Genomic DNA, 129,220 nt, shown 5'->3' on the forward strand with positions numbered 1-129,220 from the left:
AATGGGGTCTCTTATGCCCTCCCCCCCACCCCCCTCACGCCACTCTGGCCTCACTGTTCTCAGGAGGTCCCTCCAGGCTTCAACACCCCTCACCTTTGGGCCTTTACTCTGTCTGTGCCCCCTGCCGATGCCCTGTCCCCCGGACCCCAAAGCTTCCTCCCTCCCTGTCATGGTCAGGCCCCCATGACCGCCTTATGTACCTGCACCCATGCCACCCTTCATCCCTGCTGGCCTTCTCTCCTCCTTCACGCTCCCCTTGTGTGTGTGTGGTCATCTTCCTGTTAAGAAATCAGCTCCAGGTCCTAGGACCCGGCTGGAGGAAGATGGCGGGCCCGCAGTGGGCAGACAGCAAACCCCTTGGTTCACCATGGCCGCATCAGCAGTGAAATGGGCGACAGCAAACAGGACTATTTTGAAACATTTATTTCCAATCCCAAAGGGAGCTTTATACTGTGTTTGTCATAAAGCCACATACGCTTCTCTTCCAGACGACTATACTTGCAAAGCAGAACTTGCTTTGACATCTGAGGGCAGGACAATAGTTTGCTACCATCCTTCTGTGGATATTCCGTGTGAACACACCAAGCCTGTCCCTCGGCCAGGTCCCGTGCATAATTATGGAGAAACACAGGATCAAATACTGAAAACTAGGTCAGAAGTGAAAGATGAACACTTGGAGCAAGGACCCGCGATAGGACAGCTTCGCAAAATGCTCTTTGCTACTGAGCACCGCTGGTATCCTTATGGGCGGTATCAGACGCGTCCTAGGAAACTGAATCCTCCAAAAGACAGATGATACTGAGGTTTTCCGTAAAATGCTGTCCTGTTCTCATTTGCCATTTGAGAAAATGCAATCAGATATATTCACTACTATGTTATATAGTAAAATAATAATAAAATGTCTTTTCATCTAAAAAAAGAAAAAGAAAGAAAGAAATCAGCTCCAGGGCAGAGATTTTGATCAGTTTTGTTCACTGCTGGGTCCGCCCTCTGCCAGTGTGCACAGGGTAGGTACCCACTGTATGCTTAAAGCGGATGGGAATGAATGAGTGACTGTCCAGGGCCACGGCCAGCTCTTTCTGGAAGTGTCTGTACCGGGCCAGTGCTCCCCAGTGGGCTGAGTGGGACCCTAGGGGGTGAGGGAGCCCCACCACTGCCTCCCTGCCCGGAATGTCCTCTGTACTCAGCTCCCGGGTGACCATCCCAGGTGCCTGCGCCCTGGGTGGCTTAAACAGCAGAAACCCTCACAGCTCTGAAGGCCAGAGGTCTGAGGTCAAAGTGTTGGCAGGGCTGCTCCTTCTGGGGGACGTGGGGGACCATCTATTCCAGGTCCCCTCGGGCTTCTGGCATCCCTCGGCTCCAGTCTCCGCCTCTGTCTCCCATGACCTTCTCCGCCATGTGTGTGTCTGTGTCCATATTTCCCCTTCTTAGGGGGACACCTGTCATTGAATTTAGGGGCCACCTGACTCCAGGATGACCTCACCTTGATTTGATTACATTTGAAAATTTCCTGTTTTCAAATAAGGTCACAGTCACAGAATTGGGACTTGGACATATCTGTTTGGGGAACACAATTCAGCCCACAACACACTGCGGTCCTCTGCCGCTGGTTAAATCGGACCCTAGACCTGCTTAGACCTGCAGACTCGAGTCCCTGGGGGTCCAGAACTCTGCCCTTTGGCTGCTGTTTTCACAACTTTTAAATTTTGATATAATTTCAAACACACAGAAAAGTTCACGATAAGTACCATAAACTCCTGTCAATTCTGTCCAGGTTCCCCAATTGGCTGCGTTTTGCCCTGCTTGCTTGGTTGTAGTCTGCATCTACATTTACCTATACCTGGATTTCCATCCATCCGTTAGCTATGTGCATATGCATATATTGATATGCATTTCCTGAGCCACTTAAGATGATGTTGGAGGTGCTACGTCCCTTCATCCATAAACACAGAACCACATATTTTCTGGGGGAAAAAAGATTTTCTTTTCTAACCTGGCACAGTTATTAAGATTAGGAAATTTCACATAGAAACAGTATTCATATCTGACCCAATGACTAGAGGGACCTTGGTACAGAGCAGGTTGCCACGACAACAGACGGTGGCAGCCAGGCCAGCAGGCAACAGCTCAGAGGAGGGAGCCCAGCCAGCGGGGATGGGGGGAGCACCCCCCGCCGAGCTGTGGGAAAGTCAGGGTTAATAAAGCCTTGGAGACCACAAAGAGTGAAGAGGACCTCCTGGTCCTCTTAGATCAGTGAGGGAGAGAGGTGTTAGGACTTAAAACATGTGTCTTGGGGGAGAAACAACTCAAGCCAATCCAAGCAGCCTGAATTCCTGGGGCCACGGGGTTTGGATATTAGCCGAGACACCGTAGGGCTAGGCCGTGGGCATCTGGTCTGCAGTTATACGAGTAATCAGTCCATATCAGGCCTCTCCAAGCTGCCCTGCGTCCTGCAGGCCCCCCATGGCTGCTCCACGCACGTGATGACACCTCCCTTTGCTCCATCCCTCGTGCTTCTAGGGTCATTGTCTGCCCACCAGCCCCCACTTTCCTTGTGGACAGAGCTTGGAGACTGCTTGGGTGTCCACTCGCCACCCTGTGTGACTCAGGGAAACCCATCCTACCTGGGTGCTGCTGAGAATCCTCAGTGGGATCCTACCCTTTTGCTGGAGATTCATTTATGTGTGGACATGTGACTCCCTTCTGGCCAATGAGATGTGAGTGAGGTGAGGGGAGCAACTGCTAGAGATCACTGCATCCCCATGCATCCTGAGGCTCGTGACCCCTTCAGCAACTCGGACTCGTTCCTCGTGCTATTGTCTCTTGTTCTCTTTCTTCTGCATCCTGCTTCCACTTAGAAAGGCCCTCACGTTACACTGAGACCATCTAGATCAGTGGTTCTCAACCTTCTGGCCCTTTAAATACAGTTCCTCATGTTGGGACCCAACCATAAAATTATTTCATAACTGTAAAGTTGCTACTGTTATGAATCATCATGTAAATATCTGATATGCAGGATGGTCTTAGGCGACCCCTGTGAAAGGGTCGTTCGACCGCCAAAGGGGTGGCGACCCACAGGTTGAGAACCCCTGCTCTAGATAATCCAGGATCATCTCAAGGTCAGTGGATCAGCAACCTTAATTCCATCTGCAACCTTGATTCCCCTTTGACGTGCAACAGGACAGATGGCCAGGTTCTGGGGAGTTAGGTGTGGACACCTTTGGGGGTTGTTAACCTGCAGGCCACAGGAGGTGTCCTTGGTCCTGAGAGGGAGGCCCAAGAAAGTGGTCCCTTTCTGCCTGTGGCCATTGCAGCTTCGCGAGGAGCTGTCTGGAGCAGCTGCAGCCATATTGATGCCCATCTGAGGACGACGACAGTGTGAAAGGAGGCAGAGCCACAGCAAGCACAGAGCCGCAGAGTGGAGTCCAGGGGCCTCTTTTAGGAGGAGATAACACGTTGCTTCTCTACTTAAGCCCATCAGAGGCAGGCGTTTTGGTTGCCTGCTGTCAGAGGTATCTACAGAGCAGAATCCAGCTGTCCTGGAAATAGAACTCCAGCCTGTGTGCGTGTGTGTGTGTGTGTGTGTGTGTGTGTGTAAAAGACTACATTTCCTAGCCTCCTTTGCAACCAAGCATGGCCCTGTGACTAAGTTCCAGCCCGTGGGATGTGAGCAAGGGTGGCTGTGCCTTCCAAAGTCAGGAGCTCACAAGACCTGGAAACCCAAGTTCCTCTGAACAGCGAAATGGACAAAAAAGTCATGGTGTCGCCATTCAACTCAGTGGAATGCCCCCTAGCGGTGACAATGAGCATGGATGAATCTCACATAGTTTTGAGCAGGGGTCCTCAAACTACAGCCCGCGGGCCACATGCAAATACAAATATTGTATTTGTTCCCGTTTTGTTTTTTTACTTCAAAATAAGATATGTGCAGTGGGCATAGGAGTTTGTTCATAGTTTTTTTTAAAACTATAGTCCGGCCCTCCAACGGTCTGAGGGACAGTGAACTGGCCCCCTGTTTAAAAAGTTTGAGGACCCCTGGTCTGGGGGCTTTGGGGCTGTTACATGGCTGTGGTCTGTTGTGAAAAGGCCTACGCTTAGGATGCGTGGTATCGGACACCCAAAAGGGAAAATGTTCCCGGAGGACGGGGCCCAGCCTCGTCTCCCCTTCTGTCTCGAGCTGGGCAGGCACGGGCTGCAGGTACCCCGACTCTGGGGAGGAAGGAATTCTCCTGGGTCTTTGCTGCAGCCACGAAGCCGCCTGCCTCTGTGGGAGGAAAGTAGACTCTCCTCATCAGGGCCCGAGTACTCGAACCCAAGCGTAGTGCCCTTTTGGAGTGGAAGCTTCTTCAATATGCGTGAGAGATGTTCTGCTATTTTAGACAAGAGCAGATGGAGTGCATTTCACCCCACGGTTACTCAGCGGACGGACCACACCAGGCCGTAACCCTGGTGCGTTGTTCTCACTCAGGGACACTGGGCGACGTCGGGGACATCTGTGGCTGTCATGCCTGGGGGTGCTCTTGGCATCCGGTGGGTGGGGCCAGGGGCGCCGCCCCACCTTCCATAGGATGGTCCCCGACAGAGAACTACCCAGCCGTCCACAATGCCTGTAGGAGGAACCCTGCTATACGCTAAGGAGCATGTGGCAGCGGGAAAGGCCCCCTCACCTCCAGGGCTCTTCCAAGAAGCAAGGCACCATCCACGCCCCTCGCAGACCCCAGGGGCCTTGCTGGGCCCTTCTGTGTCTTCCCCACCTGAGTGGGGGCAGGTGACCGTCCCCGGCCCCTTTCCCAGGTCCCCCATGTGGACTCACTCCCAACGCATTTGGCCCTTGCATTTGGGGAGAACGAACTCAGTCTCCAGCGGAGAGCAGGGCAGGGAAGCTTCACACCATGGCCTCCACGCCTCGCGTCTCCACAGGAACTGGGCTGGGCTTGAAATTCAGCCGTGGAGGGTTCGGTACTGAGTCCTTGTTTCTGCCTCCGCTGGAGCATCCCTGCCCCAGAGCCAGGAAGGGCACTGGATCCCTCAGCTTCTGCCACACACACACACACACACACACACACACACACACACACACATGCCCTTTGATCAAGGGCCTTTCCATCATGACTGCATGTTGCAAATATCGAGATTCGCAAACGCTGGGAGCCCCGCCAGAGGCAGCCCAAGGCTCCATGCTGTACAGTCTTGGGCAATCACTTGGCCTTTCTGGGCAACACAGGGATGACGATACCGACATCTCGGAGGATGGCTGGTGCGGGAGGCTTCCAGGAGCCCACAAACCCTTGAGCGGAGCGCCCTCTGTTGGTCGCCCTGCGGTACTGCTGTTCCTCCCTGGCGCCGGCGGAAGATCAAATTCAAGGCAGTTATTGAAACTCCGCAGGGGGCGCGCCTGTTCCGGGTGTGGGGTGTCCAGGCGGAGGCAAGACAGGCACGGTTCCCGCCCAATTCGAGCCCACATACTCTAGTGGGGCAAAAAGACAGTCACAAATGCAATATAGAGTAAGCTCATGATAAATGCTGGGAGACACCACCAAAAAGGTAGGAGAACACCCTACTTGAGGGAAGGGTTTTTGGAGGAGGTGATGGTTAAGGTGAACCTCAGGGGACTCAGCCACATGAAAATCGAGGGATGAGCTCACTGCACGGTGATGAGAGAGGAGACTGGTGGGCATGTGGGGTTTGAACAGGCCAACAGGAGCGGGGGCCAGTGTAGCAGATGGCAGGTGCTCGCCCTCCAGAGGCAGGAGCCTGTCAGGGACCCTGCAGGGCCCCCGGGCTGCCTTGACACATCACTCAGGATGGGATTGCTGCATAACAGACAGCCCCAAGTTAGTGGCTTAAAATCATGAAGATGCTCTGCTTCCCACGATCCTGCATCCCTGGGACACTCATTCCATGTAGTGTCTGCTGAGGCTGGGACCCTGAGGGTGGCCTCTTCCCTCACCGTCTGGGACACACACATAGACGTCTCCAGGGTTGCCAGGTTCATACGCTCGGCAATGCCACCAGAGACCCACCCTCAGCTCACGATCCTCAGACCAGCAGGTGTCATGGTCACGAGCGAGCGGCCCGAGCTCTACCACCGCAGGCGGGCTAAAAGTAACCACGGAGAAGAGACAAGGCATTTGCTTCCTGTGCCTCCTTTCACTCGGCAGGAAGCCGTCTCTAGAAGCCCCTTGCAGGCTCCCCTCAGGCCTCATTCCTACGTCAGTCCTGGGAAGGACCCCGGTGAGCTGTGACCACCAGCATTGGCTTCCTCCCTCTGAGCACAAGTGGAGTCTTTTACGAAGAAGAAATGTAGGCCGCGGCCAGGGTGGCTCAGTTGGTTGCGCATCATCCCATGCACCAAAGGATCCACAGAGTCGATTCCTGGGCAGGGCACCTGCCCAGGTTGTGGGCTCAATCCCCAGGGGGCTTGCAGGAGGGGTTGGTACCAATGTCTCTCTCTCACTCTTTTTCTCTCTCCCCTCCCTCTTCCTTCCTCTCTCTCTCTCTCATCAATAAGAACATTTTTTTTTTTTTAAGAGAAGGAATGTAGGATAGAGTCGGGTCTGCTCCAGCACTGAGCCAAGCTCCCAATCTAACCATTCATGCCACAGCCCTTTCTGAGAGCCTTCTGTGGGCCCTGCCATTCTAGGTACCAGGATGTGCAGGATGGGACACTCACAAGCCCTCATCTGAAGAGGTGATTTCTACAAAGCAGAGGAGAAAATAAGTGAGTCAACAATGTCACTTTAGGTGATGACAACGTAAAACCTCGGAGAAGTAAAACAAAATGCTGGGATGCAGAGGGACCCAGGACTGGGGCTGCCTTCCCGAGTAGAGCTGGCCTGGGACTCGTGGGGGCAGAGATTGCAGGCAGAGGGACCAGCAGTGCAAAAGCCCCGAGGAGGGGTACACACCTGGCATGTTCATGGAGAAGTGACAGGAGGGGGCAAATGCGGGGCGGAGGTTGGAGGAGTGAGTGGGCCCCACACAGGACCCAGTGGAGGGGCGCTGGGAGGAGCTTCAGCAGTACCCAGTGCCGAGCACCTGCAGAGTGGAATGTGGATGCTGAGAATGCGGGCAGGCCATTCTCCTGTTGCCGGGCGACCACAGACACATTGGGTGTGTTGGGAGTAAGGTTGAAGGGCTGGCGGAGGGCCCCGTTCATGGGGGACTATCGGCAAAGTTTGCTCAACCCTTACCATACCTCGAAGGCTGAGGACAGCTCAGGAAGGGGACAGAAGGATGATCCTCTGGGCCTCCAGAACCCTGTGTATGAGGGCCTCCGCTCCACGGACCTCAAATACAAAGACCTAGATGATGGGAAACTGGGGTTCGAAGACCAGGAAGAGGAAACTCCCCCTGAGGAGGTGACCGAGGAAGAATTTACAGATGCCCAGGAGCCAGGAGAGGCCCTCCTAGCGGTGAAGAGGGCCCTGGAGAAAGATGAGGAGGGTGTGATTGAGATGAGGTGGGTATGGGGAGCGGGGCTCAGGCACTGGGGAGAGAGCCTATCCCCACGTCCACCCTCTGTCCCCGTGGCCTCTGTGTCACTGCTGTTAGTGTGGGTCCTCCCCCCGCCCCCCGGCCCATGTAGTCATTCTAGGGTGAGGGTACCAGACAGAGCGGGCAGTACCCCCACTGGCCTCTGAGGCGAAGTTGGCAAACACGATCTCTGTCGAGGCAGCAGGTGAGTTACAGTGGGAAACCCTACGAAAGCTCCGATTTTGGAGTCAGACAGTGTTTAGATGCCAGAGTTGAGAGGTCAAGACAGGTGGCCCTCACTTAAGAAAGAAATGGGGACAGTCCTGGCTCAGAAGCTGCCGCCGTTCCCACTCTACAAATTGCCAGAAAAGTTGAAGGTGGCTGGGAGCTCACGAGCTGGTGGAACCGAGAATTGGGGAATCAAGCATTTGGGGGACTGATTTTTGGCAATTGATGGTGTCCTGGAAAGAGCCAGGTGCCCCTCACCTGTGGACTCAGTGTGTGCATCCCTCCCTCCCTCCACTGGGCCACGTTCTGGGCTCTTCCGGACTGTGGCTGTCTAGGCAGGAAGGCGGCCAGGGGGTCAGCAGGAGCTGGCCAGTGCCCTCCCCCATCGGCTGCCCTTTTTGTGGGGGAAAAGGTGCAGGCAGTGACAGGGCCCAGGGAGGACATCTGAGCCCAGGGCCACAGGAAGTGAGGAGAAGGCCCGCTCCTTCCATAGTCTGGGGGCTGCCCGGGGCCTCTCTGTGGCTCAGTCCCCCTGGGGGCCTGGATACACAGGAGATGAGAAAATGTCGCATGTAATAACTGCAGCCATCCTGCGAGGTGGGGGCGGGTCTCCATTCCATTTCACAGAGAAGGGAGCGAGGCCAACTGGCCAGGGTCACCCATCTGGCTGCCGCTGGAGTGAAGGTGGCAGTCCGCCTCTTTGGATGCCAGAATTCGCCCCCAGAGAGGCCTCTTCAGAGGGCGAGGAGATTCAGGGGGGCTGGAAGGCCAGGGACTCCGGCCTCACCATCCAACTCTCCCCAAGCCGGCTGTCCATCACCCAGAGGTTCCCCAGCACCTTCATGAGAAGAGGGAAGAAGAAGAAGAGGCGGCTTCTTGAACTGGCAAAACCCAAGACCAACTGGCAGACCTTGAAAAACAAGTGAGCAGTTCAGGTGGTCTTGCTGGAGGTGGGGATGGGCGTCTGCGAGGAGGAGAGCAGCCCCTGGGGGTCCCATCTGTCACCTGCATGGTAAATTTGGGGTGAAGAGTGAGGGTACCAACCATGAGGGTTTGGGGGGGCGTGGTGGCCGGCAGTGGCCTCTGGGTGCTGGCCCAGGAGAGTGAGGCCCAGGAGAGCACGTGGGAGCTGCAGAGCAAGGCAGGGGCTGGGCTGTCTCATCGCAGGATGGGGTGCCGCTGTAAGGGCTTTGTCTGGATCTCCCCATGCATGACGAACTTGCGGTTCTGTGTCTACTGGTAAGTCCCAGAGTGTCTCCTCTCTCCACCTCCTGCCCGTGTTGGGGGGAACAGCCAGGCCCCAGGCCCCTTTCCTTAGTTACGCCTTTTCCCCAGCTCCCCACTTCGCTGCACATCCGCCTTGCTCACAGTCATCTACACTGCCCCCTGTCTCTAAGATGCTCCTCCCCATGTCCCTCTCTGACCTGCCCCTCTCTTGTGCCTCCACATTCTCTCCTTCCTTCCCACTGGTCACTCCGCCAGGTCTTCCTCCAGCCACCCTGCCTCTGCCTCGCTGTGTCCCCGTCTGCACGTGTGTCTGTGTTTGTGGGGAGCCCTGAGTTTTGTTTCAGAGCAGGGCTTAGGAAGCCTCTGCCCCGGCTTCCCTCACCCTGAGCCACGACTGGGTGCATTCCAGGCCATCCGTGTATTGGACAGAGAGATTTCTGGAAGACACCACCCTCTCCATCACGCTGCCTGGTAGGTTGAGCCCACTCACCACCTCCACTTCCCCATTAGTGGCCGCCTGGCTCAGGGATTGGCCACAGGTGGCCCTTGTCTCAGCCATGGCTCTCGGCCACTCTGTCTGACATGCTGCTCCTGTCCTCCTGGGGCTGGGTTGCCCCCATCTCACCCCAACCCGTGCCCTGTTCAGACTGGGGAGACCTTGGGGATGCCCCTAGCCCTAAGGCCCCTGGGACTCCCTCAGGCTCCGCCCCTCTCCTCCGTATATCTCCCAGGAGTGTCTGTCCTCCACAGCGTTCCAGGGCCTCATCTCTGGACACGATAACCTCAAGAAGCCAGAGCCAGATGGAAGCTGGTCTTGGGGGTGAGGGGTGTGGGGCAAATTCTCCAAGGGAAACCCCAGTTGGCACCATAGCCAAAATGGGGGTTAGTATTCACTTTACAAAAAGGCTTTCTTCTTCCCTCTCACAATGGTTTCTATCCTCTTTGAGAGCAATGGATTCCTTCAAATAAAACATGTCAAGAAAGCTCATTATTGGAGAGGAGCGAAGGGCAGGGCCTCTCTTGGGGTTTAGAATCTCCCTCAGAGGGAGCACTAAGCCCCTGGGAACCCCAGGCCTGTGCAAACTTCAGGCCAAAATCCACTCTCCCAACCAGGGCGCTGTGGGAACCAGCAGGGCCCTGCTGAGGAACTGACCCAGCCCTGACGCTCCCATCTTGTGTGCTCGAGTGAGCGACTTCAGGCTCTGAGCCTGTTGTCCCTAGAACGGGGACAGCCAAAGTCACCTCTCTGTAAGGTGTCTAATACTAGCTGAACTGTGTGGGCCCACAGTTCCTCACATTTTGCCTCTTGCTCTAGCCCAGCGGTTCTCAACCTGTGGGTCGCGACCCCTTTGGGGTTCGAACGACCCTTTCACAGGGGTCGCCTAAGACCATCGGAAAACACATATATAATTACATATCGTTTTTGTGGTTAATCACTATGCTTTAATGATGTTCAATTTGTAACAATGAAATTGGGGGTCACCACAACATGAAGAACTGTACTAAAGGGTCGCGGCATTAGGAAGGTTGAGAACCACTGCTCTAGCCCATGGAAAGCTGAATTCAGTAGGAAGAAAACCCCAGGGGGTGGGCAGGTTTCAAGTTGGGACTGTTTCCCATTTGTGTAGCAGTGTCCCGCCGAGTGGAGGAACTTGCTCAACCCAAAAAGTTCTACACGGATTATTGCGACATCAATAGGTAAGGATAGGAGGGATGGGTAGGCACTCTGAGGGCAGAGTTTGGCAGAAAACCATTCTCTTCCCTTGACAGGCTGCAGCATGGGGGGAGGGAGGGTTCAGGTTCTAGGCTAGATAACCCAAGTCTAAGCTGGATGCCTGCAGGCAGGCACATGACTCTTGGGATCTCAGTTCTCCACCTGCAGAGCGGGTGGTAGAAGAGATCACACACAAAAGCTACTTAGTACAGTGCCTGTCACAGTAAGTGCTCAGTAATGTTATTTACCACTATCATGGGTTCTGTTGGCTCTGAAAAGCTAGCAATTGTAAGACATTTTTATTTTATGTACAATGAATGGCACAATTCTTGGTTATCACTTAGAACTTTTATGCTTCTCAAAAGTTATCTTCAAAGTTATTTAGCCACAAATTTTAATTACCTATATTAATGTATTCAGAAAAAGGAAAATACAATGGAACTAAATTAACTGAAGTGTGTTTGAATCACTTTTTAAAAAAATATATATTTTTATTGGTTTTCTTACAGAAAGGAAGGGAGAGGGATAGAGAGTTAGAAACATCGATGAGAGAGAAACATTGATCAGCTGCCTCCTGCACACCCCCAACTGGGGATGTGCCCACAACCAAGGTATATGCCCTTGACCAGAATCGAACTTTGGGACCCTTCAGTCCGCAGGCCGACGCTCTATCCACTGAGCCAAACCGGTTAGGGCTGAATCACTTTTTAAAAAAATCATTTTTTATTTTTCAATTACACTTGGCATACATTATTATATTAGTTTCAGATGTACACCCTAGTGATTGGACATTACATAACTAGGTGTTCATCCTGATAAATCTTGCCCCTATTGGACACCATCCATAATTATTAGAATATTATTGACTACATTCTCTATGCTGTACTTTACATCCCCATGACTAATTTGTAACAGCCAATTTGTACTTCTTAATCCCTTCACCCTTTTCACCCTTTCCCCAATCCCCTCCCATCTGGCAACCATCAAAATGTTCTCTGTATCTGTGAGTCTGTTTCTGTTCTGCTTGTTTGTTTATTTTGGTTTTTTATAGATTCAATTGTTGGTAGATATATATTTATTGCCATTCTATTGTTCATGTTTTTGGTCATTTCTTTTCTTCTTTTTCTTAAAGAAGACCTTTTAACATTTCATGTAATACTGGTTTGGTGGTGATGAACTCCTTTAGCTTTTTCTTGTCTGGGAAGCTCTTTATCTGTCCTTTAATTCTAAATGACAGCTTTGTTGGGTGGAATAATCTTGGTTGTAGGTTCTTGTTTTTCATCACTTTGAATATTTCTTGCCAATCCCTTCTGACCTGCAAAGTTTCTGTTAAGAAATTGTTGAGTCTTATGGGAGCTCCCTTTAGGTAACCAACTGCTGCTTTTATTTTTAATTTTTAAAATATATTTTATTAATTATTTTACAGAGAGGAAGGGAGAGGGATAGAGAGTTAGAAACATCGATGAGAGAGAAACATTGACCAGCTGCCTCCTGCACACCCCCAACTGGGGATGTGCCCACAACCAAGGTACATGCCCTTGACCGGAATCGAACCTGGGACCCTTCAGTCCGCAGGCCGACGCTCTATCCCAGGGGTCCTCAAACTACGGCCCGCGGGCCACATGCAAATATAAATATTGTATTTGTTCCTGTTTTGTTTTTTTACTTCAAAATAAGATACGTGCAGTGTGCATAGGAATTTGTTCATAGTTTTTTTTTAAACTATAGTCCGGCCCTCTAACGGTCTGAGGGACAGTGAACTGGCCCCCTGTTTAAAAAGTTTGAGGACCCCTGCTCTATCCACTGAGCCAAACCGGTTAGGGCCCAACTGCTGCTTTTAAGATTCTCTCTTTGTTTTTAAACTTTTGCATTTTAATTATGATGGGTCTTCGTGTGGGCCGCTTTGGGCTCACCTTGTTTGGACTCTCTGTGCTTCTTGGACTTTATGTCTATTTTCTTTATCAGGTTAGGGAAGTTTTCTGTCATTTTTTCAAATAGGTTTTCAATTTCTTGCTCTCTCTCTTCTCCTGATGCCAATGTTGGTACACTTGAAGTATCCCAGAGGTTCCTGACACTCTCCTCATTTTTTTTTTTTTGAAATCTTTTTTTCTTTTTGCTGTTCTGATTGGGTGTTTTTGCTTCCTTATATTCCAAATTACTGATTTGAGTCTCAGCTTCATCTACTCTGCTATTGATTCCCTGTAAATTATTCTTCATTTCAGTTAGGGTATGCTCCATTTCTGACTGGTCCTTTTTTATGCTGTTGAAGCTCTCACTAATTCATTGAGCCTCCTTATAGCCAGTGTTTTGAACTCAGCATCTAGTAGATTGCTTGTCTCCATTTTGTTTTGTTCTTTTACTGGAATTTTATTCTGTTCTCTCATTTGGGACATGTTTCTTTGTCTCCTCTTTTTGGCAGGCTCCCTGTGCTTGTTTCTATGTATTGGGTAGAGCTGCTGTGTCTCCTGGGCTTGGTAGAGTGCCCTAATGTAGGAGGTGTTCTGTACGGCCCAGTGGCACAGGCTCCATGATCACCCAGGCTGAACACTTGCATTGTGTCTCCCTCCATGTGGGCTGTTTTCACCCTCCTGTTGTAGTTGAGCCTTGACTGCTGTTGGCATGTCAAAGGGAGGGATTTAACCCCAGGCTGATCAGCTGCAAGGACTGACTGTGACCAAAGACCTTTGACCATCCATGGAGGATGAGCTGTGCAGGGGCCCACCCCACAGAGCAGGGCTCAATTCAGCAGAGCACTGATGCCCACTGAGCCCACCCCTTGAGTGTGTCACTTGTGGGCGTGGCTGGGTGGTGATGCTTTGATGCGGTCTGAAACTATCCACTTGGTGTGTTGGCTCTGGGACCTCCTGGGGAGTGCAGGCCAAGGTCAGCCACCACCTGTGTTCTGCCTGGGGCCACTCTGCATGAGCTACAAAGCGATCTGAAGATGGCTGCTACTTGTGCTGGGCTTGGAGGTGGCCAGGCGAGGCAAAGCTTTGAACCAAGGCTGGCTGCTGCTAGTGCTGGGCCTTGGGCCACTTAACAAAAGGTATGGGTTTGCTGAGGCCAAATGCTGCTTTTTTGAGATATTTTAGGAAAATGTGAAGCATGAGCCAAGACCGGACAAACATATGGAAAAGCCACTGGAAATAGCTTGGATGGGCTTGAAAGTTGGGTGGGTGAGGCCTCAGGGTGTCATGAGAGCGGGGCAACACAGAGGAGGCAGGTTGATGGTCTCAGGCATGGTACCCACATACTGGCTCTGTCGGGGGAGAGCTCATCAAAGGAACATGGCCTCCGCCAGCATGTCTGTCTGGGAAAAAGCAGCCACAGCAGGTCTTGTGTTGATGCTGGACAATTCAGTTTCTTCCTGTATGTCTTTGGTGCCTTTCAAGCTGCTGTCCCCGTGTTGGAGCTCTGAGGGAGTGAGCCTGAGTAAGTCTGTATGTGAGCCCTTATTTTAAAAATTCTCAGCTAAGGATATGTTTCCACTGATTTTGGAGAGAGAGGAAGGGAGAGAGAGAGAGAAACATCAATGTGAGAGAGAAACATCAATTGGTTGCCTACTGCATGCATCCTAACCAGGGATCGAACCTGCAACCTGGTATGTGTCCCAAATGGGAATTGAACCATGACCTTTTCATATAAGGGACAATGCTCTAACCAACTGAGTCACACCATCCAGGGCCATGTGTGGGCCCTATAAGAGGAACTGCCTGGGACTCAAGCAGTCCTCTGTCTCCCTTAGTCTCAATCCCCATTGGTTTCTACATCCTGAAGTTATGGGGAGTTCTCTTCTTGGCACTGGAACCCTGGGCTGAGGGGCCTGGTGTGAGGCTGGGACCTCTTGCTCCTCAGGGGAGATCTCTGCAGCCAAGATATGCGCCCCCCCCCCCCACATTTTTTTTTTACACTATCTTCGTATTTTTGGATTCTTTTTTCATTTTGCTTTTCAGGTTGGGTGTTTTTTGCTTCTTCGTATTTCAAATCATTGACTTGATTCTTGTGATCCTCTAGTCCAACTTTTTTTTAAATCCTCACCTGAGGATATTTTTCTATTGATTTTTAGAGAGAGTAGAAGGGAGGGAGACAGACACACAGAGAGAAACATCCATGTGAGAGAGAGAGAGACATCAATTGGTTGCCTCCTGCACATGCCCTGACTAGGGCCAGGGATCGAGTCTGCAACTGAAGTATGTGCCCTTGACTGGAATCAAACCTGGGACCCTTCATGCCGGGGGCCAACACTCTATACACTGAGACAAACCAGCTAGGGCTCTCTCCCAGTTTTTATCTGCCACACATGGGTGTGTGACCAGCCTGTTTTGTGTCTCCACCCAGTCTCGATGTGTCTCCTTCTTGAATTCCCTAGTTGTGGGACTTCCATCCAACCAGATTTCAGGTGTCTCTGAATGATGTTTGTTCTGCGGTTTAGCTGTAATTTTGATGTGGTTGTGGGAGGAGGCCAGTATTGCATTTACCTATGCTGCCATCTTGACAGGAAGTCTGAATTGTTTTTGATTCAGAGATGTTGACATGTTTCACACACTGTTTTTAAGCCTGTTTTTGGTGAAAATAACTTTTTTATTTTCATGCTGAATGATAACATAATCTGAAGATAATTTAAACTGCAATTAGACCACATCTGTAGAACCAAGAACACATATAACTCGACTTAGGCTATTTCAGTGAGAACAGCTACATCCACACACCAGCGAGGATGACTGTGGAGCTCCTGACGTCCGGCTGGCATGTACAAGCTGCATCCTGACCTCAGAGACGTGAAAATATAAAAAGTCTGCCTTAGATCAATGAAGCAGGGTTTTATTTCTAGAGCAGAGGCATAGCTGAGACCTGATTTTAGGAGGCGTGGGCTCAGCAAACCCAGTGGAAATTCACTTTCCCAGCTTTCTGTGACAACTGCTGGACACACTGCTATCTCTTGTGTTCAAGTCTGGACCCCGGCGATGATGTGGGAGTGGACAGAAGGCCCTGGGGGAGGGGGAATGACTTCAGGACAGCATATCTCCAGCCTTGTGAATTCATAGGGGCTCCTGATATGATTCTTTTATGAATCCCTTCTTGGAGGTGTTTTCCAAACCCTCCACTTTCCCTCCCTTATCCCAGGGAACAGAGAAGAGCTGAGAAAGAGATTACACACACACACACACACACTAACAGATATCTCCCCCTTTGGCTGAGCTAATGTCTCAAATGTTGATGTCCCCTAGGACTACCCACAACGTGCCCATTTCTCAGTGTACCTTTGACTACCAACTATCTAATCGCCTGAGGGAGCTGGCCACCCCGAAGGTCCGGAATAACATTTGGAACATAGACATGTCTGAGGTAGGTGACTGGCTCTCCTGAGAACCCCACTTCAATGGTAGGGGCACTGCCTGCCCTCAGTGGGCTGGGATCAGGGACCCAGACAGACAAGCGGGAACGGACTCCAGAGCAATAGACGAGTGGCTTTGGCCAGCTGTCTTATTTTCATCAATCTATACTTTATTTCATACACAGACCCATAAACCATAATCATCATGTTTTTAATATACATATACTAGAGGTCTGGTGCACGAAATTCGTGCACTGGGGTGGGGGGGTTCCTCAGCCTGGCCTGCACCCTCTTGCAGTCTGGGAGCCGTCAGTCGGACATCCTTAGTGCAGCCATGGAGGCAGGAGAGGCTCCTGCCACCACCACTGTGCTCACCAGCCATGAGCCCGGCTTCTGGCTGAGCGGCGCTCCCCCTGTGAGAGCACACTGACCACCAGGGGGCAGCTCCTGCATTGAGCGTCTGCCCCTGGTGGTCAGTGTGTGTCATAGCGACAGATCGTTGTTTGGTCGATTTGCATATTAGCCTTTTATTATATAGGATGGCATCTTCTTGCTTTTCCCCTCAATATTTGTTTTTGAGAGTACATCATGCTGATTTATGTAGAAGCAACATTTTAACTGCTTGGTCATGTTCTATCCTACAAACATACCATAGCTAGTTTACTCAGTCCCCTATCAATGGACAACTAGGTTGTTTCCAGCTGCAATGAATACCACTGCCCTCAAATCCTTGTACCCCCACTAGGTGTTTCTCTATATGGTGGTTATCGAGTGTGCACATACTCAGCTTTGTTTGAGATGGACAAATGGTTCTTCAAGTGCTTGTACTAATTTACTCTCCAACCAGCAATGCATGCGGACATCTCTGCTCCCACATTCTTTTTAAAAAAAATTGATTTCAGAGAGAAAGGAAGAGGGAGAGAGAGATAGAAACACCAATGAGAGAGAACCATTGATGGGCTGCCTCCTGCACGCCCCACCCTGGGGATCGAGCCTGCAACCCGGCATGTGCTGACCGGGAATTGAACCATGAACTCCTGATTCATAGGTTGACACTCAACCACCAAGCCATGCTAGCTGGGTTCCTCCCACATTCTTGCTAGGGCTTGACAATGTCAGACATTTTCATTTTTGCCTCATTTGCTTGCATTCAGTGATACTTTGTTGTTTTAATTTACATTTCCCTGGTCAATGGAGAGCATTATTGACCATTTAGGTTTACTGTCCTATATGATTAGCCTAGTCCCCTATGGATTCTTTTGGGTTATTGACCTAGAGGAGCTCTTTACATATGATAGCTACTAAGCCTTTTGTTGAACACATTGCAAACTAACTCATTTCCAGCCAGTCATCTGTCCGTTGGCATTGCTTATGGTTTGTTTGTTTGTTTTTGTTTTCTATCCAGGGGCCTCTGAGGCATTATGGACTGTTTCACTCTTTCCCCTCTCATTCTGTTTCCAGGTGTCCAAGGTGTCCAAGGCAGCCCAGATGGCCATCCCCAGTTCAAGGATCGTGCAGTTGGCAAAGCCCAGGCCTCCGGCCACCCTTTTGGAAGAATGGGACCCTGTGCCAAAACCTAAGCCACATGCATTAAACTATAGCCGGCTCCTTTACTTGGCCAGTAAGTAGGTCCTTGTGTCCATCCCCAGTGGACATAGGCAGGGGCGGGGAGCAGTCAGAGACTTGGACTTTAGGCTTGCTTCTGCCAGATGTGTGCTTTCCTCTTCATCTCCTCCCTTCGCTGCAGACCAGTTGTTGGATTCCTGTGGGTAAGTCGTACTGTGCAGGCTCCCAGGGGAAGAGAGGCAACTGTCAGAGGGGGCCATGGTCCTGAAGCTGAGTGCTGTCTGAGTGGGTCTCCTAGCAGGACAAAGGGGTGCAGAAGAGAAAGTTGGGGGGACAGGGCCAAGAATGAGGGAGCCAAGCTGAGGCGACGGGCAGCATTCTTTTCTAAGCCTTACCCAAGGACATGCTGGAGAGAGAGAGAAAGAGAGAGAGAGAGAGAGAGAGAGAGATCGAGATCAGAGAGAAACATAATTTGGTTGCCTCCAGTATGAGCCCTGACCAGGAATCAAACCTGCAACCCTTTGGTGCATGGAACGGCACTCAACCAACTGAGCCACTCTGGCCAGGCATGAAGGGCAGCTTTGAAGGGGTGTTGGCCTGATTCTCTTCTGTCCTTTAAAACAAATGAGATACCCAGTCTCGCCATGACAACAGTAATGTGTACCAGCTGTAGAGAATTGGAAAAATGCAGGCTAGCCTAGAGAAGAAAGGAACCCACCCAAACATAAAGCAGTTTTGTGTGTTTCCTTCTGGGTGTAACACTTGCAGAGCCACAAATGCCTGCCGTTGAGTGTGTGCCCATGAGTGTGCACGCTACAAGCGCTCTCCTGCCAGTCCCCTCCCGTCACACACTACATCCAATGCACTGACAACTCCTGTGGGCTTGGTCTCCTGAGCACATGAAGAACCCGCCCACAGCTCCCCCTGCCCTCCGCATGGCCCCCTAAGGTGTCCCTGGACCAGAGCAGTCACCTCCACCCTTATCCCTGGTGCCACCCTTGCCCGCTTCCCATGTGGCAGCCACAGAGGTCCTGCTAAATTTAAGTTGGATTCCCCCCTTCTCTGCTCATGACCCTCCCAGGGTCCTGGTCACTCTGTGTGGCCCACAGGCCCTTGTGATCTGTTCGACCCTTGCCCACCCCCTCTATGTGGTTCCTCTCCCGCTGCCTAGAACACTGATCACAGACACTGCATGGCTCACTCCTCTGCCCGCCATGGGGCGGAGCTCCAATATGTCCTCTAGGTGAGACTCCTCTGAGCGCCCTGCTTAACCCATGAGCTATGCCCACCTCTGGACACCTGTGTGCACCGTGACTGCTCTGAGCTCTTTTGTGCAGCATCTGCTGCATTCTAACATACATATTTACAATATATTGATGTGTCTCTTCATTCTCTGCGGTCTGTTATAAGCCAGGCCTGCAATGCCAGAGGCTTTGGAGATGCTGTGTGTCCCCTACTCCTGACAGATAATCACCAGAAGGTGTGACTGGCCATTCTGGTTCACTCTGCTCTGTCATCTCCCCAGTTTTCTATTTCCTGTGTTTTTTGGTTATTGATTTAGAGCAGCTTTTTATATAAGGTGATCCCTAATCCTTTGTTGAGCACATTGCAAAATACCTTCTCCCCAAACCCGTATTCTCTTTTAACTCTGCTTACAGGATCTTTTGTTTGTTTGTTTAATTCATTCATTCATTTATCCTTTCCCTTAATACTTATTAAATGATTGGTTAAATGAACAAAAACATATGAGTACATAGGCACTGCTTCATAAGACCATTTTGTTTCTCTCTCACATATACCTGGAATATAAATATATACACATTCGTACCTACACATTCATCTATATATTGATCCGTATTTCAGATGTACCTGTAAATACACATCCGTGTGTGTGTGTGTGTGTGTGTGTGTGTGTGTGTGTAAGAATGTGTTGGGTTGTGCTTTTCAAACAGCAAACTTCCACCCACTAATGGGTGTGACCAGCATTTAAAAAATTGAAATGATGACAAACGAAGAGCATGAACTATGTGGGTATGAGTCTATTATTCTCTGTGTGACCACATGTGTGTTGTGTGTGGTGGTGGATTTCATCAACAGAGTTTAATATTCCAGAGATGACAACAGTGGAAATACTCCAGAATTCTCACACAGGAGGGCAGAGAAGTCTGGGTTCTGGCCATGGTCTTCCCAGCCCCGCAAGGGGCCACTGAGGCCCAACTACTGGGGCCTCTTCCCTTTGGAAGGAATGGTCACCTGCCCGGCAAAGCCCTGGTACCGCCCGGATGGCCTTGCCCAGCATGGGCCTGTGTGGGCTTGTGACTGCCTGGGGGAAGGAACCCCACTCTCTTTCATCAAGGGCCCCTCCACCGAGCCAGGGCCTGTCCGCTGAGAAGGGGGGAGATGGCCTTTTCCATTTGCACAGGGGCTCTAAACCAGTGGTTCTCAACCTTCCTAACGCCGCGACCCTTTAATACAGTCCCTCATGTTGTGGTGACCCCCAACCATAAAATTATTTTCGTTGCTACTTCATAACTGTAATTTTGCTACTGTTATGAATCGTAATGTGAATATCTGATATGCAGGATGTATTTTCATTGTTACAAATTGAACAAAATTAAAGCATAGTGATGAATCACAAAAACAATATGTAATTATATATGTGTTTTCCGATGGTCTTAGGCGACCCCTGTGAAAGGGTCGTTCAACCCCCAAAGTGTCGCGACCCACAGGTTGGAACCGCTGCTCTAAACAAAGGGGTTAGAAAGGAGCCTGAGCACCCCTCAAAGCCAAGGATCCTGAGGCTTTCAGACACTGATGGCTAAGTGACCAGTCGTGATCACCTCCCTTCTAGTCCCTAAAGGAGGGAGTGGCAGTGAAAGGGACCCTGGCTGAGCCACAGTTCTCTGTACCTGAGAGCTGCCTGTCATGACAGCAGCCACTGGCCATGATTTCAATGCAATTAAAATCAATCTATCAGTTGATCTAAATCAATTAGTTGCTTTCATTAAAACTAAATAGAAGAAAACTCCAGCCCATATCAGGTGCTGCCGCATGTGGTTGGTAGCAGCCATGTTGCCAGCACTCCTGAGAGGGGCTGGCTGAGGCTGCAGTCATGTTGGACAGTGAGGGCAGGAACCCAGACCGAGGTGGGAGACTGAATCCTGAAAGGGCCTGTGCACCCAGGAGCTGCCCTGGATCCACACAGCAGGCCTGCAGGGCCAGCCAAGGAGAGCTGCCTCCTGTGGCCATTATTCACCACTTCTCCCCACCATGACATCAGAGGAGAGAGTGTGAAAGGCCTACTGAGCCCCCAGGACACTTTTGACTGGCCCCTCTGAGTCCCCTGTCCAGGATGTGACCATTTGAAATATTTTTTTCCTTACAATTTACCCTTTTATTATTATTTTTTTAAATATATTTTATTGATTTTTTACAGAGAGGAAGGGAGAGAGATAGAGAGTCAGAAACATCGATGAGAGAGAAACATCGATCAGCTGCCTCCTGCACATCCCCCACTGGGGATGTGCCCGCAACCCAGGTACATGCCCTTGACCGGAATCGAACCTGGGACCTTGCAATCCGCAGGCCGACGCTCTATCCACTGAGCCAAACCAGTTTCGGCCTATTTTTATTTTTTAAATACATTTTTATTGATTTCAGAGAGGAAGGGAAGGGGGAGAGAGAGAGATAGAAACATCAGTGATAAGAGAGAATCACTGATCAGCTGCCTCCTGTACATGCCGGGGTTGCGGGCCCCCTACTGGGGATTAAGCCCGCAACCCCGGCATGTGCCCTGACTGGGAATTGAACCCAGGCCAATGCTTTATCCACTGAGCTAAACCGGCTAGGGCCAATTTATCCTTTTAAAGTGTAATTCATTATACCTCCATAAAAAAAAAAGTACATTTCAATGCTTTTTAATACACTCAGAGTTGTGTACTCATCACCACAATACATTTTAGAACATTTTCATCATCCCAAAGAGAAACCCCCTATTAGCAGTCACTTTCCACCCTGTCCCCAGCCGCTGACACCCACGAACCCACTCCTGTCTCTGTGGGTGTGCCTGTTCTGGGCATTTCACATTGATGGACTCACACACTGTGCGGCCTTTTGTGCCTGGCTTCTCTCACTGAGCGTCATGGTTTCAAGGTCCATCCAGGTTGTAGGGAGTGTCAGTGCTCCGCTCCTTTTCATGGCCGAGGGATATTCCAGTGTGTGGATGGGACATGTTGTGTTTTTCCGTTCCTTCATCACTGGAGAGGCCCTTGAACCTGGGAACTTTGACCTTGCAGGTTGCTCTCCCTCGGGGGAGTGCCTGATGCTGTCACTCTCTCCTGCCCCTGTAGTGCCCAAGGCCCAGTCAGATCAGTGTGTTCCTGACCGAGATCCACGCTGGGAGGTGCTGGACGTCACCAAGAAGGCAGTGGCCAGCGCCCGGATCCGCTTGCTGGCCCAGCCCAAAGTGCGGAAGGAGCTCAATGAGGGCTACGACCCCTACTACATTTCCCCGGCTTCCCTGAAGGCTCGGGCATCCCCTCGCCTATATGAGCTCGCCACCCCCAAAAGCATCACCAAAAAAGTGTGACTGAACCCAGGCCGGGCCTCTGAGGCCTTATTCCCAGTAAACACCCAAGTGCATCCTAACCTTGTATGTGTGGCTGGCTCTGAGAATTTTGGCCTGGAGGGGGGAGGGCAAGCTGGAAGGCCAAAAGGATGAGAAGAGGAAAAATAATAATATTTATGTTCGCATCACCTGTGATTTGTACAGTCCTTTATTTCCACAATCACTTTTCCCCGCTGTCTTGACTTTCTCAGATGTCACACATCAGCCTCCCACAACTGCACAATTTCCCCCCGAATCTATGTCCAGACTTGCTTATCCAGATCCGTCCGAGGAACTACCAACCACTCATTTGTGCAAGACACCTTGGCCGAGCTTCATGCCCTTCCCACCTGCCTGCCATCAGGGGCCTTGTGGGGTGTACCTTCCCAGCTCGCTCCACGTCTCTGCTCCCGGCCACCACCTGAGTCCTGCCGGACGCCTCCGCCTACTCACGGCCCCGTCCTCTCTGGCTCTCCATAAACCACCTGCCCGATGCTCACAGCACTTGTAAGTCTGACATTTAAAATGTAGCGAACCCAGACTGTACTGTTCAAATTCTCCCCCAGCGCTCACCACAGGTTCAGAACCTGCAGACGGTCCATCATCATGAATTCAGAGCCCAAGGGCCGGCCATGGGTTTGAATACACCTTTCCACCCTCAGTCGGCACGCGCGTTCCTTGGTATAGACAGGGTCGCAGTGCCCGTTAAAACTCGCCCGACGGTGCATCTCGCAAGCTCCCCGATCGGTTCTTTGGAACACGGGATGGACCATCGCTGATGAAAAGCTGAGGAAAGTTCCAGAACCACGCTACCGACGTCGGTCCTGGCACTACCACTTGTGCATTGGGTGCCCATCTTTCTAGGCCTCAGTTTCCTCACCTGTAACACCGGGTACTTACAGTATTTAGCGAAGCTATTGGCAGGGGCAACTAGGACCAAAGCTCCCGACACAGGTGGTGGTATCAGGAATCAATGTTTTTATTAACAGCATCCTCCACGTCCCACGCCGAGGCCGAGACCCCCAGCCCTCGCTTCCCGAGCCCGCCCCGCCCCCGCACACATTCCGCGCAACCCCGTCCGCGCACCTACTACGCCCCGCCTGCGCCCCGCCCTCACAGGCCACGCCCTCATCAGGCCCCGCCTTCCAAGGCGCCGCAGCCAATGAGCCCGCGGCTCCGTATCCGGGGATCCCGGTGCGGCCACCGCCTCCCGCGCACACACGGCCATGGCGGAGGTGAGTGAGCGGGCCGGGGGAGCCGGCCCCCCACCTCCGCGCACCCGTGCTCCCCGCCGCCGGACCTCAGCCACGTCGGGGCTCTGGGCGCGGAGACCCGCCCCGCCCCCGGCTCCGAGGATGCGAGGCGTTACCCAGGGCGCTGCGTCCGTTGGGACCCGAGGGGCGCGGGGCTCCGTCGATAGCCGCCCCCGGCCCTTGCCCCCCCTTCCCCGGCTGCCACATCGCGGGCTGCAGTGCGCATGTGCAGGAGCCGTGGCGCTGGCGGGGGCTGCGGAGTGGGGAGGGGGCGAGGAGGGGGCGCCCGACGGGGGCGTGGGAGGTGCGCCGGGGTGTCCCCTCCCTCCGCTGGCCCGGCGGTGCGCGTGCCGCCCCTCCCCTGCCTTGACCAACTTTGCAGAGCACTCTCTGGTCGCGCGGTCGCGCTCTCCCCGCCCAGACCCTGCTTGGGACCCAGCGCCGCCGCATCCCGCTCTCGAGCGCCCAGGTGCGGGGCACCGCCGAGTCGTCCTCCCGCCAGATGCCGGGCGGGATTCGAACTCTAGGTTTCTTGAGCGCGGGTAGAGTTAGACCAGCCTTTCCCGGGGACTCGAAGTTACTTCTAGGAGCCTCTTCTCTCCGTCCGGGAAAGCAGGCCCAAGACCCTTACCCCAAATCCTTGAGGCGACCCTTACCCCAAATCCTTGAGGCCTGATAGGATTTGGAATTCCGAGCTTTTCCGGTTTATGGATCTGCCTGTGGAGTTTGGAACTGTGATGCTTGACCAAACTCACCTAGGCCATCTGGGATCAGGAGCGACACCTAAGAGCTTCTTGCCAGGTCAAAGCAAGGACGAAAAACTTTCACTTTGGGGGGGTTTCTTGTCTTGGGAATGTTGAGTAAGACAGTGTGGACCTGCTCTCACCTAGGACACTAGTGAGGATGAAATGAGGTAATGCACCTGCTCGGGGCTCAGTAAATGTGACTTTTAGTGCATGGTGATTCCTTCTGGGGACGCAGCAGTTAAGGCCCCTGCCAGACAGGTCCACAGACTCTGCAAGTGGTCCTCACCGAGTGGGTGGGCGGTGCCACTGAGGCCAGCGGGGAGGAAGGTACTCACTCACCCGATGAGGTGCAGCAGTTTCGCGGGGTATTCGGCCTGGTCATGGCCCCACGGCTTAGCAGAACATGGGCAGGTGTTGCGGAGGGCAGGGCTGGCCATTCTTTCCCACCAGGGACTTTCTCAGGGGCAGCAACAGGCTCTGCATTGGTGCCAAAGAGGGTGTGGGCAATTGGGTGCAAGGCTAGACCTCTCCAGCCAGTTGTGGCCCTGTGCTGGGTGCCTGGATCCAAAGGGGTCTTAGAGAGTTAATCCTCCTTTCTTAAGAGGCATTTAGGGAAACAGGCCTCATGGGGGCAGTGGCTGGCCTTACCGTTTGGAGGGAGGTGGGGTGGTTGAGAAAGAGAGAGAGAGAGAGAGAGAGAGAGAGAGTTTGTGTGTGTGTGTGTGTGTGTGTGTGTGTGTGCGCGCGCGCGCCCGCACTCTTGGCTCAGGGGCATGGGTGGTGGTTTTCCTGGGCACCAGGTGTCATTGGGGCAGCACTCTTGGCCTGGAAGATAGCTGTGTGTCATGGATGGAAGGACAGATTCCCCAGCCAGCCTGCCTGGATTGCTGCTGGGTTTGGCTGTTGACTTTGCCTTGCCCAATGTTGAGGCTCTGGAACCCTCACAGCAGCCAGCTGCCCTGGGTGCTCCTGTTACCCCTGTTGACAGTTTGGGGAGGTGCCCCTTTGAGTGAATTTGAGTTGGTTTCCTTGGAGAAAGCCTACATGTGGGGTCCCCTATATACCTGGCTCTGTGGGAGGCCCTGAGGGCCTGGTTGTGAGTAGAAACCCAACAGTGACTGTCCTAAAGGGCCTTAGGGGCTGCTGGTCAATAAAGGCACAAGTGTGCAAATGTTGGACATGGTGACCAGGGCCAGCCTCTGCCTAGGAGACTTGTGGCTCTGGAGCCTCTTATTCTTTGTGACTTGGGGCAGGTTACTGAATGTCTCAGCCACGATTTCCTAATCTCTGAAATGGGAAGAGCCGAGGGCAAGAGGTTGCATGAGATCTGGGTGCAGGGGCTTGCACAGAGAAGCTGAGCCTCATCAAATCACTGATAACCAGCTGTGTAACCAATGAAAATGGCGATGTGTTACCTAGCAGTAAGCACTTGATCAGGATTCGCTGCTTTTTGTCATCTCTAAAGTAGCCATCAGTACCCTGTCAGCACTGTGAGAGGAGAGGCGGTGCTTGAGAGTGGACAGGGTGCTTTGTACTGCTTTCCTCATACCTGAGTACATGGTCATTGTCTTGTGCTTAAACGCCCCCATGGCTGTCGTCATCCCCTCCCTCTGGTCTCCGCCTGGTGGTGTGGTCCCCACAGATCTCTGTCACCCACACCACCCCCCTGGCTCTTCCTTTTTCTTGTGTACTCTGCACCTGGAGGCACTCTGCTACCACAGTGCTGTTCCAGTGCTCCACAGGGCCTGCCTAGAAATGCCCTCGGGGGCTTTCCCTGACCCCAGCTGTGCAGGCCCCCACCCTGTTTTCTCCTTTAATACTGTGTATATCCACTTGTTTGTATCTGTGTCACCAACTAGACTAGGAACTCATGTGGGTGGAGATGGGCAGAACCTGTTTCTGGATTGACCTCCATGCACCCAGTGCCTACTGCCTTTCCTGGCCCAGAGGAAGCACTCGGTAAACGCTGGTCTAATGGAGCAATGCAGGGCTGCCCAGTGGGACCGACCACCTTTGCTGGTGTGGGTGAAGGATGTTTCATTTAACTATTGCTGTGAAATGAGTCGCTTGGAAACTGAGTTTTTCTAACAGTCATTTTATTATTATGTTTCATAGTCCTGAGGGTTGACTGGACTCAGCTAGGCAGTTTTCATTCAGAGTTAGTCATGTGGTTGGAGTCAGGTGATGGCTGGGGCTGGAAGGAAAGCTTCCTTGCTCAGGTGTGGCTGCTGGTGCAGGCCTCCTACTTGTGGCCTGTGTGGCTTGGGCTTCCTCACAGCATGGCGGCTGGGTTCCAACAGTGACTGTCTCAGAAGGTACCAGGTGGAATCTGAGTTGCATTTTACCGCCTAATCTAGAAAGTCACATAGCACCCCTCCCACCAAAGTCACAGGCCCACCCCTGTGGACAGCGAGGGGGTGCAGAACCCCACCTCTTGAAGGGAGGCAAGCATATTAGCATCACATGGGAAGAGCGTGTGGGGTGTACCAGCTTGGAGAATTGGATCTGCCACAATGTCACTGGGGGTTAAGCTGGGAGGGGCTAAGTAGCAATTGGATGCAGCCCTGGAAGAAGGCTGTTCTGTGCCTGAGGAGTCAAGGCTGTCCCCCCTCCAGACAGGGCAGTCTTCCTGCTGATGAGCTTGTACCTCCTTCGTGCGCAAAAGACCTGGCCTGGACACCAGGTTATGCAGCCCCCTCTTGTTTGGGACTAAGTCTCTGGAATGCTGTCTTTCTTCCTTCTTTCCCCCTCCCCCCACTGTTTTTATCCAGAATGCCCTTAGCCAGCTACCCATCCTTCTTTTTCCATCTTGGCAAGAGGAGCAGTGACTGCTGGAATTGTGGTGGTTGTGAACCAGGGGAGGTGCAGGCCGTGGGAATGCCATTGAGGGTGGGCTTGCACTGGAAGTCAGGGAAGGGAGAGGGAAGAAAGTTTGGAAATTCTTTCTAAACTTTTTTTTCTAAATTTAAAACTTTATTTTAGTAAGTATTCTAATATTTTTCCTTTTTTCTTTTTTTCTTTTTGCAAACTGCTTTATTGATGTATGATTCACTTGTTTTAATGTGCACAATCCAGTGGTTTTTAGTGGTTCATAGAGTTGTGCAACTATCATTAATCGATTTTAAAACATTTTCATTGCCTCCAAAGAAACCTTATATTCCTTGGTTGTCACTCCCCATCCTCCTCCCCTGTCCCTGGCACCCATGAACCCACTCTCTGTCTCTGTGGATTGCCTCTTCTGGACATGTCACATGACCTCCATGTGTTCAAGGTCCATATGTGGTAGCAGGTGTCAGTGCCTTGTTCCTTTTCATGGCTGAGTAATATTTTATTGTTTTGTTTGGTATTTCTGTTCATCAGCGGATGGACATTAGGGTTCTTCCCACCTTTGGCTGGTGTGAGAAATCCTGCTATGAATGTTTATATGCAAGTTTCCGTGTAGATGTACAGTTTTCTTTTCTCTTGGATATCACAGGGGAGGAGGAACCTAACTTGGTCCCTTTACTCTCCTAGGTTCTCCTTGGGGTTCCTGTGATTTAAACTGACGAAAGGCAGCCTAACTAATAAGAGTGAAACAAGTAGTGCCCATCACACGGAGAACTAGGTGATGGGTAACTGGAGTGGTGAGGATTTGGGCTTCAGTAGCATCTGAACAAAAGAACAGTAAACTTAGAGGAGTGACGACAAAGGAAAAGGACTGAGTCTCTAAGGGCATCAAGTTGTGGGAAGGTAAACATGGGGGAACTAGTGGAAATTCAGGTGAGTTAGTAAGGTCTTGGTGTGCAGAGTCTCTCTTGGTGCCATCTTGTCCCCAGTGATGAGGGGGCTCTCTTCCTGGTTTGGGGGGGCACCCTCACAGGAGGTTATGTTCTGCTTGCAACTCATCCCGTGTCTGGTTTTCTCAGTTGTCTTCTGTTTGAAATAATGCTTATGCCAGAGTGGTGTATTTTGGGGTGGCATACTCTGAACCCCTAGGAGTGAAATTGCCAGTTAACACTGTGGTAAACTTTTGGAGGAACTGTAGGTTGTTTCCCAAAGTGGCTGCTCCATTTTACATTCCCTCCTGGGTGGTCTGCGTTCTTCCTGACACAACTTGTTCTGCCTTTTTAGTCAGTCGTTCTGTGGCTATGAAGTGGTATCTTACTGTGTTTTTTATTTGATTTCCCCTGATGTTGAATATTTTTTCACATGCTTATTGGCTGGCCATTTGTGCATCTCTGGAGAAATGTCTTTTCAGACCCTTAACCCATTTTAAAATAGGTTATCTTGTTATTAATGCATTGTAAGAATTCTTTATATATTCTAGATGCAAGTCCTTTTTCAGCTATATGATTTACAAGTATCTTTTCCCATTCTGTGAGCTGTCTTTTCACTTTCTTGATAATGTCCTTTGAAGCACAAAAGTCTTTTATTTTTATGAAGTCCAGTTTATCAATTTTTTTTCTTTTGTTGCTTGTGCTTTTGGTGTCTTATCTCAGAAACCATTGCCTAGTCCAATGTAACAAAGATTTATCCCTATGTTTCTTTCTAAGAGTTTGATAGCTTTAGCTCTCATATTTAAGGTCTTTGACCTATTTTGAGTTAATTTTTGTAGATGGTGTAAGATAGGTGTTCAATTCTGTTCTTTTGCATGTGAATATCCTAGTTGTCCTAGCATCACTGTTGAAAAGGCTGTTCATTCCCCATTGAATTGTTTTGTCACCTTTGTAAAAATTCAATTGATTGTATATATGTGGGTTTATTTTTGGATTCTCATTTCTATTCCTTTGATTTAAATGCCCAGCCTTATGCCAGTACCACATTGTTCTGATTGCTGTAGCTTTGTAGTAATTTTGAAATCAGGAGTGTTCTCTTTCAAGATTGTTTTGGCTACTCTGGGCCCCTGGAGTTTGCATACTATTTTTGGAATCTGTTTGTCAGTAGACAAGTAAAAGCCAGCTGAGATTCTGATAGGGACCGCATTGAATCTGTAGATCAGCTGGGAATATTGACATCTTAACCGTATTAAGTCTTCTGAGCCATGAATATAGGTTGTCTTTCCACTTATTTAGCTCTTTAATTTCTTTCAACATGTTTTGCACTTTTTAGAGTGTAAGTTTCTAACTTCTTTTGCTAAATTTATTCCTAAGTATTTTATTCTTGTTGAGGCTGTTGGAAATGAAATTGTTTTCTTAATTTTATTTTTGGCTTGTTAATTGTTAATATATGAGAATAAAATTGATTTTTATATGTTGATCTTGTAATCTGCTACCTTGCTGAACTTATTTATTAGTTCAGATAAGTTTTTAGTGATTTCTTAGTACCTTCTATGCAAGATTATTTTGTCTGCAAAAAGAAATAGCTTTACTTTTCGCTTTCCATTTTGGATTCCTTTTATTCCATTTTCTTGCCCTGACTAGAACCTTCAGTGCTACTTTGAACAGACATGGTGAAGGTGGGCATTCCTGTTTTGTGCCTTTCATCACTAAGGGTTGTTTTTGGATTTCATCAGCAGGTTCTTTATGAGTAGTTTCCATTCTTTCCCTAGTTTGTTGACCTTTTAAAAAAATTTGAGGTTTTTATTATACCACAAGATATACCCATTTAAAATGTGTAATTCGGTGGTTTATAATATGCACATAAAGTTTTAAAACTGTTACCTCTATCTAGTCCTGGGACATTTTCATCACCCCAAAAGGATGCCCAACCCCATCAGTAGTCATCCTACCCCCTCTCCAGTCCCGGCCAACCATGAATCCACTTTCTGTCTCTGGGTTTGCTTGTTCTGGACATTTCACATAAATGGAATCACATACTGTGTGGCCTTTTGTGTTTTCAAGGTTTATCTACCTATTAATGTTTCACTTCTTTTCATGGCTGAGTCATATTCCAGTGTGTGCATAGACAACATCTTGTTTATCATTTGTATGCTGTAGGACTTTTGGGTTGCTTTATCTTTTGGCCTTTGTGAATCATGCTAATGTGTGAACATGTGTGCTTAGTATGGATGCATGTTTTTAGTCTTCTTGGGTATGTACTGGGAATGGAATTAAATGCTGGGTCATTTGATAACTCTATGCTTACTTTTGGAGGAATTTCCAGGTGTCCCAAAAGTGACTATTTTGCCTTTTGAAGGCTGGGACCTTGTGTAATGGGCATGGCTGTCAGTGAATGCCCATTGGGTGTGTGCAGTAGGACTGTGTGTGGGCCTGGGTTACCTGGTCCCTGTGTCCTGGGTGAGTGATAACCACTATAGCTACTGGCTGTGTCAGGCTCCTCACAGTCCCCTGTGGGTGTTGTTTTCCCACTTGGAGATGAGGACACTGAGGCTCTGATGTGGAGAGCTGCTGCATAAGCCGACTTCAGTGCATCCTCTGTGTGCTTGACTTAGGAGCAGGGGAGGAACTTCTAGCAGCTGCATGCCTGGTTCCACTATCAGTGTTCCCTCCTCAGCTCCTGGAAGCAGCTCACATGTGTTATCCCCCAGAGTCCAGGTGAGGCCACTCGGAGAGCCAGGCTTGCTTTCGGTGGGCCCTAGGCTGGTTGAACTAACCCTGTTTCTCTTCCTTTGCAGGCCTCCTCGCTGGAGAGGCAGAGCCCTCAAGTGGTCTCCTGCCTTACTCACAGTTTGTGCCCCAGGGAGCCCGGATTACCCACAACAGCAGGTGCCTCCTTTGCTCCCACCTTCCTCCTGCCCGGGGCCGTCAGGGCCACTGTCATTGTAAGAGACAGAACCTTGCTCAGCCTGGCAAGACAGAGACGGTGTGCAGACGGAGTCCAGGGACAGGGGTACAGACAGAGTGGCCAGGACTCTCTCCCATTCTATATTGGGGCCAGGCTACGCAGGGGAGGATCAGAGCGCCTGTGTCATGGCTGAAGGAAAATGGAGGGGCTGAGGGAGGTAGAATGGGTGCTGAGTGGGCACCACCCTTGGGTGCCCTGCACATTCCCTGAGCTGGCCACCTGCCCCCACCCACCTGGCCCCTGCACTCCTCCTGCTGCTGTGTGCTTTGGACTCACTTGGAGGACCAGCCTTGGCCTTCATGGCTCCATGACTTGGGTTGATTGAGACTTTGTTATTTTGTTTGTAAAATTCAACTTACAGAAGACCAATCATGTAGCGATAGCAGTGGACACATCCTGGCTCTTTGGGGAAACTAAAAATCTGGTAACATCTACCACCCATTGGGCTGTGCATGGGACACTGCTGTGGTGAAGAGGGAGAAGAGGGGACTGGCATTTGTTGGGCCTATTGCGTGCTATTCATTGGCATTCTCCCTGTACTGTGCCTGCAATGACTCCCAGAAGTGGGTGTACAGCGTCACCCTTGTGTTTCCTGAGCTGAAGGCCTTGCCCAAGCCTTGCAGGCACCAGAAACCAGGTGTGGAGCCAGCTTTCTTGGGTCCCTGTGCTCTATTCATGCTGACTTATCTGGGGCTCATCTCTTCCTTGTCCACTTACTCTCTCCCCAGACCCTTGCAAGCATCTGTGGTCAGGAAAACACATCCCTAAAATGCCTAGCGTTCGTGTGCAGTTAGCCAGGTGTGCTCTTGTCAGAAGTCCTTCTGTTGGAAGTTCCCACATTGTAGACTGACATTGCTGACTGCATGCATGTATAGACACAGCCACACACACACAGCTTCACATATGCACACAGCCTCATAATGCACACATGTATACATGCACACACACAGCCTTACACGTACTTGTGCACACGCATCCACACACTACATTCAGATGAGCACATGTCATGCATGTAGGTATACACAGCTGCATACACACAGCCCCACCACGAGCACACATGCAGGCACATGTGCCTGCACACATGTGTGCATGTGTATAAATGCACATGTACAGCCTAACACAGCTGCATTGATGCACATGTATGCACAGGCATGGCCTTTCATATATGCACGTACACACATGTGCACTGGCCCCCCACTGTGGGCTTTGTCCCTGGTGGCAGTTGGGCCACTGTTGCTTTTTCTACCTCAGCCATCTTCAGTCTCAGTGCGATGATGGAGATGGGTGGGGTGAGGAGCTGATGCAGGTGGTGTCCCTCTATAGGTGTGTCAATGGGCTCTGCAGACCAGCAGTTCAACCTCGCCGAGATCCTGTCGCAGAACTACGGCATCCGGGAGGAGTGCGAAGGGACCACAAGACGCCCAGCACAGCCTGAGGAGGAGCTGGACAAGGACTTCATTTCCCAGGTACTTGGCTCAGCTGAGCCCTGTACCCCATGTGGGTGTAGTCCTGCTGGGCAAACTCCACAATTTCTTTTGGCTGAATTGGTCTGCAAGCTGCACAGATTCTGCAATGACAAGTTCTACATGCACATCTGTTTGCAAAGTTCCAGGCCCTGTGCTAGAAGCTGAGGTCACAAGGGACAGGGCAGCTTGTCTTGCCTTCAAGGGGCTCTAGGGTTATAGAGTAGTGGGGTGGCTGGACATTAAACCTACCATTCTCAAACTTTTTGGCCTCAGAACTCCCCACGCTCTTAAAAATTATTGAGGATCTCAAGCAACTTTGATGATGCAGTAAGCCCATTGTTAATAGAAATAACAGATTTTTATGAAAATGAAAAAATAACTTTTCCAAAACAAAAATAAAATTAAGGAAGAGCGGAATAGTTTTACATTTTTGTGAATCTCTGAATGCAGGAACAGTGTAAGAGAATCCAGCTGCTGTCCTGGCAGATGTGTCTGTTGTGATGTGTTCTTCTGGTTGAAGTGTGAAGCTGACTTCATGCAGATGATCATGAAAAAAGGGTGGAGAATTTAACAACCTTTCAGATAGTTACAGTTATTTTTTGATGCTGGACCAAAATTCAGCAACTAGTCATTTTGTAAAGGGTGATTGCAAAGTAGATACAGTAGCCATATCAAGCGAGCTTCCTGTACTTGGTTATGTCACAATCCAATGATCTTGAACTTGCTGTGGATCTTAACCCAGGTGTAACCTTGTCCTCTCTGCACTGATGACATGTTTGCAAAAACCCTGACTTTCTAACAAGTAGATCTTCCACATGTTGACAGTTTACAATATAAAATCTAAAAACATACATTTGTTAATACCAGAGACCTGGGGGCTTAATCACCAGACATTTATTTTCTCATAGTTCTGGAGGCCAGAAGTCCCAGATCAAGGTCTTACAGGACTGTTTGTGGGGAGGCCCCTTCCTGGTGTGCAGACACTGTTCTTACCAGGTCCTCACATGGAGGGGAGAGAGTTTGCCTATCAGATCAGAAGTCAGAGCCCCACACTCATGATCCCGTTTAACTAAGTATTCCCATAAAGGCCCATCTTCAGATATAGTCAGTCAGGTTGGGGATTAGGGACCCAACATATGAATGGGGTGGGGAAACACAAACATTTAGTCCATAACAGTACCAACACTGATTTTATGAGACGTCTTTAAGTATTGGGATTTTTTTTTTTAAGGACTAACCATCGGGCATTTGTTTAGCTTGGTGTCATGGATCACTTGGTGCCAATTTGCTCTTATAACCAAAACAAATGTCTTCTCTTCAAAAAAGAAAAAAAAATTTTTAAAGTTCAACATGAATTTAAAACTTCTCAGAACTCTTATACCTAAATCAGCTATTTATTAGCTAAATACCTAGGTCTAGATTTTCTTAAAAGCTAAGGTAAAAGCAGAAACCCTTTTATTTCGTATTGCCTATTACCAGAGGCTGTGGGAATTATCAAGTTCACATTGTCAGATCCATGTTTCCCAAAATTAGAATTTTTGCTTAAAAACTCATTTTACTCTCACAGCAATCACAGCAGTGATTTCTTTGGACGTAGCCTTCCACTTAGTTTGTGTCTGAGATGATGTCTGCCTGGTACCAGCTGACAGACTGTTGTTGTCTGCCCGCCATTTTTTTTTCTTTTCTTTTTTTTTTTTTTTTTTTATAATCCTAACCCGAGGACATTTTTTCCATTAATTTTTTTAGAGAGAGTGCAAGGCGGGAAGGGAAAGAGAGAGACAGAGAAAAACATTGATGTGAGAAAGACATCAATTGATTGCCTCCTGCATGTGGCCCAACCGGGACTGGGGATTGAACCTGCAACCCAGGTACATGCCCTTGACCAGGAATCAAACCTGTGACCCTTCAGTGCTCAGACCAATGCTCTAACCACTGAACCACGGGATATTCATAATTGAAACTAGCATCTTTTTAAAACTGAGTGGGTGGCAGTAAGGAACATGCATTGGCGACTCACACACTTTGTGCTCCTGCCTCCACTGCAGGATGCTGTCCACGGACCATTGACTGCTCCATCAGCACAAGTGATGGAAGTATTGGCATCATAATGTTGTGAAGGTCCCAGGGAACCTGGGCATCTTTGGGCCACTGTGTGAACCCCTCCAACCAATGCATAATTAGAAACTGTGATGTGTTATACAAGAGCTTGGTTTAGAGGAAGGGCTGGGAGGAAGCTGGGTGGTCTTCCACAGCAATGGAAGTCTCGGCACAAGGGCAGGGCAGAAGTTGGTAGGGGTGGCAGATGTTGACCCCAGAAAGAATGAGAAGCAATGCTCAGGAGGCTGGAGGCTGACCGTGACCCCTGGGGTCAGGACAGAGTGTGGTCAGAAGGAGCCGAGGTTTACAGGAGGGTGAGAGACCGATTGAAAGCAATACTGGAGAGGAAGGTGGCAATAGTTTTTGTTTCTTTCTTTCTAATAATTAAATGTCTTATTTCTGGCCCTGGCTGGTTTGGCTTAGTGGATAGAGTGTTGGCCTGCAGACCGAAGGCTCCCGGGTTTGATTCTGGTCAAGGGCATGTACTTTGGTTGCAGGCTCCTCCCCTGCCCACACCCTGGTCAGGGCTCGTTCAGGAGGCAACCAATCAATGTGTTTATCTCACGTCGATGTTTCTCTCACTTTCCCTCTCTCTCCCACTCTAAAATCAATGGAAAAATATCCTCGGTGAGGATTAAAAAAACAAAAATCCTATATAATAAAAGGCTAATATGCAGATCAACCAAATAGCAGAACGACTGGTCGGTATGACATGCACTGACCACCAGGGGGCAGATGCTCAACACAAGAGCTGCCCCCTGGTGGTCAGTGGGCTCCCATGGGGGAGTGCCGCTCAGCCAGAAGCTGGGCTCATGGCTGGCAAGTGGCGGGAGCCTCTCCTTCCTCTTTGGCAGCACTAAGGTTGTCTGACTGCCGGTTTAGGCCTGCTCCCTGCAGGAAGCGGGCCTAAGCTGTCAGTTGGACATCCCCTGAATGCTCCCAGACTGCGAGAGGGCACAGGCCAGGCTGAGGGACCCCTCTGAGTGCATGAATTTCGTGCACCAGGCCTCTAGTAAATAAATGAGTGTCTTATTTTCGTTTATTTTCTATTGGATGGGCTTTGAGTATTCCCTGGCTGGTGAGTTCAGTGGTTAGAGCATCGCCCCATGGACCAAAGGGTCGCAGGTTCGATTCCTGGTCATGTATCTGGGTTGCAGGTTTGATCCCAGGCCCCAGTCGGGGCATGTGTGGAGGCAACCAGTCGATGTGTGTCTCACATTGATGTCTCTCCCTACCTCTCTCTCTTTCTCTTCCTCCCTTGCTTTCACTCTCTCTGAAAAAGCAATGAAAAGTATATTCTTAGCTGAGGATTTTAAAAAAAGAAAAAGAAAACAGTGTGAGTAGTTCTGGTGTTCCCAATCCTGCCTTCCTGTCCTGACTGTGCTGGGATTGTTCTGGCTGTGCATTGTTGCCCAGTGAGGGCTGATAGCATCTCTGTCACACTGATTGGGCATCTGTCTCTTTACTTAGTGTACTGAGTGCTTTGTAAAGTCAGGTGGATGTTGGATTTTCCCAGATGCATTTTCCACATTTGTCCAGACATTTATATGTCTTTGCCCTCCTGATTTATTGATGTCATGAGTTCTGTTAGATTTCCAGATAGCATGCCATCCTTGCTTTCCTGGAATCAAGTCTGAACGGTTTTGAGCAGGGAAGCTTTTCTGGGCAGTGCAGTGTGGACTGAGAGGCCAGTCCTGGCTCCACCCTTTAAGGCTGGTGACCTGGAGCACATACCTGACCTCTCTGGGCTCTGGTGTCTTATCTGTGCTATCCTGGGGGTTGTAAGGGAGTCCTTGGGTAAAGGTCTGGACCTGGGGTCTGCCTGGGGTGAGTTGCCAGAATGTGACAAATTGCCCCTGGTTGTGGTGGCTGAAGGGGCTCAGACAGGAGGATGGGGAGCTGAACGCCTAGACAGCCTCTCCTGACAGAGCCCTATTCCCCCTCAGAGCAGTGACATGCCCCTTGATGAGCTGCTTGCCCTCTATGGCTATGAGACAACAGACCCCATCTCGGAGCGGGAGAGTGAGGGCAGCGATGCCACAGCCACCCTCCCAGACATGACCCTGGACAAGGTGAGTGGGGTCTCTTCCTGGAACTTGAGGGAAGATTTAGGGAGGGCAGGCACGAAGGCCCCAGAAAAGAAGAAGTGCGAGGCCTAGATTACTTCTTAGAGGGGACTCTTTTGCTCCCCAGGGTCATAGCTGGTGCATTCAGGGTTAGAGTGGCACAGAGAGGGAGCTGAGATGAAAAGACTCTGACCACTGGCCACAAGAGGGGCGGAGTGGAGGCTGGGCTGGAGTCATGCAGCTGGGAAGGGAGAGAATGAGTGAGGTCCCGACTCTCCAGTCCTGACAGGTCAGGGGTGGTGCCAGGAGGAGGGCTTTATTACCAAAGCTGAAAAACAGATGCACAGGGAGAGAGCAGTGGCTGGGGGTCTAACCATCCCAAGGCAGACATAGGTGATATTCCTTTCTGGACTGCAGGGTGTGGGCTCAGGGACACAAGCATCCATGCTGGCAGCCTGGCTGCCCTGCCCTGGCCCCTAGTCTCATCTGCAAAGTGGGAAGAGCAGCCCCACGTGAGCCCTTGCTGTTCCCAGAGGGAGGACCATCCAGTTAGTGTCACCGTTGTTGTTATTAGTGTTATCTTAAGATTGTTAAAGCAAACTGCAAAAATGTTCTTTACTTTTTGTTAAAAGGAACAAATAGCGAAGGATTTGCTTTCAGGGGAAGAAGAGGAAGAGACACAGTCCTCGGCCGATGATCTCACCCCATCTGTTACCTCCCACGAGGCTTCTGACCTTTTCCCTAGCCAGAGTGGACGTAGGTGTCCTGCCTGCTCCTCCGCTTGGGCTGGGGCGAGCAAGGCTCTAGTGATGCAGACGGGGGGCCCTGGGCTACTCGGGGGAAATAACTCAGACGCAGACGTATGGTGCCGCTGGGGTGCCCTGTCTCTATCTGAGTCTCTTTGGGGTTTTCGTCTCCCTGGCCAGTGAGCCGAGACTCTTTGGCTTTAGTTTACAGGAGGAGGGAATGTGTTGATTCCTATAGCTTTTGGAATCAAAAGGCCTGTCAGATGTGGGGGCAGTGTCCCAGCAGCACGAGGTGCTGGGGGCTCACAGCTGGCAGTTAGCAAATCCCCACACCTTTGCCCATGGCGCACCTGTCATCTGGCCAGGGCTTGGGACATGCCTCTTCTCAGGAGTGGCATGGTGTGGGGGTCAAGTGGATGGAGAGTGGGATGGAGGCTGCAGCAGGGAAGACCTGGGATCCACTAGCTGGGGAGCTACCCAGTGCCACCGATGCATCTCACCTGCATCCCCTTTCCCAAAGCCCGCTTCCTGACTGGCACAGAGAAAGAACTGGGCTCTTCCACCTCATCGGACACTGAGGAGGACCCTCTTCCTGCCAACAAATGTAAGAAGGTATGTGGCCCTGACCCTGCAGCACCTTCAGCGTGGGTCTCTGCCTGGTCCTGGGGCGAAGACAAATGCACAGCCTCTGAGAAGTGGGCTGCTCTGGGACTTGGCCATGGTGTTGGGACCTTGGGCCCGTGCTGCTGTGGCATTGGCTGGCCTGGGGATGTGGCCCCAAGGTCCTGTCCTGAGTGCTTTGAGCTGGGCATCAGGACACCTGGGTCCTTGGGCCTCATCCCCTTGATACATGACTGGCTGTACTGAACAGATGGACAAGTAGATGGAGAACATGGTGACTCACACCCACACACACACCCAGGTCTCTGCCTCCCGTTCTCAGACCATAGGACTTGGCATCTGTGGAAAGATTGCACCGACCAACACAGCCCTGGGCTCTGAAAAGTGGCTGGGCCTCCCACCTGCCCTGACTCTCCTGTGCCTTTGCCTTTGCAGGAGATCATGGTTGGGCCTCAGTTCCAAGCCGACCTCAGCAACCTGCACTTGAACCGCCATGGTGAGAAGAGTAAGTGGGGCCTGGATCATGGTGGGGACAGGGAAAAGAAGATGAAAACCGCACTCCAGTCAAGAAGGAACTTGCTGCACATCCAGTCAGACTTAGTTCCCCAATCCTCTGAGGGCTCAGGCTGGCTCAGGTGCCTGCCCTGTGCCAGCTGTGGCAGCAGGCTTGCAGAGTGCTCAGTGGGCAGGAGGAAGTAAGGGAGACTTGCCTCCTGCCCAGGGCTTTGCACTTTTCTCTGGGCACTCATGCTCTTCCCCGCTTAGCCCACAGGCCTCTCCTTTACCTGTCTGTGTCCTGTCTCAGTACCCTCCAGAACCAGTGTCCCTCTGTCCGGCTTTGTCTTTCAGGGTACTCCCTAACTTGGACTTGATATTTGTATGCCTGTCTGTAGAGGCTTTTGTTTTTTAAGGTAGGAATTGTTGCCTCCATTTATAGGTGAAGAAAACAGGATGTGAAGTCATTTACCTACTGAGTCTTGTTTTTCTTGCCCCACAGCCTCTACAGGCTCGGGACTGGCACTCATTTTTCAGGAGGCTTTTCTAGATAATTCAGCAGCCAGGGTTGGGGGTAGGGTGGGACAGACAAGGCAGACAGAGACCCTTGGTAAAGGGAAAGGCCTCCCAGGGCAGAGGCTGGGATATTGGTGTGATGATGTGCTTGCTTTGTTGAAGGCAGTTTGGGCAAAGGATGGCAGACAGGAAGGTGAAGTTAAGCTGGGTCACAAGGGACACTGCAAGTGAATCTCTGCATCTGACCACACCTGGGACCCTCCCCCAGAGAATCGCGCCTGTACACACCTTAGCCACACCCTTAGAGGGGCCAGAGCTGTGCCAGCTTTGGTCTGGACCCTAGCCGTGGAGTATGTCCTGTCCTTCCTCTGACCCCCAAACTTGCCTATAGGGAACAGGTCTTTGGTACTGTGGGGATGGGAGCTGGCCTCTCACTCATGTTACACTGTGAGATTAGACCCATGTGTGTGGCATGTGCATCTTGTGTGTCATGTTCCCTGTATGGATGTACTACATTGGTCAGCTCTTCTCCTATTGGCTGATACTATGGTTGTCTGCAGCTGTGGTTATGAACATCCTCAGGTGTGTCTTAGTGGACACACTCATTCCTGGATAGATGACTGAGGGGCACGTGGGGGCCTACATTAGGTCTGTGGATGCTGCTTAGAGGGCTCTACCAGCAGGATGCGCGTCTCCAATGGTCCACGTCCTCATCAACACTTGATATTATCTTTCTTGTTGCTTTTAGCCCTTTGGATGGGTTAAGTCATGTCTCTTGGTAGCTTTCATTTGCATTTCTCTGATGAGTAATACTTGGTCTACTGTCTCATGCGAAGAGCCTGCTCCAGGCCTTTCCCATTTTTTTAAAAAAATATATTTTATTGATTTTTTACAGAGAGGAGGGGAGAGGGATAGAGAGTTAGAAACATCGATGAGAGAGAAACATTGATCAGCTGCCTCCTGCACACCCCCCACTGGGGATGTGCCCACAACCAAGGCACATGCCCTTGACCGGAATTGAACCTGGGACCCTTGAGTCTGCAGGCCGACGCTCTATCCACTGAGCCAAACCGGCCAGGACTGTCTTCCTCTTTCTTATTTGCGGGGCTCCTCCTGCCTTCTGGATGCAGGTCCTGTGTGGGCGCTGTGCTCTGCACGTTTTCTCCCAGAGTCCAGCTTCCCAGTCAGGATTTTAGCCCGCTGTGTGTGCTGTTGAAGGAGTCGCCACAGGTCTGGCAGATAGTCTCCTTTATTGACTTAATTTGATTTTTGTTTTATGATTGGAGGTTGGATTCTGGGTCCATTTTACTCCCCATATGAATATTCAGTTGCTCTGGCACCACATATTGAAAAGGTAATTTTTCCTCCACTGAATCGAAGTGGTGCCTGTGTCGAAAAGTAACTGTTGGTGGTGAGTGCGCTGTTTCTGGGTTTCTGCTTCCACATTGGGGTATGCAGGTCCTCTAGCTGTGAAGTATTGTTGCATGTTCATGTAAGTTTGTAAATTAGCTTGTCTGTTGCCGTGACACTGCCTGTCATTTTATTTTGTGTTTGTCCTTGGCAGGCTTTGTGGTCAGGTAAGCTGGGTGCCTTTTACTAACATCAGGGAGAATTTGTGTGAGATTGTTATGATTTCTTCTTTATATGTTTGGAAGAATTCCTCAGTGAAGCTGTCTGGGCCTGGGTTTTACTTTAGTTTCATGTTTGTGGAAGAAGATTTTTAGTTACAAATTCAATATATTTAATAATATAGCTCTATCTAGAGTTTCTGTTTGTTTTGATATGTTGCATTTTTGAGGCATTTATCCCACTAGTAAGTTATTAACTTTATTATAAAAAAGATCGTAATATCCTATCTTCCTAATGTCTGTAGGATCTATAATGATGTCCCCTTTTTGAGTCCTGATATTGGTATTTTGCATTTTCTCCTTTTCAGTCCCTCTTGATCAGTCTTATTAGGAGTTTGTTACTTTTATTGCCCTTTACCAGGATTTTTCTCTGTTGTCTGATGGCTACTTAATTCATTTTTATCATTTTTATTTTTATCTGTATTTCTTTCCTCATAGTTTATTTCATTTTAGTTTGTTATTCCATAGTTCACATTGTGATAACTTCTCCCACTCAGGGGTATTTTAGAAGCATTCTGTTTAATTTCCAAACATTGGGGAATTCCTAGTTATCCTACTGTTACTGATTTCTAGTAGAAGTCCAATGAACATACTCTGTGATTTCAGTCCTTTGAAATGAGTTGAGCCTTGTTTTATGGCCAGTATTTAGTCTATTTTGTAAATGCTGCTTTCTGTTTTTATATTTGAAGTGTATTTTCTGTGTATGGCATATTTTTGGATCTAATTTTTTTTAAATCCAGTTTGATTCTCTTTTGCCTTTTAATAGAGAGTATGTAGTCCAGTTACACTTTGGACTATTTTTCATGCAATTGTGAAAATAATTGGGATAAGTTACCATCTTCTGTGTGTTTTTTCTTTGTTCCATCTGTTCCCCCCCCCCTTTATTTTAATTGTCTTCTTTTTGATTAGTCAAGTAGTTTTATTCTATTTTTTCCTCCTCTTTGATATGATACGTTTTCATTTTTATATTACCTTTTCAGTGATTATCCTACCTTATGCTGCAAGAATTTTTAAAACATCAATACTTGACTATTTAGTCAGGGGCACTGACCTCATCTCCCTTAGATTGTCAAATAAAAAAATGGCAACAGCCAACACAAATAATAGCTGTCTGGTGTGAATAAATCAAAATTATACAGTATACTTTATTTTAGTCAGATTGGCAAAACACGTATTTTTTGGTGTGCTGTAGAATTTTAGTAACTAGTTTATGTGCGCCATGAGATGAGAAAGGTTGAAAATTGCTGCTTTAAATACGTGCATTCTAATCCCCTCATCTGTCCTGCCTGTTGTGCTGCTGCTGCTTCTGCAGGAACTGCATGTGCCACAGTGACAACGTTGTGGTTTTCATGCCTGATGTTCCCTATGCTTATTCACAACTGCCTGGATAGTACTGTTCACTCCCTCCAGCTTCCATTTGGGATAATTTCCTTCTACCTAAAGAACTTGCTCTTTAATATTTCTTGTGATGTTGATGAATTCTTTCAGCTTTTGTTTATCTGGAAAGTTTTAATCTTGATTTCACTTTTTAAAAAATATGTTTTTATTGATTTTAAAGAGAAAGGAAGGGAGAGGAATATAGCGATAGAAACATCGATGAGAGAGAAACATCAATTGACTGCTTCCTGCACGCCCCCTACTGGGGATGGAGCCCGCAAGTTGGGCATGTGCTCTGACCGGGAATTGAACCAGTGCAGTGACCTCTTGGTTCATGGGTCAATGCTCAACCACTGAGCCACACTGGTGGGCTGATTTCACTTTTGAAGGGTATTGTCATGGGTCTAGTTTTCTAGATTTGCCAGCTTTTTCTTCTCACGTGTGAACCGTTTTGTTCCATTGTCTTTGGTATCTGTTGTTTCTGTGTAAGTCAGATGTCTCTTACTGTTTGTGTTGGAAACCTTGTTCATTGTTTCCCTGCAGGTTGATTACATTTTCTTTTGTCTTCTAGCATTTTTACCAGATGAGCCCAGATGTAGTTTTCTTTGACTTTGTCCCTACTTTTTGTGATCTGGAGTTTGGTGTCATGCATCAGTTTCGGAGAATTCTTGGCCATTGTCTCTTCAGATTTTCTTCTGTCCCATTTTTTGTTCATGTCTTCCGTGACTCAATTATACAATGACTGTCTTCTTCATCCCCTAGCTATGTTCTCTTCAAATTCAGTTTAATTCCTTCTCTTTAATTTTTATTGAATTCTTTCAATTTAATTGATCATGTCTTCTGCTATGTCCAAGCTGCTATTAGAGCTGTTCAGTGGGTTCGTAAACTCACAGGTTGTATTTTCCAGTCCTGGAACGTCCATGTGATTCTTTAAAGTCCTGTCTGCTAACTCTGATTTCCAGCCATTTGTGGATTTACCTCTGTTCCATGGATTTTCTCTCACATTCACATGCTAGGCAGGTGGAGGGCTAAGGTTGCAGGATGATGTTATTTTATTTTTTCCAGAGAGTGGCCTGTGGTCCTCTTGGGCCAACCACCCTGGCCAGGCTGGGACTTGAATCAATATGGAGGGGCTCTTGCATTGGGAGAGGTCACATCTCCTGTGGTTATCGGCACCAGCCCAGGAGTTGTTGGTTCCCAGTCAATTTCCCAACCAGAGACATTCCAACACAGGAGCCATTTTTCTTAGTGTGTTTTTCACTTTCTGGCCACTTTCTGGGCAGTTTGGTTTGTGGTCCCTGTGACTCTTCCCTAGTTAGTGAAGAGGTGCTGGCACTGGGGTCTTTCCAAACTCGGCCCTGCGATCTCCCTTCTGTCTCCCCATCAGGTCCCTCCCCAGCTAGAGGTTGCCACCCACTGCCTGCATGGGACAGGGCTCCCCTTCCCTGGGCAAAGTGCACTCAAATGTGGCTTGTGGGTTGCAGTGGTTAGAGTGGCTGTTACCCAGCGAGACCACTGGGACCCAAGCTCTCACTGCCATTGAGTCCAGGCTCTTCGCTCAGCTTCCTTGGGACTCTGTTGTTCAAGACTTGCAAACTGTGCAAATGGCTTTACCCTCCCTGACCCGTTACCTACAACTCCCTCCCCTAAGGCCATGCCCAGAAGTCCCCCCTTCCTCAACCCAGACTACCTCCTGCCTCCTCCAGGAGGCTGCCTTGGATTTCCCAGCTGGGAAGCACCCAGTTGGCCTCCCACAGCTTCCGCCTTTTGTTGTTGCCCTGACCACCTCTGGCCTGGAGGGGTGTGTAAGGGATGGGTCCAGGTGACAAGAACTGGACATACAAATTAGCAACTGTCCTCCGGAGGTGCTGTGACAGCCAACCTGGTGGATGCTTGTGGGGAGGGAGTGTGTATTCTTCGAGGTGTGGGCATGGAATTTGTGCCCACTGCTGACCCTGGCACTCCCTCTAAACAGTTTATGAGAATGATGACCAGCTGTTGTGGGACCCCAACATCCTCCCTGAGAGGGAGGTGGAGGAGTTCCTGTACCGGGCAGTCAAGCGGAGATGGCACGAGACGACCGGGTCTCAGCTCCCAGAGGGAGAAATGGTGAAAGATAGTGAGCAGGTAGGCAGCATGCTGGGTGGTGTGAACACCCCCATATCCTTGTCCCGATGGTGGTGTAAATGCCCCTGCATGTTCCCACCTTGATGGTGAGGTAAATGCGCTCTGATAGCCCCACCCCAATAGTGATGTGAATGCCCTCATTATCCCTACCCTGATGGTGTGAACACCCTGAATATCCCTGCCCTGATGATAATGTATATATATGCCTCAAACATTCCTGCCCTGATGGGGTAAATGTCCCCAGTATATCCATCTTTTTTTTTTTTTAAATATATTTTATTGATTTTTTACAGAGAGGAAGGGAGAGAGATAGAGAGTTAGAAACATCGATCAGCTGCCTCCTGCACATCTCCTACTGGGGATGTGCCGCAACCCAGGTACATGCCCTTGACCGGAATCGAACCTGGGACCCTTCAGTCCACAGGCCGACGCTCTATCCACTGAGCCAAACCGGTTTCGGCAGTATATCCATCTTGATTGTCATTTGAACACCCCCATATCACTTCCCTGATGGTGTTATAAACATTCCCCATATCCACAGCTGATGGTGGGGTGAACACCCCCATATATCCACCCGGATGATGAATTAAATCCCCCCCAATACCCCTGTCCAAATGGTGTGTGTACCCCTATATGCCTGCCATGATGGTGGCATGATTGCGCCTATTTCCCCTCTATGATGGTAGGGTAAACCCCCAATATCCTCGCCCTGATGGTGGTGTGAATGCCCCATATGCCTGCCCAGTGGTGGGGTAAATGCTCCTGCTATTGCTGCTGGTGAGCAGGTGGGAAGAGACTTTCTCTCCCCCAGGCGCTGTATGAGCTGGTGAAATGCAGTTTCAATGTGGAGGAGGCTCTGCGGAGACTGCGGTTTAACGTGAAGGTGATCCGAGGTGAGTGCCCTGCCTGCCCACCCCCACCCTTACTAGCTGTCCTGGTCTGGGCACTGCTGACGCCACTGCCTCCTCCTGGTTGTAGATGGGCTCTGTGCTTGGAGTGAGGAGGAGTGTAGGAACTTTGAGCATGGCTTCCGAGTGCACGGGAAAAACTTCCACCTAATCCAGGCCAACAAGGTGAGGACACAGCCCATCCTGCTCCCATTGGGCTGCACCATGGCCTCCTTGGGGCTGGAAAGAACCTGGGAGCCTGGGCACATGGCACCCTACACCCCACAACATGAGTTTGTGACTCCCTTTACCAGGCTCTTGAGGGTCCTCTGAGCTGAGGGCGAAAGCCCTGGTTTCCGCCTCTCACTCCTACATGCCTGCTATCATGTTCTAGTCTCCTCTGTGAAGCCACTTCCTTCCCCCAAAGAAGGCTCCAATATGGGAAATGAACATGATGGCATCTCAGTCTCAGAGAGCTCCACCACCTGTGCCAGAGCCTGTGCTGCTGTACTGACTGCCAGCCTGGACCCCACTCTCAGCCTCCAGCCATGGGGAACAAGGGTCTCTTAGTTTGATCGAACCAAGGAAATAGGTCTCTCCTGCCACCTGTGACAAATGCTCATGACCAGAGGGGCTGCTGAGTACCAGGGCCCTGCCCTCCCCTGGACCTGAGTCCACCTGTTTTTCTTAGACCTGAGCTACTTTTCTTCCTCTGGACCTGAGTCCCCATGTCCTTCCTAGACGTAGGTCCCTCTCCCTGGATTCTGGCTGGATATGCTCCTATGACACTGTTTCAGAGTCTGAATTTCCCTTCGTCTTGCCATGGCTCTCTCTCCTCACCCATCTCCTAGTGGGTTTTTGCCCTTCTAGGGAAGCAGCCCTGGCCCCTTCCTCCTATTCATGGTGCCACAGCTTGTAGAGAAGCAGGGCCTGGCTGCAACCTAGCTCACATTCGGGGCTTCTGTCCTCTCTTGGGAGGTTGGAGTAAGTGAGAATCTGTGCTGGGACAGAGGATGCTCAGCTGGCCTGCCCAGTGTCGTTTCAGGTGGCACTAGATTCTCTAGGCAGATCAGCTCCCGGGTGGCCTGATGCAGTGCGCTGTTCCCTGCATTTCCACTGCAGCCGAGGCTGCTTCTGTGAGCAAAACTTCACATGCATCCCTTCCACATGCCTGCCCCATGGTTACCACACACGCTTTAAGTTTGCACCTACCCTGGCCCCACGGAGGCTGTGACGCTCTCACTATCTGTCAGACCCCCTGATGCACAAGGGTGTCATTGGGAAGAGGGGACAGCTCGTGTGTGCCCTGCCTGCCCCCCGGTTCCCAGGCCTCCCTGGGCTCTGTTGTCTGTCCCTCATCCTGGGGACCAGCAGGTTTCTCACATGGACCTGTAACAGCCCTGACCTTACTGTGGGGCTCATCCAAAGTGAAGATGCCCCAAGAGGTTTTGCCAGGTGGCATCCAGCTCCATGCTGGACTGTCCCTTATCTTTCTAGGGTGCTGTGTATGTGACCTGAGTCGGGGTTCATGAAGCCCCATTGTGTCCTTTAATGGCATTTCATGTGCTCATGGACAGCTCTCCCTTGGGGTGTTAGTGATGTTCCGTGGGAACAGCAAGCTTGGCCAGGTTGCATGTTGTCCTCTCTGGGTAGAGTCTCTGTCCCTGGTGTCTGCACGAGGGCTCGTTTTCCCTCTCTCCTGGGCCTGCGATGAGCAGAGGATGAGGTGGACACTTTTGGGAGCTTGGCGAGGTCTGAGGAAAGGGAAGTGGACACTGGACACATGGACCCAGAGTGAAGAAGAATGGGGTCCCATGTCAGCAGGTGGAGCTCTCTGAGATTGAGGTGCCATGTTCAAGGCAAAGGATGAGCCCTGGACATGGGGGTGGCCTGTGAGCCTTAGATGGGGGCTGGAGGTGGGTTCAGAGGACACTGGGGTTGTGGCAGGTCTTTGAGAGCGCTGGTTGCTGTAACCTGTTCCCGCTGCCCTGGGAAGCGGAGGGAGCTGGGCGTGTGGGGCCCAGATGACACCACACTGTCCCTCAGGTGCGTACAAGGTCTGTGGGCGAGTGTGTGGAATACTACTACCTGTGGAAGAAGTCTGAGCGCTATGACTACTTCTCCCAGCAGACGCGGCTGGGCCGGAGGAAGTACGGCCCATCAGGAACTACGTATGTGTGGCGGGCTTCCAGCAGGACCTGGGGTCAGGGGACGACTGGGAGTCCCAGGGAGCACCTCCCGCCTGCGGCAGCTGTCTCTCTGCAGTCCCCCATGGTGCCATCTTTCCACAGGGATACAGACCAGGACCTAGATGGCAGTGACCCCGATGGCCTCGCCCGTCCCCGCTCCTCACCGCCCCTGCCCCCTGCCGCTGATGGCCTAGGCCCTGAGCAGGACCCTCTGGCACGGATGCACATAGGTAAGAATGTGGGTGGGCCCCTATCTTTGGGGGAGCACCCTTGTAACGCACTCTGACCTGTGCCAGTGGACACTAAGGAGCAGGTGTCTGGGAACCATTGTCACTTCACCCCGTGAGGTGTCACACATGTGCATTGTCATCGGAGCTTGTTGGTTTCCCATATGGAGAACTGTGTGCCCTGCAGCCCAAAGTAGGGTCTCCTCTCGGCCCCGGGTGGTTGGGCCCCTCTCTGGGGCTGGGGTGTGGGACTCCTCTCTGGATCCCAGGTAGTTGCAGGGACTCCTCTCTGGTCTAGGTGGTTGGGGCTCTCCTTTCTGGGCCCCAGGTTCGAGGACTTCTCTCTGCATCCCCGATGGTTGAGGGGGCTCCTTTCCGACTCCAGGTCAGGGGGCTCCTCTCTGGGTCTCTGGTGGTTGGGTGGGCTCCTTCTTGGCCTCATGTTGGGGGGCTTTTCTCCGGGCCCTGGGTGGTTGAGGAGGTGAATTTCTGGTTCCAGGTTGGGGGCTGTTCTCTGGACACCAAGTGATTGGTGGTGTGGAGGGGAGCTCTTCTCTGGGCCCCTGGTTAGGGGGCTCCTTTCCTGGTCCCAGGTTGGGGGTGGTTCTCTCTGGGGGTGATTCTCTCTCTCCAGTGGAGAGGGCTCCTGTCTGGGTGCCAGGTGGTTGGGGGGCTTCTCTCTGAGCCCCAGGTTGAGGGGGCTCCTTTCTGGGTTCCAGGTTGGAGATTCCTCCCTGAGTCCAAGGCCAGGGGGCTTCTCCCCAAGCCTAGGTTGGGGGGCTTCTTTCTGGGCCTCAGGTGAGGGTTGCTTAGCCTGAGCCGCACGTGGGAGGTTTGGGATATCTGAGCCCTCCCCAGCATCCTGGGCCCAGGGCTACACCGGAGCAAGACAAGGCCCAGTTAGTAACTTCAGTTTCTGGAGGTGAACACAGAGGGAAGGACAAGGACCTTTGCTCTCTAAGTCTACTGGGCTCGGGTTTAGATTGTCCCCTGGTTCCAGAATCCGGTTGGTCTCATATTTGTCTGGAAGGGCATCCACATCTACCCATCCCGGCGTTGCCGGTCATGCCCCTGTGTGCAGAGCTCCACAAATTGCACGTTTACCTTGACTTGGCAGTGCGCTCAAGCATTGTGTTGTTGTTTTGAATCTGTTGTGTTCTGTTCTGTTTGAAAAACAGGAGTCACAACCTTCCAAGGCAGGGCCTTAGCCTGGGTACAGTTTAGTGTAACTGGTTTCTTTTGTGGTCATGTGTATTTCATGTATTTGTGTGAAAACATCAGTGACGAGGGGTCTATAGGCTTTGCTTTCCCTGACAGAGATTTGGCTGGAGCCTGCATAGGTTGCATCCTGAGGACAAAAAGTGTGATTTTTAAGCTAATGCACCTTAGCCAGGATGGTTGTGGATCCTGGGAGGGCTGGGCGTGGCTGCTGCTGGGGCCTGGCCTCAGCCGCGTTCTCCCCTTCTAGAGCCACTGAGCATGGACGGCGTGACTGGCAGTGTTGGTGAACCCGAGGGAGGCTCCAACAGCCTCCCATCCTTGGAGCAAGAGCCCTGTCTGTTCCAGCAACTGGACACCCCGCCAACTGTGCCCGTGCCCCAGCAGCCCCCAGCCCTGGCCGAGCCGGCCTTCTGCCCCTCCGCTGCAGCTGCTCCAGAGCCCAGCACCAGCTCGAGACTGGCTGTGGACTTGGCCCTGCCAGGGGCCCTTCCTGAGGAGCTGCCCCAGGTCTCCAGCCACGTGGATATGGATGGAGAGCCCGAGGAAGCTGTGGCCCCTGCACAGGTGGCCTTGTCGGTCACTGAGTTTGGACTCATTGGCATTGGGGATGTGAATCCTTTCCTGGCTGCCCACCCAGCGTGCCCGGGCCCTGGGCTGCACTCGGAGCCCCTGTCACAGTGAGTGCAGCCCCCACCCTAGGGGCCCCCAGCCTCAGGCTGAACTGAGGAGAGCGGGAGGGGTCTGCCCTGAGGGCCCGAGGGTGGTGTGGCCCATGGAGCAGGCTGTTTGTTTCTGTAGTTTTATTCTCTTCTTTTAATTTGGCTTAATTTATTTTTTTGACTAGGTAATAACATTCATATGGTTCAAAACCCAAAAAGGTACAAATGGGGCCAGTGCTAGTCTCCTCCCACCCCTGCCCCAACCACCAGCTCTCCCAGGCACACGTGAAAACACGGTCTGCTGGCGGGCACGGTTGGGAGCCATGTGTTTGGCCCACAGCGCTCAAGCCGGGCAGTCTGTGGGACTGGACTGACCCTTTCTTGGTCTCTCTCTCGGTCTCTCCCCTCACTGCAGCTGTAACGTGATGACCTGTTGATTCCTGGCCACAGGCGGGTGTGTGTGGCCTAGACTGGACTTGGGGCCACTGTGGGTCCTGCCTCTGTCAGTCTTCCCGACCCTTTTCCTCGTGGGCCTCGGGTAACGCCATCTCTGCTTCAGAACACTTCAAGGACTAGGGTGAGCAGTGGCAGGGCTATCAGCCCTGCCCCTCGCCACACAGCCCGGCACCCTCAGCACCTGGCACCACTGCCTGGCTGCAGGCTGCCTCCGTGGGACCTGTTGGGCAGCTGGGTGCAGAGGGCCCGGCCCCCTCTGGCCAGCAGAGGCAAAGAAAGGCATCCCTGCCCGTCAGGGAGATGGGGAGACAGGGCAGGACGCCGCCCCCCCACCAGCAGCCTCTGCCCAGGGAGCCCCCCAGCACCTGCTTGGCTCTGTCTCACTGCACCTGGCAGGGCCATGGGCTGCCCCAGCCCAGGGGTCGGTGAGCAGCTGCTACTCGGTGCCAAACCCCACGGGGCACAGAGCCATATACCTCGACGTTGGCCCCGCCCCACCTTTGACCTCACCCACTCTGTCCACTTCAGGAAAAGCCGCACTTTACGCCCACCTGCCTCCTCTCTATCTGCCCCAGGGCTTCTCAGCAGCCTCCTGGGTTCCAAGAGACAGGTGACTGACACCCCCTGTTGCCTGCAATGCCGAGGGGCCAGGCTCCAGCCTGTTTTTCTGACCCTGCGGGTCGTATTTCTGTTGAAGCTCCCCAGCAAGATGGTTTGGGGTCCTGGTCCGTTTCTTCCCCCACCTCCCTCTTTTTATTTATGTTTCTGTTTACAAATAGGAGTGGGGTCCTCCAGGGGGGCAGGGCAGCACCCCCAGCCATTGGGTGTCATCAGGAGAGTTTTGGCTAGAGCCCATCTGCAGAGTTGGACTCAACCTTCCCTGTCACCCCACCAAGGACCACACTGTGAAGTGAAAACTGCCTTGAATCTCTTGCTGTTTTATTTATTAAACTTTATTTGAAGCCCCGTGGGTGCCTCGTGGTGGACTGGGCAGGGTGTGTGGAGGTGCCGGGGAACCACAGGTCATCCTCGCCACGTAGTCACTTGATGGGCTATGTACCAGGCATCGTTGAAGGATGGGGTCATGGTCCATGTCAGGACGACCGATGTGAGGGAGGTGGTCAGTTAAACGGAGGGGACATTTAATCTGGAAGCTGAAGGAGAATCATCCTGTTTTGGTGAGGGCTGGTGTGAGCCAGGCTGAGGTCACCACCAACGCAGAGGTAGGCAGGGGCCGGAGTCCCAGGAAGGAGGTGCAGGCCGGGAAGGAGGGAGAGCAGCTGAGGGTCTGGGTGGGCCAGCCAGCAGGTTTTGTTCTGAATCCCCTGGAGGGGTAAGCAGGGACTGGGTCGATGTGGTTTTCAGAGCTTCCCCAGAGGAAGTGCAAACAGGCTGGGCAAGGGCAGGGGACATGCAGGAGGGCCAGCCTGGACCCAGGGTATGAAGACCAAGGGCAGATGGATCAGGGGCTGGTTGTGCCCAGGTGTGTGGGAAAGTCTGGTGTCTCCTGGAATTCGGGGCTTAGTCCTTCAGAGCTGGTTGTGCCAGCGCTGGGAGCAGGTGCACTTGGGGATGGGATGCCACGGCCTTGAGAGTGGTTTTCACTGGCGTTTCAGTCTGTTCTCGTTTTCTTGAAGTATTTTAGAGGGATTGCTCGACTATATTCTGGTTTGCTCTGCTTTCGAGAAAATTGCCCTTGTCCTTCCTTACCTTTGTGTGTGTATTTACTTGGACAGCTAAGATTTGTATCTTTCTCCCTGTTTTATTTATTTATTTTTCAGTTACAGCTCACATTTAATATGATTTTGTGTTAGTTTTAGGTGTACAGTGTAGGTGGTTTTCTCCCTGGTATTGAACAGTGAGGGATGGCCTTTCAGACCGGTTTCTTTCACTTGGTGATGTGCACCTGAGGTTCCCCCGTGTCTTCTCGTGGCTGCATAGCTCATTCTTCTTATTGCTGAGGAGCATTTCATTGTCAGATGGGCCACAGTTTTTCATCCACTCACCTCCTGAAGGAAGTCTCGCTTGCTTTCGGGTTTGGGCACTTCATGGGTGAAGCTTCTGTGAACACTTGTGCAGATATTTGTTAGGACACAAGCTTTCAACTCATTTGGGTAAATACTGGGGAGCTGAATCTTACGGTAAGTGTGTTTAGTGTAGTCAGAAACCACCAAACCGTCTTCCAAAGGGGCTGCACCATTTGCACTTGCATCCGTGATCAAGGAGAGTTCCTGCAGCAGCTCCAGGGCCTGGCGGCACGTGTGCTGTCCTCGGTTTGGATTTCAGCTGTTCGGATAGGAGGGTGGTGGTAGCTCATCGTTTTCTGTAGCTTTTAGAGATGGGCTCTCATTGCTTCCCACAAATGCTCTTCACTCCCTCTCACTGGCCAGGAAGGTCCTTGAGGATTCCTCCTTCATTTCTGAAACTTTTTTTTTTTTTTTTTTTGGCAGGATCAGCATTTTAAAGATGTTCCCTTGACTCTCGGTTTCTAATGAGAAATAGGTCATTCTTGTGTTTTCCTACATGAGACCCACCTTTTTTCTTTGTGATTTCCTTTTCATCTGGACGCCAGCATTTGAGTGTGATGTGCCAGGGGTAGGTCTCCACACGGAACTTGTGGGGCCTAAGGACTGCCTTGCATTGGTGTTGGGCATCTTGGCTGTTTCTTCCACTATGTCTGCTGCTGTGTTCTCTCTTCTCCATTTGGGCCTCTGGTTACACAGGAGAGCACTGGGTATTGTCCCACAGATTTCTGTCTGTTTTTTTCTTTCTGGGTTTCTAATTGGATAGTTGCTGTGGACTGGTCTTTGAGGTCCCTGGTCCTCTTTTCTGCACTTTCATACTGCCAAGCAGCCTATCCCAAATCCCCACTGTTGGTTTTCTATTTCTCTGCTGAAATTCTCCACATTTTTCATCTTTTCCTCTACATTCTTTAACCTCTTATAATAACCTGTGGTAACACTACTCCTGGGCTGCTATAGGGAGCACATTGAGGTAGTGGGTGCCTGGCAGATTAGTGCCCCTTGAGTGTCTGGAGGTCAGGGCCAGGCTGTGCTTTGCCTCACTGCCTAGCAGAGGCGGCTCCTGCCGCACTACCCTGTAGGTAGACTGGCGTCTGCAGCCTCTCCTGATCTTGGGACCCAGTGGTGGGGGCTCAGAGTAAAATACCCCAAAATACCACCCCCCAACCCTGAGCAGTAGTCAGGGAAGGTGGGGTGGGGTAGGGGTGGCTCAGGGGCTGGACTCTCCATGAAGAAATAAAGCTCTTGTAGCAGGAATAAGCTGCTCACGGCCTCATCCTGTGAAAGCCCAGCCAGCACCGAGCCCCTGGAGTAGCAGTCACTCTGGTGATCTCCCGCCCCAGGACTAAGTCATTCATTATTCACTAAGTCAGTGGTCGGCAAACTCATTAGTCAGCAGAGCCAAATATCAACAGTCAATGATTGAAATTTCTTTTGAGAGCCAAATTTTTTAAACTTAAACTACATAGGTAGGTACATTGTTATTAATTAGGGTACTCCTAAGGCTTAGGAAGAGCCACACTCAAGGGGTCAAAGAGCCGCATGTGGCTTGCGAGCCGCAGTTTGCCGACCAGGGCACTAGGTCACTTTCATTCAGGAAGCTTTGATTGATCATCTACTCTTTGGGGGACCCTGCCCTCCTGGAGCTGACTCCGGGAAGGATTCTGACTGATAAGTGGATAAACAGACACACAAGCTGCGATGATGCCAGAGCTTAGAGGAAGGAGGTGGCAGGCTAGGGTATAGGGCAGGGAGGGCACTGCAGTAGGGGTCAACTGCAGGAAGTAACTTCATGCAGGACTGAGGGTTCCCAGGATGCTGACTCGATGCTGAAGCTGGGAAGGTTTCCTAGATTCAGGTTGTGTGGCGCTCAGGGACAGTAAAGTTCTGGGAGCAGGTCTGGGATTCTGACTTACAGGTGACCCCAAGTACCTATTCAGTTAACCTTCCAATAGTGCCTTTTAATGAGACTGAGGACCATCCACCCACTTTGCCTTTCCTGTCCAAACATACCATCACAGCCCCCCAGAGGTACAGTCTAGACTGCAGGACCTGTAGCAGGGCTTAGAGCCCCCAGTCTGGGAGCCAACTCCCAGTATGCTCTTTGAGCCCCAAGAGAAGTGTAGAAAGAAGTGAGTGTGGTGGCTGCACTCGGTTGGCACCTATGGTGTGCCCAGCACCTTTCTACCCACTTGCCAGGCTTCTTTCCCTTAATCTCCACAATACTTTTGAAAACAAACTTGGAGTCCCTCAGGTTGCATTGAGGCAACAGGGAGATGAGAACATAACCTTCTGAGCCCTGAGTGTCACAGCTTGGGAGTGACCAGGCAACACGGAGTTGGTGGGATCTATAGGGCAGATGGGCATGGTTTCACCAGGTATATCAGTCTCCTTCCAACTTTGCCATCTGCAGGTAAGGGAGAAGCCATCCAGTCCTGGCTGCCAGCCCAGGCTCTGCACCCTGAGCAGCCCTCACTGGCTCCATTTCCCTGTAAAGGGCCAGGTGTGAAAGCTTTTTTAAGTGGGGACCCCAGCTAGCAGGTGTAGAACCATGACCCCAGTCTTAACACTAATCCTAATTCCTACTGCCCTGCTAGATTTTAATCCTGACCTTGTCCAGGTATTTTAAGAACAGGATGAGATTGAGGTCAGTGGGGAGGGGCTGATAGCCAACCAGCTCCTCCAGCCTCATGTCCCCGCTCCAGCCACTCCTGCCTCACCAGGGATCAGGCCAAGCCCCTTCCTACCCACAGTGTGTGCCTGCCGGAGCCTCCCTGGAGACCCTCCTGGATCTGACCTTGTAGCACCCACCCAGGCTGTCTCCACCACCATACCCCACTTTGGCGAGTGTCTCAAGGCTCCCCCCACCCCCCTCCCAGCACACAGTAGGAGCTCAGTAAAGAACCCCTCCATTTCCTTGATTCCAATACAATGCTGGAAGTGTTGATGGGCTATCAACACCGAGAGAGGTAGTCACTCGATTGAAGCGAGGTTAAAGTGAAAAAAAGTGCAATAAAGCTAACATTTATGTAACATTTTTGCCCGGCTCTTCAGTATTTTTATCAGGTAATTCTCACAACCCTAATTCGGTTCGTGCTGCATGAATGAACGAATGAATGACGGGAGTTAGAGCCTGGGACCAGCCTTTCCCTGGGGCCCGCCCCACCCTGTGAGTGGCAGGAGTAGAAGCCAATGAGCAGAACCCGAGCCTGCGTGGGGCGGGAGTCACGCGGGGAGGGAAGGAGCACCCGCGGGATCCAGCGGAGCCTGAGACTGGGCCCTTGCGATAGCCTCACCCCTTACCCAGACTCTAGGAAAACCCTCCCTCCGGCAGTTCAGTCTGATGCTCCGAGCCGCCTTGGAGGAAGTCGCGGGCTTGGACTCCTCGGGGCTTGCGGTTGGGAAGGGGGTTGGTGGCTGGTGACGTCCTTTCCACACAGTCGCCACCGCAGACGGAAAATTCAGGTCCACAAGTTTCCAGGCAGGACCTTGTCATGTCCTGGGTGGGCTGAGTTGTTTTGAGTGTGTTTGTGTGTGTGTATTGGGGGGAGGGGGTGGTCGGGGAGTGTCTCCCGCCGCCGCTGCTTAAGGACAGTTGATTGGGGCGCAGGGGACTTGACTTAGAGACACTTATCCCCCAACCCTGCCGTCTGGACAGTGGCCAAGATGCAGAGGTCTGTTGATCCCTCCAGGAAGCAGGGTCAGGGGTCTCTGTATTCAAAAGCTAGGGGCTGCCCCTCTCTGGACCTGACTCCCTTCATCTCCAAAAGGGGCCGAGAACATCCTCTGCAGGATCATTGGAGGTAGCGGGTGGTGAAGGTGGTTTAGAGGTCAAGGACATGGAACCTTGGGGCCAGGCGACCTGGGTTCCAATCCCAGCTCCTTTCTCACTGTGTGACCTTGAGGGTGACAGAACCTTTGCCTATCAGGCCTTCTGCCAGATCTAGGCAGGTCTCTCCAGGTGGTCACACTCCCCTAGGCCTCAGGTGATTCCAGCCAAAAGGATCCAGTGTGCGTGTGTGGACGCAGACTGGACGTAATGGGCCCCTTGAGTCTGTTTCCATGGCGTGGGTGGTTTTGACCCCTCGGTGCCTCCCAACTCGCGCTCCCTGGACCTGTGTGGTGCAGGGCACAGACGCAAACTCTAGGTGTGAGGAGTGCCTACCTCCCGGCCCCTCCGCTCCGCTGTCACATGGGGACAGAAAGTGCTACACAGCAAGCTGCCTGGCACCGTCTCCAGAGCGGGTGTTGAGGAATCTGATCGTCTAACTGCCAGGGGTGGCAGAGCTACAGAACCTCTGCAATTAAGCCTCAAGACACCATCAATTTAATTTTTAGGCACTTACTGACTCAGGATATTGAAATGTACACGGAATGAGTGTCGTCTCCAATGAGGAGAGGAGGCTCAGAGAGGAGGTTGGGGGACTTATCCTGTGGAACCCGAGCTCAGCTCCCTCACACCTCACAGTTCTGCTGGGGCTGCGCATTCACCCCTCACTCCTTTTCTTTTCCTTTCTTTCTTCTTCTTCTTCTTCTTCTTCTTCTTCTTCTTCTTCTTCTTCTTCTTCTTCTCTCTCTCTCTCTCTCTCTCTCTCTCTCTCTCTCTCTTTCTTTCAATATATTTTTATTGATTTCAGAGAGGGAGGGAGAGATAGAAATATCAATGATGACAGAGAATCATGGACTGGCCGCCTTCTGCAGGCCCGCCACTGGGGATGGAGTCCACAACCCTGGCATGTGACCCTGACCAGAATCAAACCCAGGACCCCAACTGGCCAAACTGGCTAGGGGACCCATTCTTTTCTTGTCACCTCACCCCACCCGGTCTCAACCGGCGTAATACGTGTGACCGGGCACTGACATTCCGGGTGACCGGGGCTCACTGTCCCTGAGCCTGAGCCTTCCGGCCCGGGGGCGGGGTAGCTGGGCACTGACGACCCCCACCAGCTCAGATACCCCTCCTCCTCCCCGTACCCGGGTCCCCGGCCGCGGCGCGCATGCACTCTCCACCCGGCTCCTTCCTGTGCGCCGCGGGCGGGGCGGGGGCAGAGTCCGCCCCCTCCCCTGGGGCTGCCCCGCCCCGCCTGTCGCTCCCCTCCCCTCCCCTGCAGGGCCAGGCTCTGCGGCCATGTGACCCTGCGGCCGCCGGGACGGGACGGGACGCGCTGGGGCTGGCGTCGCGGGTCGTGGGCGCTGCCCGGGGCGGGGGTGGCATGGAGCGGAGGTGGGTCTTCGTGCTGCTCGACGTGCTGTGCGTGCTAGTCGGTAAGAGCCGCGGGAACCCGGGCGTGTGGGGGGTCCCTCCCAGGTGGTGCCCGCCCCCGCCCCGGCCCGGCCCCCGGCGAGGGTTGCTGGGCGCGCGAGGGCCGGCGGCGCCCCCGCTTCTCCGAGGCCATCTCTAGAGGGGTGACTCGGGGAGGACCCTCGGCGCACCTTCCCGGGCCGGCGCCCTCCCAGCCTCAGTTTACCCGCTCGCGCCGGGTTCATGAGGAGGTCATGAACAGCACCGGGGTTGGCACCCCCGCCCGGGTAGCAGGAAGTCACCGCAGGGGCCGCGAGCGCCCCGCTCTCGCCGCGCCCCCCTTTCCCGCCGCGCCCGGCCGGGCGGTGATTCACCCGGGCGGCGGCCCGGCAGGGGCGGGGCGGGGCGGGGGTGCGCCGCGGTGCGGGTCCGGAGGACCTTTACACCCGGCTCAGGGCCGGCTTTCCCAGGGGCCGGGGCGGGCCGAAGCCTGGCCCGGGACGCGCAGCGCGTTGGTGGGACTTGAACCAGCGCAGCCGGGGAGACAACGGAGAGAAAGCCGGGCCCCGGGCTGCGGATGCACCGCGGGCTTCGGGGAGGCGCCACCAAACCTGTTGGGCGGCTTTTCGGGCCAGGCTGGCGGAGGGGGCAGCCCGAGGCCCCTCTCTTCCCCTCCCCTCCCCTCCCCTTTCCCAGGGTCCCGGAAACAAAGGCTGAGTGTTTGCTCTGGGGCTGTGAGGGCAATGGTCCCGGAATTCTACCCGCTGCGGGGGAGGGGCCCCTCCGGCAGAATTCGCCCCCTGCTCCCCAATCTGGTTCTTGCTCCTTAAACCTGCAGGAGGGGCCGGGGGGTCTGGAGGGGACCGAGAGACCGGGGGATGGAGGATTCAGTCCTGATGGATGGCAGAGGCCAGGCCCTTCTCCCATGTCCCAGATGAGACCCTTTTTGGGGTGTGCCAGGTGGCAGCAGGAAGTCCCCTGGTCACCATATCCCGAGCATCTGTTATTTATTTAAATATCTGTGTGGAACTTACTGTATGCCAGGCGCTAAGCAACATGCAAATAACCCGTTTTCTCCAAACAGCCCGTGGAGGATGAGCTCTTATAATCCCCAATTTCATTCCGGAGAGGTCACAGCGGGGCAGAGCTAAGATTAGGTCGTGTGCTGCTGCTGTGTGCCAGAAGTCGGCTCAGGCAGACTGTACCCCCATTCTAGAAGATTCAGCACATAAACAGTTCAGTTTCAAATGCTTACAAAGGCCCCGACCAAACACTGGAGGTCATGGAAGCTGCGCGGAGGGAGGCCCTGATTTCAGTGCCCAGAGCTCTGCTTCCCAAACCCAGGAAAGCCGAGCTCTGGTTCTGGTGGGTGTGGGAATGTCCAGTGGAAGGGGCTGGGGCCGCAGTTGGGAGGTGGGCTTCTCCTCCCAGGCGCCCTGGGTGACTTGATTTCTCAGCATCTTCTAGCTCTGCCCCCACACCAACGCGCACACACACAACTTTGAGAGACTCCTCCTTGGCCTCTCTACCCCCACCCTTGCCCTCACTCACAGCAGCCAGAGGGATCCTATGAAAACAGGCTCCATTCCTCTCTCCAAACCCTCCTGTGCCTCCCGCCTCACAGCAAGGTTCACATTCTTATAATGTCCTCCATCCTCCAACCCCCAACAGTCCTTCTCCCCAGGGCTCCAACACCCAGGCATGGTGGCACCTGCAGAGCTTTGCGCTGGCTGTTCCCTGGGCCCGGCACTCTTCCCCAGATGTCCCCTGAACTTCCTCACCTCCTCCAAGCCACCTCCTCTGGGGCCTACTCTGCAATCCCTGCTGAAACCTGCAGCCGCCTCTCTGGTTCCAGTCACATTTACTTACTCTTCATTTCTAACCCCTCTCAGCGCCCTGAGGCTGACCTCGCGGCGTCTTTCCCCAGGCTCGGCATCCGAGGTGCTCAATACCATCACTGAAGGGTCCCTGGGACCCTAGGATTTGGCCTGTTGGGAGAAGTTGGCTCTACTGTCCCCAGAAGACACACCCTTTTGCACTTGTCACCTGCCCTGCCAGGGGCAAAGGACACCCTGCTGGAGTTTGTCTCTGCACCGGCTCCATAGAGCAGGGAGCCCTTCATGGGAAGGGGGAAGGGTTCCGGCTCAGCAGGGCCCCAGTGCCTGGGTGACTTACCCTTTCATAATTTGGTTTTGTCTGTGCCTCCTGAATGTGTCTTTGGACTGAGCTCCCAGGTCTGGTCTGTCTTGGTCACTGTGTGGCCAGCTCAGGGACAAATGAGAAATGTGGGCATCTCAGATCCAAGAGCAGAAAGCCCTTATAACAGACTAGAGGCCCGGTGCACAAAAATTTGTGCACTTGGGGTGGGGGGGTTCCTCATCCGGCTTGTGCTCTCTCGCAGTCTGGGACCCCTTGGGGGATGTCCACCTGCTGGCTTAGGCCCGCTCCCTGGGGGGATCAGGCCTAAGCTGGCAGTCAGACATCCCTCTGGCAGCCCGGGAGCCCTCAGGGGATGTCCACTTGCCAGCAGGGAGCAGGCCTAAGCTGCAGTCAAACGTCAAACATCCTCAGTGCTGCTGAGGAGGCGGGAGAGGCTCCCACTGCCACCACCACCACTGTGCTGGCAGCCGTCAGCCTGGTTTGTGTTTGAGCAGAGCTCCCCCTGTGGGAGCGCACTGACCACCAGGGGGCAGCTCCTGCATTGAGCGTCTGCCCCCTGGTGGTCAGTGTGTGTCATAGTGACCAGTCATTCCCAGTTGTTCTGCTGTTAGGGTCAATTTGCATATTACCCTTTTATTATATAGGATGCTTATTAAATGCCTGGGACTCAGCCTTGAGCATGACAGCCTCCCGCTCAGGTGCTCACAGATGGGTGGGGGAGGAGGTTAATCAAGTATCAATGATTATATAATTATATAAAAGTACAAGAAACAGGAAGAACTGAAATTTCCTTCTAGGAGAGTGATTACCTGGGTGGGACAGTCAGGAGGGGGGAATGGAACTGAGACCAGAGGGAAGTTAACACATTGTTTGCGGGTAGTTTTTATCGCGCGCTAACAGGTGGCGCGGGCCATTTTTGCTAATTTTTTGCGCAAATGGCAACGTTCAGTAAAATTATGATAACTTTCGTTTATGTGTTTATACGTTACCCGCATTCTACCGCTAGTCTATAAAAAACGTATTAATATGTGTCCCGCGCTCTACTACACTGGTAGAACGTATAAATATGTTTCTCGCATACAATGTGTTAAAGATGTTTTGGGTAGAGAGAAGGACGTGTGCAAAGGTCCTGGGGTGTGTGCTTTCTGGGTTTGTTCCAGGAGCAGGAAGGAGGATGGAGGGAAGTGGGGTGAGGGGTAGGAGGTGTGGGGTGGGAATGGTCCTGGCGAGGACATTGCTGTTAGTATCTAAGAATGATGGGGAACCCTGAGGGGGTTTTAATGGTGGGCATGAAGGTGAGGAAACCAGGAGGGAGGCTGAGGCAGGTGTGCAAACTCCAGAAGGCTGGTGTGTGTGGCCCTAGGGCTGGTGCTCAGGGAGAAACATGTGACTACATGGTTTCTCTCCTCCACTCCCAGCCTCTCTGCCTTTCGCCATCCTGACGCTCGTGAATGCCCCGTACAAGCGAGGGTTCTACTGTGGTGATGACTCCATCCGGTACCCCTACCGTCCAGACACCATCACTCATGGGCTCATGGCCGGGGTCACCATCACTACCACCGTCATCCTTGTAAGGCAGGAGGGGCTGGTAGGGCGGGAGCATCAAGTATCTGCCCTGGGTGGTGTTTGTGGGGAAGAGGACCCCCTTCAGAGTTCCCAGTTCCCTAGTGGCCTCAGAGAAGCCAGAAATCCTAAATCTCTTTCAGTGGGTCGGACTGAGTAAGTGCCTGGTGGAGACCCCACAGTTGCTGCTCTGGTCCTGCCCTGAGGCGACTTGGCTGATCCCTTTGCAGGTCTCAGCCGGAGAAGCCTACTTGGTGTACACGGACCGGCTCTATTCCCGCTCCAACTTCAACAATTACCTGGCCGCTGTCTACAAGGTGCTGGGGACATTCCTGTTTGGGGCTGCAGTGAGCCAGTCCCTAACAGACCTGGCCAAGTACATGATTGGCCGGCTGAGGCCCAACTTCCTGGCAGTGTGTGACCCTGATTGGAGCCGTGTCAATTGCTCCATCTATGTACAGGTGGAGAAGGTGTGCAGGGGAAGCCCTGCCAACGTCACTGAGTCCAGGTGGGTGGTGGATTAGCAGCCTTCGCTCTGGGTGATGCTGGGGGAGCTCAAGCCATAGACACTCCCACTCCCTGGGGGAGAATGGGGGCTGGAGAAGGGCCCTCAGAAGCTGGATGTTGAAGAATGAATTGCCAAATGGAGAAGGATAAAGAGGTACCTCATTGGGCAACGGACAGGGTGGGAGCAGGGCCGGGAGGTGCCTGTGGGCCTGGGTCCTGCAGACAGGGAGGTGAGGTGGGGCTGGGGTGCCAGGCCCTGGAGCAGAGCAGCCAGTGTTAGGAGGGGTTACCCATCTCCCCTACATTTCAGGTCCATTTTCATGCTTTTGCTCTGTCCTCTCATCATCTCTATTGATAAACTTTTCACATAACGGACTTCCTTATTTTCTTTTAAAAAACTTGAAATAAAGTTCACATAGCATAAATTCACTATTTAACCACTTTAATGTGTACAGTTCATTGGGTTTTAGTACATTCGCAGTGTTGTGCAGCCATCTCCACTATCCTATTTCAAAATATGTTCATCACACCAGGAAGAAACTCCATGCCCATTAGCTACCCCCCCTTCCCCTAGCCCTTGTTAAGGACTAACCTATTCTCTGTCTCTGGATTTACCTATTTTGGACATTTCATATACATGGAATCATATACTGTGTGGCCTTTCTTGCCTGGCTTCTTTATTATTATTTTTTTTTAATCCTCACCCAAGGATATTTTTTCCATTCCTTTTTAGAGAGAGTGGAAGGAAGGAAGGGAGGAAAGAGAGGAGAGAGAAACATTGATGTGAAAGAGACACACCAATTGGTTGCTTCCAGCATGAGGCCTGACTGGGGCCGGGGATCCAACCTGCAACCCAGGTACATGCCCTTGACCAGGAATCGAGCCTGCAGTCCTTTGGTGTGTGGGCGGACACTCTGATCACAGCCACACTGGCTAGGGCTTGCCTGGCCTCTTTAATGTTCTGAAGGTCGTCACCCATACTGTAGCTTCTGTCAGTTTTTGCTTCATGTATTTTGGGTTCTGTTGTTAGATGCATATATCTTTGTAATTATGATATTTCTTGATGGCTTGACCTCTTTATCACTGTAATGTCCTTTCTTTCTCCTAACATTTTTTGTCTTAAAGTCTGTTTTGCCTGATAGTAATATAGCATAGCTGCCCTGCCGGTCTTTTGGTTACTATTTGCATGGAATATTTTTTCCCATTCTTATACTTTCAACCTATTTGTGTCTTTGAATCTAAAGTGAGTCTCTTATGCACAGCATAAAGTTAGATATTTTAAAAATCCATTCTCTAATCTCTGCCTTTTAGATAATTTAATACATTCAACATGAATGCAATTACTGATAAGGAAAGACTTCTGTTATTTGTTACCTATACATTATATATGTTTTTATTTTGCTTTGTTTTTAATTTCTCCATTACTGTCTTCTTTCCTGTTAAATAGGTATTTCTTATGCAAAAAGTTTGCAGATATATAGTTATATATATACACACACTAGTAGCCCTGCACACAAATTCGTGTGCCAGTAGCTCTCCACCCGCTGCCCTGCCCTCCTGTAGCTCCCCCACCCCGCCATAGCCATAGCTTGCTGTTCTGCCCCCTCTTATAGCTCTCTGCTGCTCGCTTGAGCTCACTGCCCCCCCCTCCTGCTGATCCATGATCGGGTCGTTACGTGTCACGGCGTAATGACTATTTGCATATTACATCTTTATTATATAAGATATATATATATATATATATATATATATATACACACACACACATACATACATACATACATACACACACACACCAGGCGTCCTCAAACTACGGCCCTCGGGCCACATGCGGCCCGCCGAAAACATTTATCCGGCCCGCCGGGTGGTTTTGCCGCCGCTGCCTGTCCTGCTTAGCAGCCAACTCGTCCCGGGCCCACATTGCACATGTGTGGAATGTCTGAGGGACAGTGAACTGGCCCCCTGTTTAAAAAGTTTGAGGACCCCGATACACACACACACACACACACATACACACACACATACACACTATTGTGTACCCCCTTTGAGGTTATTGTCACAAATTATATCTTTATACATTGTGTCCTATCAACATAGATTTATATATACTGTTTTATGCAGTTTTTAAAATTGAGGTGTAATAACATATTAGTTCAGGTGTACAACATAATCATATGATAGTTTTATTTATTGTGAAATAATCACAGTAAGTCTTATTTACATTGTTAGCATATATGCTGTTTCTTTTTTAATCATATAGGAAAAAACCCAGGAATTATAAACCAAAAATAGATTAATACTGACGTTTCTAGTTTGTAGCTACCTTTACTGGTGTTTTTTATGTCTTTGTGTGGATTTGAGTTACTGTCTAGTAGTATCCTTCATTTCTCCCTGAGAGAGCCTCCCTCTTAGCATTCCTCTCAGGGCAGGTGTCCAAGCATTGAATTCTCTAGATCTTTGCTTATCTGGGAATGTCTTAATTTCTCCATTTTTAGAGGATAATTTTGCTAGATATAGAATTCTTGGTTGACAGTTTTTTTCCCCCCCCCGTTTTAATTATTTGACTATGTAATCTAGTACCTTCTGACCGGCATGGTTTCTGATAAGACAGCTGCTAATCTTATTGAGGGTCCCATGTGCACAATGAGTCCTTTCTCTTGTCTGCCTTTAAGAATGTCTCTTGACTTTTTTTTGGTAGCGTGTTTATAATGTGTCTCTGTGTAGATGTCTTTGAATTTATCCTACTTGGAGTTTATTGAGCTTCCTGAGTGTAAAGTTTTTCATCGTGTTTGGGGATTTTTCAACCACTATTTCTTCAGATACTCTATCTGCCCCTTCTCTCTCTCCTCTTCTGTTGGGACTCCCATTATGTCTAACACTGGCCATGTTGCCAAGGAAAATTCTCCCTTAGATTGTGGGAAGGTCAATGGAAGAGGACAGGAGACCAGGAGGGTATTGAAGGTAGAGATGCTGCCTGGGCTCAGAGCATGGGCCCTCCTGATGCCTGCTGCCCTCTCCTCTCTTAGATTATCTTTCTACTCTGGACACTCCTCCTTTGGGATGTACTGCATGATGTTCTTGGCGGTGAGTTGGTTTTCCTGTGCCTTGCTTGGTGTGGAACTGTGGCCAAGTCACTCCCCTTTGCTGAGCCGCAGTTTCTTCATCCATAAAACAGGGTGGGTGGAGGAGGGGATTGGTTGGGCTAAGTGGGTTGTTCATAAGAACTGGAGGCCCTGGGCCTTCTGTACTCTCGGCCTCGGGCTCCCATCTGTGCATTGGCCGTGGGGTGAACCTGGCAGGCTCCTGCGCTCATGGCTGCCCTCTGCACCCCCAGCTCTATGTGCAGGCGCGGCTCTGCTGGAAGTGGGCACGGCTGCTGCGGCCGACGGTGCAGTTCTTCCTGGTGGCCTTTGCCCTCTATGTGGGCTACACCCGCGTATCTGACCACAAACACCACTGGAGTGATGTCCTCGTGGGCCTCCTGCAGGGGGCACTGGTGGCCTGCCTCACTGTGAGCTCCTGGGCCCCAACATTTTGCCCTGGGACCCGCTTACCCTCTTCCTCCCTTTTATAGTCCCTAGTTCTCTACTCCCGTCTTTCCCCTAAGATCCCAGTCTTCCCACCCCAGGTTCTGCTTTTCTTATTGCCCCCAGCACAGCTCTCATCCCCTCATGGGTTCTACCACCCCTCACCCCCCACTCGCTTCCCAGGGTCCCATTCCCCACCTCCCTCACCTGGGCCCCGGTCCGACCCCTGCCCAGCCCACTTTTGCCTCTTTTCCTCACCCAGGTTCGCTACATCTCCGACTTCTTCAAAACCCGGCCCCCACAGCACGGCCTGGAAGAAGGGGAGCTGGAACGGAAGCCTAGCCTGTCACTGACGCTGACCCTGGGTGAGGCTGACCGCAACCACTATGGGTACCCAGTCTCCAACTCCTGAGGCAGGAAGCCGCCCAGGCAGGGCCCCAGCTGGAACTCAGGCTGTGGGTCAGGATGTCCGTGGTGCCGGCAGGGCCCTCGCCTGGGATGGCAATGAAGTGCTCCAGGCTCCAGGTGCTCCAGGCTGGTTCCCAGAGGGGTTTCTATTAAACCCACCTCCTGTGCACTGGACAAGGGGCCTGGCCTGGTGGTGCCCCGGGCTGCCCTGTTTGGATGGGGACCCTCCATTATGAATAGAGCTCCCTCAGAACCCCTTCTGTTGTTGGCTTAAGGAAGGGATCAAGAGATCTAGATAAATGCTGTTTTTGTAAAATGTATTATGTGGATTTTTAGTAAATTAGGGCATTTGCTTGACAAATGTTATCAGCACCTCTGTTCCTCACGGCCATTCTGAGGACTGTTCCTGCAGCGGCTCAGCTGAGCTGTGTTGTGAAGTCAACAAGTGGTTGCGAAGTCAACAAGCCAAATGAAAGTCACAGCCACGCCTTCTGTCGGTCATTTCTTCCAAGGGCCCTGGTTCCTATTCGTACCGAATGGCATTAAAAACCTACATCATGTGGGAGCTAATGTGCTCAGGTGACCGTGCAAGGAAATGTGTGCATGCATTCCCACCTGTGTATACCCACCTAAATATAAAGATTTCTATGTGGAACTGTCTGTATCTATATTAAGCTAAAGATGCATTTATACTGTTGTCTCCAGCCTGATCCATTATCACATGGACAGTGTAACCTCCCCTTGACCAGGGTTTGAACCTGCAACCTTGGTGTATCGGGAAGACCCTCTAACCCAGTGGTTCTCAACCTTGGCTGCACATTAAGAATCCGCTGGGAATCTTTTTAAAATCCTGATTTCTGGGCCTCATCCTCCGGAAATTCTGTTTCTTTGTGATGGGGTGGGGCCACAACATTAGTAACAAAGAAACAGAATCCTGGAGGATGAGGCCCAGAAATCAGGATTTTAAAAAAGATTCCCAGGGGATTCAAATGTGCGGCCAAGGTCGAGAAACACTGCTCTAACCAATTGAGCTACCCAGGTAGGGTTGTCTGCCGCGTACTTGATTCATCGCTCCATTCCAGATTATAGAGAGTGGTTTCAGGTTTGTAAACTACCCCAAGGGAAATAACTATAAAATAGAGCTCTCTGTGTCCATACAGTACATTTTGCTTTAGTCTATAGATTCTGTTCCTTTTCAGAGTTATGTAGGTCAGCACCTTTGGCCCCACCACCTACAGTGACTTTCTTGTCTACATTTCTAATATGGTTACATTCTTCAGCATACTCTGTATTCCATTCTCTGACACTCCCACATCCTAAATAACAATTTGAATAGGTTATGATTTAGTCCCTGGGCTGTAAAAAACTATGGGTTTTCATAAATGCACAATGGCTGATATCTATCACTAAAATACTCTGTGGAACATTTGAACCCTCCACACCGTGGTCTACCATCTCTGTAGTTTTGCCTTTCCCAGAATGATATAGAAATGGGGTCACACCGTGTGTGGCCTCTTCATACAGGATTCTTTTACTTGGCGATATATATGTAAGATTCAGCCATATCTTTACATGGGTTTGTTTACATAAGAAACGTTCAAGCCTGTAGAGAATTTCTGTAAGAGATTATTTGAGCCAGAACTGACTATAGTTGCCAGGAAGCATGCTCTCAAATGCACCTGAGAAGCACAGTTTTGCAGCGTCTCAAGCCTTTGGAACTAAGGAGGGAATGGAAGGGAGATTAAATGAGCCAGGGAGTTGGAGGAAGGGGGGTGGATTCAGGATATTTAATAAGATCACGTTCTCTCTGGAGGGTAGTTATTTCAAAAGCGTGTTTCAGCTTACTTCAGAGGTGTGTTAACCAGGATGCACAAAAACAATGGTTAGGGCTTGCTTAAGGCAAAGAGATAAAAACCTTTTACTGGAAAAGTTAGATGCCTGGGGCGTGGCCACCCACCGAGACCTTCTGAGTTAGGAATTTGCGATCAGATCTCCCCGTGAGGTTACTTTGGGTAGAACCCCCTCCTTCTCCAGGTTGAGGTTCATTCCTTTCTGTTTTGAATTGTGTTCCACTGCTTGTGTAGCCGAGGGAAGTAATTTCCCTCTACTAGGTTGGTGGAGGCTCCCCTGTAATAAAGACAGATTAACAGGAGAAAACCAAGTTTATCTCCCTGGCCCGTGAAGGATAGGACAACTGAGTAGCTCCCTGAAGTAGCCCAAGTCATTACCTTAGATACCATCTTGAGCTAAAAACAAAAGAAAGATGTTGGGGGAGGGGGAAGCCCTTTAAGGCAGGTTGTCCAGCAGAACAGAAAACAAGGGTATGGTTGTTAACGCAGATTTAAGCAGATTTTAGTCGGGGCCTTCATTGAGAATGTAGGTGGTGGTAACGGCACCAGGTGTCTGGCCCGTGGGCTCAGACCAAACCTGGGTTTGGCAACCTGGGTACTTGGGTTCTGGCTAGGAAAGAATTCAGAGCCAAGACCCAAACTGTAAGAGAACGTTTATTTGGGAAATCACAGAGGGAGAAGAAGTCATTCCCAGAAGAAATGGGCTTGCCGAAAACGGTTTGGCTCAGTGGATAGAGCGTCGGCCTGCGGACTGAAGGGTCCCGGGTTCGATTCCGGTCAAGGGCATGTACCTGGGTTGCGGGCATATCCCCAGTAGGAGATGTACGGGAGGCAGCTGATCGATGTTTCTCTCTCATCGATGTTTCTAACTCTCTATCTCTCTCCCTTCCTCTCTGTAAAAAATCAATAAAATATATTTAAAAAAAGAAAGAAAGAAATGGGCTTAGGAAATAAGTTCTAGAGGTAAAGGAAGGGCCCTTGGAGCGTGGCATGAGGAAGCTAACGGTAACGAGCCTGGAACAGGGAGGGGGAGGGGAAGGCGGGTGTGTGCTCCTGGGAGGGAGAGCGCACTGGGTCCGCTGCTGAGGGTTTTAGGGGTGCTTTCCAGGTGTGGCCATTCAGGACTGTGCTCTCCACTGATTGGCTGGCAGGCACCAGGGCAGGAGGTCACTATTCAATGCAGCTGGGCCTGAGGGCAGCCTTGGCTGGTCTGTTGCTTACCTGGGCTGGAGCTGAAACATTTCCCCAGGCAGGAAAGGATAGTTTTGAGTGCGTTTTGGTGTCTGTTGTAAAATTTGTGTCTACGTTCATTTCATCCCATATGGTCTCCAATTAATTACACTTCATGTGTTTTTGGAGGTCATGAGATGGATGATTTTATTTAGCTTGAATTTCCCAAATTTAATGGATTCAGCTGGATTGCCTCCAGGGGGCGTGGTCTCCACCGGACTGTGAGCACCGCGCATCCCGTGCAGCCCAGCTGAGCCCAGGTTGAAGACGCCACTGGCGCATGCGCGTTCTGGCCGCTGCATGCCTTCTCCCCCACCCCAGCAAGCTGAGCTCCGTCTCCTCAGGGTGCACAGGAGACCCCACCAGACCTTCCGGACAATGTGGGGGACAGTGTGAGCCGTGTCAGTGCAGAGGACGCCGGTTTACCTCAGCACCCGCCCTGGAGGCTCTGCTATGAGAGGAGAGTTGTTTATTTTTTCTTTCGTTTTTTTTTTGTTTTATTTTGTTGGTTTGTTTTTCTGTGTGGTGTAACCAGTGTGTTGATTTTTTGTTGTTTTGTGTGCGGCTGTCCGTTGTTACCACCGCCATTTATGAAGGTTCATGTCTCTGTTCTCTGCTCTGCTCCCATTGGCCCGCGTCTGTTTTTATGCCAATACCAACACCTGCTTTGGTGATGATCGCTTTGTAATGTAGCCTGAAGTCAGGGACCCTGATGCCGCCAGTGTTCTTTTTCAAGATTGCTTTGGCTGTTTGTGGTTTCAAAAAATGTTAGGAATGTGTGTTCTATTTCTGTGAAAATGCCATTGGAATTTTGATCAGGATTGCCGTAAATCTGAGGATCCCTGTGGGTAATAAGGGCATTTCAACGATATTAATTCTTCTCATCCATGAGCACGGGATATCTTTTTATTCATCTGTGTCTTCCATTTCTTTCATCAGTGTCTTGCAGTTTTCAGTGTGTGAGTCTTTTGCCTCCTTAGCTAAATTTATTTCTAGTTATTTTGTTCTTTTTAATACAGTTGTAAGGGATTATTTTTTATTTTCTCTTTCTGGTGGTCCATTATTAGTGTATAGAAACACAACTGATTTGGGCATGTTGGTTTTATCTTCTGCAAATGTACTGGATTTTGGATTCTGCAAACAAACAGCGTTCTGGATGTGGAGTGAGGATGTGGAAAATTGGAATTAAAAAATTCTGTACCTACCACATCCCAGGGCATCTGTGATCCCCAAGGCATCGTGGCCACTAAGATAATCTTCCCATAATGCCTCTCCCTGACATGGGGACTGGACATGGGCGATTAGCTTCACCACGCTGGGGGAACTGGGTCTGCGTAGGACTTGGCCTCTGTAACAAACTTGGCTCTTCTCCGTTTCTCTGGCTTGGTATTGACACAGGTGTTTTGAATATTGATTTACTTTCCAGTAATTTTAAAAGTCTAGAAAAGGCCCTGGCCAGGAGGCTCAATTAGTTGGAGCGTTGTTCTGTACACCAAAAGGTTGTGTGTTCAATTCTGGTCAGGAGGCAACCAATTGCTCTCTCTCCCCCCATCTCTCTCCCCCTCTCTCACCCCCCTTTCCCGCCCCCCCCCCCCTCCTGTTTAAAAAAACCCCACAGCCCTAACTGGTTTGGCTCAGTGCATACAGTGGAGAGAGCTTCCGCCTGCGGACTGAAAGGTCCCAGGTTCGATTCCGGTCAAGGGCATGTACCTTGGTTGCGGGCACATCCCCAGGAGGGAATGTGCAGGAGGCAGCTGACCGATGTTTCTCTCTCATCGCTGTTTCTAACTCTCTATCCCTCTCCCTTCCTCTCTGTAAAAAATAAATAAAATATATATATATATATATATTTTAAATATATTTTAAATATATTTTATTGATAAATAAAATAAATAAAAAATATTTTATTATAATATTTTTTATAATTATTATATTATTATAATATTTTATTTAAATAAAATAAATAAATAAAAATAAATAAAATATATATATATTTTTAAAATATATTTTATTGATTTTTTACAGAGAGGAAGAGAGAGAGAGATAGAGAGTTAGAAACATCGATGAGAGAGAAACATCGATCAGCTGCCTCCTGCACATTCCCTCCTGGGGATGTGCCCGCAACCCAGGTACATGCCCTTGACCGGAATCGAACCCGGGACCTTTCAGTCCGCAGGCCGACGCTCTATCCACTGAGCCAAACCGGTTTCGGCTAATATATATATTTTTAAAAAACACACAAAACAACAACAAAACCCGCACATACCCACAGGTGAGGATTTAAAAAGAAAAAGTCCGGAGGAGTTTCAGTAGCGGCACCGACATGTAGCCCCCTCTGCACTCAGTTCCGCAGCCGTCATGGCTTCGCCACATTCGCCGTTTCGCATGAAGCACCGCGGTGCGTTCGATGCAGAGTAAGTGCTCTGTCCCAGAAGATCGTGCTGGTTTCCATGCTGTAATCTCATCCATGGTCCCAAGGTCTTTTTCCATTTGAGACCATCCTGTTCTTCTGGTCTGTTACCGAGACTTGCCCTCATTTTCACAAACCTGATGGAGTTCAAGTTCACAGATGACTCTGACGTGGGTGCCTGTTTCTGCCCAGCTTCCTTCACTCCGGATGGATGTTTCTTTCAGTGTTGTAACATGTATCAGTACTTCGTTTTTTTTCATTGTGATTTATTATATGCAACATGACATGTACAGCTTAAACCATCTGAGGTGTAGAGTTCTATGGCATTAACTGCATTTACATTGTGTGCAACTATCAACACCATCCATCTTGAGAACTTTATTTTCCTCACGTGGAATTGCATCCATTAAACACTTCCTTTCTCCTTTCCCCCTGTTCCCTGACTACATCCCACTTTCTCTGAATTTGATTTCTGCAGGTACCGCCTATAAGTGGAATCATTTGTCTTTCTGTGACTGTCTTATTTCACTCAGCATGATGACCTCAGGGTTGATCCGTGTTGTAGCCGGAGTCAGAATTTCCTCAGTTTTTAGGCTGAACAATATCTCACTGTGTATATACCACGTTGTGTTTGTCCATTCGTTCATTGATGGACACTTGGGTTGCTTCCAGCCCTGGCTACTGTGAATCATGCTGCTATGAATTTGGGTGCACAAATGTCTGTTCAGGTCCCTGCTTTCAGATCTTTTGGGTATGTACCCTGAAGCAGAATTGCTGGATTCTACATTAATTCTGTGTTTAAGTTTTTGAGGAACTGCCAGTGGAGTTGTTGAACTATTTGGTAATTCTTTTGAGGAAACAACAAACTATTGTACACAAAGTAAAATGGCCGCACCATTTTACATTTGCACAAGCAATGTCTAAGGGTTCGAATTTCTCTATGTCATTGTTACCATTTATTATTTGTAGTTTTCTGGATTATAGCCATTCTAGTGAGTGTGAAGGTTTACCATTGTGGGTTTAATTTGCATTTCCATCACGACGAAGGATTTATAACATCGTTTCCTGTGCTTGTTGACCATTTGTGTGTCTTCTCGGGAGAAGGGTCTATCCGAGTCCCTTTTAAAGATTTAGTTGATGAGTTGTACAGGTCCTTGTGTGTTCCGGATAACAGTTATCAGAGATACAATGTGCAACTGTTTTGTTCCATTCTGTGGGCTGTCGATTCACTCTCTAGATAGCTTCTTTTGATGCACAAAAGGTTTTAATTGTGAGGAGATCTCATCTATTTTTTTTCTTTCATTGCCCGTGCTTTTTGTAAGATCCAAAGTCATGAAGATTCAGGTTTTCTTTGAGAGTTTATTTTACCTACTACATTTAAACCTGTTATATATTTTGAGTTAATTTCTGTATGTGCTGTGAGGTAAGGGTCCAGTTTTATTGCTCTGCTGGTGAATAGTCAGCACCATTTGTTGAAAAGACCTTTCTTGACCCAATTTGATGATGTCTGCCCCTGTCAAACATCAGATGTCTGTGGACGGATGGGCTTATTTCTGGGCTCTCACTTCAGTTCTGTTCATTTATATGTATAGTCGTGTGTCACATAATCACATTTTGGTCAACGACAGACCACATGTACAATCATGATCCCATAATATTATAATGGAGCTGAAAAATTCCTATGGTCTAGTGATGATGCAGCTATTCTCATGTATTTGTGGTGCTTCTGGTGTGAACACACCTACTGACAGTCATATAAAAGTGTAGCAGATATAATTAAGTACAGCACATAATGCTTGAAAATGATAATAAATGACCATGTTACTGGTTAATGTATTTACTATATAGTACTTTTATCATTATTTTAGTGTCCTCTTTCTACTTACAAAGTTTCCTGTGAGACATTATGCTGTGTGACACCAACACCAGCCTCATACATCTCATTTCTACTGTCTCTTTTTAAAATTTATATTTTTAAATTAAATTTATTTTTATTTAAAAATGTATACATTTTATTAAAATTAAAATGACATTTAACAATTTCTAACTTACTGGTTTATGTTACAATGTAGTGTTGAACTTTAATTTTCCTTATGTAAATATTTAAATTTTAAATCTTTTTTATTGTGGTAAGGTACATAATATGAAGTTTACCATTTTAATAATTTCTAACTATACAGTCAATGGCTTTGAGCACATATTTTTGTGCAACCATCATTCATCTCCAGAACTTTTTACCTCCCACACTGAAACCCTGTAGCCATTAAACAACTCCCCTTTCTCTCTCCCTCTACCTTTTGGCAACCACTATTCTACTTTTTATCTGTGTGAATGTGACAATTCTCAGTACGCCATACAATATTTGTCCTTTTTAACTGTTTTCCCCACACTTAGCATAATGTCTTTGAGGTTCATTCATATTGTAGCATATTGTAATTTACTTCCCTTTTTAAGGCTGAATAGTATTCCATTGTGTGTTTATACCACATTTACAAATTTTAAGTCTTTATGCTTTGTCTCTCAAATTAGATTGTAAACTTCATAAGAATAGATACTTCATATTGTTAATATTTTTAGCCCATAATATAATATTCAATGTTTTATAAATGTTTGGTGGTAGACAAACCAATTGGAAGTAATCTGATAAATTAGGAATACTATCATTATTCTCTCATTATTCTTTTTTTACAGAGGAGAAAACTGAATCTTGGGCAGTCTAAGTTTTTTTAAAATCATTTTTTTATTTTTCAGTTACAGTTGACATACAGTATTATTATATGAGTTTCAGGTATACACCCAGTGACTAGACAATGTGGTCATCCCGATAAATCTTATACCCATCTGACACCATACATACTTATTAGACTATTGACTATATTCTCAATGCTTTACATCCTCATGACTATTCTGTAACCAATCTGTACTTCTTAATCCCTTCACCTTTTTCATCCTTTCCCCAACCTCCTCCCATCTGGCAACTGTCAAAATGTTCTCTGTATCTATGGAGTCTGTTTCTGTTCTGCTAGTTTTTGTTTTTAGATTCCATAGTTGATAGATATTTATTGCCATTTTATTGTTCATCATTTTTTTTTAAAATATATTTTATTGATTTTTTACAGAGAGGAAGGGAGAGAGATAGAGAGTTAGAAACATCGATGAGAGATAAACATTGATCAGCTGCCTCCTGCACATCCCCCGCTGGGGATATGCCCGCAACCCAGGCACATGCCCTCGACCGGAATCGAACCCGGGACCCCTCAGTCCGCAGGCCGACGCTCTATCCACTGAGCCAAACCGGTTTCGGCTATTGTTCATCATTTTTATAGATTTTCTACTTTCTTCTTAAAGAAGACCCTTCAGCATTTCATGTAATACTAATTTGGTGGTGATGAACTCCTTTAGCTTTTTCTTGTCTAGGAAGCTCTTTATCTATCCTTAGATTCTAAATGATAGCTTCGCTGGGTAGAGTAATCTTGGTTGTAGGTCCTTGCTATTCATCACTTTGAATATTTATTGCCACTCCCTCTGGCCTACAGTTTCTGTTGAGAAACCAGCTGACAGTCGTATGGGCACTCCCTTGTAGGTAACTGCTTTTAAGATTGTTTTTAACCTTTTGCATTTTAATTATGATGTATCTTGGTGTGTGCCTCTTTGGGTTCATCTTGTTTGGGACTCTGAACTTCCTGGACTTGTATGTCTATTTCCTTCACCAGGTTAGGGAAGTTTTCTGTCATTTTTTTCAAATAGGTTTTCACCTTCTTGCTCTCCCTCTTCTCCTTTCTGCAATCCCATGATGCAAATGTTGGTTCACTTGAAGTTGTCCCAGAGGTCCTGATACTCATTTATTTTGGATTCTTTTTCTTTTTGCTCTTCTGATTGGGTGTTTTTGCTTCCTTATATTCCAAATGACTGATTTGATTATTAGCTTCATCTACTGTACTGTTGATTCCCTATAGATTATTCTTCATTTCAGTTAGGGCAGCGGTTCTCAACCTGTGGGTCGCGACCCCTTTGGGGGCCGAACGACCCTTTCACAGGGGTCGCCTAAGACCATCGGAAAACACATATATAATTACATATTGTTTTTGTGATTAATCACTATGCTTTAATTATGTTCAATTTGTAACAATGAAATTGGGGGTCACCACAACATGAGGAACTGTATTAAAGGGTCACGGCATTAGGAAGGTTGAGAACCACTGAGTTAGGGTATGTTTCACTTCTGACTGGTCCTTTTTTATGCTGTTGAAGCTCTCACTAAGTTCATTGAGCATCCTTATAACCAGCATTTTGAACTCTGCATCTTTTTCTGGAGTTTTGTTTTTTTCTTTGGGACATGTTTCTTTGTCCCTTCATTTTGGCAGCTTCCCTGTGTTTGTTTCTATGTATTAGGTAGAGCTGCTGTGTCTCCTGGGCTTGGTAGAATGGCCTAATGTAGTAGGTGTTCTGTAGGGTCCAGTGGCACAGCCTCCATGATCACCCAAGCTGGGCACTTGAGGTGTATCTCCCCACCTCTCCCCCAGCCCCCTGTGGGCTATCTACAACTTCCTGTTGTAGTTGAGCCTAGATTACTGTTGGCATGTCAATGGGAGGGATTTATCCCCCAGGCTGATCAGCAGCAAGGACTGGCTACTACCACCAATCACCATGGAGGATCAGCTGTGCAGGGGCCCACCCCACAGAGTAGGACTTAATTCAGCAGGGCTCTGATGTCTGCTGAGTCCACCCCTCGAGTGTATCATTTGTGGAGGTGGTTGGATGTTGCTGTAATGTGGCCGGAAGCTGTCTACGAGGTGCCCTGGCTCTGGGGCTTCCCAGGAGGTGCCAGCCAAGATCAGCCACCACTATTGTCCTGCCTGGGGCCCCCTGGCATGAACTACAAAGTGATCTGAAGATGGCTGCTACTTGTGTTGGGCTTGGAGGTACCCAAGTGAGGCCAAGCTGCTGACTGAGGCTGGCTGTGGCTAGTGCCTGGTCTGGGGCCAGAGGTATGGTGCAAGCCATTTGTATTGAAAAACTACTGGATAGGCCTGCAATTTGGTGGGGCAGGGTCTCAGGGAATCACCATGGCGGGGGCACACCGTGTGAGCCAGGTCGATGGAAACTCAGATATGGTGCCCATTTGCTGGCTCTTTGGGGCAGTTATCTCAGAAAAGAAACAATAGCCTCTGCCAGCACTTTTGTCTGGCAGAAAGTTGCCCCCTCCCAAGCTCTCAATTTGATGCCAGACAATTCAGTTTCTTCCTCTTTGTCCCTGGTTTCTTTCAAGCTGTTGCCCCAGCACGAGTCCAGAGGGAGTGAGTCTAAATAAATCCGTGCATGGGCTCTTTATGAGGAACTTCCTGGGATTCCAGCAGCTCTTTGTCTCCCTCAGCTGCAACCCTGCTGGTTCTTACAGCCAGAAGGTATGGGAACTTCTCTTCCTGGTTCTGGAGCCCTGGATGGGAGAGGTGGGGGGTCAGAAGCAGGGGCAGCTTGTTCTGTCTTTGTCCCTCCTACCATTCTCAATGTGGCTGGTTAAGTTTAGAAAGTTAGATTTAATGTTAGTGTTAGGTTGAGTTTAAGTATAAGGTTAAGGTTTATGTTAAGGTTAGGTTTATGGATATAGAGAGCATCAGGTATAGGGTTAGGGCTAGGATTGTGGTTAGGTAGAGAGTTTGAATTAGTTTAGGATTAGGATTGGGTTTAAGATTAGGTATAGGGTAAGGTTTAAAGTGAGGATCAGGTTTAGGGTTGAAGTTAGGTATAGGGTTAAGGTTAAAGTAGGTTTTGATTTAGGTTTGAGGCTAGCTATAGGTTTAGGGTTAGTGTAGAGATAAGGTGAGGGTAGAGATTATGTATAAAATTAGGTTTAAGATTAGTGTTAGGTTTAAGTTTGAATTTAGGATTAGGCTGAGGATTAAAATTAGGGTTTTAGGTTTGGTATAGGGTTAAATTTAGTGTTAGGTTTAAAATTAAGGGTAGGGTTAGGTTTAGGGTAAGAGTTAGAATTAGGGTTCATGTTAGATATAGGCTTACGCTTAGGGTTAGATTAAGATTATGGTTAGGTTTGAGGTTATATATTTAGGTTTAGGGTGTTAGCATTTGGTTTGGGGTTAGCACTAGATTTATGTTTATGGTATAAGGCTAAGGATTAGAGTTAGTTTTAGAGTTGAGATTGGGTGTATGGTTAAGATTAAGGTTAGAGCCGAAACCGGTTTGGCTCAGTGGATAGAGCGTCGGCCTGCGGACTGAAAGGTCCCGGGTTCGATTCCGGTCAAGGGCATGTACCTGGGTTGCGGGCACATCCCCGGTGGGGGATGTGCAGGAGGCGGCTGGTCGATGTTTCTCTCTCATCGATGTTTCTGACTCTCTATCTCTCTCTCTTCCTCTCTGTAAAAAATCAATAAAATATATATAAAAAAAAAAGATTAAGGTTAGGATTAGGTTAAGGGTTAGGATTAGGTATAGACAGGCATAATATTAGGGTTAAAGTTAGCATTAGAGTTGAGGTTTAAATTAAGGTAGGGTTAGGGTTAACAATAGGGTTAGGGTTTATGTGAAAATTAGGTTTGAATGTTAGGGTTATGGTTAGTGCTGAGATTAGGTGTAGGGTTAGGATAAGGATTAGGATTAGATTTGAGATTAGGTTTAGGGTTAGTATTAGGTTAAGAGTAGTATATGGTTAGGGATAGGGTTCCAATTGGATATAACATTAAACAGAGTTAAGATTAAGTTTAGTGTTGAATTTTGGTATAGGTTTAGGGTTAGGTTTGATGTTAGTAGTAGTGCTAAATTAAGGTTATGATTGAAATTAGTATGTCTTTGGGTTAGGGTTGGTTTTGAGATTAGAATTTGGTCTGGTTTCATTTGGTATAGCTGCTACCTTTGATGTGAATGGCTTCTCATCTGAAGGAGTCTTTAATATCCATTATTGAGTGTCAGAGACAAGGGAAGATGCTCATTTGCAGTTAGACATCTGATAAGGTCCCTCCCAATGAGGTTGGAGAGTGAGTGGATTTTATTTGATTTTCTTTTTTCTTTAATAGAGAGGAAGGGAGAGGGATAGAGAGTTAGAAACATCAATCAGCTGCCTCTTGCACACCCCCTCCTGGGTATGTGCCCGCAACCAAGGTACATGCCCTTGCCCGGAATCGAACCTGGGACCCTTCAGTCCGCAGGCTGACACTCTATCCACTGAGCCAAACCGGTCAGGGCTGATTTTCTTAAAAATACACACACAACAAAAAACAATATCTAAAGTCTGTGCCTTCTGCAACCTTTCTGTGAAAGGAGTGATTAGTTACCAACTTGGCAGTTTCTTAAAGTGACTCTATCAAACACTGGCAATAATGTAAGATGTCTCCTTTCAATAATTTCAGCTCATAAGTTTCTTCCATCTAATTTAAGTCAGCTAAAATGCACTATGATGCATGAAAGAATGCAAAAACTGAAATCTGGGCAGCCAGGGATCATTAAAGAACCAAGTGGTTGTCTTGGGTTTCTTATAGCCCTGTTTGTTTAATTTACAACCATTGTTTATCCATACAATATACCTTAAACGTTTTTTTTTTATCACTTATTTTACAGTGCTTCCCATAAAATTTAACACAAAAGACAAATCTTTTGAGTGGTTCCAGAGGTCCTTCTGCAATACTGCATTGTTACTTCTACATGTAGTACTGAGATTTTAACCCGTAAAAACCTCAATTTCTAATGAAAACTAAGATATAAGCAATTAGCATTCTTTATATTGGACATTTTATAACCTCTAGAAACATATTTCATAGACATCAAAGTCAATGATTATAGACTTATTTTTGTAAGACCTGGGTAAAATATTAATGATTCAAAAATTTAAAGTAACAAAAATTTAAACTAACTTTTATTTATTAAAGTTTAATTTTAGATCATGTAAACTTGAAAAAGCATTTGAGCTCATTTCTATATTTTAGAATACCCTCTCCTTACTAGTGCTTGCCTTTAATTTTAACAATACCATCTGGAGGTAGAAAATTATCTCACATTTAAACATACATATATAAATAGGCACAAAGAGAGAACAGTTGGATCAAAATTTTGGGAGGCATTTTATTTACACACACACACACACACACACACACACACACACGACGCACGTGTACGGGTGGGGTCCGGCCGGCCCTGCCCATCAGGGCTGGGCCTGTTGGGAGGAGAAGATGGCGGGAGGTTGGCCGGCTGGCCCACTCCGATCAGGCCTGATCAGGGCTGGGCCAGCTGGGGGGATGGGCCGCAGGCAATTGGCAGGCCCTGCCCCTGATTGGGTTGGGGTGCCAATTGGGGGTGGGCTGGCCATGGGGAGGGGCTGTGGGCCAGCCGGCCATGCCCCTGACAGGGATGGGGGTGCCGATCTGGGGTGGGGCTGGGTCAAGGGAGGGGCTGCAGGAGGTTGGCTGGCCAGCCCTGCCCCCTATTGGGGGCAGGGGGGGGCAACCAAGGGTGGGGCCAGCCAGGGGAGGGGCTGTGGGCCGACCAGGGTAGTCGGGGCCATTGGGGGTGGGACTGGCTAAGGGGAGAGGCTACAGGAGGTTGGCTGATTGGCCCTGCTACCTATTGGGGTGGGGGGTGTGATCAGGGGCGGGGCAGCTGGGGGGAGGGGCTGCAGGTTGGCTGGCTGGCCCCACCCCCTATTGGAGTCGGAGGGGTGCAATCAGGGGCAGGGCTGGCCAGGGGAATGGGGGAGCATTTGGCCAGCTGGCCCTGCCCTTGATCAGGGTGGGAGAGTCCGATCAGGGGCAGACCAGCCCTGATGGGGCCGGTTCGCCAGCCATAGTGGGAGTCATAGCAACCGATCATTCTGGTGTTATGGTTGCTGGCTTTTTATATATATAGATATGTGTGTATGTATTTCCTTGACAAGTCAAGTGCCAAATGACCTCCCCCCTTTTAAAATAAAGTCAGCCATCTGACATAATAAAAGGCTAATATGCAAATAGACTGAACAGTGGAATGACTGGTTGCTATGACATGCACTGACTACAAGACACTCAACGCAGGAGCTGCCCCCTGGTAGTCAGTGTGCTCCCACAAGGGGAGTGCTGCTCAGCCAGAAACCAGGCTCACAGCTGGCGAGTGCAGTGGCAATGGTGGGAACCTCTCCCGCCTCCGCGGCAGTTGGACATCCCCCAAGGGCTCCCGGACTGCAAGAGAGCGCAGGCCAGGCTGAGAGACCCCCTTGCCCCCGAGTGCAAGAATTTCATGCACCGGGCCTCTATAATATTCAGTAAAGAGGCAGTGGTTAAGTGCACAGACTGGGTTCAAATCTGGGCTCTATCATTTACTAGCCACTAACTCAGGCAAGTAACATTAAGTGTACCATACCAGTTTTCTCATCTGTAAAATGGGGATATTAATAGCACATACTTTTGAAACTTACATTGAGTATTCAATAAGTTAATATTCATAAGGCATTCAGAAGAGTGTCCAGTATATAGAAAGAGCTATATAAGTGACTGATCATTTATTAATGTATTGAAATACTTGGCTATAAAAATATGGCACCTACATAAAAAGAAGAAATTCACAAGAAAATAATCCTGTTGCTTAGTTACATTGCATCAACATATGTAAATCAAAATTACAAAATTACAAAAATGAATGTTAATTTATAACCAGAATGGAAGACTTGAATACACATCTATTACTAAATGTAAGTAAGTCTGAGGAAAAAACTTTGTGCATACTATATAAAAAAATGAGCTTGAGTTAATGGGCATCCTATATAATAAAAGGCTAATATGCAAATAGACTAAACGGTGGAACAACTGAACAACCAGTCGCTATGATGTGCACTGACACCATGGGGAGTGCACAGAACATGGCGGGTGTCGGCTGCAGTGGGATAGTGGAGCAGGAGAGCGGGGTGGCAGACCAAGGCGGGACACTGGTCACTGTCATTGGGGCGAGCCTCTGGTGGTTACTGAAAATTCTTTGCTCCCATGTGCTGTGATCCCACCAGGCACTTGCACCCACTGCCAGCGACGGCCCCGCTTGTACCCGCTGTGGGTGCTGGAGCCATTGCTCGCATCCACTGCCAGTGCCCAGCGCTGGTCCCAATTGCTTGGCACCATCAGTGGGAGCAAGCAGCTGCCAGCCCTGATCGCTTCTCCAACTCCCTCTGCTCCTGAGGGGCGATTGGGGCAGCAACTGCTGCTCACACCCGTTAACAGTGCCGGCCACAATCGCGCCTTCAGTGGGTGGGAATGGCAGCGGCGGGAGTGGGGCTGCAGGCAGACAGGTGACCGGGGGTGCGGAGGATGGGCTGAGACCCACTCCTGTGCCTACTGCAGCCTCACAGCCCACAGTTCTTTTCAAGGTGCATGAATTCGTGCACTGGGCCCCTAGTATACTCTGTATTTAAAAATTACAGAATGCACAATGTTTTTAAACAAATATGAAACATTTATAAAATCTGACTAATAGGTTTACCAGTAAAATATTGCATTCAGCTGGATATTAACACACCTCCTCAAAACTAAATCCCCAAAATCACTCAGAGGTTACTTTTAATAATTTAAGGAGAAGCCTAAGAAAAAGCAATCTAGAGTTGATATAGCCAATCAGAAGTTTCTGGGGAGCCCATATCATTGTGATTTTTAAAATCATCATAATCAAAATATAGCTTTTTCAATTCTAGGCTTTGAGCCCACTTTCAAGGGAAAAATCAGTAAAGGTGAAGAGAATATAGTGAGGCAAACAAGCCAGATGATGTTCCACCCAGTGACTTCTACCTACTTATGGCCAGAAGAGGAGGTCAACACATCCTTGGGCTTCAGGAAAGCTTTACATACTGAGTATTTTCAATACTGCCTGACAACTTGAACAAAATGTTTCTTTAAGTGAGTAAGCAGGGGAGAATGGGCACTGAAGAAGAAGCTAAAAGTAACTGCTATATTAGGATATAAATATAAAAAAGAATCAACATCGTAAAGTCCACTTGACAAAAATGCCATTAAATGAGAAGAAAAGTATATAACACATATAGTGTTTCATTATGATAAATGAAATCACTCAGGAGACATTCAGAAATACCTTTGTCATGTATTGATATCTTCAAAGAGTAAATATTATATACCAAACTATGGAATAAAACTTCAGGTTTATTTTAGGGTATAGCTATGGACATAAATGCTTATACTAAAACAACTGAAAATAAATAAATAATGGACCAACCTAAGGATTAGACACTGTTAAAGGTAATATACCACACTCTTAAGGTTTACATTTTCCATTCCCAGTTTAAATTATTTTGTGGCTGCTCCGTGAAGAGGTGAGGCTGAGCCATCCTCGTACCGATTACATTCCTAGGGTCTCCCTCTACTGTGAATCCTCACAAGTCAACAAAGACAGGAATCATGGAAAGATCTTCCAAAATTAATACACTGACAGGTTTTGCATCCAGGGAGTATTTAATATTTTTCCTAATGTAAAGGGTATCATTAAAGGCATTCCCTCAATCTTTATATTCTGTGCAGTGAGTTCTCGGTTTCCTAAGAATGGGAAAAATGGAAGACTTTCCAGTACTGATTACATTTAAGAGGACTTTCTCCCCAGAATAAATCCTCATCTCTCTCAAAAACAGAGAGAACATTAAGGCTTTCCTGTTGCATTCAGAGTACCTCACCATTGTTTTCTCAGTAATGTGAATGTGCTGTGGGGTTTTCACATTCCTTATATGAGTATTTCTCTGTACTGATTTACCACGTGTACTGGGCACATTAAGGTGAGTTTGAGCTGAAAGCTTTCCACAAAGATTGCACTCATAAGGTTTTTCTCCAGAGTGAATTAACCCGAGAGTTGCTCAATGATACTTCATATCAAATCAATGTGGAAAGCTGGAGGCCTTTCTCCACTGAGTTCATGACAAGCATCTCAGATGTTTCCCAAGGATCTCGCTCTCCTGGTATACACTCCTTGTGTAGGCTTTTTCCACACTGTATCAGGATTGGTCTGTGTGTCCAATACAATATGGCAGTGATAACATGCCCTTCCCAGGCTAGATTATAAAAGACAACATGGCTTCGGCATTAGCTCTCCCTCAGATCAGATGCTTTGGAGGGAACCTGGTGCTACACATACAAATGCTCAGGCCCGTGGAAAATCCTACATAGTGAGGAAATGAAGGTTCCCTGGCAACATCCAGCACTAACTTTCCAGGCATGTGAGTCAGCCATTTTAGCAAAGACTCTTCAGCAGTAAAAATACAGATGATTGTAGCTTCTGATGACAATCTTGACTGCACCCTCATGAGAGACACTGAGCCAGAACTACAAAATTAAGCCATTTATGAACTTCTGACTTTCAGAAATTGTGAGATAATAAGTGTTTGTTGTTTGAAGCCACTATGTTTTGGAGGGAAATTGGCTAGGCAGCAACAGGTAACTAACACCTGGCATGAGTTACCACAAGTTGTCTGAGGGATTAAAAAATCAATGAATGCTTTCCCAGTTACTGTATTCAAATCCACCTATTATGTATTTTCTTATGCACAGAAAGGTAAGAATTCGTGGTGAAAGACTTTCCACAATGGTTACATTCATAGGGTTTTTCTCCGGTGTGAGTTCTCACATGTTTCTTAACAGCCGAGAGATTATTAAAAGCTTTTCCACAGTTACTGCATTCATAGGGTTTCTCTCCAGTATGAATTCTTTTGTGCACAGTAAGAGAAAAGCTACTGCTGAAGGATTTGCCACACTGATTACACATATAGGGTTTTTCTCCAGTATGAGTTCTCATATGCTGTGTCAGATAGGAGCTCTTTCTGAAGGTTTTCCCACAATCATGGCACTCATAAGGCTTCTCCCCTGTATGGATACTATTGTGCCCAGTAAGAGAGGACCTCGTGCTGAAGGCCTTTCCACACAGATTACATTCATGATGATTCTCTCTCGTATGAATTCTCTTGTGGCTTTTGAGGTTACAACTAGTACGGAAAACATGAAAACACTGGTTACATTCATAAGGTTTTTCTCCAGTGTGAATTCTTACATGCAGTCTGAGGGATGAGGGATCATTGAAGGCTTTCCCACAGTCATTGCATTCATAAGGTTTCTCCCCATTATGTATTCTCTTATGAATAGTAAGATAAGATCTACTGCTGAAAGATTTTCCACATTGATTACAGTCATAAGGTTTTTCTCCAGTATGAATTCTCTTGTGCTGAGTAAGGTTAGATTTTGTGCTGAAGACTTTAAAACACTGATTACATTCATTAAGTTTCATTCCAACATGATTTCTTTCCTGTTGATAGAGATAAATAACTATAATTCATAATATTTTTAATATTCAGTGTTGTCATACAAATTCTCTCTCCCAGGAATTATGCTAATTAATATAATTGATGTTTTCACTATTTTCAGTGCTTGTATAAGACATGTGCCCAGTTTGAGCTCTTAGAAGTTAAAAAAGATACAAGTCCTTACCATACAAGAGCATTTTTTGATAAATTTAAGACCACTTATGATTCAACAGACAATATCTTAGTCACATTTAAGGAAATAATTTACTTCTGGAAACTCTCAGTGAAAAAACTAGTTTGAAGCTAACTTATAATTTTCTCCAAATTCACAATTTTCCCACAACATCTCTCCAGAGACACCATTTTATCTTGTGTAAATCATACTCCTTTTTATCTTGTGGTTTTCTAACTTAGAGAATTCTTCTACTGTGAAAAACCAAGAATCACCATGTTAGTCTTACCGCTTTTACACCATTAGAACGTTTTTTCCTAAAAACATGCTTCTTAGGTGTTAACCATTTGGCTTTAAGTATAGTCTCCACATCTGAAACAAATTGAAAAGGAATTTAAGTTGGTAGAGAAAAGAAAAAGTATACACATGAGTAAAGCTAGACTCTGAGAGATTAGGGTTTTTTAGGAGATTTGCAGCGAAAGGGATGAGTATGCAAATTGTAGGTTTTAAGAAAGGATTCTAGAAGGATTAAGATTTGTCAGAGATTTCTAAGAGAAGGAATTATCAGGGATGTAAAGTAGAAAGAAATTGGACAAAAAGTTAAAAAAAGACTTAAACAAAACAAGACAAAACAAAAACAAGGGGAGACAAAAGCCTCTGAGTCCAAAGTAAAGTATAAGATGCTGAACAGCAAGTTAAAAGGGAAAAAATGCTCATATCAAATGTTCTTGGCCATCTCCATCAGAAAAAAAAAGGACATTTTACAAAGTCCTCTGATATTTCTTAATGTAATACGTACTTCCATATCCCAAATCACTGGCCACAGCCATTCCTCACAAAGAGTCATATCCTCCTGGTGCTCACCTGAACAAATGCCTGGGAGAATTCCTCTTTCTTCTGTCATCACCTTGTCCTCTTGCCCCAACTGAGAGATTAGGCTGAGTTTATCAACATGATACCCTAATCATGGAGAAAAGACATGCTGAAGGGGACTGTGCTGGTGACAAGCAACTCCATGAAAATGATGCCAACAATTCTATAGAGGCCAAGTGAGACTTTTAGAGTAATGGAATAATTATACCTAAATTCTAATGAATACTATAACTCCCAAGGAACAAAAATACAAGATCCTTATTCAATATCTAGGTGACAGGGCATAAATATCTAGGGGTTGACCCTTGAATGAGGGGATTAGGGGAACTGACTACCTGCACAGTCAAAACTCTGCATTTAGCCGAAACCGGTTTGGCTCAGTGGATAGAGCGTCGGCTTGCGGACTGAAGGGTCCCAGGTTTGATTCCGGTCAAGGGCATGTACCTGGGTTGCGGGCACATCCCCAGTGGGAGATGTGCAGGAGGCAGCTGATCCATGTTTCTCTCTCATCGATGTTTCTAACTATCTCTCTCCCTTTCTCTCTATAAAAAATCAATAAAATATATTTAAAAAAAAACCACACAAAAAAACTCTGCATTTAATTTGATTCCCCCAAAACTTTAGTTGTCCCTTGGTATCCGTGGGAGATGGGACCTCCTGTGGATACCAAAATCCACAGATGCTCAAGTCCTTTATATAAAATGGCATAGAACAATGCATAGTTTGCTTTCCTCATTCACAGATTCCCAACCCATGGATCAAAAATACTGTTTTGATCGGTGGTTAGCTGAATCTTCAGATGTGAAGCCTGGGGTATGATGGGCCAACTGTATTATTATTGAAAAAATATCTATGTATATCTATGTATAAATGGACCCATATAGTTTAAACCTGTTATTCAAGGGTCAACTATAGTCCCAAAGCCCATGTCAAAGTCTAAATTACACACATCAGAAGCTCTAAAGATTTTAACCATGGAGATAATAAAGTCAGGGTAAGAAACATATATTCAGTTCATAGGGTAGGCATCAGTCACAAAGCTCTGTGAGGGTGGAGAACATGTTTGTCTCATTCATGTAATGAGTACAGACCCAGGAACACAGACTGAGGAACACAGAAGTGTGTAAGAAATTCTAGTGAGAAGTCATGACATTGAAAACAAGAAATACTAAATTCCAAAAGCCCATCCCTATACAATGAGTATACTGGCAAAAACTTTAAGAGTTAACTTTATTAGATTATAGCAACCAGGAAAATGCTTAATCAAGGAAAAAAAACAGCTGACATTTTAACTGATCCTTGATTAATTCTCCATTTCATGATTTGGCCGTGACCTTGAAGACAACAGCCCACATTCCTAATACTGGAGGGAGCAGAATGGACCATTATCTCAAGGAACTGTGATTGTTTGTTTAGACCTTTCTGAAGGTTTGGCTCAAAGGGCTTGCATTCATTTATCTAATCCCAAACTCTCCAAGGTCTGAGCTATGCTAAACACATTTAAAGGCAAATATATCAGCCACCACCACCTGAAGCGAGGGAAAACCGTAGAAGAAAACAAAAGACTGACCGAAAACTTGGGAGGAAAAGTGTGGAACAATGTATTTTTGAGAATTTTTTAAAAGCTCTTTCATTCATATTCCTTTTGTAGTTGAAAAAAGGGTGCTGTAATAAATCATAAATTCCTCCCCTCGCTGGTTTGGCTCAGTGGATAGAGCATCAGCCTGAGAATTGAAGGGTCCTGGGTTCGATTCTGGTCAAGGGGTTGCGGCCTCGATCCCCAGAAGGGGGTATGCAGGAGGCAGCCTATCAATGATTCTCTCTTATCATTGATGTTTCTACATTTAAAAAAATAGATCATAAATTCCTAATTGGACAGGTCATGGTGGGTAGTCATACAACACAACTTTGTTTTTTTAAAATAGCTTATTGATTTTTAGCGAGAGGAAGGGAGGAGAGAAATGTCGATGTGAGAGTGCAACATCAATTGGCTGCCTCCTGCACGATGACCCTGACCGGGATCAAGCCCACAACCTGAGCATAGATGCCTTTGACCAGGAATGGAACCGGGAAACCCCTGGTGCATGGGACAATGCCTAACCAACTAAGCAACACTGGCCAGGGCACAACGTAACTTCTTCTTCTTCTTTTTTTTTAAACATAACTTCTTTAGTGAGAGGTTTTTAAGCAAGCCCTGCCCGTTGGTCTTGAGCATCTAAATTAACACAGCTTGCTCCCCGAAGGCATGACCACCCTAAAGAAAGCGCATAATCTTAACCATCCTGTAATTTATTTGATCTACACCTTGCTTGCTTCCATTTTCCTGTAATCTTCCTTGTGTTTCCTCCTTAATTTCAAATGCATAAAAGAAACTGAAAAACTGCTATTCTCCAGAGCATTTGAGATTTTGATTCCTGGTAATTGTCATCAGTTTTGCTCAAATGAACTCTTATAAAAATTCTTTACTGCTGAACCAGTTTGGCTCAGTGGATAAAGCGTCGACCTGCGACCTGTGGACTGAAGGGTCCCAGGTTCGATTCCGGTCAAGGGCATGTATCTTGGTTTCGGACACATCCCCACTGGGGGGCGTGCAGGAGGCAACTGATCGATCTCTCTCATTATGTTTCTAACTCTCTATCTCTCTCCCTTCTCTGTAAAAAATCAATAGAATATATATAAAAAAAATCCTTTACAAGTTTTGGCCATTTTTGACATTGACACTTTTAATCTGGTAGACTTGTGCATACTCGGGGTGGGCACATGCTCAGAAAAGACATGAAAAAGCACTAAGTCCTCAGCTTTGGCTGACCTTTAGGCTTTATTCATAAGCAGGCTGTGAAGGCTATGGCGAGTGTAAACCCCATTATATACTCAGAGCCCATCTGCAGAGATTAGGGGACGTTTGTTTCTGTTCCGGGTATACAGGGCGTTTTCAACATAGCAGTCTTCAGTAGCCACACACAACAAATACAGACATTACCAAATTAGTTCAGAAACATCACTAAACATACAGCAAAAACAAACCCTGGGGATGAGAAAAAGCTGATTCCAGAATTGCCATATGATAGTATCACAAATGTCTAATTTTCAGCCAGTAAAATTACAAGGAAGGCAAAGAAATAAATTTATGGCCCATTATAGGAAAAATATAGAAACAGTCCCTGGGGAAACCTAAACATTAAGCTTAGTAGATAGAGAATTTTTAAAAATATACTTTATTGATTTTAGAGAGAGAGGAAAGGAGAGGGAGGAAGGGAGGGCGGGCAGGAGAGAGAAGCATCAATGTGTGAGGGAAACATTGCTTGGTTGCCTCCCACAACCTGGGTATATGCCCTGACTGGAATCAAACCAGTGACCTTTTGGTGCACAGGATGACGCTCAAGCAACTGAGCCATACCGGCCAGGGCTAGATAAAGAATTTAAAACACCTATTTTAGTCGAAACCGGTTTGGCTCAGTGGATAGAGCGTCGGCCTGCAGACTGAAGGGTCCCGGGTTCGATACCAGTCAAGGGCATGTACCTGGGTTGTGGGCACATCCCCAGTGGGAGATGTGCAGGAGGCAGCTGATCAATGTTTCTCTCTCATCGATGTTTCTGACTCTCTCTCTCCCTTCCTCTCTGTAAAAAATCAATAAAATATAGAAAAAAATAAAATAAAAATAAAAAATAAAACACCTATTTTAAATATGCTTAAAGACGCCGAAACCGGTTTGGCTCCGTGGATAGAGCGTCGGCCTGCAGACTCAAGGGTCCCAGGTTCGATTCCGGTCAAGGGCATGTACCTTGGTTGCGGGCACATCCCCAGTAGGGGGTGTGCAAGAGGCAGCTGATTGATGTTTCTCTCTCATCGATGTTTCTAACTCTATCCCTCTCCCTTCCTCTCTGTAAAAAATCAATAAAATATATTTTAAAAAAAAAGAATATTTGAAGAGATAATGGCTAAAGACTTAACCAAACTTGATGAAAAAACATAAATATACACTACCAAGATTGAAAAACCCCAGATAGGTTAAACTGAAAGAGACAGAGATCACTCCCAGCAGTAATGTATCTACTTTACAAGAAATGCTATTGGGCCACTTTCAGACTGAAATAAAATGACAATGAATTATTACTCAAATCCACAAAAAGAAATAAACAACACTGATAAGGAAAATACATAGGTAAATATAATTGTCAATGACAATTGCTTTTTGAGAGGTTTATAACGCCTTCATTTCTGTTCTGTAACTCTTTTTTCCTATATGACTTAAAAGAAATGCTGCCCTAGCCAGTTTGGCTCTGTGGATAGAGCGTCGGCCTGTGGACTGAAGGGTCCTGGATTTGATTCCAGTCAAGGGCATGTACCTCAGTTGCAGGCTCCTCCCTGACCCAGGCCCTGGCTGGGGAGCATGCAAGAGGTAACCCTCTCTCTTACATCGATGTTTCTCTCTTTTTCTGTCTCTTTCCCTTCCACTCTCTCTAAACATCAGTGGAAAAATATCCTTGGGTGAGGATTAAAAAAAAAGAGAGAGAAATGCTTAAACCAATAATTGTAAATCTATGTTAATAGCCACACAATGTATAAAATATAAGGGGTGATAAAGCATTATAAAGTGAGGGAGGGGATATGCATGGTATAGCTATATAGGAACAAAACTTTGGTATGCTATTGAACAAAGTTGGTATTAAATCAAAATAATTATAAATTAAAATGTTAATTATAATCCCCAGGACAGCCACTAAAAATAACTAAAAAAAAACCCCAATGTCACCCCAATAAATTCAATAAAAAAATAAAACTAAACTGAACAAAAAATGAGCAGGGAATTAAAATGGCCCACTAGAAAATACAGAACACAAAAAAATAAATAATAATGGAGGAATTGAGGAACAAATAAAACACAAATAACAAAATGGCATAAACAGGTTCTTCTTCATCAGTAACTACAGGCCCAGTGCACGAATTTGTGCACAGGTGGGGTCCCTTGACCTGGCCGGCAATTGGGGCCCTCTTGCCCAGTCCCCATCAGCTAGACCCCAGCAGCAAGCTAACCTACTGGTCAGAACGTCTTCCCCTTTGTGGTCAGTGTGCATCATAGCAACTGGTCAGACACTTAGAATATTACACTTTTATTATATAGGATTATCTTACATGTAAATGGATTAATCTGTGTCCAACTAAAAGGCAGATTTTGGCAGAGTGGACAAAACAATCATCCAATTATATGCTATCTATAGGACACTCACTTTACATCTAAAGACATTAATTGGTTGAAAGTCAACTACCGGGAAAATTTTTTTTTTTAAATATATTTTATTGATTTTTTACAGAGAGGAAGGGAGAGAGATAGTTAGAAACATCGATGAGAGAGAAACATTGATCAGCTGCCTCCTGCACATCTCCTACTGGGGATATGCCTGCAACCAAGGTACATGCCCTTGACCGGAATCAAACTTGGGACCTTTCAGTCCGCAGACCGACGCTCTATCCACTGAGCCAAACTGGTTTTGGCAACTGCTGGGAAAAATTATTCCATGAAAACAGCAGATAAAAGAGAGATTGTGTAGCTATATTAAGTTCAGGCAAAATAGATGTTTAGACAAAAATTTCTATAAGACACAAAGAAAGATATTAATAATAAAAAGACAACTTCATCAAGAAGATATAACAGAGACATATATGTACCTAACAACAGAGCTCAAAAATATATAAATTCAAAATTGACAGAATTGAAGGGAGAAATAAAGACTATAGTAATAGTTGCAGACTTCAACATACCACATTGAATAATAGGCAGAAACTAGTTAGAAGACCAACAAGGGAACAGAGGACTTCGCTAATCCTATACACTAATTGGACCTAATCCTATCTAATAATAGACAAACATGGTAATTAACTGTACCTCTGACACGCTTCCCATTGACTAATCAGGGCGATATGCAAATTAACTGCCAATCAAGATGGCGGCTGGCAGCCAGGCAGCTGAAGCAAACAGGAGGCTTGCTTGCTCCAGTGATGGAGGAAGCCAAGGTTCCCTGCCTGCCGCTGCTGGGCTCTGAGCTTGCACTCTAAGAAACAATGTTGAAATTATAGACGCTAAACAAACCCCATGCTTTCAGCCAGCCAGCCGAGCTGGAGTTGCAACAGAGTTTCGATTATAGGAGCCAAACAAACCAGATACCTGCTTTCAGCAGCCGAGGCCTCAGAGCTGGAGCCAAGCCTCAGAGCTAAAGCCAGCTCTCAGTTCCAGTGACAGCCATAGAAGGTAAATAAATCCCAGAATAAAAAGAAAAAAGAAAAAAAGGAGGGGTTGGGAGCTTCAGTCACCCGCCAGCCTGAAAACGGCCCTCAGCCCCTCACCCAGACTGGCCAGGCACCCCAGTGGGGATCCCCACCCTGAAGGGGGTGTGACCAGCTGCAAACAGCCATCATCCTCTCATCCAGGCTGGCCAGGCACCCAAGCGGGACCCCCACCCTGATCCAGGACACCCTTCAGGGCAAACCAGCCGGCCCCCACCCAGGCACCAGGCCTCTATTCTATATAGTAAAAGGGTAATATGCCTCCAGCACTGGGATCAGCAGAGCTGTGAGGCCTCCTGGCACCGGGATCAGTGGAGCCGCGAGGCCTCCTGGCACAGGGATCAGCGAAGCCTCCCAGCCCCGGGATCAGAGGAGCAGCGAGGCTTCACTGGCCCTGTGTCAAGCAGAGCCGCAAGGCCTCGCAGCACTGGGATCAGCGGAGCTGCGAGGCCTCCTGGCCCCTGGAGCAGCATGACAGGGGGCAGTGCCCAAACCCCCTGATCGCACTGCGGCTCTGTGTGTGACAGGGGGCGGGGCCACAACCTCCCGATCTGCCCTCTGTTTGTGACAGGGTGCGGCGCCCCAACCACCCCATGGGCCCTGCTCTGTGTGTGACGGGGTGGAGCCGCAACCTCCCCATCGGCCCTGCCCTGAGTGTGACGGGGGGGTGTGCCCCAACCCCCTGATCAGCCCTGCTTTGTGGGTGACAGCGGGCGGTGCCCCAACCCCCTGATCCACCCTGCTCTGTGTGTGACAGGGGGCGGTGCCCCAACACCCTGATGGGCCCTGCTCTGTGTGTGACAGGGTGGAGCCACAACCTCCCCATCGGCCCTACTCTGTGCGTGACAGGGGGGAGCTCCCTAACCCCCTGATTGGCCCTGCTCTGTGTGTGACAGGGTACGGAGCCCCAACCCCCCTGATCGGCCCTGCTCTGTGTGTGACAGGGTAAGGAGCCCCAATCCCCCTGATGGGCCCTGCTCTGTGCGTGACAGGGGGCAGCACCCCAACCCCCTGATTGGCCCTGCTCTGTGCATGACAGGGGGTGGTGCCACAACCTCCCCATCGACCCTGCCTTGAGTGTGAGAGGGGCGGCACCCCAACCCCCCAATCGGCCCTATCCTGAGTGTGACTGGGGGTGGCATTGCAACCTCCCGATCCGCCCTGCTCTGTGCATGACAGGGGGCGGCACCCCAACTCCCCAATTGGCCCTGCTCTGAGCCCGACCAGGGGCTGCACCTAGGGATTGGGCCTGCCCTCTGCCACCTGAGAGCGGGCCTAAGCCAGCAGGTCGTTATCTCCCGAGGGGTCCCCCAGACTGTGAGAGGGCACAAGTGGGGCTGAGGGGCACCCCCCCCCCCGACCAGTGCACAAATTTTTGTGCATTGGGCCTCTAGTCCTATATAATAAAAGGCTAATATGCAAATCAACCGAATGGCAGAATGACCACTCACTATGACATGCACTGACCACCAGGGGCAGACGCTCAACACAGGAGCTGCCCCCTGGTGGTCAGTGCACTCCCACAGGAGGGGAGAGCAGCTCAGCCAGAAGCCAGGCTCATGGGTAGCGAGTACAGCAGTGGTGGCAGGAGCCTCTCCTGCCTCTGCGGCCGTCGGGCATCCCCGAAGGCTCCCAGACTGCAAGAGGGTGCAGGCTGGGCTGAGGGACACCCCCACCCCAGTGCACGAATTTCATGCACTGGGCCTCTAGTAGACATATAAAACAATCCATCCAACAACAGAATACATATTCATCTCAAGTGTATATGGAACATTCTTCAGAAGAGACCATATGTTAGGACACAAAACAAGTCTGAATAAATAATAACAAAGAAATCATACAACGTATCTTATCTGACCATAGTAGAATCTTATTACAGATGAATAACAAAAGGATATATAATTGGAAAACTTAATATTGTTAAGATGACAATACCCAATCACATCGATCTACAGATTCAATGTAATCACTATCGGAATTCCAACAGTTTTTTGTTTGTTTGTTTGTTTTTGCAAAAATGGACAAGCTGATCCTAAAATTCATATGAAATTGCAAGGGATCCTTAACAGACAAAACAGTTTTGAAAAAGAAGAAAGAGACACTCATGCTTCCTGATATCAAAACTTACTTTACATTACAAAGAAATGGTAATGAAGACAGGAGGTACTAGCACAAGGCCAAACATATAGATCAATGGAATAGAATTGAGTGTACAAAAACTCATACGACTATGGTCAAATAATTTTTGACAAGGGTGCAAAAAACCGTAATGAGGAAAAGAATAGTCTATTCTTCAAAAGTTTTGGGGCAACTTTTGCAAAACAGTGGAGTTGACACTTCCTCCAAACCATATAAAAATTAACTTTGGCCAAGTGGCTTAGGTGGTTGAAGCATCATGCCATCTATATATATAAAAGGTTAATATGCAAAGTGTCCCCTCGGGAGTTCGACTGGGAGTTTGATCGTTCGCTATGATGTGCACTGACCACCAGGGGATGGTGTGGAACAAAGGAAGGCCCTGGACGGCAGCTGGCAGCCAGGAAAGGAAAGCCCTGGCTGAGAGCCGGCAGTCGGGAAAGGAAGGCTCCAATCAGCCCTGATCACCAGCCAGGCCTAGGGACCCTACCCATGCACAAACTTCATGCACTGGGCCTCCTAGTATACATAAAATCTTCTAAAACTGAATCAAAAGAAACAGAAAATCTGAGCAGACTGATTACAGCTAATGAGATCAAAGGAATAATAAAAATACTTCCAACAAACGAAAGTCCTGGATCCTTTGTGCACTTGCTGGGACTGCAAACTGATGCAGCCCCTATGGAAAATAGTATGGAGAATCCTCAAAAATCTAAAAATAGATATACCATACAACCCAGCAATTCCATTTCTGGGTATTTACCCAAAGAAACCAAAAACACTAATTTGAAAAGATACATGCATCCCTATGCCCATTGCAGCATTATTTACAATAGCCATAATATATATGGAAGCAACCTAGGTGTCCATCAACAGAAGAATGGGTAACAAAAATGAGGTACATATATACAATGGAATATTACGCAGCAATAAAAAAGAATAAAATCTTGCCATTTGTGACAACATGGATGACTCTAGAGCAGTGATGGCGAACCTTCTGAGCTCGGCATGTCAGCATTTTGAAAAACCCTAACTTAACTCTGATGCCATGTCACATATAGAAATTTTTTGAAATTTGCAACCATAGTAAAACAAAGACTTATATTTTTGATATTTATTTTATACTAGAGGCCCGGTGCACAAAAATTTGTGCACTCGGGGGAAAGGGGGGGTCCCTCAGCCTGGCCTGTGCCCTCTCGCAGTCTGGGACCCCTCGGGAGATAACGACCTGCTGGCTTAGGCCTGCTCCCGGGTGGCAGAGGGCAGGCCCAATCCCTAGGTGCAGCCCCTGGTCGGGCTCAGAGCAGGGCTGATTGGGGAGTTGGGGCACCGCCCCGTCATGCACAGAGCAGGGCGGATCAGGAGGTTGCAATGCCACCCTCAGTCACGCTCAGGGTAAGGCCGATAGGGGGTTGGGGCACCGCCCCGTCACACTCAAGGCAGGGTCGATGGGGAGGTTGCGGCGTCACCCCGTCATGCACAGAGCAGGGCCAATCCGGGGGTTGGGGCGCTGCCCCCTGTCACGCACAGAGTAGGACCCATTGGGGGGTTGGGGCTCCTTACCCTGTCACGCACAGAGCAGGGCCCATCAGGGGGGTTGGGGAGCTCCCCCGTCACGCACAGAGCAGGGTTGATCAGGGGGTTGGGGAGCTCCCCCCTGTCATGCACAGAGCAGGGCCGATAGGGGAGTTGGGGCACCGCCTGCTGTCACCCACAGAGCAGGGCCGATCAGGGGGTTGGGGCACCGCCACTGTCACACTCAGGGCAGGGCCGATGGGGCGGTTATGGCTCTACCCCAGCCGTGGGCAAACTACGGCCTGCGGGCTGTATCCGGCCCGTTTGAAATGAATAAAACTAAAAAAAAAAAGACCGTACCCTTTCATGTAATGATGTTTACTTCGAATTTATATTAGTTCACACAAACACTCTATCCATGCTTTTGTTCCAGCCCTCCGGTCCAGTTTAAGAACCCATTGTGGCCCTCGAATCAAAAAGTTTGCCCACCCCTGCTCTACCCTGTCACACACAGAGCAAGGCCCGGGGCGTGGGGGGGTGGTTGGGGCACCGCACCCTGTCACACACAGAGCCGCAGGGCGATCAGGGGTTTGTGGAGCTCCCCCGTATCAGGCACAGAGGAGGGCTGATCAGGAGTTTGGGGCGCCTTCCCCTGTCACAGAGCAGGGCGGAGAGGGAGGTTGTGGCCCCGCCCCCTGTCACACACAGAGCTGCAGGGCGATCAGGGGGTTTGGGCGCTACCCCCTGTCACACTGATCCCAGTGCCAGGAGGCCTCGCGGCTCCGCTGATCCCGATGCTGGGAGGCCTCGCGGCTCCGCTGATCCCAGTGCTGGGAGGCATATTACCCTTTTATTATATAGGATAGAGGCCTGGTGCATGGTGGGGCTGGCTGGTTTGTCCTGAAGGGTGTCCTGGATCAGGGTGGGGGTCCCTACTTGGGTGCCTGGCCAGCCTGGGTGAGGGGATGATGGCTGTTTGCAGCTGGTCACACACCCTTCAGGGTAGGGGTCTCCATGGGGGTGCCTGGCCAGTCTGGGTGAGGGGCTGAGGGCTGAAGCTCCCAACTGCTCCTTTTTTTCTTTTTCTTTTTATTCTGGGCCAGCTTTAGCTCTGGTTCCAGCTCTCAGGCCTCTGCTGCTGAAAGCAGGTATCTGGTTTGTTTGGGTTCTATAATCGAAACAATGTATAACTCCAGCTCTGAGATCCCGGCTCGCTGAAAGCAGGTTTCTGGGGTTTTGTTTAGCTTCTATATTTGTTACAATGTTTCAAACTGCAGGCTCAGAGGCCGGCAAGGCAGGCGGGAACGTTGGTTTCCTCTGTCACTGAAACAAGCAAGCCTCATGTTAGTTTCAAGCTGCCTGGCTGCCGGCGCCATCTTGGCTGGCAGTTAATTTGCATATCGCCCTGATTAGACAATGGGAAGGGTAGCGGTCGTACGCTAATTACCATGTTTCTCTTTTATTAGATAGGATATTTAAATGCCATTTAACAAAGAAAAATCAACCAAAAAAATGAGTTCGCGTGTCACCTCTGACACACGTGTCATAGGTTCGCCATCACTACTCTAAGAGGGTATTATGCTATATGAAATAAGTCAGGTAGAGAAAGGCAAACACTGTATGGTTACACTTATACATGGAATCTCAAAAACAAAGGAACAAACAAAACAAAAACAGACTCATAGAAACATAGACCAAAGGGATGGTTGCCAGAAGGGAGGGGGTTGGGAGGATGGATGAAAAAGGAATATAGCCAATAATATTGTGATAGGTTTGTATGGTGACAGATTATTACTAGAATTAGTGGGGTGATCACATTGTAAGGTATAGAAATATCAAATCATTATACTGTACCCTGAAACTCATATAACCAATATAATATTACATACCAGCTGTACTAAAATTTAAAAAATTAAATTAAAAAAAGAAAATGGAAAGACACCACAGAATGGGAGAAATTATTTGCAAATCATATTCTGAATAAGGGTATAGTATTCAAGATATATAATGAACTTTTACAACCCAAGAACAAAAAGATAACCAAATTTAAAAGGACCTGAATAAACATTTCTTCAAAGAAGATATACAAATAGTTAACAAGGAAAGGGAAAAATGTTCAAGGTCATCAAGATGAAATGCAAATCAAAACAAGATGCCACTTCATACCCATACGAATGGCTATCATAAAAAAACAAAAACAAATGTTGGGGAAGATGTGGAGAAATCTGAACTCATATGTTGGTACAGATGCTGGGGAAACAGTTTGGCTGTTTCTTAATAAGCTAAATATAGTAATACTACAGGCCTGTTGCACGAAAAGATTCGTGCAATAGGCCTTCCCTTCTCCTGGCTGCCAGCACCAGTTTTCCTCCAGCACCCGGCACCCAGGCCTTCGCTCCAGGGGAGCCGCCTTCAGTCTTCACTGCTCCGGCAGGAGCCACCTTCAGTCTTTGCTCTGCCGCTTCGCGCCTATGTATGCAAATTAACCGCCATCTTTGTTGGCGGTTAATTTGCATATCTTGCTGATTAGCCAATGGGAGGCATAGCGAAGGTATGGTTATTACCATGTTTGTCTATTATTAGATAGGATGTGACCCAGCATTCCATTCCTAGATATATACCCAAGAGACATGAAAACATAGGTTTAAATAAAAACTTGTATATAAAAATGCATAGCAGTATTATTTATAATAACCTGTTATGTGGCAACAACCCAAATGTTTAGCAACCATTGAATGGGTAAACAAAAAATTGTATACCCACAAAATGAAATATTATTCAGTCATACAAAGGCATAAATGAGATACATACTATAACACAGCCAAACCTTTATACATTATACTGCCTGAAAGAAGCCAGACACAAAGATCACATATTTCATGAGCTGATGATATAAAATGTTCTAAAATAGGCGAATTCATAGAGACAGAAAGCAAATTAGTGGTTGCCAGCAGTTGGGAGTGGGGAATGTAATGAGTATTGGCACTTAATGGGTGTGAGTTTCTTTTAGTGGTGAAGACAATTAGTGCTGATGGTTGCACAACACTGTGAATACATCAAAGCCACTGAATTGTATATTTTAAAATGGTTATGATAGTAAATTTTATGTTATATGAATGGTGCCTCAATTTAAAAAAAAAGGAAAGACTTGTTGCTTGAGTTAAGAAATAAGTGCAGGAATGGTGTCAGGCTTACCAAGCGATGCCAGGTTCCTGCAGTTCTCCAGCATCACATCTTTGTACAGTGTTTTTTGAGAAGGTTCCAGCAATGCCCACTCCTCTTGGGTAAACTCTACGGCCACATCCTTGAAGGTCACCATGTCCTAAAGTCATCGAAAACATTATGGCTTAGCCAAGGACCACTGACGTTATACAGGAAAAGGGCCAAGATGGCAAGAGTGGGGACCGGCAATTCAAAGCAGAAGGTGTATTTTGTATCTCAGAGTTCTGGGCTCTACTCTAATTTGCTTTTGGACTCAGCCCTCACACTCAAAGGTTGAACACAGGCCTGAGACATTGCAGAAATCAGAAATATTTGGTAAACGTATGAATGATTTCTAATGGCCACCATCAATTGCTTGAGTTTAGGAAACGGTCCTGTCTTTCCTTAATGTCCCCTTAGAAACTATCAGCAGAACATGAGAGAGTGACCCTGCAGGAAACTTTGCAATGGAGTAAATACTGACATATACTGACTTTGTTTGAGCAGTCTCTCACCCTCCATTAGATGCTCAGAGATCCTGGATGCCTGAAGATCTGGTTTGGCTGTGAGGCTCCAGGTCATTGAAAGATAGTAAGTTCAACTTTGGCCAAAAAATAATGATATGGAAAAAGAAACATATGACTCACCGGCAACCAGCTTGTCAGGAAGCCATTAACAAACCCTTCCTCCTCTGTGCATCCTTTTTGAGCGGGTGCTGGGTACAGGGACGACTGAACTGGAGAAGTAGAAATGAGTCATAAATAAGTCACAAGAATCCAGGTGTATCTATACTCTAACCCTCACAAACTCACCTCCTACCTGTGAATCAACACACACACACACACACACACACACACACACCCTTTCATTAAAAAACCAGAGCAGAGCCCTGTCTTACCAGGGCCAGAAAACAGCTCAAGAGTCGTACTGCACTTGAGAAGAGATTATTCACGTTTCACAGAATTTGAAAATCCAAGGGACATCACTGTCATTTAATCAGGTTTATAAAAAGAATTAGAGATAAAATTCAAAAGCTCCTGCACATTTACCACACAGATAACATCTCCACAGTCACACAAACTATTGAAATCCCAAATACCCAAAACCTAATTAGGTACCAGTGACCTCCGAGCTCCACTCCTGCCTCACCTGCTCAGCCCCTCCCCGACCTCCTCGGCGGTACAGGAGCCTTTAACACCTGGCCTCTGAGAGCTGCTGGGACCCCACAACTTACCAGAGGTGGGGAATAGAACCATGACAAGATCCTATGATTCAGCCAGTAAATTTTCCTAAACAACAGAGCAATGGGAAAACCAGGAAGCTTCTCTTCTTACTCCCACAATGCCGTCTGGAATAAATAAGATAATATGAAAAAGTCATAGCTTTTCTCTTTCTCTAGGTTACTGAGGACAAATCTATCTTAGCCGCCCATCATGTTCTCCTTCAAAATGCAATGTCTGCTATTGGGCCTTTATTTTGCCTAGCAGTTGATAAACCCAGGGCTGTGTGATGGCAAAACTTGTCTTCTGTCCACCATGGTAAGACCAGTACATTACTGCCCCACCCCATTTTATTATTTACTTATTTTAATCCTCACCCGAGGCAATATTTTTTTAAAAAAATTTTATTTCAGAGAGAGAGGGAAAGAGAGAAAGAGAGGAACATGGATGTGAGACAAACATTGATCGGTTGCCTTCCATATGCGTTCTGACTAGGGATTGAACCCAAAACCTAGGTATGTGCTCTGACCAAGAATCGAACCCGTGACCCTCCAGTGCACGGGACAACTCTCCAACCAACTGAGCCACACCAGCCAGGGGCTGCTCCACCTCCTTTTAAATTCTCAGATTCACTCAGTCTCATCCATGTGGTTGTCACAATCACATTCCCACCTTCAAACCCTATTCACTTGAGACTTGGGCACCTGACTTCCATTATTCTTTCAGCTCCAGTCCCATTTCACTCAGATAATCTCAGACTCACTGTGTTATGAGTTTGCTTTACTCCACCTTTGCCACACATTTCTATGGGCACCACCCTGGGCTTGCTCATCACCTGACACTGCTTCACTATCCAGAACAATAGTTCAGAAATTTCCCTCTTTCTGAACACAACCTCCCCAATTTTCACTTTGTTCACTCATTTTTTCCTTTCACTACATGTGTCTTCTACTACATAAAGAACTCAGTCCACCTACTGTCCTACCTTCTTGCTACCCTTGGTCACCTTCTCTCATTTCATGCTTACCCAGCCTGGATTACAATGTCCCTCATTTCCACAAATTTCCTTATCCCTAACCCCCACCTTCACAGTGCTCCGGCAGAACTCTGACCACATGATTCCAATCATCTGCCTGCTCTGTGACAGCACTTGGGCAGACCAGCCTGCAGGAGAACTGAGCTATTGTCACCTTTAGACAAACATGATCACCAACATGAAAAGAGCCCTCAACCCTGCAGGACAATCCTGTAAGTCAATGGAGCTTCCTACTAATCAAACCTTTCTAATCTCTTTAAATCTCTCCTTTTCCCTCTATGGCAATCAGCTTCCTATATAGCCTTAATGATTCAAGCCTCCTGATAGTCACGCCTGCATTCAACTAGGGCTGAGCTGTGTGACTAATAAAATACTGTGGAGGTGACTTCTAAGTCTGCGTCCTAAAAGGCACAGCAGTTTCCACCTTGGTCTCTTGCACTGCTTGCTCTAGGGCAGCGGTTCTCAACCTGTGGGCCGCGACCCCTTTGGCGGTCGAACGACCCTTTCACAGGGGTCGCCTAAGACCATCCTGCATATCAGATATTTACATTACAATTCATAACAGGAGCAACATTACAGTTATGAAGTAGCAACGAAAATAATTTTAAGGTTGGGTGACAACATGAGGAACTGTATTTAAAGGGCCAGAAGGTTGAAAACTACTGCTCAAGGGGTAGCCATGCTGCAAGGACACGCACGTGGTCCTGTGGTGAGAGATACTTGGAGAGGAACTGAGGCCTCTCTCCAACAGCCAGCACAAATGCCAGCATGTGCGTGAACCACCTTGAAAGCGAATCCTTCAGCTCCCGTCAAGCCTTCAGATGACTGCAGTTTCAGCTGATACCTGGCTAAGAAATCATGAAAGAGGGGGTCGGGGGGCAATGGGGGGGATAAGGACACATATGTAATACATTAATCAATAAAGAAAAAAAATAGAGCATTAAAAAAAAAAAGAATTCTTCAGAAAAAAAGAAAAAGAAATCACCGAAGTCCCTGAGCCAGAACCTTGAACCTAAGATGAATTCCTGAACTACAAAAACTGTGAGACAGGAAATGACTACTATTATTTTAAGTGACTAAGCTTAGCAGCAACAGGTAAGGAATATACCCTGACCTTCAGCAGATGGCCCCACATCCTACTTCTCAAAGTGATCATCATGAGAGGATGCTACCTTCCTGATGTCAAAATGACAATCTGAACGTCGTTTCCTGCCGCTCTTCTGTTAGAAACCAGGAGCTGTCTCCCCTTCTTTACAAGGCCAGAGTCTACAGCTTTGTTGTGTCCCATCTCACCTGCCCTTAGGAGCTGTACACTATTGATGACTTCTTGTTTACCCTTCCCTCCAAGCTCTCCCACTCTACTAGACTCTCACCATTAAATCGAATGCAGTATTTAGTAATGAAATACGTCTAATAGCAGTTTTCTTTCCAGTTACTGCCCCATCTCTGCCTCTCAGTGTTTTCACTCTGTCTCATTTCCTCATGTCCCACTCACTCCTCAACACAGTATAATTTGTTTCTACCACTACCAATCCAAGTGGTAGAACCACCAATAATCTTATTCACAGAGATGTGGACTGCAACTACACTGACACCAGTTCTATCAGTCAGATCAACAAAGACATGGCGGGCCACTTCTTCTATGGGCAAGGCTGTATGGAAATGCACTCTCATACATTGCTGGGGTACAACTCCTATGGAAGGAATTTGTCAATGTCAAGCAAAAGCAAAAACATTTACTCTTTCACTGTCAATGGAACTTCTAGGGATCTATTGCAACAGTAACACACATTCTAAAAGACCTGGGTGAGTTTAGTGTAAACCCTGACATTTTTTCCTTTTTTTGTAATGCAAATGCCTGACTTAAGCTTTGATTCCAAGACAACATCCGTTTCAAAGAGGCATCCAGTACAAATACAGCTGTCTCTAAAAAACACATCTGGCAATCGCAGGACTACATAAAGAGGCCAGCTGCCTCTGATACAGAGGCTCTTTATTTTAGAGATCTTGATTGATTTTAATTACTGACCATTTGGACTACCTGTTTGTTTCCTCTTCCTGCACTTCAAATTCTTGTTCTTATGTTTTAAATTCACCAATAAAGAGTGAACCCATGAACCTTAGGCCCCCACCCTACATCCCAATAAAAGCAGAACCCTAGGCCCATGAACTCTCTCTACCTATGACATTCCTGTGTGGGCTAAGGTGTGCTTTCTAGGTCATGTAAGTCGTTAACCTGTATCTTTTCAGTTTCCTCATAGTTATTGGTGAAGGGCAATCATAATCAGAACCACAAGGGCTGGTCTAGAACTTCTAGGAATCTATTTCAACATTGGTTATTAATAGGCACAGATCAGCGAGATCAGCACAGAACAGCGAGAGTATTCACTGTGGCCTTATTATACCGTAATATCAAAGGATTGGAAACAACACAAATGACCATCAATAGGGAATCAGTTCAATAAACTATGGGATACCCACATCATGAAGAAACATGCAGCCAAAAAAAGAAAAAGACAATTTCTATGTATTGATAAATTCTTATCTTCAATAAATTTAAGTGAAAAAAAAAATCAAAATACCAAGCAGCATATATAGAATGTAGTAACAGAATAAAATATAATTCCATAAAACTAGCTTCTTGAGGTCTCTATGTGTATCCTCCCTGCAACTAAGAGATGAAAGCAATAAATGGTGTGAGTGTGTACAGAGAGGGGAACATAAGACACTAAGAGTGAGTGGGGCCAGGTGAAAAGGAGTTGTAGGGAGTCGATGACTCCTGGGCCTGTATGATAGACAGGCTAACACTCCTGCTCCAAAGATGTCCACTGCGCAGAACCTGTGAATGTGCTACCTTATAAGGCAAAGAATTTTACAGATGTGATCAAGGTCAAGATCTTGAGATGGGGAGAGGATCCTGAATTAGCCAGGTGGGCCCAATGTCATCACAAGGGTCCTTATAAAAGAGAAGCAGGAGGGTCCGGATCTGCAAAAGAGATGTGATGATGAAAACAGAGGTCGGAGAGAGAGACTGGAAGATGCTACACTGCTAGCTCTGAAGATGAAAAGAGAAGCATTAAGCCAAGGAAACAATGCAGGCAGCCTCTATATGAAGATCAAGGCACGGGAATGGATTCTCCCCAGAGACTCTTGAAGGAATGCAGTCCAGCCAACTCATTTAGGATTTCTGACCTCCAGAACCACAGGAAAATAAATTTGTAATGCATTAAGCCACAAAGTTTATGATAATTTTACAGCAGCTATAGGAAACTAATACAGCCTCTCAATCAAACCCTCCCTGAGCCTTGGTGTGAGTCCAGCAGACCCACACGACTGTGGCAGAATTTCCTTACCTGCTGCAGGTGGAGGATGGCTCTTTTCTCCCCACCAGGCACCCAATTTGTAGTTAGGAAGAGTCACAGTCACTGAGCTGAGGAGAAAGAGAAGAGGTAGGATCTGCTGGGGTCCAACCCCAGCAGGTCCAGGGGTCCCCAAAGGTGTGGACGGAGTCGGCGAAGAAGGAATGACACGGAGACAGCGTTCAGTTGATCAGCAGCCTAGCCAGGATCTCCAGCCAAGTTCTGTCTAGGATCTCCAGCCAAGTACTGTGTCTAGGTTCTCTAGCCATGTTCTCTTGCTAGGTTCTCCAGCCAGGTTCTGTGTCTAGGTTCTCCAGCCAAGTTCTGTCACCAGGTTCTCTAGCCAGGTTCTCCAGCCAGGTTCTATCCGGGTTCTCCTGCCATGTTCTGTTGCCAGGTTCTGTTGCCATGTTCTCTCGCCAGGTTCTGTGTCTGTGTTCTGTGTCCTGTTGTCTTGTTACATCTGTATTTATACCAGTTGATTCCAATCCTATCAATCTCTATTCTAAAGGTTAGGGCGTTTCTTATCTCCATTCCAGGGAGTAAAGATTATGTAGCTTAAGCATGATTGTTCGTAGTTAAAGTGATTACCCGCCTAGCACTTAGTTAAGGGGTTTTATTCCCTCCCTAACTTCAGGGAAAAATCCCTACCTGGGGAAACAACCTTTCTCGGAGAGGTGACCTTGGTTAAAACACATAGCGCCAAGAAGGTGAGCAAACATATTAAGAACAGTATGCCATATACACCAGGTCCCTTGAAACATATGCTGTGCAGATGTTTCTTCCCTGCAGCGACTGTGTCAAGCAGCAAGGATGGACTGGCTCCTGGCAAGGATCCACCCAGCTCACAGAGCCCCGAGAGGAGAGGACACTGGCAAGTTTCCTGGGACACTTTCAGACCCCAAGTACCCCTTCGAGGTCTTTTGGCAGTTGGAGTTCACGTGAGGGCAGAAGGGGACTCTGCTCAGGTTACAGATTCAGAGACTCCTATCTCCTCTTGGATATGCTGGTGCTGGGAAGGTCACAGAGAAAGGGCCTCTTCACACCAGTGTTGCCTAACAGAACTGTCAGTGACAGAAATGTTCTTTAATTCTGCTCTGTCCAGTGTGGCAGCCACTAGCCACAGGTGGCTACTGATCACTTGAAATATGGTCATTGGGACTGAGAAAATGAGTTTTTAGTTGTATTTTTCATTGGTTTAATTGAAATGGCGGCACGTGGCTAATGGCCACCGTGGTGGACAGAGGAGTCCTACATATACCCAGGCCTGACTTTCTTTCGGATGTGGAGGGGCGGACCTGTGAGTGGCAAAGTGGGGTGAAAACATGGACCTGGGAGAGGGTGATGCCTGCAGGTCTGCATGGACAGGAGCTAGGAGCATAGTAAATGCTCTGTGCTACCTGACAAATGCATGCATGAATGGAAGCATCATAATATTCTCTTAGTTCTAAACTCCAAGGTCTCTTTTTTTTCTACTTCTTTCCTCCTCCACAGCCATTATCCAGGCCTGGGGTACAACCATCTTAATCCTAAACTTCTTCCTTTCACCTTCTATCTTCCCTCTTAAGTCCTCATTCTTAATCCTGAAGTCCATTTTAACCGGCATGCAAAAACCAAGTGCTAACCACACATCCTCTTCAGCGTCTGCTCACTGGCTTTAGAACAGAGTCCAAAGCAATGCCTGACCTGGTCCTGCCTGCCAACTGTCCAGCCTGGCTCACACTCCTTCCCTAGGTTGTTGTCTTGGCTTCAGCCACCCCTGTCTCCCCAGTTTATGGAGAACCCCAGGCTCTCCTGCGTTTGGGGTTGTTTTCAGGCAGTTCTCTCTACCCAAAGTGCTCTCTTAAATGTACTCCCACACCTTCACGCTAGTCTAGTTCTATGACTAGCAAAATCCAGCCCCAATTTTAGCTCAAGCTAAATATCAGGCCTTCTCAAAATGACTTCCTTATTCCCTCAGGTTGAGTCCTCTGTGCCAAGCTCCCACATCACTTATGTAATTAATTGTTTAGAATGTAAATTCCATGGAGGCAAGACAAGGTCTGCTTGGTTCTCCAGGGTCCCTCTGCATCTGGCTCAGGGCCTCGCTCATGGAGATGATGAACCATCCTGGTTTGCCTATGACTGTCCTGATTTGAACACTAAATTTCCTATATCCTGGCAAATTCCTCATAGCCGAATAAATGAGGATGGCTGGTCCCCTAAATTGCACATTCAAAAGGATCTGTTGCATGACAAGCAAATATTACCCTCAAGAATGATATAGGAAAGCTAATGAAAAAGGCACACACACACACACACACACACACACAATTATTAAAGCCCAACAATTGAATATAAAATTACTTAAAATGCTTCTCTTCAATATGAATCACCAAACTGTTATTTCAGAAAAGTTTCAAGAAACAAAGTTAATTTCTATTAGAAGGCAAGTTGTGGAGGACAGTCTTTGGAAACTGGCACCCTACCCTTCAATCTGTAAGTTGTTGTTTAATATTCCTCCAAATGATTTTAAATCTCATTGAGAAAAAATTCCACTTGTTCAAAATACATTTGTTTGTTGGTCAACTTAAATTTCTGTTACTAATATAAAAAAGTTAAAAACTTTTTGTCTCCCTGATGCCCTCAAATCTTTGTGGAGGATTTATAGAGCTTTAGAAGTCAAACTCAACAGGACTGAGGAATGTTGCTAAATATTCCTGCTAGTCTTTAGTTGGATGACTTGTCATACTTCATATACATGTAAAAATTATATATTTATACTTATATATAAAATCCCAACATTTTTAGTATATAATGTGAGCAAATATATATCTCTGTACTCTTACACATTTTGTTATTTACATATTTAATGTGTATTTATTTTCAGGTAACTGTATTTATTGAATTATTTACATACATATAGCCACACACATCTTACTATCTTTCCCTTGAATATAATGCATCAAACGTAAGAAATTTTTCTTAAGATTCTCTCATTCTTGCCCTGGCTGGTTTGGCTCAGTAGATAAAGCCTCAGCCTGTGGACTGAAGGGTCCTGAGTTCGATTCCTGTCAGGAGCACATGCTGGGGTTGGGGGTTCGATTCCCAGTGGGGGGCAGCCGATCAATGATTCTCTCTCATCATTGATGTTCCTATCTCTCTCTCCCTCTCCCTTCCTTTCTGAAATCAATACAAATATATTTTAAAAAAAGATTCTCTCATTCTTGGTGGCTCTGTGTGTTTCCGATCTGAGCTCAAGAAAGCCCATTAGCAGTTTCTCTGCCCAGTGGAGGCAGGTGGAACCTGTTGTCACAAGTTCCACACAGCCCTCACCTGGTCACACAGGACTCTTAAATCAGTGAGGAAAGGTGAGCCTCAAACCTGGTTTCAACTCAAACCTGAGCTCTAGAGGTGCTTTTCTTGTCTGAGGAGGAGAAAAAAAAAAAAAAAAGCACAAAGATTGCCTTTGAGGCCTTTTACAGAGCATAATACAGTTACTGAATGGCAAAGCCATCCCATTCACGTTTCTTTTCTGAATTTACTGATGAACGTGTAATTGTTGGCTGTGACTGGATTTTCCTGAGCCCATCCAGCCAGCTGCTCCCCAAGCGGGGAAAGCAGGTTCGCGCTGTGTGCAATTGGCTCGCTCAGCTCATTTGGCTGCAGAGTTTTTGGCGACTCCAGTCACTTTAAACGTGGCTTGTCACTTGGGGGACGTATCCATGGCTCAGCTGACTTTTAAACAATTTCCACAGTTCGTTCAGAGCCCCAGAGGCTGCAAGGCCCTAGGGCAGGGTTTCCTAAGCTCAGCCCTACTGACGTTTGGGGCTGGATAATTCTTTGTTGCGAAGGCTGTGCATGGAGGTCGTGGAGCAGCATCCCCGGCCTCCGCCCTCCAGATGCCAATGGTACCCTACCCGCCCCGCCCCGCCCCGCGCCCTTGTAATAACCCGAACAAAGCCTCCGGACTAGGCTGAAAGTCCGCTGGGGGCCATCATCACACCCGGCGAGGGGGAAGGGGGTTGGGGTGGGTGGAAGCTCGGAAGGAGGGAAGCGGCGCGCAGAGCTGGGAGGTACCAGCAGCTCCCGGCAGACAACGGTCCCGGGCGGGACAGCGAGTCCCCTGGCCAGGACGGGGTGCCCTCAGCCCACGCCCCTCCCTGCAGCGCCCCGACCACCCGCAGCTCACCGCGTCCTCCCCGCGCACTGCGGCCAACCGTACCACGTGGACGCCGTCCCACCCAGAGAAGACGGAGCACACACCACGAAGCCAGTCGCCACGGCAGCCTCCGCGGCGCCTCCCCGCGCTCCTACTTCCGGTGTCGGGCTGGCGGCTTCACACGGGCTTCCGGTCACGGGCTGCCCACCGCGGAGAGCGAGAATCTTGGGGGCTCGGGGCAGAGGTGGTGATCCAGGCGAGCGGGAGCCGGGAGAGACCCATGGGCGGTGTGTGAGCAGAGACTAGTTTCTGGGGCCGGAACTAGGCTCAGGGAGACGCCAGACACAGAGGGCGTGGCTGTGGGCGAGGACCTGTTCAAGGGGTGGGGGCTGGTCAGGGGCCAGAGGGCGTGGCCTAGTGCGGTACCAGGACCAGGGGGCGTGGCCGCGGTGGTACCAGGGGCCAGGGGCGTGGCCGCGGGTGGTACCAGGGGGCGTGGCCGCGGTGGTACCAGGGGCCAGGGGCGTGGCTGTGGGTGGTACCAGGGGCCAGGGGCGTGACCGCAGGCGGCACCAGGGGGCGTGGCCGCGGGTGGTACCAGGGGCCAGGGGCGTGGCTGTGGGTGGTACCAGGGGCCAGGGGCGTGACCGCGGGCGGTACCAGGACCAGGGGGCGTGGCCGTGGGTGGAGGCCAGTTTGCCCGTGGGGCTGTGAAGGGGACCGGGATGCAGGTGGTACCAGGCGGAGAGGACTGGGTGATGGGTGGGGACCAGATTCCCGGTTAAGGCTGTGGGCGGGAACCAGACCTGAGGGTGAGGCTGGAGTAGAAGGGCAGGACGGTGGACAAGACCCATTCCAGGGGTGGGGGTGAGGCAGGGATGGGGCTGGAATAGGTGAGGAGGGCTGAACAGTGGGAAGAAAGCTCTAGGGGCGGGCCAAGGTGGGGCTTTTCCTGGATCCCTGGACTTTACAGTAAACCCTCGATTTTGGGAATCTCCATTTAAGGGACTTCAGATTTTTTTTAAAAAAAATTTATTTTATTGATGTTTTACAGAGACGAAGGGAGAGGAATAGAGAGTTAGTAACATCAATCAGCTGCCTCCTGCACACTCCCCAACTGGGCATGTGCCCGCAACCAAGGTACATGCCCTTGACCGGAATCGAACCTGGGACCCTTGAGTCCCCAGGCTGACGCTCTATCCATTGAGCCAAACCGGCCAGGGTGGGACTTCAGATTTAAGGGACAAAATTTCCAGTCCATATGTCATATGTGACAGAACCCTGTTAATTGTAAAATGCTTTTAACCAACATTGGCTTATAATTAACAGGTTTTGTTTTTTTGCTTTTTTGTTTTTTTTTGGTTATTCACTATTTTAAACAAATTTTGGTGAATAGGCCATATGTTGGGGAAAAAAACACTAGTTAAATTTTGCTGACATGATTAAATTATTACATATCTACGGCTCTAGTCTACGTATTAAATTCAAGTCACCGCTAATAAACAATGTTGGGCGAATGATTAGCACGTGACCACAGTGCATCACCTATGGTACCTGGTTCTGTTGTTGCTTGGGGTGACTGCAGCAGTTTTAACCCTGCCGGCTGATGTTCCCACTTGCCCTAAGCCACACCTCCGCTGTGTGCATTTGTTTACTTTCAGTGACTAGTGAATGCACTCTTATTAGACCTATTCATTATAAACTAAAATTACTGTAATACATATAGAAAATTTTCTGGGAAATTAAGCTTTTCATACATACTTGATTTTAATTACACAAACGTGTCTACATAAGTAAAAAGAGGTAAGCTAATTTGTCAATTTTTTAACATCCATTTGGAAAACATACTTTATTATATAATGACTTTCAGCTTTAACAGACCCAGGCCTGAATTAGTCCGTTATATCTTCCATTATATCCAGGTTTTACTGTACAGGAAAGGTAACAAATTTCCTTCAATTTTTTCACCACATTCACACAACCTCACAAATCCTAATAGAACAAGAAGCGCATGTTTAGGATTTTAATTTTGGGGGTGCATGTTATTAATTTCTTTTTTAAAGTGGATTATATATTCGAATTTCTCTACAACTTGCTGTCCCAAGCCAATAGAGAGGGATCTAGTTCTATCGCTGCAGGGGAGAGGGACTACATTATAGAGAAACATATAGGAATACTTCAAAGATGGGTATAAAGTCAGTAAAATAGCCTCACTCCCACCCCTGTCTCCCAGTCCTTTTATCCTGACATAAACATTCTTTTCTCCTTTGCCCTTCCAGGTAGTGTGCATACGTATACATATGTCTCTATGTTCAAACCCAAGGGGAATGTTACCAAGAAAAAATTGAAGCTGGTATATTGTCTCATGCATCTGGATATACTGAAAACATCTTTATATTTCTGGTGGAGAGAGATGAACCAGTGATGAATTGAGAGGAACACACAAGGGAAGTTTACCATTGCAAAGGTCAAAAGAAAAAATTAGGAAGAAAATGTATTCATATTATCCTACATGGTACTTCTCTGGATAAGATTTATGTCATGAAATGGTAAACATTTATGTGACAAGACAATAGACATTAAATTTTGATTTATCCAAATTCTTTAAATAATTATACTGGGCAAGGTAAATTATGTAAGAGAAATACATGCTAATTTTTTTCAGGGAAGAAAGTGATGAGAAAAAATTAAAAGCTGAAAAATGAAAAAGATGCATAAGTAGCTCATGTAGAAATAGGGTTACAACCAGAAAAATGAAGTGGTTTTTGGGAATCTGAGTAAAGGGTGGAGAAGGTAGATTTTCATTATAAGTCTCGTGCAGTATTATTTGAGATATATGTGGAGAGAGAGAGGTATTGTATTCCAAAGGGATCATCAAACTCTAAGAGGAATTTATAAAATGATTCACTTTGCAACAATGGAATGTATCTTGAAAATGGCACACTTCAAGAATAAAAGTGATAAGGCTATGATCATTTTGGTGGAAAAATGAATGGGGCATTACTTTCCAGTGTACATGATGATAACCATTTTATATACATTATTTCTAAGTATTTTCACAGCAACTCATACAGAAGATGCCATTACCTATCCCATTTTACGGATGAGAAAGTTGATGGCAGCATATTGCTTAAATGTTCATATTATATAGAACTTCTCAGGAGATATTTTTAAATTGTTTATTGAATTTTCATTTCATTATCATAATATGCATCATTCTTCAGAGAAAAACAAGTACCATGTATTTCACTCATGTGGAATCTAATGAACTAACAAAATAGAGACAAAATCACAGAAAGAGAGCAGGCTGACACCTGTTGGGTGGGGGGGTTTGTAGGGGTGGTGGAGGGTTTGAGCAAAAATGAAAAAAGAGAAGAAACTCATGGACATGGACAACAGTGTGGTGATTGCAGAGTGGGGATGTGGAGGAAGGTACAGGAAAGAAATGGTGATGGACAGAGACTTATCTTGGGATGGTGAACACAATACAGTGTACAGATGACTTGTAGAATTGTGCACATGAAACCAGTGTAATTGTGTCAACCAGTATCACCCCAATAAATTAATAAACAAAAAACCACGTAATATGCACCATTCTAACACATAAGCAAAGAGAATATAGAAAACAATAAAACTACAGTTTTCTCCTGACATAGTTAAATATATCAATCACTTTATTAATTTCCAGCTGTATTTAGGAAGATACTTCCTATCCTAAAGGTTTATTTAAAAACTCTACTAAATATTCATGAGCTTATATCAATGCAAATCATAATTAGGCAAGATGAATCTGTAGAGTGACAAATATTAAAATTTTAGTAATTTAGAAAGGTAATTTATTACATTAACTAATGAATATAAAAACTATTTTTTTTTCAATCTCATTAAATACCAGGGAAACATTTGAGGAAATGCATTGCAGCATTATTCACAAGAGCCAAGAGTTGGAAACAACCTAAATGTATGTTGATAGATGAAAGTGTAAGGAAATGTGATATATGTATGTGTGTGTGTGTATATATATATATAATTATTCAGCCTTAAAAAAAGGGGGGAATCCTGTCATTTGTTGCAATAGGCATGTACCATGAGAGTATTATGCTAAGGGAAATCAGCCAGGCACAAAAGGACAAATATTGCATGATTCTACTTAGATGAGGTGTCAAAAGTAGTCAAACTCATAAAAACAAAGTAGAATGGTGGCTGCCACGGGCTGGGGGCACGGGAGGCGGGGAGCTGTTCAGTGTGTGTAGAGTTTTAGTTACGCAGGATGCAGCGTAGTCCTGAGAATCTGTTGCATAACAATGTGCATGCGTTGACAATATTGTAATGTACACTTCGGAATGTTGGCAGGGGGAATTTTGTGTATTTTTTTTTCCCCACAGGAAAAAATTAAAATAACAATATTTATTCCTAATATATAATTCACAGAATGAAAACCCATTTTTTAATTTGGAAAACATTAGAAGGGCCTTAAAACCTGTACTGTATTCGTTTGCTAGGGCTGTTATAACAAAGGACCACAGGCTGGTGGCTTAAACAATAGAAATGGACAAATTCCTAGAAGTATAACCTACTAAAACTAAATCAGGAAGAAATAGGGAATTTGAATATTCCTATAACTAGCAAGAGGATAGAATCAGTAATAAAAACTTTCCAACAAAGAAAAGCTCTGGACCACATGACTTTATTGTTGAATTTTATCAAATATGTAAAAAATGGTTAGCACCACTCCTCAAGTGTTTCCAAAAAGTGAAGAGGAAACACTTTGTATTCCATGAAGCTAGTATTACCCTAAGACCAAAGTCAGAAAAAGACAATACAAGAAAAGAAAGCTATAGACCAATATCCTTTATGAATATTCATTAACATTTATCATTCTCTAAAAAGCTAGCAAACCGAATTCAGTAGCCTCTTAAAATGATCACACACCATAAGCAAAATGGGATTGATTGTTGGAATCCAGGGATGGGCCAACATATGAAAATCAGTGTAACACACCACATTAACAAAATGATGGGGGTGGGGCAGAACACACTCATTTCCATTGATACAGGAAAAGCATCTGAAAAAAATTCAACACCCTTTTGTGATAAAAACATTCAACAAAGTAGGAATACAAGCAAATTTCCTCAACACAATAAAAACCAGGTATGGAAACCCAACAGCTATCTTCACACTCAATGCTAAAAGTCTGAAAACGTTTCCCTTAAGGTCGGGAACAAGAGAAGGATGTCTGCTTTTGTCACTTGCAGTCAGCATAGTATTGGAAATCCTAGCCAAAACAGTTAAGGTAAAAAGAAGAAATAAAAAGGTATCTAAATTGGAAAGGAGGCCCTGGCCAGTGTGACTCAGTTGGTTGGGTGCCATCTCGTGCACCAAATGGTTGACGGTTTGATTCTCAGGGCACATGCCAGGTTGCGGGCTGGGTCCATGATAGGGAGCGTGCAGGGGGCAGCTGATTGACATTTCATTCACACATTGATGTTTCTCCCTCTCTCTTCCTCTCTCTCTAAAAATAAAATAAATTAAAAAAAACAAATTAGAAAGGAGGAAGTACACTTACTTTTGTTCGCAGATGACATGATCTTATATGTAGGAACTCCTAAAGTATATGCACACACAAACACATGTACATGCACAACACAGCTGACAAACGAATTCAACACAGTTGCAGGACACAAAATAAAAATGCAAAAACTGTGTTTCTATACACTAACAATTAACAGATCCAAAAGAAATTAAGGAAATAATTCCGTTTACAGTAGCATAGAAAAGAATACAATTTTTAGGAATAAACAACTACTGAGGCAAAAGAATTGTACACTGGAAACTACAAAATAATGTTGGAAGAAATTAAAGGAGATATAAATAAATAGAAAAACATTTCATGTCATGGGTTGGAAGACAATACTGTAATAATGAAAATACAACATAAAGTTATCTACAGATTCAATGCAATATGTATTAAAATTCAATGACCTTTCTACAGAAATCAAAAATTTATCCTAAAACTCATATTGAGCCCTGACTGGTTTGGCTCAGTGGATAGAGCATCAGCCTGCGAACTCAAGGGTCCCAGGTTCGATTCTGGTCAAGGGCATGTGCCTTGGTTGCAGGCACTTCCCCGGTGGGGGGTGTGCGGGAGGCAGCTGATCGATGTTTCTCTCTCATTGATGTTTCTAACTCTCTATCTTTCTCCCTTCCTCTCTGTAAAAAAATCAGTAAAATATATTTTAAAAAAACCCAAAAAAAGACACAACTCATATTGAGTCTCAAGGCACTCCGAATATGCAAAACAATCTTAAAAAAAGACCAAAGTTGGAGGTAACACACTTCTTAATTTCAAAACTTACTACAAAGTTACAATAATTAAAACAGTGAGGTACTAACTGAAACTAATATAAAATAATATTGAATATCAACTATAATTGAAAAATAAAAAGATAAATAAGTTACATAATTCTTTTTAAAAATTTATCTTTTTTGTTTTGTTTTGTTAATCCTTACCTGAGGATATTTTTCCATTGATTTTTAGGGAGAGTGGAAGAGCCAGGGAAAGACAGAGAGAAACATCGATGTGAGAGAAACACATTGATTGGTTGCCTCCTGCATGAGCCCTGACCAGGGCCCAGGGCTGGGGAGGAGCTTGCAACAGAGGTATGAGTGGCCCTGACCAGAATCAAACCTGGGACCCTTGGGTCCATAGGCTGATGCTCTATCCACTGAGCCAAACCAGCTCAGGCTAAAATTTATCTTATTGTTGAAAGTATTACAGATATCCTCTTTTTTCCCCCATTGACCCCTCTCCTGCCCCCTCCCCAGCCCTTCACAGCATTATGGGTTAAGCATATATGCATGTAAGGTCTTTGATTAATCTCTTCCTGCCCCACCCCTTCTCTCTGAAATACGTCAGTCTGTTGCATGCTTCTGGGTCTATTTTGTTTGCCAGTTTATTTTGTTCCTTAGATTCGGTGGCCAGCTTCCTATGTATGATGTTGAAGGCAGCAGTGACATTGAGCTTTGGCAGATGTGAATTTGCAGGGAGAGACCATAAACTTGAGCTGTAGTGCCACCTTCAGGAAAACAAAAGAGCAGCTGTCAGCACATCTGAAAGCATGCAAACTTAAGAATCCTACCATAGAAGGAGCGCATAGCATGGAGCTGCTATAATCACAGAATACCTGATAAAGGCTCAGAATCTCTAGCAAGGCTGATATTATTACTTCATATGTGATGACAGCAATGCAAAAATTTAAGAAACATAAAAATAAGCAAGGGCCCGAACTGGTTTGGCTCAGTGGATAGAACGTCGGCCTGCGGACTGAAGGGTCCCAGGTTTGATTTTGGTCAAGGGCATGTACCTTGGTTGCAGGCACACCTCCAGTAGGGGATGTATCTCTCTCATCCATGTTTCTAACTCTATCCCTCTCCCTTCCTCTCTGTAAAAAAATCAACAAAATAAAACAAATAAGCAGGGAAAAAGGAAACCCTAAAGCATCACAATACGATTAGGAACCAATGACAAAGACATGGAGACCTATGATTTACCTGGTAAAGAACTAATGATAGCTTTTTAAAGAACACTCAATGAGCACAAAAAAACAATACACAGAAAGACAATTCAGCAGAATCAGGAACACAATGCATGAACAAATTGTGAAGTTTAACAGAGATGGATATCATAAAAAAAAAACACCATATTCTGAAGCTTATGTATTCAATGAATAAAATATAAAATGCATGAAAGAGTATCGACAGCAGAATGGTCCAAGCAGAAGACAGAATCTGTGAGACACAAAAGGCAGGAACTTTGAAAGTATCCAGTCAGAGGAGAACAAAGAAAAATAAACAAGAAAGTGTAAAAAAAAAAAAAGCCTATGTGATTTATCAGATAGGACGAATTTGCCAGATATTGACATTACATAAGGAGAAGAGAGGCAAACACTTATTTTAAAAAAATAATAGATGAGAACTTCCCAAATCTGGGGAGATATTTGATATCCAAGTTCATGAAGCTCATAGGTCACCAAACAAACCAAACCTGCACAGGTCCTCAGCAAGACATAGAAAATTGTCAAAAATCCAAGACAAAGAAAGTTATGAGCAGCAAGAGAAAAGAAGATTTTGTCCTCCAAGGGATTTCTCAGGCAAGGAGAGAGTAGCATAAAATATCCAAAGTGCTGAAAGAACAAAAACCACCAAATAGAAATACTCTAGTCTGACAAAGTTATCGTTCAGAAATGAAGGGAAAATAAGGACCTGCCTAGGCAAACAAGAGCTGAAGGGATCCATCGCCAGTAGACCTGATTTACAAGAAGTGCTGAAAGGGATTCTGTAAGCTGAAATGTAAAGATACTAATTGCTAACATGAAAACATATTAAATATTTAAAAGCCTGGTAGTTAAAAACACTCTAATACTGTAATAAGGTGGTGTGTAAACTATTTAAACTGGAGTATCCTATGCCGAAACCGGTTTGGCTCAGTGGATAGAGCGTCGGCCTGCGGACTGAAAGGTCCCAGGTTCGATTCCGGTCAAGGGCATGTACCTGGGTTGCGGGCACATCCCCAGTAGGAGATGTGCAGGGGGCAGCTGATCCATGTTTCTCTCTCATCGATGTTTCTAACTCTCTATCTCTCTCCCTTCCTCTCTGTAAAAAATCAATAAAATATATTAAAAAAAATAAACTGGAGTATCCTATATAATGAGGAGCTAATATGCTAATTAGACCGAACAGCCGAACAACCTTCTGGACAAAGCCGGGGCTTCAAGGGCCGAGCCCCTAGCACGAATTTCGTGCATTGGGCCTCTAGTAAATGATAAAAGACAAGAGTATCAAAGATAACTAAAGTTACAATAATTTGTTCATGAATACACAATGTAAAAAGAGGTAAATTGTGCCATCAAAAATATAAACATGGGCGTATAAAGGGTGCAGTTTATAAAAGAACAACAAAGGAAAGAAATAATAATAAAAGTCAGAGTGGGAGTAAACAAAATAGAGTCTGAAAAAACAATACAAAAGAACAATGAAATAAGAGCTAGTTCTTTGAAAAGATAAAGAGATTGATAAACCTTTAACTAAACTCATCAAGAAAAAAGAGAGAACCCAAATAAATAGAAATGAAAGAGAAGTAACAACTGACACCACAGAAATTCAAAGGGCAAAAAAATCTGAACAACTAAATGCCAACAAATTGGATAATCAGGAAGAAATGGATAAATTCCTAAAAACATACAATCTCTTAACACTGAATTTAAAACAACAACAACAACAACAACAAAAAATCTAAATAGACTGATTACAACGAATGAAATTGAAGCAGTAGGCTTCACAGGTGAATTTTACCACGCATTCAAAGAAAAACTAACACGTATCCTTCCGAAATTATTCCAAAAAATTCAAGAGGAGAAAAGACTCATTTGGGAAAGCTCATTTTACAAAGCCAACATTATCCCATTCCAAAACTAGATAAAAACACTACAAAGAAAGAAAATTATAGGCTAATATCCCTGATGAACATAGATGCTAAAATCCTCAACAAATTATTAGGAAACCTGATCCAGCAATACATGAAAAAGCTCCCACACCATGATAAAGTGGGTTGGTACAATATCCACAAATCAATTAATGTGACACACCACATAAACAAAATAAGGGATAAACATTATATAATGATACGAATAGATGCTACAAAAGCATTTGACAAAACCCAGCACCTTTTTATGATAAAAAAAGTCTCAGCAAAGTAGGAATAGAGGGAACATACCTCAACATAATAAAGGCCACACAGGACAAACTCACAACTAACTTCATACACAATAGGCAAAAACTAAGATGAGGGACAGGATAAGGTGCTTACTCTCAACACTCCTCGTTAACATACTACTGGATGTCTTAGCCAGAGAAATTAGGCAAGAGAAAGAAATAAAAGGTACCCAAATTTTAAAGAAAGAAGTAAAATCTCTTTTTGCAAATGATATGATTTTTATGTGTAGAAAATTCTAGAGACTATAAAAAATTGTTAGAACTAGTTAGCCAGTTCATTAAGGTTGCAGGATGAAAAATCAACATGCAAAAATTAGTTGCATTTCTATATATAACAATGAACAATCTGAAGAAGAAATAAAATAACCCTATTGACAGTAATATAAAAAACAATAATCACAAAATAAATTGTACCAACAAATTCATAGAAAATTCATATATTAAAAGTTTTCTCATGAGTATTTTGTAGACATCAGCAGTTGCAGCTCCTGCGTGACTAAGGAATGACCCTGGCCATAAGAATTGGGCAAGTGTCAGCAATTCATATCAGAACCAGTGGAAACATGGTCTGCATGCCCTGTTCCCGGACATCAGCAGTACAATTGCAGATAGAGAAATGAAACAATTCACACAGGAGAAAACATTGAAACCACCCAAGAGCAGAGCTGAGAAACTGCACATCGTCAGAAATTCCTTAGTTCCCCTCTCCCCCTGTTTCTTCTATATAACCCAACCGAGATGCTGAGATGGCTTTGAAGGCATGAGCCAGCTGTCTCGTCAGGTTGTTGAGTCCTGAATAAGCCTCTTTTCTTCTCAATCAGAACCTGTCTCACAAGTTTGGCTTTTGTGGAAGCAGGCAGCTGGACCTGTGAGTCATTTTCTTCTTTTTAGTCTAGTTCCATTTTTTTTTTTGGCATGTATCTGTCCAATATTCCCAACACCATTTATTGAGTAGAAGATCTTTACCCCATTGTATGTTTTTGCCTCCTTTGTCAAATATTAATTGACCATATAGGCATGGGTTGATTTCTGGGCTCTCTATTCTGTTCCATTGAGCTATAGTAGTATGTCTGTTTTTATGCCAGTGCCATGCTGTTTTGATTACTATGGCTTGGTAGTATATTTTGATATCAGGTACTGTGATTCCTCCAACTTTGTTCTTTTTTCTTTAGATTGCTGTGGCTATTTGAAGTCTTTTATGGTTCCATATACATTTTTGGAATATTTGTTCTAGTTCTGTGAAATATGCCATTGGTGTCATGATAGAAATGGCATTGAATCTATAGATTGCTTTGGATAGTATGAGCGTATTAATGATGTTAATTCCTCCTATGCATGAACATAGTATATGCTTCCACTTGTTTGTATCTTCTTCAATTTCTTTCTTTTTTTAAAAATATATTTTATTGATTTTTTACAGAGAGGAAGGGAGAGAGATAGAGAGTTAGAAACATCGATGAGAGAGAAACACCGATCAGCCGCCTCCTGCACATCTCCCACTGGGGATGTGCCCGCAACCAAGGTACATGCCCTTGACCAGAATCGAACCTGGGACCCTTCAGTCCGCAGGCCGATGCTCTATCCACTGAGCCAAACGGGTTTCAGCCAATTTCTTTCCTGTGTCTTTATAATTTTCTGAGTACAGGTCTTTTACATCCTTGGTTAAATTTATTGTCTAGGTATTTTATTCTTTTTGAAGCAATTGTGAATGGAATTTTTTTCTTGGTTTATTTTTCTCATAGTTCATTACTGGTGTATAAAAATGTGACAGATTCCTGGATATTTATTTTGTATCTTGATCCTTCATTGAATTCACTTATCAGTTCTAGTAGTCTTTTGGTAGAATTTTTAGGGTTCTCTATATACATTATCATGCCATCTGCAAATAATGACAGTTTTACTTTTTCATTTCCAATTTGGATGCGTTTTATTTCTTTTGGTTGTCTGTTGCTATGGCTAGAACTTCTAGTAGTATGTTGAATCAGAGTGGTGAAAGCGACCATCCCTGTCTTGTTCCCCATCTTAAGGGAAATACTTTTAGTTTATTCCAGTTAAGTATGATGTTGGCTGTGGGTTTGTCATATATGACTTTTATAATATAGAGATATAGTCCCTCTATTCTCACTTTGCTGAGAGGTTTTATAACAAACTAGAGGCCCGGTGCACAAAAATTTGTGCACTCGGGGGGGGGGGGTGTCCCTCAGCCTGGCCTATGCCCTCTTGCAGTCTGGGACCCCTCAGAGGATGTCCACCTGCTGGCTTAGGCCCGCTCTCTGGGGGATCAGGCCCAAGCTGGCAGTCAGACATCCCTCTGGCAGCCTGGCAGCCCTCAGGGGATGCCCATTTGCCAGCAGGGAGCAGAACTAAACTGCAGTTGGACATCCTTAGTGCTGCTGAGGAGGCAGGAGAGGCTCCCACCACCGCTGTGCTGGCAGCCATCAGCCTGGCTTGTGGCTGAGCAGAGCTCCCCCTGTGGGAGCACACTGACCACCAGGGGGCAGCTCCTGCATTGAGCATCTGCCCCCTGGTGGTCAGTGTGTGTCATAGTGACCAGTCATTCCCAGTTGTTCTGCTGTTAGGGTCAATTTTCACATTACCCTTTTATTATATAGAATAGAGGCCTGGTGCACGGGTGGGGGCCACTGGTTTGCCCTGAAGGGTGTCCTGGATCAGGGTGGGGGTCCTGCTGGGGTGCCTGTCCAGCCTAGGTGAGGGCCTGATGGCTGTTTGCAGGCTGGTCAAGCCCCCCAGTGGGGACCCTCACCCCATGGGGGTTTGGCCAGCCTGGGTGAGGAGTTGAGTGCCATCTTCAGGCTGCCCACACCCCCTTTAGGGTGGGGGTCCCCACTGGGGTGCCTGGCCAGCCTGGGTGAGGGGCTGATGGCTGTTTTCAGACTGACCAAGCCCCCCCGGCAACTGGAGCTCCCAGCCTTTCCTTTTTATTTTTATTTTTTATTCGCTCCAGCTTTGTGGCCATGGAGACTGGAAGCAGGTATCTGGGGTTTATTTAACTTCTATAATTGAAGCTTTGTTGCCTAGAGAGGAGGCAGCAGCCAGCCGGGAAGCTTGGCTTCCTCCATCATTGGGGCAACCAAGCCTCCTGCTCACTCCAACTCCGTGTCTGCCAGCCGCCATCTTGATTGGGTTAATTTGCATATAGTCGCTCTGATTGGCTGGTGGGCATGGCTTAAGGCGTAGTGAAGGTAAGGTCAATTTGCATGCTTGTCTTTTATTAGTGTAGATTAGAGGCCCAGTGCATGAAATTCATGCATGAGTAGGGTCCCTAGCAGCTGCCAGCTGCTGCCTGGGGCCTCCCTTCCCCTGGCTGCCGACTGGGGCAGAGCCAGCTGGGGGAGGGGGGTGCAGGCGGTTGGCCAGCCAACCTTACCCCCTGGTCAAACTCCTGGTTGAGGGGGTAATTTGCATATTAGGCTTTTATTATATAGGATGGGTGCTGGATTTTATCAAATGCTTGTTCTGCATCTATTGATATGATCATGTGGTTTTCATCCTTCAGTTTCTTTGTTTTGTTAATCATCACCTGAGGATACTTTTCTGTTGGTTTTTTGAGAGAGTGGAAGAGAGGGGGAGAGAAGAGAGAAACAGAAATGTGAGAGACACATCAATTGGTTGCCTCCCCCACGTACCCTGACCAGGGCCAGGAATCAACCTGCAACCAAGGTATGTGACCTTGACCCAAATTGAACCTGGGACCCTTCAGTCATCAGGCCGATGATCTATCCATCGAGCAAAACTGGTTAGAGTTCCTTCATTTTGTTTATGAGGTGTATCACGTTTATTGATTTGGTGGATATTGTATCAACCTTGCATCCCCTGAATAAATTCCTCTTGATCATGGTGTTTGATCTTTTTAATGTATTGCTGGATCAGGTTTGCTAATATTTTGTTGAGGATTTTAGCATCTATGTTCATCAGGGATATTGGCTTATAATTTTCTTTCTTTGTAGTGTCTTTATCTGGTTTTGGAATTAGGATAATGCTGGCCTTGTAAAATGAACTTGGGAGTGTCCCCTTCCCTTGAATTTTTTGGAATAGTTTGAGAGGATAGATGTTAGTTCTTCTTTGAATGTTTGGTAAAATTCACCTGTGAAACCATTAGGTCTAGGACTTTTGTTTGTTCAGAGTTTTTTTTTTACTATTGCTTCAATTTTACTGGTTGTAATCTGTCTATCTAAATTCTCTGATTCTTCCTGATTCAGTTTTGGAAAATTGTATGTTTCTAGGAATGCATCCATTTCATTCAGACTCTCCCATCCATTTCATCCAGATTATCCAATTTGTTGGCATACAATATCCAATATCTTAAAACATTGAGAAAAGGTAATAAAATGGAAAATAAATGGTAAGTAGAGGCAAAAGTGCTTTAATCCTTGGCCCTTTCATGAGAATGTAGTCATAATTTAATGCTAAGTTACAAATGACATCATTATTGCTGTTGCCTATGTCTTGGTGTTGGGTACATTTCCCCACTAAAACTATAATTAGTGTTTATAAATAACAATTACAGTCAATAATATCCATGGATAGATAATTTAATTAAAATATTTCTTAGGAGCCCATGAATAACAATTAACATTTATGAGCCTCCAATATGCACTAAGCCTTTGCTGAGTCCATGCCACAGAAAAGAACTCAACACCTGTTGGGAAGACCTACATAAACATATTAAATTATAATTGAACCCATTCTTTTAAAAATATTTTTATTGATTTCAGAGAGGAAGAGAGAGGGAGAGAGAGATAGAAACATCAATGATGAGAGAGAATCATTGATTGGCTGCCTCTTGCATGTCCCACACTGGGGATCAAGCCCACAACCCAGGCATGTGCCCTTGACTGGAATCGAACCTGGGACCCTTCAGTCCACAGGCCAACGCTCTATCCACTGAGCAAAACCAGCTAGGGCTAATCCATTCTTAATAGCATAGTCATTAATATCTTAGAAACAAAATGAGAATGGGTTCCCTACATGTTAATGAATATTCTACTAAAATGGGTTCAATTGTCATATGATATTTTGGAAACAAAGCTGGACTTTGCATAGATTTTAACATACTGGTATGTATTGTAGATCTCTGAGAGTAGCATGCTGTCTTTCCCAAACCTGTTAGACCAGCATATCTTTCTTCATGGAGTATTTTAATGAAAAACGCATTGAGAAATTCTGGCGATGGGGAGAAAACATATATGGAAAATGTCTAAAATCCAGTGTGGAATAAGATAAACATGCTAAAAAGAGCACATTCTGTCACTCTTGGCAGTCCGGCTACAGTCCATAAATCACGGAAGAACACAAGAAAGAATAGCAAATGCAGTTTGCACAATCTTAGGGAATTTTCATGACTTTGCTGTGCCAGCCATTATCATCAAAGGAAGCCATCTGATGGCTCATAAGCATTGGCTCTGACAAAAGCATAAACATCCCAATCACTATAACAACCCTCTCCCTAATTACTAATTGTGGGAGCTCTGGCTCAGCAACCTCTGTTTTTGCACAACTATTGCTCAAGCCTCCAGAGTGAGCACATCAAGAGCCAAGAGCACCACCTGGTGGCTAATCCTCTGTCCAGCATGCTGCAGGCGGGTTTGCAATGCAGCTCCAGGCAATCAGAATGGCAAGACCTGCCCACTGCAAGCATCCTGCCGATTTCTAGGAAGAAAAGCGTCCCGATCACACACCATTTGCACAGTAATAAGCTCCCATTCTTCCCTGAATGGGAAAAAGTCCCAGACCCAGTAGTGATGAATCTATGTTGAATTTTCAAAACATCATAGCAAGACAAGACAGACAAGTAGAAACTAGAATGTGGAAATCGGTTCACATTTGGTCTTTAAGTAAATGTATAGAAAGCAAGTCTTCCCAGACCCTCTTCTGAAAATCTATCTTAACTGCATTCAATACTGTCAATGAGAAATGAGTAAATAAGTAAATAAATGTCCTCTTTAAAATGAATGTGTAGCCTGGCCGGTATAGCTCAGTGATTGAGCGTCAACCTATGAGCCAGGAGGTCACGGTTTGATTCCTGGTCTGGGCACATGCCCAGGTTGTGGGCTCAATCCCCAGTGGGCGGCGTGCAGGAGGCAGCCCTTCAATGATTCTCTCTCATCATTGATGTTTCTATCTCTCTCTCCGTCTCCCTTCTTCTCTGAAGTAAATAAAAATATATTTTTAAAAAATAAAATAAAACTGCCAACAAGAAAAAAGTGCACGAATGCTATATTTCCTTCCCATGAGGAACGTAATAACCAGTGTGCCTCATTCTAAGGTTCCCAGAAGCCTCTCCCTGGGAATTCAAAGTGTAACTCAGGAGAGTGACGTCAGCACAATGGCAGAGCGGCAGAGTGTAACTTAGTTCACCTGCTGACGGCTGCACCACATGCCCCAGTACTCGCAGCTTGTGAAAGACATCGCCAGAACGTTCTTGGAGTTGTGGAATATATGGCTTCTGGAGTCAAGCTGATTAGAATCCAAATCCCGGTTCTGCCACTGAGAAGAAACCTGGGTGTGACCCTCAGCTCCCTCTGTAAAAGAGGTGCATGATGCTGACCTCAGGGTTATAGTGATGAGCAAGCCAAGTCAGGTAATGGTGGGCAAAGCGGCAGCCGCATTATCGGCACATGGCAGGCGCTTCGAGTCTGCTTCCTTCTCCTGAAATACAATTTTAAGATTATAAAATGCCCCTTGGGTATTACTAAAGAAAAAAAAAATCTGCCGAAACCGGTTTGGCTCAGTGGATAGAGCATCGGCCTGCAGACTGAAGGGCCCCAGGTTCGATTCCCGTCGGGGGCATGTGCAGGAGGCGGCTGATCGATGTTTCTAACTCTCTATCTCTCTCCCTTCCTCTCTGTAAAAAATCAATAAAATATATGAAAAAAAATCTGAAATTAAATCAATATCAGATACAATATTTCTAGAAACTCAATTAAAAGGATATTTAACATCTAGTACCATTAACCTGCAGAGAGGCCTCGAAAACAGACCAAGGAAAACAGTGTGAAGATCTTGTCACAAATAAATCTAGAGACAGTTTCCTCTTTCCCTAGGCAGCAAATGTCCCATGGTCTTAATTAAACTTCCAAATTCATCTTGATTCTTCCTCCCATTCCTTCGAAATCTTTTCTGATGTAGGTCTTCAGGCTTTCTTCTCTCCCGTAATTACCAGCTGGAGGGTCTATCAAATATGCTCACACACATTCCCTCTGTCTCTCTATTCTTCTCTCTCTCTCTCTCTCTCTCTCTCTCTCTCTCTCTCTCTCTCCCTTTCTCTCCCTTCCTTCCTCCCTCCCTCCCTTCCCACTTCCCTCCTTTCCTTCCCCCAACCCCACCTCTTGCCCCCAGAATTGTTTGAGAACTTTGGGAAAAAATTGTAATGACACTGTATTTCTATAGGGAGTCCCTTCACTGTTTTGTTGGCCAAAGAGTAATGTTCTGAACATGGAACTGTGTGGTCATTGTCTGGCCCACCATGCGTAGCCTTCTTATCTTTGCAGATCACTGGGTGGCTCTTAATTACCTGTAGATTAAGTCCCAATTCCTTAGTTTGATCATTGAAGCCCTTCCCAATGGCCCAATCATCCAGGCTCCTCTTCTGCCAACCCCATTCACGTGGTGTTCTGGTTACTCTGGATACCATACTGTTCCCTAAACACACTAGCCTTCCAGGGAACACCGCTCAGGAATTGTACACACCGTCGCCTTTCATGCCGCATGATCCTTGGAATGCCCTCTCCCCACACCCCTCCCAGACCTGGCAATAGCCTCCTTATGTTGAGGATCCATCTTAAATGTCACCCTCACTCAGCCTGGGCTAATGACTCCCTCTTCCATGCCCCCAGCAGACAACAAGAATGGACCCTATCACCTGTTGTTTAATTGGTGAGTGTGAATCATCCCCCATAGAACCAAGTTTCATAGTCCTTTAGATCCATTGTTCCAGTGCCTTTGGCGCATTATTATTTTAAAAGTATATATATATTCCTTTATTGATTTCAGAGAGGAAGAAAGAGGGAGAGAAAGATAGAAACATCAATGATGAGAGAGAATCATTGATTGGCTGCCTCCTGCATGCCCCCGACTGGGGATCAAGCCTGCAACCCAGGCATGTGCCCTTGACTGGAATCGAACCCGGGACCCTCGAGTCTGCAGGCCGATGCTCTGTTCACTGAGCCAAACCGGCTAGGGCAGGACAAAAATTTTATATAAATGTTACTGTTGAAAACAGAAATTAAATCCAATATGATTAGATTCCATTGTGACTGACAGACAAAAAAATTCTCAAAAACAGGGTTTACTTCTAAGTACCTGAAGTACGTTTGGTGCCCGTCGTGTGAAGGATCCCGGCTTCTGCCACTCTGCTATGCCCCAGGCTCACTTCTTTTCTAACCTGAACGTCAGGATCCGAAGTGGTTGCTACACCTCCATCCATCACACCCACATTCAGTCCAGCAAGAGACAGGAAAGGGAAGAGAAAGGGCACATTCCTTCAGTTCAAAACACTTCCCAGAAGCCATCTGTTCTCTCTCCATGTCCTGGCCAGAAATGAGTAGACTGACAACACCTCGCAATAGGGGAGGTTGGGAAGTGCAGCGTCTTTATCTCAAGTTTCACTTTGCAAACAAAAGCACGTACGCACGAAACAGACTCCCTGCAACTGTGATGACATGAGCATTTGCACTTGTGCTCAAGGCAGATTAGTTAATGCAATGCACTTAGCATTCATTATTGTGATTCAAGCACATATTTTCATGTGCATTATGGCTAGGACTTAGGCTTAACTCAGGCATGTGTGAGTATGTTATTGCCATCACTGCCTCTGAGATTGTCTCCGTCTACTGTGAGCAGGATTGCTCTGCACGGCTTGGGTTGTTAGACACAGAGCCCCATTCCTCGTTAATGGTTTAATGGAAAACAGTTCATAAGCAAGTTATGTAACTTAATTGTAGTCAAGAAATCGTCTCAGTTATATTATTTAAAGAAGTCACATCTTAAATTTAAGGACCCAAACGGAGTCCTTCCCTAGGGAAGTGTCCTCTCCTCCCATAGTCTCATCTTAATGGTAGCACCGCCATCTTCTCACCTGTTCAACCAGGAGCCTGGACATGTCTCTATTTAGTCACCAAATTCTGTTGATTCTTCCTGTTTCAGTTCTTCCCTCTACCCCCTGCCCCTGGCCTTGGGTATTCCCCTGGAAAGATGGAATCTCTTATGGGGTAAATTTGTGGGACTAGACCCTTGAGGGCATTAGTATCTCCTTTTACTCAGAAGCAGACAGTTCTTGGTGACATGGCCACAGCTTCTCACTTTCTTAAGCACAGCAGCGTCCTGAAGCCCCCGGGGCTGTAGCTCTGGCCTCCAAGTTCATTCTAGAGCACTGACTTTCAAAGGGTTTTGATTGCAACCCCCCAGTAAGAAATGCATTTTATGCTGTGACCTAGAACATAAGGACACAAATATAAAATGGAAACATAATTTCCACAAAACAATACTTTCGCTGTTACCTGGAATCACTTTGATATTTTGTTTTCTACTCTATTCCATTTCTAAAATTGAAGCTGGGTGGCACCCACCAGGTGGATTTCACAATGCAGTGAGTCACAGCTCATAGACTGAGGAACCTTTTCCTCGGACTCACATCCTAGCTTGGAAGTGCAAGACCCAGCACAGTGCAGTGCCTAAGAACTCACACTCTGGGACACACTGCCAGATGAAAGTCCTTGCTCTAAGTGTGGCCTTGGGCAAGTTACCGGACTTTTCTATACCTCCGTTTCCTTGTCTTCAAAATGGGAGAATAACAGAACCTATGTTGTAGGTATGTTGTGAAGATTGATACATATGTGTGTGTGCACACACACACACACACACACACATATACATATATATACCCACTAGTGGCCTGGTGCACGAAATTTGTGCTGGGGGAGGGGGGTGGGGTTCCCTCAGCCCAGCTTGCACCCTCTCCAATCGGGGACCCCTTGGAGGATGTCTGACTGCTGGTTTAGGACCCTGATTGGTTCTAAACCGGCAGTCAGACATCCCTCTCACAATCTGGGACTGCTGGCTCCTAACTGCTCACTTGCCTGCCTGCTTGATTGCCCCTAACCACTCTGCCTGCCTGCCTGATCGCCCCTAACCTCTCTGCCTGCCTGCCTGATTGCCCCTAATGCCTCTGCCTGCCTGCCTGATCACCCCTAACTGCCTCTGCCTGCCTGCCTGACTGCCCCTAATGCCTCTGCCTGCCTGCCTGATCGCCCCTAACCTCTCTGCCTGCCTGCCTGATCACCCCTAACCTCTCTGCCTGCCTGCCTGATCACCCCTAACTGCCTCTGCCTGCCTGCCTGATCGCCCCTAACTGCCTCTGCCTGCCTGCTTGATTGCCCCTAATGCCTCTGCCTGCCTGCCTGATCGCCCCTAACCTCTCTGCCTGCCTGCCTGATCGCCCCTAACCTCTCTGCCTGCCTGCCTGATCACCCCTAACTGCCTCTGCCTGCCTGCCTGATTGCCCCTAATGCCTCTGCCTGCCTGCCTGATTGCCCCTAATGCCTCTGCCTGCCTGCCTGATTGCCCCTAATGCCTCTGCCTGCCTGCCTGATTGCCCCTAATGCCTCTGCCTGCCTGCCTGCCTGATCGTCCCTAACTGCCCTCCCCTGCTGGCCTGATCTTGCCCAGTCTCTGCCTCTCTTTGTTTTTCTCAGCAGTCCTCCAGGCCTCCCTGCCTCCCTGCCTCCCTGTCTCCCTCTCCCTCTTTCCCGGCTGGGAGGGGGCGGGTCCAGTGGGGGCTGCTCCACTCTCTGCCTGCCCTCCCTTCCATCCAGGCCTCTTCAGGCCCAGTCTGTTTCATTTCCTCATTCTGAGAGAGGCTCTGAGAGCAAGCGGGGAGGGAGGGAAAGAAAGGGAGAAAAGGCTGTGAGCTGGTGGGCTGTGTGTGTGTGTGTGCGTGTGTGCAGTTGTGAGTGAGTATGAGTGCCGGCCCCGCCTTCCCCATCCCCGTCTCTGCTGCCACAAGTCCCCACCCACCAGAGCCTGCTGTGCATGCAGCCTGGGCATTAGGTTGAGCCTCCGGTTGTTGTGGATGTGATGGAACCAGGGTTTTTATGTATTAGGATGTCCTATATAATAAAAGGCTAATATGCAAATCAACAGAATGGTGGAACGACGGGTTTCTATGACACGCACTGACCACCAGGGGGCAGATGCTTAATGCAGGAGCTGCCACCTCGTGGTCAGTGTGCTCCCACAGGGGGAGCACCACTCAGCCAGAAGCCAGGCTCATGTCTGGCGAGCGCAGTGGCAGTGGTAGGAGCCTCTCCCGCCTCTGCGGCAGCACTAAGGATATCTGACTGCTGGCTTGGAGGCGGGCCTAAGCCATCAGTTGGACATCCCCTGAAGGCTCCTGGACTGCAAGAGGGTGCAGGCTAGACTGAGGGGACCCCCCGCCCCCTGAGTGCACGAATTTCATGCCCTGGGCCTCTCTCTCTCTCTCTCTCTCTCTCTCTCTCTTTCTCTCTCTCTCTCTCTCTCTCTCTCTCTCTCTCTCTCTCTATATATATATATATGAGGCCCAGTGCACAAAAATTTGTGCACTTGGGGGGGAAAGAGGGTCCCTCAGCCCAGCCTGTGCCCTCTCGCAGTCTGGGACCCCTCGGGAGATAACGACCTGCTGGCTTAGGC

At 47.5% G+C, this 129,220-nt stretch overlaps 4 protein-coding genes across 4 annotated transcripts; 3 read left to right on the forward strand and 1 right to left on the reverse strand.

The window, feature by feature from the left end:
* Window positions 1-7,157: 7,157 nt before the first annotated feature.
* Window positions 7,158-22,134, forward strand: SPMAP2 (sperm microtubule associated protein 2; the record flags this gene model as incomplete). The annotated part of the gene is made up of 7 exons (XM_081092736.1): window positions 7,158-7,462; window positions 8,429-8,626; window positions 9,341-9,402; window positions 10,560-10,629; window positions 15,874-15,991; window positions 17,442-17,601; window positions 21,896-22,134. The coding sequence occupies 7 exons, from the start codon at window positions 7,158-7,160 to the stop codon at window positions 22,132-22,134; spliced, it is 1,152 nt and encodes a 383-aa protein (XP_080948862.1).
* A 1,240-nt stretch (window positions 22,135-23,374) lies between these two features.
* MIER2 (MIER family member 2) lies at window positions 23,375-50,619 on the forward strand. Its single transcript, XM_081092998.1, has 14 exons — window positions 23,375-23,387; window positions 30,705-30,795; window positions 32,198-32,340; window positions 36,384-36,509; window positions 37,136-37,259; window positions 37,770-37,861; window positions 38,306-38,375; window positions 43,862-44,013; window positions 44,825-44,906; window positions 44,992-45,086; window positions 46,947-47,071; window positions 47,192-47,319; window positions 48,785-49,214; window positions 49,612-50,619. The coding sequence occupies exons 1-14, from the start codon at window positions 23,379-23,381 to the stop codon at window positions 49,631-49,633; spliced, it is 1,689 nt and encodes a 562-aa protein (XP_080949124.1). The 5' UTR covers window positions 23,375-23,378; the 3' UTR covers window positions 49,634-50,619.
* A 6,198-nt stretch (window positions 50,620-56,817) lies between these two features.
* PLPP2 (phospholipid phosphatase 2) lies at window positions 56,818-65,747 on the forward strand. The gene is made up of 6 exons (XM_081092999.1): window positions 56,818-56,938; window positions 60,494-60,645; window positions 60,869-61,146; window positions 64,172-64,229; window positions 64,480-64,656; window positions 64,935-65,747. Exons 1-6 carry the CDS (start codon window positions 56,887-56,889, stop codon window positions 65,082-65,084), a joined length of 867 nt encoding a protein of 288 aa, XP_080949125.1. The 5' UTR covers window positions 56,818-56,886; the 3' UTR covers window positions 65,085-65,747.
* Window positions 65,748-75,873: 10,126 nt separating this feature from the next.
* Window positions 75,874-108,074, reverse strand: LOC308520209 (zinc finger protein 558-like; the record flags this gene model as incomplete). Its single annotated transcript, XM_081092737.1, has 9 exons — window positions 107,825-108,074; window positions 103,615-103,691; window positions 99,240-99,353; window positions 98,653-98,741; window positions 98,000-98,126; window positions 84,862-84,957; window positions 84,287-84,369; window positions 83,710-83,827; window positions 75,874-76,007 (listed from the first exon to the last, which is right to left on the reverse strand). The coding sequence occupies exons 3-9, from the start codon at window positions 99,259-99,261 to the stop codon at window positions 75,874-75,876; spliced, it is 669 nt and encodes a 222-aa protein (XP_080948863.1). The 5' UTR covers window positions 99,262-99,353; window positions 103,615-103,691; window positions 107,825-108,074.
* Between the last annotated feature and the right edge of the window lie 21,146 nt (window positions 108,075-129,220).

This window comes from Myotis nattereri (assembly GCF_964212035.1).
Source record: "Myotis nattereri genome assembly, chromosome: 5".
NCBI classification, from domain to species: Eukaryota; Metazoa; Chordata; class Mammalia; order Chiroptera; family Vespertilionidae; genus Myotis; species Myotis nattereri.

Coding starts and splice junctions, on each gene's coding strand:
- MIER2 (XM_081092998.1), top strand. Junction 32,341..36,383: donor ACAAGGACTTCATTTCCCAG/GTACTTGGCTCA, acceptor ATTCCCCCTCAG/AGCAGTGACATGCCCCTTGA. Junction 47,320..48,784: donor TCTGGCACGGATGCACATAG/GTAAGAATGTGG, acceptor CTCCCCTTCTAG/AGCCACTGAGCATGGACGGC.
- PLPP2 (XM_081092999.1), top strand. CDS start 56,887: ATGGAGCGGAGGTGGGTCTTCGTGCTGCTCGACGTGCTGTGCGTGCTA. Junction 56,939..60,493: donor CGTGCTGTGCGTGCTAGTCG/GTAAGAGCCGCG, acceptor CTCCACTCCCAG/CCTCTCTGCCTTTCGCCATC. Junction 64,657..64,934: donor CACTGGTGGCCTGCCTCACT/GTGAGCTCCTGG, acceptor TTCCTCACCCAG/GTTCGCTACATCTCCGACTT.